Here is a 138,072-nt window from a genome sequence, read left to right on the forward strand (position 1 = left end):
CAGCCTCAACCTCCACAAATCACCTAACCCATCATTTATGTCATTTTTTTCTACCAAAAATTCTGACATAAATTTGATTCCCTTTATAATAAAGTAATATCTTAATATAAATAAAAGTAGGATAATTTGTAAGAAAAAAAAAATTCAAAACTTGCATTAATTACTAAAAGTAGCAGTAATTAAATGCTTGTGTTCTCTAATAAATTAAAGATAATAATTAAATTAAAAAATTAAGCATGGATTTTGAATACTATTTATAATATTTATTTATAATTTAATTTTAAACTCAATTAATCTTCTCATCAATTAATTCCTCAATTAATTAAAAATAAGTATTATTTTTATCAATATTATTAATTAAAAATATTTATAATATTATTTTTGATTAATCCCTCAATCAATCAAAAATAAATATTATTTCTAAAGAATATGAACAGAAACTTAAACTATTAATTAAGTCATAAAAAATTGTTCATTCCTATAAAATAAAAATAATTTACATTTAATACTTATTATTCCAAAATAATTGGACCTCCTATAAAGTATTTTAGAACTTTTTATTATCAATTAAATAAATATTATTAATAGAAATTTTGAATAGATAATTTAAATTATTAATTAAGTCATGTATAGATATATAATTTCTCAATGAATTAAAAATAAATATTTTTTAAATAATATTAATAAAAAATATTTATAATATTATTTTTGATTAATTCTTCAATTATTAACAAATAAATATTAATGTATAAATTTTTCAATGTTAATTAAGATTTAACAAATTACATTTGCAAGACTATGTAAGAAAATTAATATATAGTAAAAGAAAAATAAGTTAAAATTCATATTTTCAAAATTTTGTTATCACTGCAAAAATTAAATTTTAAGATTAGAAATTAAAAATTAAAAATTTCAAATGAATTTTTAATTAGCATTAAAAAAATCATGTTTCCTCACATTTAGAAGTTTTAATTTATATTTATATTTATATTTATAATTTATAAATAAATATATAATATAATAAATAATTTTATCTTAATAATTAATCAATTAGTACTTTTAATTTAATACAATAGTTTTTTAATACTAATTAAGATTTAAGATATTACATTTTCAAAACTAATATATAAAATTTTTAATATTAATTAAAATTTAATTTTTAAATTTATTATAATTACACATCTCGTGTATAGCTCGGGTGAACACTAGTTTTATATAAAAAAAAAATCACATCTCAATAGCATCGATCGACAGGGACAACGAGTCAGTAGTAATATTAATTGCCCGAGTGAAGAACAAAATGATCAGGAAGATGGTAAATTGCAAATGTCTTATTATTTGTAATTTGTACCAACTAGATTGCTCACCTAGCTTCTAAATCTAAGGAGGGTAATTGTTAAGAATAATGTTATTGGTATACCTTAGACTACATAAATGTGTATTAATGACAAAAATATTATTTATGAGACGCATAACGGCGCGCGAGGCGCATGGAGACAAGGGATATTTTGGTCATAACACCTCTTTGTGTAGCTCAAGATGTACAAAAATGATGTATATTTAGCATGATTCAATTGTTAATAGTAAGAAATGTGGTTTAGTCTGAATGAATTTCTCGTGCCTTTAAATAGCCTTTAAATTTAATCCTATAACTTTTAAATTAACTAATTTTATAATTACTATTAATTAAATAATGTCTTAATTAACTCACACTGAGTTAAATGGTTCGATTATCACGTGAACGTGAACAATAGGTATATAAATGATGCTTTTCTAAAAGCTTTCACCTTGATAAATTTAATATCACTTTTAATTACAAAATACTATTTTTAAAATATAAAATAATAAAAACACGATAACCATAATGCAACACGATATAATAACATCGACAGAGTTTATCCTCACCCCGTAGTTTATATAAAAATGTGACGTATAACAAGAAAGGAGCATTGTATAGTATGAAAAATATATTATATATACATGAAAAAATTATACATAATAACTATAAAATACATTTTATCATATAAGATACACTTTTTCGATCATATTCTTGAGATGATTGTACTTGTTTGGCCACTGGTACTCGTGCCCTTAATTATGTTAGGAGAGGTAAATTGCAAGTGTGGGGTTTTACCTCGCTGCACAAGATGAAGATCGAACTCATTGACCTATTGAATTGACACCGATATATTACTTGTCTGATTGCTTGATCTATGCCCTGAGAGCAACTTTTTTGATCATATTCTTGCATCTATGAAAATGAGGCTAAGGTCGAAATAAGTTCAAGAGAAAAAAGCCTAAGAGACTTTTATGAATGAATGATTCTCGAGAAACTCTCCCAAATGTCATTCACAAGTAGTCTCAAGAGACTCTCACAAGGGTCTCTCTGGAATTCAAGAATTCGTCAATTTACATTTAATGTCTTTATTTAAAAATTCAAAATAGATGATCCCAAAAAATTTATTTGATCAAGATATGAGTATAATGCTATCCAAACTATATTTCTATTGAACTTATATAGTTTTTCACGAGATTGATTTAAGCATTAGAAGTCTTGCCTTAAAGACACCTCGCGACCTTGATCGTCTTCTATTTTATGGTATCTCAAAAATTAAAAATTAAAAAAAAAAACACTCTCTCACAGACAATATATATATTATATTTTTCATATCACGTAAAAAGTCGCGCCGTAAATATTATAAAATTTTAATTAATATGTTATGATGGCGGTCCAGCCCTGAAATGTCCAATATATTTCTTAGGAGCGAAGGGTCGCCACACCATAGCCATGAGTAAACGAAACCCCCAAACGGACGTGCTGGTCCACACCCACTCCACGTGTTCCCTCATATTGCGCCCAACTCCGTTACTATCCCCTACACCGTATCGCGCCACGTGCGGACGGCGACGTCAAGCTAACGTTCGCCGTTTAGCCTCGGAGACATCAATGGACACGGCGCACAATACCATCGGCACTGTTCACATAAACGGCCCAGATTGAATCATCAATCAGATTGCTAAAGAAGCTTCGATATATTTATGGAGTGATGGAGAAAGCGAGGGTTTGAAGCTGTATTATTTATCAGTCACAGAGGGTTTATAGAGAGAGAGAGAGAAAGAGAGAGAGATGGCGGATCACGAGGAATCGAAGGTGGAGCCGATCGTGGAGAAGATAAGCGAGAAGCGCCACGACGCGTCGTCGTCGTCATCGGACTCCGATGACGACAAGAAACCGGCTTCTGTGCCGTCGCAGCCGCAGTCGTCGTCGTCGCTCAAGGAGAAGGTTTACCGGCTCTTCGGCAGGGAGAAGCCCGTTCACAAGGTCCTCGGCGGTGGCAAACGTGTGTTCTCCATCGTTCACCTTCATTTTGAGTTATTTTTATTCGTTTCGTTTTGGTTATATGTTGCGAATCGGAGGATCTTCTACTGTGTGTTGTTAATTTATATGGCTTTGTTGTTTTTGATCTAGGATCGCTGAATTAGACTTGACTTGTGGTCTTGTGGCGGTAAAGGATGAGTATATGTCCGTATTTATGTTGGTTTTACATGGATGGAGGTAGATCTAGTCGGGGCTTTGAATTGATTAGTTGTTTGGGAGTTAAGAATGGACTGGATAGTATTTCTTTTAGGATTCTTGGAATATTTGTGCTGTTGACGGCGCAAAAGGTTAAGATTTTGCTTCATGAAAGTTACATATATATATATATAAGCTGAGACTTCTTGATGATTTTAAGAAATTCATAAAAGAATAATTGCAGTAATTTACTGGAATTTAAACTTTACAATTATCCATCTTGGCTTGTGGTTGCAGCTGCTGATGTGTTTCTATGGAGGAACAAGAAGATATCTGCTGGATTCCTAAGTGGGGCCACAGCGATATGGGTTCTGTTTGAGTTGCTTGAATACCATCTATTAACTTTAGTTTGCCATGGCTTGATTATCACTCTGGTTGTATCGTTCTTGTGGTCCAATGCTAGCACCTTCGTCAACAAGTAAGATATTCATGTTTGTCACAAACGATCTGCACTTATGTATCTCAGCTTGAATTTCAACTTGGTTTCATTCGTTTGCAGGTCTCCACCCCGAATTCCAGAAGTGCATATTCCAGAGGAACCAGTTCTGCAGTTTGCCTCTGCCCTTAGGCTTGAAATCAACCGGGCTTTTAAGGTTCTAAGGGACATTGCTTTAGGAAGAGATCTCAAGACGTTCCTTTCTGTATGTTAATTCCTTTCCTTCTTTGATGGAGTAGAGTGCTTTCATTTGTCAGTAGCTTTTAGAACTATGGATCCGAAGTCCATTTGATTAGTATCTTCAAAATGATCTATATACCTAGGGAAGAAATAGCAGCACAATTTTCCTGTATATACACTGCGGCTGACCATTTTCTGGTTATGGTCTGTTGTTCATTAGGTGATTGCTCTCTTGTGGATCTTGTCAGTTGTGGGAAGCTGTTGCGACTCCTTGACTTTGTTTTACATAGGTAAATATAGGACCGTATTGTCTTCTCTGTTGCATTCGTTAGTCTTAAGATCTTTACCCAGTTGTTTATTTGACATTGAATTGTATGATTCTTGCGGCAGCAATTGTCTTGCTTCACACGGTGCCTGTGCTGTATGAGAAGTATGAGGATCAGGTGGATGCTTTTGCAGAGAAAGTAATGATCGAGATCAAGAAGCAATATGCGGTCTTTGATGCCAAGGTTTTGAGTAAGATCCCAAGAGGACCCATGAAAGCAAAGAAGAATTAAGCAGTCCGGTGGCTGAGCAGAAGACGTACCTTGTCAAGATTATGTGAATTTTTAACCATCGTTGGCTATGGCCCTGTGTTTTAATGCTCAATTAAGGATTAGAGTTCACAATCTGGATCAGATCCCATTCCCTAGGGCAATGGGTAGGAGTGTCTGGGTTTCTGCTTTGAGTGGTCAGGTGACTTAGTTTATGTTGCGTTGCTTGTCAAAAAACTGGTTCCTTACACTTCGGGGTTTAATAGTGTTTGGTCTCTTTTCATGTTTTAGATGGTGCAGTTTCTTTGCACATAACAGATCTGATGATTCTCACCTGAAGGTGCTTAATGTTTATTAATAGTTAACCATTTACAAGAGTTGCTTTGGTTGAAATTTTGATCCACTGACTGTGCCCAGAATGTGGTTGGGTATATTGACTATATTTTGCTCATTGCCTGATGTTTTCAATTAGGCCATGGCACATCCAGAGCCAGACTGAAAATGGTGTTAACTTGCCTAAGCATGATAATGCCAACAAAAGAGAGACCATTTCAACTCTCAATTTGTATACCTCTCACCCTTTTACACGAAGCTGAAAGAACAATTCTATTTCATCAAATCTAAGAAAACAAAGCCATTCCAAAGGCTATGCAGGAGCATGGTTGGCAAGAGATTCCTTGAACGTGCAAAAATTATACCCATCACCACTCCGAGGAAAATAAGAGGCAGCATTCTCTGTATGCTGAAATGGGCTAGTGCAAAAGCAACTGAACTCACAAGGATTGAACACCATACTGGCATGTACTTGGTCAAGGATGGGAGAAGAAAGCCCCGGAACAGGATCTCCTCCCACGCCGGAGCGCATACTGAGACCACAAGCATATACAGCGCCATGGCAACTGGGTCCCGTGCTAGAATCGACTCCTCGACGTTCGAGAGAGCAACTGGACCAGAAGGCAAAAGAGGCGATAACTCGAGGTTAAACTCTGAAAGCCAGTTGACAACGGGGAACATGAGGCACCCAAAGGCAACATCAAATAGCCAGTTCCCCCTTAGGCTAAACCTAAAGAAATCAGATGGAAGGGGGCGAAAACGAGACAGAGAGCTATTAAGGATCGCGACGCCTGCAAGGCCTTCGGTTACATCTGTCAGTAGGCTGTACAAAGCCTGCCCTCTATATGTCAGAGAGTCCTTGCTGAAACCTGCTACTTGAGCTCCAAAGGGAATCACCCATGAACCCACAAACCAAAATGAGGCGATCCAGAGGAGAGTTACCTGCTTCTCACCACAACAGTTTCATCATTGTCACTTTCTATTGATTTATAGCAGTCCCAACGTCTCTTAAAGCAATCTTGCTTCAATAGTTCAAAACTTGTATAAATAAGCAAGTAGTATTAGCAATCAGGTTATTCTGTCATATAAATCTTAAGCTGTCCGATAATTTACCAAATAAAATCTGATTGTATTCTCAAGCACCTAGTTTCTAGATCTTAAGAAAGAAAAATTGAATCGATATAGGGTATTCAACAGTGTTACTGCTATCAAGTCATAAAAGTACTCCAGGTAAATGATAGGACAAAACTACAAGTTCCCCTGGCAAACTGAAAGTAGCTTTCAGTGGGCCGAAATAATGCTGAAGCAATCAACGAACTATTGATAAAGAATTATTGATCAAGTTAGAAGTGCAATAAGTACAAGAAAGAACTGGAAGATACACTCAAACTGGGAGCCAGAATATCTGATGCTTGTGATTCAAAGGAATAAATGATTCTTGATAAACCTGATAGGAAAAAAGTAACTTAACACGTCCCCTCCTACTAATATGGCTACCATGTTCCATCAAAACAATATATTTATATATATATATATGGCCACCATCACATTTCTATGGTTTGACTTGGGGATCCATGATGTTTCAGGAAGTAGACGAAAATGGCATATCAACAGCAGTGCATAAAAGACTTTCCTGTTACATCTCCTATTTCTCATGAAATCTAATTTCATTTCTAGTTGCTATTTCTTGATAGTTAAGAATGCTGAATATGGACATGGGACACAAATACAATACAATAAGGACAAGGCATCAGGGCGATTTTGGGGAAAGATAGGACAAGACGAGGGATCGACTCTTCAGCAGATGCATATATTTATATATAGTACATGCAAATAATAATTTTTTCTTCATTTTTGCAAAATAAATAATTTTTTAAAGATTTATCCATAAAAAAAGTTGAATATTTTGTGCTACAAAGTTCTGAAATTTATATATATATATATGTATATAGACGAGTAAGGACTAATAGATATAAATCTATCTCATGGTTATCCTTACTGATTTCCAACTTTATTCTTTTTGAAGGGTCCAACAAATATCCAGAATCCAGTTTTGCAAAATATTGAAAAATGGGAGGTCCCATTTTGATGAGAGCGCGACATATTTGGAAGTATCTGTTGCCAAGAGTAGTGAGCAAACATGGCGGCACCTTACAAGAAGTTTCCATCCTTCATAGCTTGATATTAAGTAACAGAACAATTTCTTCCTCAAGTATCTCAGGGAGAGATTTTTAACAAGAAAAGGCATTTACCTCCAATATAGTCTCAGCCGTCCAAGGCACAGTCCATGGTCTCCCAATTGCTCTAAGTACCGAATCTGCAGTCTGAAACAACGCAAAGAATGTTCGAGATTAGCAGGTCAAACACTAGCATTTCACCTTATTTGTTTCAAATACTTGAGCATAATATCAACATTGACTCGAAGTATATATATTTATAATTAGTCCCAAACAGAACATTTTTGTTTCTAGGAAATCTCAATGACACAAAACCTGACCTGGCCTTCTATCAGGGGAGCATAACTATTTTTTGCATGTAAATAAATGGGCCGAGAATATCAAATTCCCTTTATTTAACTCATCTCGTATGGCCCCCAAGGCATGCCTTCTTTATTGCTTTAAGTCAGCCATACAAGTATAAAACCAGAGAAGAGGAGGAAAAATAAATTATTTCTTCTCAATCTTCCTAATCAACTTACAATCTCTTATATACAAATTGCCATCACCTATTCTCCTATCTTCGGACACTAAATCTTCACAGAATAAGGAAAGTCAAGAAGAAAGGAAGCTGAAAATAGAAAAGGAAATTGCAGCACAATTGACTGACAAATGGTCCCATGATTGTGGGATCATTGTTCAGTTTTCCTACAAAGTATAATTAACTTATTCTGCTTTATGCAAGCTAACTGAATAAATTGCTCTTGTGAATAACTCGCTGAGCATAAATGCTAGTGCTTTTAAGATATTGCTTTCAAGTCAGCTATATCAAAATTCCTACTTTAAGACCAACAGAAATTCAAACAATGCATGCAGAAAAGCAGTCAGATAAGATTTGGGGCTATCACAATAGTCAATAGGACTTGCTGGTTAACAATATCAGTCAGGGGAATCTCATAATCAGAAGTTAGTCCCATGACAGTAGATGGAGGCATTTAGAACCATTAAAGAAAGTGCACAGTTTATGTCATGGTGTTGATACCATAAAAGATGGGTGCATAATACCCATCAAATCACAGACACCTAATGGTGTTTTCTTCTCAGCTTCAACCAGTCGAAGAACTATAAATTTAATTACCTCCTGGAGTCTTGAAGCCCAATCTATTGTTCTACCTCTTGGTTCGTCCAATTTAGGCTTCAATAAATCTTCATTGGTACGATCTTCAGTAAACTCAGGTTTCAGGTCCCCAGAAGAAAATTCTTCATTTCTAAAACACGACTTTTTCCATTTCTGCAATTACAACCGAATAAATTTAGAACCTAGACGGATTACGCATTTGCATATCTGAAGAGTTACGTACTTCTTAAGAGGTAATGGGCTTAAGCAAAACAAATTCAACCATTTCACCAATAGATCTCGCATCAATCTACAATACCCATAAGAAAGAATTTCTTGAGGAACTCAGCAACTCATGTAAGGCTCTTCCATATATGTGAAAATTCAGGGGGTGCCAATAAACTAATAGATTAAGCAAAACGAAGTTGCTAAATTCCGAACCAACATGACAGATAGTTCAGCACATATAAATGATTAATTTAAGCTTTGTGATTTCTTACTTTGTTTGGGGAGTCCGGGAGAGAATGGGAGGCAAGGAAGGTAGGATTGAGCGGGAAAGAAACATAGGCAGGATTCTTCGGAACCCTAATTCGAGAGAAAGAGGGAAGAAGGGTCGGGGCATGAATGAGACAAACAGAGCAAGAGGTCAACATGGGGTTCAACTAGATTCCTCTTCTGAATTTGCGATTCGAATCCTAATTTTCATGGATTTCACTCAGTGTTGGAACCAAACATTGTGCCAAGAACGATATATATATATATATATATATTCAACATTTAAATTTGAAAGACTAACTAAGATTAAGTCTCGTGACAATACCCCCCCCCCCCCCCCCCCCCAAAAAAAAAAGACAGTAAATTTTTCGTACTCAAATTTGAACAAGAAAAGAACAAAAAGTCTTCTCTTACCTAATAGATTGACCATTCCATTCGACACTCTTTCCCCCTTTGACGACTTTTTGCTTGTGCAAATTAGGGGTCGATTCTGTATCCCCAAGCAACAAAAGTCCATGCAACTTTCAATCCATAGACAAATGAACTTTTCACTACCTCAAACATAAATCTCTAACAAGGCAATGGTGATTATGAAGTTTGACAAGTGAATAATACACAACACAATCCTACAATTTTCATTGTCAAGATGCCTACTTTTGGACCTAAACACAAAGGTATGAACCCTGAGAAGGTACATAAACTACATTGTGTGTGCATCACAGGAATGCATTGGTTGTCTATCCATGACTTCTTGGATCAACAACCTGGTGCACCTTCCGAGACTCCGCCTTCGAATACTGTCCCACGACTTGGGAATGAGGTACCGATGCTTCGCCCCGTGCAAGCGCGTTGACGTTCTCCAGAAAGTACTGTCTCGGGAATCTACCCACAATGTTTCCCTCCTCGTTCCCAAACTTGTCCAAGAATGCGAAATGGGGGATACCTTCAACGCCGAATTCGTCGAGCTCTTGTTCCCACTTGGTGTTGTCAACATTCAGCATCACAAAGTTCACACGGTCCCTGGAATTATGCAACAATGAACAACCAACTATCATGTTCATTTTTCTCTCCAGGCAGTGGTTAAATTTGCCCACAAGAAGTGCATAACATGTTTTATGTTTCAATCTGTCAAGATAAAAGAAAGTAGAGAAATGAACTGGAAGAACATTACTTGTACTGCTGCTCGACTTTGTATAAGTCTGGGGCTAATTCTCGACATACTTCGCACCAATCTGCATAGAATTCCACAACAGTGGGCTTCCCGTTTGACAGAGCCTAAACAGCCTAAGCAGTTAGCAATATCACATCGATACAACATAAAAGACAGTGCATGAACACCTAGTCAAAAGAGATAGGATGTGCCAGGGTGAGTTAAGTTTCTGTTTTCGTTTTCTAATGGAGGGGGGGAAAGGCAAAAGCTGAAAAACAGAGGCCTTTTATGTTTAATATTGACAAATCTATAAATAAAAGAGAAGAAAGAAATGATTCTGCAACCTGCATCTGTTGTGCTCTGTCAACCCGTGAAAAAATTAGATAATGACCATCTACTTTCAACATGAATGCAAGAATTTGTCCTAGAGTGATAACAGAATCGGAGACATTCCAAATCCAACACTAAGGCTCCATTGGTTCAACGTTTTCCCATTTTACAAACTCCAAAGTTGGTTAATCATTTGTGATCTTGAGACCAAAGATCTGAAACCCTACCCTATGAGAATTGGATTTTTGATAATCCCAAACACACTAGATATGAGATATCCACAATATTAATCTGAAGTCAATCTGAAGTTAATCAGCAAGTGCCTTGCAACAAATTAATCTGAAGTTGAAGGATATGAGATATCCACAATCTTCTATCTCTTGCAAAGCTGACCAGCATTCTCACCGTATTTCTGCCGCCTTGTGTCAAGGGTGCATAAATCCACTGAAACACTTGGAACTGCTGCCTATCAAAGCCACAAATGGCCAAAACTTTGCCAATAGAAGTCAAGGAGAATGAAATGCGGGGTGATTGATCATGGCTCTATAGCTCAAAAAATGTATCATATTTTTGGCTCCTCTAAAGTATCTGGTAATATGATTGATTAGAAACCAGGTTTCATGGTCTACGTGGCCTCTGGTTCAAATGCAGAACAACTAGGCTCTCCTTGATGATGGGGTTTAGTTTTCCAAGCATTAAGAAAACAACATCCGTATGTGCAGTTTCTTCCCTTCTTCCAAACAAAGGCTTGTGATTGTCGTCCAAGCAAAGGGAGCAAGCAAGTGTCGATGAAAATGAATTTTTTGCATATAATTTTTCACACGAATAATTCTTTTTCTGTAAAATATTTTACATCAAAAGAAAGGGAGACTAAATATAAATGTAATGACTATTTTCATATTGACTTCCAAAAAACAATTGCCATTGTGTAATTAAGTATAAGATAGGTAAGTTAAAGAATATCAAGAACTTTTCATTCCACCCCTCAATCATGTTCAGACAACGCACCTACCATGAGTATACCAGTACAATAAATTTGAGCAATAGGTCAACAAAAAGAATACCTCCTCATATGGTAATGCCGCAGCAGAGAGATCCTTCAAAGAAACACCTAAATCTAGTCGTGATGAGAAGAAAAGTCCCAAGGCTGCAAGGGCAGAAACAACAGCGATCTGCCTGTTTACATTTTTGGTTGGATATTCAGGAAAACTAGCATTAGCGGAAACACCTGCATCTTGGCTTGTGTCGTCATTGGCTGAACCAGGCTCCTCCAGTGGCTTTTCCTGTACTAGATACAAATTATCTGGCATTAAAACGTGCAACTGCATAAAGTACCTGGAAGGAGCATAATAAGCATAACACTAACAAACGTCACACAACCACAGCATGAAGTTCTAATCCATTTCTAGGTCAAGAGGCAGCCCAAACCTCGTATAATTTATGCAGCAATCGCACTTATTGGAATGGTTGATTAAAACAGAAAACCCATACTAGCAGTGCAAAAGAAAAAAAAGAAAAAGAAAAAGAAAAAAAAACCCACACTAGTTAGAGAATTTTGCACTTGTATCAAGGGAGCACATGATTTTATCTATGGTTTTACACAACTGTGCAATTTTTTAAGCTCTGCATGAACTACACAAATGAGATCCTACGTGTCTGGAAGATAAGGGTTAGTGATTCAGTGAATGGAAATAAAACTGAGGTAAGAACATACTTCTTTCAGGGGCTGATTGACTGATAAATAAATAATTGTACAGTAAGAGCATGCCATGAGTTAAAAATATATGATACCAGAGTTTGGTCATATTCAGCAGCCAGGCTGCTTTATTTGTCATCAAAGTATATCCTAATAGGATTCACAAAATTCTACAAGAAACAAATCAAAGGAAATGTAGACCATAATCTCAATTATTTGCAGAAGGGGCGGCGCCAATAATAAACCGCTACAACAACAATAATCACAAGAAATAATCCCACTAGCTGAGTTCGGTTGCACAAATCCTAGACCTCCAACCATCTCTATTCATGATCATATATTTTATAAGACCAATAATAAACCGCTAAGAATATAGAGAAACATTTCCAATGATTTCTAATTTTAGTTACTTGCACAAAAACCTAATATGAGTTGTGTTTCCATATTGTATATGTTGGTTTCACAATATCAACTATGTGACGGAAGGTGACAATATTAATTATCTTCATTCACCACATCTCATTAAACTTTTCTATATAAAGGTGGTGTTGAAACTTTATCTCATTATTTTCTTGCAACAATTCGTCAAGAAGCACATCCCGCATAAAATTTTGTCAAATTATTCTTTTGCATGAATTTGTTTTGTCAATATGACAATCAATTGATATTATGAATGATGTGCTACAACCTAACTTGGTTATGATAGATACAGTTAATGATGATGATGCACAAAACCTAACATATTCCACCGTTCACAAAAACATCTACCAGTGAATATTGTTCCACTGAGACTCAAGACTCCCATACTGAAAACAGAAAGCTAAAATAAATCCATAATTATTGGTAACAGAGTAATTTGAGACAAAACCCAGTTACCTCTACACACAAGAATCACAAACATGATAGAATTTCGGCCAAATCTATTGCTGATAAAAAGGAGATGAGAAAGAGAAATATACCGGTGAGGAGTCGTCAGTCGGCTTGGGGCTTGTTTGGCAGCAAGTAATCCGACATCTGCGACTTCTAATCTGGGACCGTATGGAGGGATTAATCAGGCTCAAAGATTGATGACCCAGAAAGGTCGACGGCCGGAGCTTGTGGAGGCCAACGGGGGTTGGAGCCACCCGAGCCATCGGAGCTTTAGATGATTTTGCTGGCTTCTGGAAGGCGCCAAATGGCGTCTGCTGGTGGCTGCTCAATCTTGTGAAAGAATCCAACCACGGATTTACCAAACGGGTCATGCTATTTGTACAGGCAGACTTCTACAGATTGGGTTACAGGGCGATATTATCATTCACAAACGAGCCAAACAGAAGAAAAGTAGACAAAAATTTTAATAAGGCAAAATGGATATTATATATTTTTAAGAAAATTAAATTATATCTCTGCAAATACAAATTCTTATCAGGTTGAATGAATAAAATTGATGACTCAAGAAATCTTGGACGGAATGAGCATAGAGAGAGAGAGAGTAGTGAAGGAGAAGCAACAATGTTTAAGTGGCATTTCAGAGGGTATTTTAGTCCTTTCTTTGTTGTGCGTCAACTTAGTGCCTACAATTAGCATAACTCTTAACATTAATTGGAAGGCATGCCCACTCCAATTTTTTCTTTATAGCCATTTGGCTGCTTTAACTTCAAAATTAACCTATTATGTTCCTCCTTTAACTTTCAATTTTAATATAATCATACATCTTATCTCTCAAATAAGTGGGCATGAGATACATGTGCTCTATCTATGGGTTGCTGACGAGAAAAAAGAGAAGTAGGTCACTATCTGGAAAGGCCAACAATCAATCGCCCAAGCCAAGAGACGCGATGGCTTTGTCGATCGTCGCACGCACGAAAAAGATTGATGGTTGCACGAGATGGCTTTGTTGGTTGTCGCACGCGATGGCTCTAATGGATCAGACAACATAGGTTAGTCGTTGGCGCAAGAAATCTCCATCGGTCAATGGTCGTGGGAGAGAGATAAGGGACTATCAGACGAAAAGAAGAGAAGGCAAACCGATGGGCACTGATTGCTAGCTGGGGAAGAAGAAGAGAATGAGACATAAGTAAAAGAGAAAGGAATAGGGGTCGGCAAAAAGAGTATGTTTGTCTTTGTTCAAATTAGAGATATAAATTTTTCGTCTTTAATTAAATTTCATCTCTAATTAAAATAAAAACTAGAGACAATAATTTTTTGTCTCTAATTAAATTCCGATTGAAATAAAAACCAAAGACAAAATAATTTTTTGTCTAAATACAAAGACGGAATAAAATTCCATCTCTAATTCCAGAAAACCTTTGAAGACATGATTTTTTCATTTCTAAATTAGGGTAAAATTCAAAGATGGAAAAAAAATTCCATTTCTAATTCAAAAAAAACTATAGAAACGAAATTGTGTATTTGAAATAAGAGAAAAATCATAGGACGAAAACAAATTCCATCTTTGATTCCAAAAATTTCCAAAACGAAGTTTTTCCATCTTTAGAATCAGAGAAAATTTTAGAGACGAAAAATAATTCTATCTTTAATTCTAAAAAACCTTTAGAGATATTTTTTTCGGTCATTGAAATCAAAGACGAAAATTTTCATGTCTCTAAAATTAGAGACTGAATTTTTTTTGCCTCTGATGAAAAAAACAATCAAAGACGGAATAATTTGAAAAAAACTCATTGCTAACTTAGAGATAAAAAAATTGCTCCTTTAAATCAATCTGTTCCAAATCAAATTTGGTACTTTTTTTTTCATCAGTCTCAAAATTTGTCTTTGTTAGAGATGAAATTTATTTCATCTCTAATCTCTGTTAAAGACAGAAATACATTTTGTTTTTAAATTTTGTCAGTAAAAATAATTCTTTTTTTTTTTTTGTAGTGTGACTCTAGCAGGTAACACTTATGTGATGATAGTAGTGGTGAAAAGCAATACGGTGGTCATTGACTTTGTTATTGGTGGCATTTGGTTTGCACTAAAAGAAGTGATCATCTCATCTTTGGCAAAGATAGAAAGAAACAAATAAGGAAATTTGAGAAGAGAGATACTAAAGAATGAGTTTAAATATAATGATATTTTAGTCATTTTTTAAAATTTAACATGGTTAACTAATGATATAGAAAAGTTGAAACTTAACATTAATTATTAAGAGTACTCTCTATATATTTCAAATGTTCAGGTATTTTTTACAATTATTCTAAACTTTAGGGGTATCATATTGAGTTTTTCCCTTTTTTTTAATAGATTAAACAAAACTAAAGTTTCTTTTATGTTGAGAAATTAAAGTGATTTTTCATATCATTAAAAAATAAAATAAAATAATTATTTCACTCTTCTTTCTAATATAAAAGTTTAAAGTTCAAACTTAACAATATGGATACCAATTAATATAATTTCTAAATTTTGAGAGAAATCCTTATAATTTTTTAAAATTAATAGGCAATTCCTTGAATTGAGTCTTATCTTAACAGAAATTTTTGTCAAAAACTTAATCACACGCAAATTATTAAATAGGCAATTTTATGAAGTTTGATCATCTCGGTCATGATATATTTTATAAGACCAATTATAAAGAGCTAGTAAATAATGAAAATTAACCTATCAAGATATATCAAAAGGAGAAATCTATATTAGCCTGGATTTGGAAGTATATCTACTTTAGTACATGCATTAAATCTGAGCATTTTATTTGTTCACAAGACTTAAACTCGATACCTTTGACCAACGAGTTCAATAACAATAACAAGATATCAAGGCTTACTCCTATTAGGTGAAGTAGTCGGCTACAAGTTTCGACTAAAGTTAAGCAGCAGGGCATGCAGTTTCATGTCCAGCCTGCAAAAACATCCATCAACACAGAACAAAAATGATGGTTACATAACATTTAAAGGAATTGCACAAACATAGCATAGACTCGAACTGAAAATGCAGATTTTTCTCTGTGAACATTGGCAGAGAAATGTATGGCATTATTCCCATCTTCAGTCTGAATATATTCACCAAGTGTTTCAGGAGATTAGAAGAAGAATCGGTTGGGAGAGAACAAAATGATGTTGAGTCTAGCTAATGCTGCTTTACAAACTCAACTAGTACTCTTATCTCTTAAAGAATCTATTCCTTGCAAGCCAAAAGTGGTTAGCCTCAAGCAAAATCACAGGAAAAGAGAAGGGGAAAAGGATTTTGGCTAAGCAAGTTGCCGTTAAGACCCAACTCTTCCCCGGCTTGCCGAGTAGGAAAGCAACTGTCACCACTTGACTCGACCATTTTGTGAGGTGATAATGGTAAACTTAGCATAACTGGAATCTAAAATTGCTAGTAGTAAAGGGCACGCACCTATGAAATCGGATTCCAGATTGCTGCTTCGAAACATGGCCTCCCAATTGCATTACATATGAATGACCACCTGGGGATACATTGGGTTATACCTGGTAGTTCATACCGAGCCCAATCAAACTGCTGCGAGGGATGCTCAAGGTCACAGCAGGTGCTCGACAGTTCTTTCGCAAGAAAGAGTATGCTAGGTCGATCACAAACTTCTTTAAGAATGATGAATTCCTTCTTGCCTTTATATAAGAGTGGCCCATTATGTATGCTACCCCGGCACGCTTGGCTTCCAGAAGCTCACAAAGCTCTTCCTGAACATGCTGGTGCATATGATCTGTGTATGGCAATTTGAATTGCATGCGGCGCCTGCGGACCTGGTGCGATGATTCCAGCTCATACATGGCTTGTAACCTCTGCAATGTGGCTGACTTGCTGTTTGGTAAAATGCTTGAAGAGCTACTTGCTTCGGCGCCGGAAGATTCTGACATTATCAACCTTGTCCCAAACTTCTCGGATGTCCTCACAACTGCCATCCGGCCATCCATGGACCCATCAATGGTTGCGGAACCTTCAGCTTCTAGTTTGATGAATTCTGCTACGCACATTACAAGATGATTTTCAAAATCTTCGTCATCCTTGTGGACATCTTGGTATCCATAGCGGACAATACAACGGTACATGCGGTAAGCTTTGGGGCCAATTCGACCAATGAGATACCGCTCTTTGTGGGGGACATATGGAACAGGAACCGATTTGACACACACAAAGATAACCACCTGTTGAATAGCTGGCAAGTTTGTCATGAAATGGGAGAATGCTGCTGGAATTCCAGTTACCAACTCGCTGTAGATGAGACCAATACCAGGAACCCGAAGAATCCCAAGACTGGGGCCTAGTGACAGAATACATTTCATGGATACTTTGTTTTGCAAATCAAATAGATACTTCCTCCTGGTGCCGTAGTGCCACACGTACATAATTGTGAGAACAAATGAAGAGAGCACAAGTGGGATCCCTCCACCTTGGGTAATTTTCGTAGAAGAAGACAAGAGGTAGCTGGCCTCTATAGATCCAAATAATAAGAGGAATAAAAGGGAAAATATGGAATTCTTATTCCATACGAAGATAATGACCAATGTCATCAAGCATGTTGTCAAAAATGCTTCGCCGGTGCAAGCAATACCTGAAAATAAGACACGGAAAAGGAGCTTGTATAGAGCAAAAAAGAAGATATAGAAAAAAAAAAAGATGTGACCTAGGATCAATATTTTGCAAATTATCCAGGTCAAGACATCAACTTCAATTCTTTATTAGAGCATTTAAAGGTTTCTTTCTCTCAAGTGGCCACAAATAAAAACTTTAGGTACTGACTCAGTGGATAGCATCTACGCTTCACATCTTTCAGAATCAGATAATTCACGGATGTAGTATGGAATTTAAAAGAACTGGCAAAATGCATCAATTATGGGCTTAGCATGCATAGAAACACCTGCACTTGCTTGTAAACAAGACCAAATAACTTTATGTTTCAGTAGGAAAAGGCTTGGTTTGACCAAAAGAGGACTCACCATAAGCATTCCCAACCAGTGATGTTCTTTGTAAACCGACTATGACAGCCACGCTGAGGATCATAAGGATCCAGTTTATTTCAGGGATGTATATCTGATGATCAAACCATCTCGCCTTATGTACGACTTTGATGCGAGGAAAACAGTCAAAGGCATGGCACTGTTTCACAATTGAGAATGTGGCTGAGATGATAGATTGACTGGCAACAACTGCAGCAAGATTTGCCACGATAAAAACTGGCCAAAATATGGGATCTACAAAATGGAAAAAAACATACTTTCAGAAGAATATAAACAAGTGTGTCTTTGTTAGTTACTGCATCTAAAGAGACACTTAGAGATGCATTGTTGACTTCTACTTTAGTATTTCTTTTAAGGAACCGAAACCAAAAGGGCATCCCTAGTTCATAAGGCTCCCCACTTTTTAAGAGTCAGGAGAGGTTGTTTTTATATGCAGCCTCATTCTTTCTTCACAAAGAGGCTATTTACATAATTTGAACCCATAACCTTCTGGTCATAGGAGTAACCTTACTGTTCTACCAACAGTCATACTCATTAAAAGAACAGAAACTACATGATAATAAATGTTCAACCATAGCATTGGTAACAAAGCTTCTAAGTAAAAAGATTGAAGCAAAATACATGCCTCCACAAAAATTCTAAGTTGGTCACAAAAGGTAAAATGACTGAGGTTAAAATTATCTCCAGAAAAAACCTATGATTTGAAAACTGAACATGCCCAGGTACCAAGGAAATTAGCACTTGAGAAATTGAAACAGCCATATAAGTTTGATTATGATTAAGGCTTGAATGGATCACTTTGGAAAATGGAAAAGCAAAGTCTTAAAAGGAACCATATAGGAGGGATGGACCCATTTACTATGTTTCAACGTCACAGCCATAGCTAGATAAGAGAATGCCCAAGTAAGGTAATGATAACCAATAGCTATCCAGGATATCAAGTCTTATAGGAATAGATAAAACCCTTCACAAATTCAACTTGTTGATGAACTGTTCACTATTTGAAATATCCTTGTTTCGAAGAGTAACAGAGCCTATTGCCAGATCAGGTTATTCCACATAGGAATACAGAAGACTCTTGATCATAGTAGATAGTAACAAATGTAGGCATGAAGCTTAAAGCTCCTTAGTCCATGACTAGGGTCCGTTTGGCACTAGCATTTTAGCTGTTTTTCTCAAATAAATAAAAATAAAGGCCTTTGGTTGTCAGCTTTTTTCCTTTTAAAAAGAGAGCTTTTTGGACACAAAAAAGTTCAAAAAGAGAAAAACATGGAAAATATATATATATATATTTTTCAACTGTGATGAAATAAATATGATATATGATATATTTTCAGATTTTTATGCAACTACTTTATCATTCTGGAGGTATTTTAAAATTTTTTAGATCATTCTAATTAAAAAATTGACTAACAAAAAGTTAACAATTTTATGCAGCTACCAAACACTAAAAAAAAAAAAAAAAAAAAGAGTTTGTGCGAAACAGATCATAAGTAGTATGAGTCATCTACAAAACTGGAGTTACCTAGCATGGGAATGGACTGAGCTGTCTATAAACAAAAGGGAAAACAATAAGAATATAGAGTAGGGTCACATTTTGGTCTTGCCTTAATTGTATTAAAAAACGGATACATATGCAATCAAGTAAACTGTACTCTGCAGAATCTTAAACCAAAAAATAAGACAGAATTTTCACCCTATAAGCATGCACAATTCCTGTTCAGCTTTGCTGTATAATACTTATAAAAGCCCTCGGATGTAGATTGGTCCTTGTATACCTTACCTGGAATTGATGCATAGAAACTTGCAGAAATTGCATTAAAATTCTTTGAAAGGAATGCAGCCTGCCCCATGTACTGAAGCACCAAACAAGGGTAAACAACAAAAGAAAATGAAATCTGCAAAAGAAAAAAGTTTTTACAAATTAACTTGATTGGATTATATGGGAGAAACACAGTTGTCAAGCCAGTGGGAAATACTGAATTAAACCACAAAGAAGTAACAGCAATATAGGTTGGTGGATAAAACTGCCCATAAATTTTAGGATTCTATCTAAATTATTAGAACTCACTCAAATATGGATCATCAGACACAAGAGAACCCTTTCTCTTCAAACCACATAAAGAGCATGGTAAAAAGTTATCTGATCCATCATTTTAGGAGATTAACAAAGAAACATTATGCAAAATATTTTTACCACGAATTACCAACAGAAGCATTGTGATTGTGGAGTCGGGGACACTGAGATTAATTATTGCAATCAGGAATCTAACAGGTGATCGTCAAATATTGTTACTTTTTAGGCTAACTCATAGTCAACACCATGACTTACATAACAAATATTTTCTTTTCTCGTGGAAATACCACAGCACACAAGGATTCAAGGCCAGCTATGGAACAGCGTGCTTGGTCTTGTTGCACAATATAGTTGTAATATTCACAGGAATAAAGTTTTTGCAGCTTCCATGGACCTACCTTTTGACCTATATCCCAGTCAAAAGCCAAAATCATCAAATGAAAAAAGCACTACATCCTTGTCATTCATATAATTACAACCTGTTTGTTCTTTCATGACATGAGACAGACAAGATGAAAAGTCTATGTTACAGGGACTTGCACATTTGAATAATCCTAGAACACATGGATATTTATCCAAAAGGTGAACTTTTTCCAGGAATGCAGCCAGGATTCCATCTATGAGGAGACCAAGGATACATCTATGAGAAAAGCTGTAACAATCAATACAAGCAATGTTTAATGTATGAAAATTATTCATCTGTTGATGCAGGCCCAATAAAACAAGAACAAATTCAAATTCAATTGGAGAATATCAAATCAATATCAAAGCTGTTGTCAAAAATATATCCAAAAGAGTTTAAATAGACTATTAAATATAGACTATTAACCTTCCCTAGTTAGGAAACCTGAAGTAATCTTTAATTAAAGAAAGAAAAAAAGATATGCTAATTTCTATATTTACATTTATCATAATATCGCTCAAAATATTTGATTCTACTCCCTCCATCATCTGTATAGTGCTTCTTAACACCAGAAAGTAAATGTTGTGAACAAATCATAACAAAAGCATTTATTCAATGTCCAAAACTGCAATAATACAAAACTTTTGGGTTCTATGACCTCTATCCAAATTTCCTTTGCAACACCATTATAAATGTCTTTTAAGGGATTCCTGTTGCAGATGGCGTCACCATTTATATGTGGAAACATTGTGAATGCCAAAGTAACTAAGATATCAAACAACACTTTGCTGTGAGATGTTATCATTTAGCCATAAAACTGAAATTAAAAAAGATTTTTTGGACAAGAAGAAGATTTGCATCTTCTGTCAAATATGAATTTGTTCTTTGAAATATATTAAAAATAAAGGATCTAAGTTATGAAGCTTGGATATTGTCAAACCCAGTGGAAAGAGTAAATAAAGGGGCAATAGGAGAGGCCACATAACATTGAATCTGGAAATCAATTCCAATAGTTAAACAATTAATTGAAGTAGAATTTAATTTTTGTCTATAGTATAGACTAGCTGTTTGACACTGCTTTAGTGGTATACTGTTATCTTCATGATTATCGTGTATTTAATAGTTAAACTGCAGATGTATTGTATAGCATCAATAGTCATCACCTCAAGCTAATTGCAACTTGGTCCATATATTAATTCTCTAGAATAATTTGAGTTTTTATATTGGTAACCCATTCTTTTATATATAAATATATATATATATATATATCTACATATATATCCATATATCTTAATTCCTAAAAGACTCATAAATTTCCTTCTAGTATCGATATCAAGATCAAGTGATCTATTGGTACATCAAGGTTGTGGAATCTCAATAAATTGACAATATCAACACTAACAAAGCAAGGGGCAGCATTTCACGTTCAACCATGAACAAGGATTTTCTAGGTGGAAAATATGGCAGAAAGTGGAAAAAGTAATGGTGCTGTGCCATTAATCTATGTACCACCTTTTAGCAGAATAATACTAGTCTAGCATTCATTGTTCCAAAACTACAATTGACAAACCCAACACATTGGCTAATATCACAAACTATATGCTGTGTGGCTACTAAAAGTGGATATAATTGGTTATGGTTTTTGCTGCAATGACTTTAACATTGATTAATGATAAAAATCTGGATAATTTAGTAAATCATTCCTTTACATACTCTAATTGATGCAGCAGTGAAGTAACCAAGGTTTGCAAACATAGCTCCAGTTCCTGTGGACAACAGAAAAAAAAAGGCTATATTGATACAATTATCCTGGAGCTAATGAACAGAACTTTAAGTGGAATGCTACCACGACACCCACCTCCAGCACAAAGAAACATTCCTCCAAGAGAGAGCCAGCCATCTTTTCCTGTATCTACAAAGAACTTATAGATGTAATATGGAGAAAGAGCCCGGTATATATATGGATTCCACTCAATCGTGTTGTAGATGCCAACAGCACCAATGGACAATAGCCATATGATTACAATAGGAGCAAACAGGAAGGCCACCCTGTTGGTGCCACGGTGCTGCATAGCAAAGAGACCAACTAATACAGCACAAGCAATTGAAATTATCATATCTGCATAGCATGTCAAAGATTTAGCACACTGAAATGCAGCACAATCATAGAAGAAACAGAAAAATCATTAAAATAATGGTTCATGCTGATGCTTTTCTCCTGCGACTTAGTTATTATACACATTGACAAACCAAAATAAGAACCTATATATGATCTCTTTGATCCTGTTTATCATTATCTACTTCCAAATTCTTCTTTTTTTCTTCCATTCTCATTAGGGTTATTATTCTACTTTACATCCAAAGTTTAATTTGCTTACTATATAGTTAAACACCTAACTAGAAATCTTGAAAGAACCAACTGGTCCAGCAGCACCAGAAGAAAAAGATATTCTCTTCAAATCATCAAAATCTGGGACAGTATAGGAATTTCAGAATAATTAGTTTTACTAGCAAATGCAATTTTGAAGGCTCCGTGTTAGGAGAAGTCAAAGTATTATCCATGCTCTTGGACCAAGCATGTAATACAAAATTTTTATTCCTACACACAATATCAGAAATTTGTTGAAATTCTCAATTTCTCGTCTAGGATGCATTTTCCTCAAAGGAATACGAAAACAACAACAGCATACCAAAAAGTGCCAACCTAAACTATTAGGACATAATGCATGTGACCCTCAACCTCTAGTTTGGAATTCTCAGATCATCATGTATGTGGTGAGGAAGGACATTGAACTATTAGGACATCCTCACCCCTCTCTCTCTCCCTCCCCCCCCCCCCCCCCAAAAAAAAGGGCAACAAAAAACGCACTAGCTAATAGCTGTGATGTTTCCCTAAACTTGCTATAAGGTTTTCTTTTTTTTTTGTTTTTTGATTGAAAACTTGGTATAAGTTAGGCACATCGCTCTGGGTTTTTTGATAATTAACCCATGATTGCAGCTGAAATAAATACAAAAAATAAAATATATATAGACCAAAGAGAAAAATAGATGAGAAGTAGATGTGTGGTTTGACACAACTTAACTAAGTGCACAAGTGAGAGATAATTCCTTGATAGTGAATAAATATTATAGATTTGAGAGGATTCTCAGAGATACACCAACAGTTCTGACAATAATATCAGAGCCTTAGTTACACCCACTTGCTTGCATTTTGATGTCTAAAAGCAATGACAATAGCGTGTCAAGCCTTAATCCCACTGGTTAGGTCATCTACGTGGATTCTTTCTTGCTAATCATTTCTACATATGGTCATCTTTTACAAGGCCATTATAATGCATATAATACCTAGAAGTTCCCCACCAAGTTTTTCTTAGTCTTCATCTACATTTTTTGCCAGAAACTTCTTCCATTTCATCCACTCTCCTTTCCTCACATGATCAAACCATCTTTATCTTTGTCTCATGCATCTTATCTTCAATAGGGGACACTTTAATGATATGACATATAACCTTATTCCTAATTCTATCTTGCATGGTTGCATATCCACCATAACATTCTTATATCCATTATCTTCATATTTTGTATATGCTAAAACTATACTACATAGTATTTTATCCCAAACAACAAACCTGGTCTTATAGTCATCAGATAGAATTTCTCTTTTAACTTTAATGAGGTTTTACTATCATAGGAGATAAAATGCCAAATGCAATTATCTATTTTAATCATCTTGTCTAATTCTGTAAGTAATATACTAGATAATCTTCCCATCTTTTTGGATAATTGATTTAAGATAACTTAACTAATCCTTTCTTGGAATAATTTGATCTTCAGCTCTCACCATAACATTATCCACAATTCTACTTTAAATAAATTTACACTCCATATATTCAATTTTTGATATGCTCAACTTAAAGCCTTGGGATTCTAAGGTGTTCCTCCATGTCTCGAACTTAGCATTCTTGCCTTTCCTTGTCTCATCCGTGAAGATGATGCGCAAATAGCATACACTAAGACACCTCTCCGTGGATGTTTTTAGTGAGTTCATTCATTACTAGAGAAAAGAGTTAAGGGCTCAATGCAAATCCTTAATGTAATCTACTGTAACTGAAAGAACTTAAATATCTGCTCCACAAGGTCTAAGCCATGTTTCTTCTCCATGATACATGTCTTTACTAACCTATATATAAGCAAATTGAACTCCACATTTTGATTTCTAATGATGTTTTCTTACATCTCTCCCTTCTTTACCCTATGTTTTTTTAACAATATCCCACACACTCTATGCCTCACGGATATATCTATTTGGTAAATGGATGCAAAAGCAAAAGCAAAATCAACTCAAAACATATTCTATCAAGATTCTATTTGAAAAATCCACCAAAACTCATTAAATTCAACCATATGTCATCTTCACCCTTCGACACTTTGAAGTGATAAGCCAACTAATAATGGCAGTCACCCACACAAAGTGAACATACTTAGCAATCAACCCCTTCACTTATGTGGGTGGAATCATGTGATGCTTGCTTGCCATCTCCATAACCTACACCCCTTTAAGATAGTTGCACCTTCAAAGAAAAATGCATGCACTCTCTTGTTTAGAATGTCATGCTCCATTATTCAAGTGTCCATCCCACACCTCCAAATTGAGGTGCTCACAATGCCTTCACCCAAGATGTTCACTATGATTACCTAGCGACATTATCCGAGTGCCTTTATTTGTTTCGTATCATCAACTGAAATACTTGCATTCTATTACTTCATTGTCACTAATTGTTCTGCCCTCCAAAATGAGATGCCTACACTATTATTTGAGTGCCTTTGTCCATCACCACACCCAAACTGGGATGCACGCACTTAATTACCTTCGTTTGTCCTTTACCCCTAAACAAAGATGCCTGCACCCTTTCACTGGAGTGACTTTTAAAATTGATAGCTTTTTTGTGGTCCCATATCCTCCCTTCCTACTCAAGTATAATTGGAAGGATCTGTGCCACCAACTAAATCTATAGCAGAAGAGACATTTATTTCTCCCAATATGTGCATTTTCATTTTTGTCTCTGCTCAGAGCTTCATTGTGAACACTCGATAACTGTTGCATTCCTTTTTGGCCAACAGCCTGTGCATGATTCATCTTACTTATTGTCAAGCATTTATGCCTTTTTTTTTGGTTCAGCCATATATGCAATTTTTATAATACATGATTCATCTTGCTTATTGTCAAGCATATATGCCATTTTTATAATACCTTGTCAACTATTACACGTGCATCTCCCAAAGTGATGTTCACATTCTCTTCCATGATTTTTTTTTTTTTCCACTTATGTTTGTCATCTACTTGTACTATTTGACACCTGTCACAAGTTTGACAATATCCCCTTTTGTTACAATATTCTATACAAGTTCTCAATTACCGTCCATGCAGCGCACTTGTTTCCCATAGGAATCTCAAGGACTACTTCAGATAAGAATCTAAGTCCCTTTAACACTAATGTTTCTAAGAAAAATTATTATTTAGATCAGGCACCTTTCTTCCCCTGGTCAAAGTAAGAATAATCCTGTAGTGGATACAAAATTGCACTTTCCCCACACCAACTGAACTTTCTATGCCATTTGCATCTTGACAGTAACACACCCATCATATGCATAATATTTCAGAATATATTTTTTCACCACCAATCTATTTTCTTATTCCTGAAGTTGTGAGCACAAATATCTATCATTAGATGAATCTTCAACTATTCCTCACTTTTTTATCCTTGGGCTTTCCCGTTATCCACCTTACACCTAGTACAATTACTTGTCCACACAACCTTTTTAATCCCAACAACATAACAAGCCATCTTGTGAATCTCATACTATTTGAACTTTAGTATTAGACTTACACATGCATTATATTCGTTATGTGTTACCTGTCTCTTATGAAACCTAATGGCTCTATCCAGTGTTGACCTGACTTGATCAGACTTAATCAATATTGATCTCTGCTAATCTGTTTGATCACATTAATGTACAGAAAATTTGGAAAACTGCAGCTACCAATTAAGTCTAAGCAAGTGGAAACCTTAAACATGCTCTTGTCTTAAATTTTTCTACTTCCTATTAGATCTCAATTTAGTGCGAAAAAATTCTTTAACACCAATAATTATGCATTTCAATGAGACTGAATTACATTATTCTTGCATTAAATGCAACCAACTTTCTCCTATTTTCTTTTGATGACACCTTTACCAATTTCTGTTCTATTTTTTTGGGTCTTGTTTTGTGTAGGCCAATCTGTCCAACAACCTCTGATACCAATTAATTTTTTTATGACAAACCCACGACTACAGTGGAAAATAAATACGCACGCAGTGAAAAAAGAAGCACAGAGTATTTATATGATTCAGCATAACCTGGCCCTATGGTCTACTGTAAATTTTTTTATATTTTTTGTCTCTCCCTTTTATTCACTATTTTTCTTCACTTCCACACTCTCTGTGCACTCCATGTACCTCTTTATAGGGAATGTAAAATCAAAATCAAATCCAAACAGATCTCTGCTGAGATTCTGATTAAAATCTGCCAACATCTTTCAGTGTCAAAAGTACTAAATTCAACCACATATTTTCTTGTGATTTCATGCTTCTAACCCTTAAAACATTTTGAAGTGATAAACTAATTAAGAATAAACTTAAACACTACAAAATGATAAGCTAATTAATAATGGTCATCCAAACATGGAATGGGTACAACTAACACCTCGCTGAGATTGGATAGAGCTTCCATGTCTTCTGAATAATAGTATTGTTCGCAAGAAGAATTTAGTGTACTTGATTCAACATCTTCAGGGAAAATTTTATGAAATGGCATTGTAAAGCTCCTTGCCTCAACATATATGAAACTGATAAAGTTCCTTTCTCTTAGACACACAAGTTAACTTACGATTATGAAATCTGTGTGAATGAACTTGCAGCCCTTTAACTGATGACAACACTGCAAGAGACCAGTTAGAAGTTATTAGTGAATGCCAGAAAGAACCTTGCAGATAAGAATCAGTTTAAGCAACAAGGAATCTAACAAAGACTAGGAAAGTCAAACTCTAAGATAGTTCTGTTACCAGTAATTGCAGGTGTCAGGATACCATCACATATCAGCAGGCAAGCGCCAAATAAGACCACAAGAAGTAACCCTGTTTTCATCTTTCTGTGTTTCTTAATAAAACTCTTGAAAGATGAGGGAGATGTATTCCTGTTTGAGTGTCCTGGATGATGATGATATGTGCTAATTTCGTCATCTGCTGCTTGATGATTTGGAAGCAAACTGAATTTTCCATGTCTACAGAGGAGTGAGTATAAAGCAAAAGGTCCTCCTGTAAATGAGCCAAAGAAGTTTTAGCATAAAAGAAAGAGAGAAAAAGAATACCTGTACTCTAAGCATCGTTCAAAAGATTATTGGCTCTTACCCTCACCATTGTCGTCTGCACTCAACAGAATTATAATATACTTGAAAAACAAAAGAATGGTGATAGTCCAAAATATCACTGAAAACACTCCAAATACTGCATCCTCAGTTTGATAATGATATAATCTTCCCGAGAATGTAGTTATATAAACATAAAGGGGGGAAGTGCTCAAGCCGCCATGCACAATTCCAAAACTCTGGTATGCTAACAGGAGAACATGTTTGTGCTGATTTCTATTTTCAACCTGCTTGAATGAGAAATAGTAATAATAAAAGGAATAATGCATGAATATGAAATACTGACAATCTTTTAACTCAAACATACCAACAAGGTCATTGAGACATATATAAATACTTTATCCAAGTTACATGGAAAGACCAATCTTGGGGTAAATAGACAGGATTCTTTAATAAAATTGAAGTCCATTCTTGGTTTTCCAAACCCTTGACTTCTGATCTATGAAACTGTTGGATGGACATGATAAATAGATCTATGATGAAACATAGAATTAAACAGATAGAAAAACTATAAGTATATAATATTTGGATTATAATGAAAGTGATTTATGCACTTTATTACAAAAGAAGAAGAAGAAGAAGAAGAAAAAGAGCATTTTTTTTCCTTCAGCTCAATCTAAAGTCAGTAGACATTAATAAAATGCTAGCAATTAACTTTGTGGGAGTTTCACACTATATTTATTACTTTTTTCCATATTTCCTTCATGGCATATTTTGGCTTGAATCAAATCACTCTTAATTGGTATAGCAATTGTTCATTGTTGCACATGACCAAAAGATATAGGAAGAGGCTCCATGCTCCTCAACTAGTGCAAGTTGATCCCGTATATAACATATTACTTTCTAAAACTTATGCATCTCATTATTTCAGGCCTTCATTTGTCCTACTTTGCCCCTTCATCTGTTATCTTCATTAGCAAGTGTTCTCTTGACAGTTGGTTGGCTATGCCCCTGTCCATAATTTTTCAATCAAATCAACATTCTTAGCAATAGATAAAAATGATTGGCGAGTAAGAATCCATGTCCACCTTGTGAGCACAAGGCTTGGTGCTTTGTGTTGTTGTTGTGATCAAAATCTACATTCTTCTTCCCCTACTTCTGTTCTTCAGATAAATTTCAAAGATGCAATAAGAACCGGACTCTACTTGCAGAACATTGTGGAGAAACACACATTGGGTATCCCATTGACACAGCAAGTATTAGACAACATGAAACATGTTTAAGCATACGCTACGGAAATGAAGAAATAGAAAGAGTATATTATAGGAGCTCTTTTCAAAAAAGGTTGAAAACCACTGTTTGTTGCCATCTTTCATGCTGATTGAAATCACAAGCAGGTAGCACATTCTTTCCCTAAAAAGGAAAGAAGTACCAATTGCATCCCGTAAAGATCATAAATAAAAAAGAAAAATCATCCAGTATCAACTAACCATAAGTAACTCTTAAATGAACATTCATAACAAAGCCTCCATAGTCCGTATTGGAATCGAATGCAGTTCAAAATCGCACTTTCTCTTCACGATGCATAAATTTTCGGGGAAAACATTTAGAATCGACAAAAATTTACAGCCAATTCTACCAAATGTTCAGATCAAACCCATTCCACAAGCATTGCCAACATTACCACAATTATCTTCACAGATGCAAATATGCAAGGCTTGAAAGAGAAATACCATGGCTGTCCAAGGAATGATCGTTGATTCGATCCGCTTCTAGCTTAGCCAACCAAGATGAGATACAGATCAATCACTTGCATATAGATATGTTTGTATGTGTGCATTGATGAATGCATAAACGGTGAGATGAATCCCTCCAAGGCTCGAACGTTGTTTGTTGCAAACTGATCCAAATCTCGCGGGTTTTTTCGTCGGATCCGGACTTATTTATTAAATGCGAAAATTGCGAATGCGCCCCCACAGGTTTTCCAAATGACAGTACGAGGCTCGTGTGCTGAGGTGTCAAATGCCTATATCTGGTAAAAAATAATTCTACTTTTATCTCCCCTTTCCCATAGCATAGCATTTTTATTTCATTGCTTTTACACATAAACGTAAAAGACTCAAATTTTAGTTTAATGTTCACTTCCGGGTCAAATTTATATTTTTGCTTTTATGATTTTACGTTTTTTCAAATTTTTTATTATTTTAATTATATTCTGAATATAATTTTTTAGTTAATTTTTTTTTTCATATGACAACTCAAATATTTCATTATATTAATTAAATTCCTAAATCTGTATTTTTTAATTAATTTAATTCTTATATTTTTATGTATAAAAAAAAAATAAAGTAAGATGATAAAATACATGGTATATTCTGTTCGTTTCAAACTATATGTGTCAAATTGATTCGAAAATATAGATTTAAAAGTGTAATTGAAATAATAAAAAATTTAAATTATCATATGAAAAAAATATTAAAGTACATGATCTTAATTTGACTTGAAAATGTAGATCTAGTTATGTAATCGAGACAATAAAAGGTTCGAATCGCCATACGAAAAACGTAAGTATAAAGACAAAAATATAAGTTTGGCCTCATTACAATAAATTGAATCACAAATAAAACAAAATCTGAACTACCAATTGAGATGGGACTCTCCTGACATAATGATCAAAAAAAATAATATGTCAAAGAAAGTCACCAATAAAGCCACACTTGCAATCTTGAAAACAAATGCCACACTTTTTTTTATACTTCTCTTAGTATTATTATGACATGAATGTTAATATTTTATGATAAAAATACTTGGTTATTCGCCTAAAAATGCTTAGAAAGCAGAACTATCATATTTTTTCTCTTCTTTTTTTGTTTTACCTCCTTAAACATTATTTAGCTTTTGACACAAATGTCAACATTTTAATAAAGACACATGATTACTTCCCAAATAATTGCTTAGAGTATATAAATACACTCATATTTCAAACTACATAAAAGTTGACATTTTATAATACCAACCCCCAATTATTAATCACTCAAAACATAAGAGCAAATTATTAATCACTCAAAACATAAAAGCAAAAATATCTCACTCATCGAATCGATACTAAAGTTAGAGTAGATTTTATTGATAATAAGATATATAAAATGTGACTAAAATAATTTGATTACATCACATAATAAAGACTCCTAGGAAATTAAAAAGTCCTAAGAGATTTAAAAGTTTATTAAAAATAAATCACTTTCTTATTTTATAAAAAAATTATAAGGGATTTAAAATTTGTTCTTTCTATCATGTCTTTATCCCAATATATAATATCGACTTGTGTTCTTGATTACCCAATATTTAGTATTAACGCGGGTTCTGTAGCAAGTAGTATCAGAGCTGATTGCCCAAGAAATGGCATCAAAGCTATTTTGGTTGACAGTATTGAACTTTTTTGGGTCTTTTGGCACTGTATATAAGCCTCTGGCTTTCAGTACTTGTTCTGTGTACCATTATGGAACATATGAATGTCTGTTTCAACTGTATATGAGAGAAATACTCTCTTGCTGGCCAGTTGTATTAACATAAATAGCCTAAAGCAGACAATTTGAAGAAGCAAGAAAGCAAGGTGCTCAAAGGAAACAGAGCATGAAAATCAACCAAAAAGATGCCTATCTATAGCTCATTCTCGCTTGCAAAAAGCAGGTGCGGACAAAGACAACCAATTCTGGGAAACAAGAACTCTTAGTTGCGAAATGGCCTGGCGAATGCAACAAACGAGAAACGAGCTATGGAATGAGAAGCGGGTAATGCTGGATCTCAAGATCTGCGACGCCTGTTCGCGACCAACTCTGGATTGCCCTTTCTCATCATGGCAACAAACTCATCATAGTTGATCCTTCCATCCTGCAAAAGGATGGTGGGAATCCTCGTATGTAAATTCGAAACACATAACATCTTAAGTTCAAATAACAACAACAACAACAACAAAAACACAAGGGAGCCTCCTCTACGATCATAACATCTGTGTGTGTTCAAGATGAACACACAGATTTTTATGTGCTTAATAGCAAAAACAAGAACAGTAGTAATCATATAATAAAAGGGAAACCATACATGATCTGTGTCAACTTCTGCAATAATCTCTTTTATTGTTTTCTCATCACCCATGTTATACTGCTTCAAGGCATTCTCCAATTCTTCCATTGTGATGTACCTTAATTCAGAGGCAAGAAAAACAAGGTATAAAGTACTTAAAGATCAGCCCCGTGATTATATTCACACCAAAATAGGTGTTCAAGGTATTATACAATGTCCTGAGATATAAATAACAAAAATGTAGGGGGAACTTTACCCGCTCTTGTCCTTGTCAAAAAATTCGAAGGCTGTGTACAAGTGGTCTTCCCTTTCCATTCTGTTCATGTGCATGGTAGCTGTTATGAACTCAATGTAATCAATTGTTCCATTTCCATCCACATCAGCCTGGAAGAACCCATGGACATTCAACTTTGGAAGAATAGCTTGCGAAGGTGAAATGCACGATATGTTGAAACAACTATGAAGGCGAAAGCAGCTAAAATTGTGTGGGTGTGGGGGCAAATACACATGCAGGAAGCACACGAAGGCAATAGGGAAGGCAACACATTTTGTAACAGACCCCAGAACGAAACACGAGCATGTAAATGATGGATGGATGGCATTGAGAGAGCATCATAAGAATCAAACTAATACTCAATTATCAGTTACAATTTGATTTATAAAAATGTTTAAAACAAGCACGATTTGCAACTTGAAGATTAAACAACAAAGAAGATGTGTGACCATTTGGAGAGATCAAGATGGTCCAGTCATGTGGCTGCATTATCGTTTCAAGGTAAAGGTGCAACAAGGAGAAGTCATCAAGCCAAAGGAAGGTGAACTGTGGCTGACAGTTGATAGCCAAAAGCTCATGGAACAGACCCAAATTGGTTCAGATATTTGATTGGGTGAACATTGTGATGGGGATCAAAACAAATTAGGATTAGATTTATATTTATATTTTATTTTATGAATTTTGTATTTTAGGAAGCATGTGTAGCAGGATTTGGGTTCCAATATTTAGTGGGACTGTGTTTATTATCCAATATAATAGATAAATATAAGAAGAAAAGAGACATGCTTTTATTGACATTGAATAAAATTATTGATTCCTCTCTCTCTCTCTCTCTCTCTCTCTCTCTCTCTCTCACTCTTTCTCTCTCTCTCTAAACTTCTTCACCTCCTTGCTTCTTCTTCATTCTTCCATCTTCTCTTCAGGCTTCGTCCCCTTGCTCATCTCTTTCTTCTTCTTATCCTGTAGAATTTTTTCTAGCCGTCTGTTCCACATCACAAACCCATCTTCAGATCTTAGAAATCTCTTTGAAATCCTTTGATTTTCTTTATGGTGGTGAGAACAATGGCAGACAGAACAGATTCATACCATCCCAAGAAAGGAACAATGCCATTAACATTACCAGAATGGTTTGATCTTCAGAGAGATTTTCTGGAGTTGATCTTAGACCGCTTGCCTTTTGTTGACATGCTTCATCCTAGAGGCATTTGCAGATCTCGGCAGTCAATTGCAAAGCCCATATCTCATTTTCACCACTACTCTACAGTCGAATGCTTTGAACTCCATGGATGCTTCCCAGTGCAAGTGATCAAGGTAGCAATGACAACAAATATTCTCATGATGACCAAGAAAACCACGATCACTTGCATGGTTGCTGCTTTCTCAATCTTGGGGAGAACAGGTATACAATCTGAAGGAGATGCTGGAAGATGAGTTGGACTGGAGTTGCAGGTGTTTTTGGATCATCCGAGGGTAGCTGGTGCTCTTGGACCAGAGAGGAAAAGCCACATGTGTTCAATCCTTTCTTGAATGTTGGCATTCATCTTTTTCCACTGCCATTAATCCCCAAATCTATTTGTCAGACCCTATTCTCAGTGGCAACAACTAAAATGTGGTGGCCATCCAGGACTCTGATATGTAACTTCAAATCTCGTCTATGCAAAGTGGATATTGCTATTGGAGCACTCTCAAAAATGCTGTGGTTATCACAATATAGTATGATGGAAAGATGTTATGCATTATCCTTTTTCAGTTCGGTTGATGTTTGGGATTTCAGCAGCTCTTTGCCTTTATCACAATATCATTGAATGCGAGGAGTCTGCGAGGAATAATCTTTACTCCAGACAAATTTAATTGGAGTATCTGGGGATGGCTCTTGTTTGTTGTATGGTGCATTTACTTCATTGGACCTGAAAGGAAGGTTGTCCATGGATTCACTATTCTTGATCCTGAGAATAGGGTATTCAATTTACCATATGTGACAAAGGTATTTCATGTTTAAGCTGAATTTTCCTGAGGAAAATGGGAGAAGGTGGAATCTCTAAGTGGTGTAATGCTGCATTTGGGCGTTGACAAATCAACTTCAGTCTCGCCAAGGACTTCCAAGTTCCAACAGTATGAGAAGAATTCAATATATTTCACAGACAACGCCTGACATTTAATTAACTGGCATGATGAGTATGGAGGCCATGATATAGGAGTATTCAGTCGGAAGATGGCAGTAAGAAACATATTCACAAATCACAACCCAATTGTGCACAGGATTCAACTGCCACCTTGTTGGGTTGTTCCTAGTTCACCATAGAAGTGCCTGCCTGGCAACCTGATTTAGCAGCCTAACATTTTTCGTTTTATTGCTCACTCTTCAATGCTCTTTAATTTGTGAAACTATTCGTGTTCTTTAATTGGACGAAAGCACTTAACCACCAGTGATACAAGTACATGGTAGGTAACAACAAAAAGCCATCTAACCATTTTCCTCATGGTTTGGGCATGATTTTGCAGCGAGTCAATAAAACTCTGAGGATGAGTTTTTCTTGTACAAGTGGAGAATTGATAAGAGTCATAAGAAATTAGGATTAATTGTTTTTCTGCTAAGATTAGTTTTTTTATTTTAGGAACCATAAGTGCAATAGGATTTGGATTCCAATATTTAGGAGGACAATGTTTATTATCCAACATTTAGTAGGATTGTGTTTGCTTGCTTTTCTATAAATAAATAAACAAGCAAGAGGAAAGACAGTTTTTGATTAATACTGAATAAAATTATTGATTCCTCTCTCCTTGTGAATTCACTCTCTCTCAGGTCTCCTTCTCCGTCCCTATTTTTTCTTCTCTCCACTCCCTAATTTTCTTCTCTTTCTTCCATAATTTTCCACAATTCCTCGCTGTCTCGCATCACATTGTACTTAACATAAAGCCAATGAGGTTGAGGGCATTCAGCCATGTCTACCCAACTACTTGCTCCTAATGCTGAACATTATACAACTTCAGCCTAATTGATAATAACAAGGCTCTCAAAAAATGATGAACTCACCGTACCCCCATGTGCATGTAGGAAATGTTGGAAATATCAAAACCACCAATAACTATAAGTCTAAGAGGAGACAACATAAGATAGATTAAATGTACCGCTTCCATCAACTGCCTCACTTCTGACTCAGATAGCTTGGTGCCCAGTTTTGGAAGACCAGCTTTCAACTCTTCAAAAGTAATTGTCCCACTATTATCTGTGTCCATGGATTTAAACATTTCCTTCAAGCCAACAATTTCTTCTTCAGAAAGATTTTCTGCAATTACCTAAAGGAACAGGGAAGAATATGATTAAATTCAGAGTGCGACTACATCAAAGAAAGGAGCGAATTAAGATTCAAAATATCTACAGGAACAATAATAATAATAAGAAGAAGAAGAAGAAGAAGAAGAAGATACCCTAACTCTTACCTTCAGAGCTACTTTTTTGAGCTTGTTCATTGCACGGAACTGCTTCATTCTCGTTAACACAGCAACATCAAGAGGCTTGTCGGATGCATCCCCATCTTCTCTCATCCATGGATGATCTGCATTTCATTCAGTTGGTTAACGACCATTCTCTAATTTAAGCTTATCCCCATTAACCAACACACAATTTTGACAGTCTGAAGTACAAAAACATCAGGAAACTCAGGTACCCTCAAAAGATGGCATATGAATTTAACCACTTTTGGAGGTTGAGAAGAAAAATGAGTATGCTACCAATCATCCCTTAATTAACAATTACAATTACTTATCAAGCCTTAATCCCACTAAATGAAGTTAATTACATGGATTCTAACTCGCCAATCATCTCTATCTATAGTCATATATTTCTTTTTTTTTTTTTTTTTTTGCTTGATAAAACTCTATGGTTATTTTCTATAAGACCATTATAATGCATATTATGGCTAAAAATTTTCCACCAAGTTTTTCTTGATCTTTCTCTACCTCTTTTGCCAAAAACTTATTCTGTTCCATCCTTCATCTTCAAAGGAGCATCATCGATCTTTTTCTTACATAGCCAAACCATCTTAATTGCATTTCAGGCATCTTATCTTCAATAGGGGCCACTGATCTTATGATGTATAACCACATTTCTTATTCTATCATTTCTTTTATAGTTGCACATCTATCGTAATATCCTCATCTTCATTATGCTCATATTTTGCACATCTTGGAGCTTTACTAAAACTTTCCATGTCACATAACAAAGCAAATTTTGTAACAATCAGTTACCTTTTAACTTTAACTGTATCTCATAAAACTTTGAACACACTTCTCTATCTTAGTCCTCCTGACTTAATTTGAAGGGTAATATCCTCAGTAATCTCCCCCATCTTTTTGGACAATTGATCCTAGATATCTAGATTGATCTTTTTAAGTCTTGCTGTAACATCACCCATACTTCTACTTTTACTAAACTTAAATACATGAAAATGTTGAGCTACAGAACAGACTGTATATTATAACCATAATCAGCAACCAATTGCTAGTGCTTCTGGAGCATTGCTTTGCTTCAGAATTATATAACTTAAATTGACCTTTGTAAAGTCAATTAGCAACATCACAAATGAAAAAACAGAGAAAAGAAAAAGTAATAGCCAACCATGATGCTGAAGAGATTTATGAATTCCAAGAAAAATAACAAATTAAAGTCTATGGCTGTTTTCCACATTCCATCATATCTCCCATTCTAAGTTTTGTATTGACCTAGAATTCCAGAGTGTGAAGGCTCTTGTTTTGGGAAGATATAGCCAAAGGAAAGGTTGACAGAAACAAGAAGGATTCTTTGTCATGTATTGACCTCAAAAATTGTCACCTTCAGTTAACTATCTTCTACTGGAGGCAACAATTCTTGATTTTGAACCCTGTTCATCCCATTTAGATGCCACAATGGCACCTTTACCACCACCAAAATGGATTTTCTGGTGGGAAGAACCAGATTAGCACCCTTTTTCCCAAGATATTTTCATTAATGCAAACCAGAACGATTAGGCAAGCAACTTTAAGATGCAGAGTGCATGTCATAGATCCCTTATGTAATTGATATAATACAGATGAACAATCATTGTATATCTAAGGAATCCACTGTTGATGAAGGTCCAAAAATGACTACTTATTACAGGACACACCCCCCCCCCCAAAAAAAATAAATAAATAAATAAATAAATAATAATAATAAAACTCCCCTTTGCTGGTCTTTGGCAGTCTCCCTTAGATGATTGACTTAGCTAGATCTTTTTGGTCCAGACCTAGCCAGCTCCCCCCTCTCCTGGTATTTCTCCATTTCTCTTTCAATCTCATATATACCTAGAGTCTATTCATGCATTCATAAAAACACTTCAGCAAAATTAAGTACTTACTCAATACTTCAAATGCACAGAGCCTTTCTTTAGGGTCATCCCGTAGCATCCTCTTAACAAGATCCTTGGCACTACTGGATATTGATGGCCAAGGATCAGATGAAAAATCAAGATCTCCATGCAGAATAGCATCAAAGATACCTTGCTCATTCTCTGCATGCCAATAGAAGTGAGAAGCAATGTTAAGAGACATACCATCCTTGCCAAAAAGGGAAAAAAAAAAAAAAAAAGCACATTGATAATTTGGGAAAGGTTGATGTATCTGGATGTCTTTCTTTATGGACTATACTGATACTGGCACTGATAGTGCACATAAACTTGTTCTGAAGAGAAGAAGAATGCATAACAGAAATTTCTGCTGAACTTCCACCAAACCAGTTGTATAAAGGTGATCTTCCAATTAATGACTATCAACATTGGGCGTTTTAAGTATAACTGCAGATAGGGTCCTCCTTCAATATTGTGCCAACAAATGAAGATTTTTTGTGACAAGAATGCTAATGATCAATAACACAGAAAAGGAAAAAGGGAGGGGGGGGGGGGGTGCCGGGGCATATCTTTACCTCAGGTTACATCCAGTATGGAAGGGAAAAAGTGAAAATGGAGAAGATGAATCAGCATTATATTGTGATGACAGTGTCAATGAACAAAGGTTTATACCTCCCCAAAATGGTGGGACTCCACTAAGTAATATGTAAAATATCACCCCAGCACTCCAAATATCAGCTTCAGCTCCATAATTTCGACGCAGCACTTCAGGAGCAACATAATATGCACTTCCAACAAGGTCTTTAAATGTGTCTCCTGCAGCCACAAGAAAACTGTATAATTTTAAAAGGTTACTTGTATAGAGGAAAAAGGAAACTAAGAAACCAATAAGGAAAAACAGAGCATGAATGGTGGTTTTTCTTTTCCTTTCTTTCTTTCTTTCTTTCGTTTTTTAAAGTTGGTAGTGATTGGTTATTGGAAGGGCTAGAATTAGCAAAGGAGTTACCCAAACATTTTAGGCAATAAATTGCAGACAAAAAATCAGTTTTTAGTAAGTCATCGGACTGCACTTGAACGAGCCTAGCAATTAGTTAGAATATTCTACAAGCAATAACCTAATAACTTGGTAACTTTGGGGATAAAAGGGGCGGAACAAACTTAGAGAATTTAGGAAATAATACCCTCTAAGTAATAGGGTTGAAAAATACTAACCGCTTCACACTGATTCTAAGTTACATGGATCCTTTAAATACAGAAAATCTATCTATCAATCTCTAAAATCTAGGAGTTTAAAATACAAAAACAACAACAGATAAGGAGAGAAATTTTCTCCTAATTTTTCTCCTAATTCTTAGGAACAGCTGTAAACTTTATCTTCTTTCATTCAACCTGATCTTCTTCATCTTATTTCGCATTCATTCAAGTTGATCTGCTTTCTCTTCTTTCAGATTTATCCTCTTTCCACCAAGATTTCATCCTCAACACTCCCCTCAAGTTGGAGAACAAATGTCTTTTATTCCCATCTTGCCTCTAATCAGCTCAAAACCTTGTTTGTTCATTGCCTTGGTGCGGATATCAACTTCTTGTAGACCTGTAGGGATATACACCAAATTGATACCATCATCTTCAATCTCTTACTTAATGAAATGTCTATCAATTCTTGCATGCTTCATCCGGTTATGTTGGACTGGATTGTTTACTATATTAATGGCAGACTTGCTGTCACAATGTAGTCTCGTAGGGTTAGTATTAGGTACCTTCAAGTCTTCCATGAACTTCCCTAGCCATCATATTACTTCACAAATACCTTGAGCTATAGCTCGGTATTTTGTCTCAGCACTACTTCTAACTACTACACCTTGTTTCTTGCTCCTCCATGTCACAAGGTTATCCCATAATTTTGTGCAACACCCAGAGGTTCATTTATTGTCTTATAAGGAACCTGCCCAATCAGCATCCACAAACACTTGAATTCCTCGATCTTCATTCTTCCTGAATAAAATACCCTTACCAGGAGTTCCTTTAAGGTATCTTAGGATATAATTAGTAGTATCAAGATGTTTGCTAGTGGGTGAATGTATAAATTGACTCACTACACTCACTGCATATGTAATATCAGGTCGTGTAAGAGATAAATAAATCATCCTTTCCACATACCTTTGGTATCTACCTTTATCAACTGCTATTTCTGTCCCATCTTCCTCAGCTTTCCAGTTAGGTTCCAATGGTGTGCTGGCTAGTTTATAGCTAAGCTTACCCATCTCCTTTAGCAGATCCAATGTGTACTTTCTTTGAGAGAAAAAAATTCCCTCTTTACTCCTTGCTACTTCCATCCTTAGAAAATACCTTAGTTGTCCAAGGTCTTTGACTTCAAATGCTTGCTGCAAATGTCCCTTTAGAGCTTTTATTTTTTATTAATTGTCACCTGTAATAACAATATCGTCCACATAGACAATTAAGATAGTTTTCAAACCATTGGCAGCATGTTTAGTGAACAAAGTGTGATTTGACTGCCCTTGTTGATACCCTAGCTAGTGTAATGTGGTGTTAAACCTTTTAAACCAAACCCTAGGGGATTGTTTCAGCCCATACAAAGATTTCTTTAGTCTACAAACTTTTCAATTTTCTTCAAAACCGAGAGGGGTTCTCATATATATCTCTTCTTCTAGGTCCCCATTAAGAAATGCATTATTTATGTCTAACTAGTGTAATTCCCAATCTGAATTAGTTGTAAGAGATAATAACTCACATATAGAATTAAGCTTTGCAACTGGAGCAAAAGTCTCTACATAATCTATACCTTGTGTTTGGGTGAAACCTTGGACTACTAACCTAGCCTTATACCTTTCAATACTCCCATCAGTTTTGTGTTTTACTGTAAACACCCATTTGTTTCCTACCACTTTCTTGTTTTGAGGCAAATTCACCACTTCCCACGTGCCATTCTTTGCTAATGCATTGATTTCCTCCATTACAGCCATTTTCTAGTTTAGTATTTGTAAAGCCTCATTGATATTCCTAGGTATTTGCACTTCATCAACCTTGGCAGTAAATGCCCTAAAATTTGGAGACAATCGAGAAAGTACCAAATGGTTAGAAATAGGATATTTAGTGCATGATCTCACCCCTTTTCTCCAAGCAATTGGAATATCCAAATCATATAATTTAGGTTGTGCATGCTCAGCATCTTTTGCATCATTTTTAGTTCTATTATCTTCCTCAATAGGCACTGTTTCAAGCATTGCTACTCAGCCCTTTCATCCTCTTCAGGTACCGATCCTTCTTCCAAGGTTAATGAATGGCTTTGCTTTGGTTCAAGAGTCCTTCTTGAGGACACCTAAAGTGGTGGCAATCACTTAGGAATTTCTTCTTGAATTTGATGTTGTTTTTGAATTTGTTGTTCTCCCCTTTGATTAGTTACATAATTAGGAATAGGAGTAGAAGCGATAACTGTCTCAGGAAAAACACTAACATCCCAACCACCTCTACCTTGCCTTGCAGAGGTTTGGTAGAGTAGTAATAGTGATTTCAATAAAAGAGACATCACAAGACACAAAAAAATTCTTAATGTTAGGGTAATAACACTTGTAGCCTTGTTGTGTGGGAGAGTAGCCAACAAATACACACTTCAAAGAATTGGGATTTAATTTGGAGTGATAGTGGTGAATAAATGTTGTACATCCAAATACTTTTGGGGACAAGGAATTAAGCATTCGGGTAAGAAGAGGATAGGAAGCACTCCAGGAAGTTTTGAAGTTGAGAACTCTAGTGGGGGAGTCTATTGGTGAGGTAGACAGCAGTGAAAACGGCTTCTCCCCAGTAAGAAGTAGGAACCGAGCTGACTGCTGACAAACATTAGGGTTCTAGTTGTTTCAAGCAAATGTCTATTCTTTCTTTCGGCCACTCCATTTTGTTGGAGATTATAGGGACATGTATTTTGATGAACAATATCATTCTCACTCATATAGGTCTCAAATTCAATTGAAAAATATTCTTTCCCATTATCCAATCGAAGGATATGGATTAATGTTTGGAAAATATTAAGAACCATTTGATGGAAGGAATACCCAACACACTTTGGTATGATCATCTATGAATGTGACAAACCAGCAAATGTTAGTTAGATTTGGAACTTTTGTTGGTCCCTATACGTCACTATGTATTAGATAGAATGGTTGGGTTGGTTGATAAGAATGAATAGGATATGAAGCTTTTGTTTGTTTAACAAAAATGCATTGATCACAATTGAAAGACTCACTCATTTTATTGACAAACAAACGAGGATACAAGATCTTTAGGTATCTAAAGTTTGGATGGCCAAATCGTTTATGCCATAACTAGATGCTAGAATCTGAAATAGCAGAAAATAAAAAATATATATATGTAACTTAGAAAAATTTGGGATACCAGCAGCTCCCTTCACATAATATAGGCCCTCTTTCTCCTCAGCATTGCCAATTATCTTCCCCGAAATGAGGTCCTGATATACACAATGAGTTGGGAAGAAAATTACCCTACAATTCATGTCTTTAGTAATTTTACTGATGGACAACAGATTGCATCTCAATTTAGGCACATATAGGACATATTTCAACCACAAATCATTTAGATATGTTGAGCCTTCTCCCTTAGCATAGAAGATTGCACCATCTACCATAGTCACCTTTATGGCTCTCTCACACTGTTTGTAGTCAGACATTCCATGCAAGCATTCAATCATATGATCAAAGACTTCAGTATCCACAATCCAATCATTCATATTCAGCAATTTAAAGAGGTAGCTCTTAAGAAAATTACCTTGTTTTGCAAGGGAAGCTGTTGGATTAGGTGCTTCTATAAAGTCTAATGGTTTTGTAACCCTTGATTGGTTCAAAATCTATTGCAAAAAATCCAGTTGACCTGGAGTTCAATTAAAATTTGCAACTTTACCTTCTTCAGCATAAGCTGTTTGTTGCTTCTTCTAGCCTTTCCCTTTCCAATTTATTGGCATCCCATGTATTTTCTAGCAAGTTTCTTTGGTATGGTAGGGCTTGTGGCAATGATTACACCATTGCTTTTCTTTCGGAGATTCTCCATGAGTTGGTGGAATTCATGTAGCCGACCCCACATAATGGGATAAAGGCTGGATATGTTGTTGTTGTTGTATTCTCCATGAGTTGGTGCTATTCTTGGCTTAGAAACAACAAAGGCAAAACCACTCTAGTTATTAATCTCAGGTGATGCATGGAGCATGACCTTTTTCTGGCTTTCTTCCCTCCTAACTTTGGCAAAAGCCTCCCAGATAGATGGAAAATGTTTTGTTCCTATCAGCCTTCCTCTGACTTCATCTAAGTCAGAATTCAGCCCATGTTGGAAGTCAAATACCCTTTCTTTCTCTACCATTTTAGAATACTTCACCCCATCCTTTGTACACTCCCAACTTATGTCATAAAACAAATCCATCTCCTCCCATAATTCAGATAACATGTTATAGTAATTAGTTACCGAATTATTACCTTGGCGAGTAGTTCTTATGGTTGATCTAACTTCAAAACACTATGCTGTATTCTACATGTCTGAGTAAAGGCTTTAAACTGCCTCCCATACTTTTTTTTGCTGTTTTGTAGAACAGATAGGTCATCCCTATCTTTGGCTCCATGGAATTGATGAGCCAAGCCATTACTATGGAGTTTTCAGCATCCCATGCTTCATAGTTTGCAGCTTCAGGACCTGGTTGTGGAATTCCCCCGGTTAGATACCCCACTTTCCCTTTGCCTTTCATAACCAATAGGACCGATCGAGACCATTCCTGAAAATTGGTCCCATTGAGCTTATGTTGAGTGATTTGAAGGGTGTGGTGATCTAGAGAAATAGGGGCAGCAGTTGGAAGTATGGATCGAGAGGTTGTTGGGCAAGTAGTTGAGGCTTCACTAGTTGGTGATGAACTAGCCATCTTGAAGCAGTTTGTGTGAAAAAGAGGTATGCAGTTTACTGGAAACCAGGCTCTGATACCATGAACAAACTTAGAGAATTTAGGAAATAATACCCTCTAAGTAATAGGGTTGAAAAATGATAACTGCTTCACACTGATTCTCAGTTACATGGATCCTTTAAATACAAAAAATCTATCTATCAATCTCCAAAATCTAGGAGTTTAAAATACAAAAACAATAACAGATAAGGAGAGAAATTTTCTCCTAATTTTTCTCCTAATTCTTAGGAATAACTGTAAACTTTATCTTCTTTCATTCAACCTGATCTTCTTCCTCTTATTTTGCATTCATTCAACCTGATCTGCTTCCTCTTCTTTCGGATTTATCTTCTTTCCATCAAGATTTCATCCTCAACAGGGGTCACTACCAAAACTAACATCAATGGGTTGATTTAGCACTGAAACTGTATAGAACCTGTATAAAATTTTGGAATTGCACACTAGTCCATTAGCTATGGCATAAATACAAGAACTAGAGTATGAGATTTACATGGGTTGTTACAACAAAATGAAAAGGTAATTCTCCTAATTAATAAGATGAGACCAGCTGGAGAAGATAACTCCTGGTTAAGTTGTGGAAGAGTTATCCTTATCAGTTGGAGAGGATAGCATTTGACATGCCCCTGTAAGATGGATGCTTCGCGATGACTCCAATATTGGAGCAGAGATGAAAAAATGTTGACAATGGGGCCTTTGTCCGATCCTCATCCTACGGCTAGGAAATAATCATCACTAGTTTCGTGAAATTTCCCCCTACACAGACAAATTCACTTCCTGATTGATTCTCTGTTCCCCTTTTGTTCATTTTCCCTTCCATTTGTTTATCCTACAAAGCAAAACATCCTCTTTCCAAGTATTTCTACTGCATTTTCAATTACAGAAACTCATCAAAAAAATTACCAAAATAAATGTAGATAACATCAAGTAGCAAGTTAAATGGACAAGCATTGTCTGAAGCCGCAACTTAGCAAGTGCCCTAAATTACCAGAAAATCTCTTAAAAAGAATAGCCAAAAAGATACCAACACATGGAAATTTTTATGGCATGAACTTAAAATCAAATTTTCCAATATTAGGCCTCTGAGCAATTTGCACTTCATCATTTGAATTCAGCAATGGGATATGTGTTATGTGCATTCAAGGATGGAGAACACATAAGATATCAAAAGGAGAACCTGGCTTGAAGAACACTGACAGCCCAAAGTCAGTGGCTTTCAAAGGCGAATCTTCATCGGTACTCAAGAACAAGAAATTCTCAGGCTTCAAATCTCTATGCATCACCCCCATGGAGTGGCAATAGTGCACAACGGTGACGATCTGGCGACAGAGCGCGGCGGCGGCGCGCTCGGAGTAGTGGCCCTTTTCGATGATCCGATCGAAGAGCTCACCGCCGGCACAGAGCTCCATCACCAAATTGACCGACTGCCGGTCCTCGTAAGCGCCTTTCAGCTCCACGATATTGCGGTGGCCGGTAAGGTGGTGCATGATCTGGACCTCGCGCCGGACGTCCTCGACGTCGTCCTTGGACACGAGTTTGCGAGTGGCGATGGACTTGCACGCGAACTTCTCGCCGGTGGTGTTGTGCGTGACGAGGAAGGTCACGCCGAACTGGCCGCGGCCGAGTTCATCGCTGAAAGTATAGGTGGAGCGGACGTCCTCCATCGGCCGGCAGAGGACGCGGCCGATGCCGGAGAGTGGGGACGTGGTGGTGGTGGTCGGCGGTGGTGGTTGCGGGCGGCCAGGCAGCGGCGGATATTCTGATGCACGGATGCTGAGGCCATTGGGTTGCGGTGGCAGGTCGGAGCCACCGCCGGCGTCAGGGCTTAGTTGGCCGTTGCAGTTACCCATGCGTTTTGGTTGTAACTTGTAAGGGGCAAGGAGTCTTCAGCGTTCTTTTTCTATACAGTGTCTGGATCGCATGACTCGGGCTTCATGTAATGACTCAAATGCCCTCCAATGGATAAAGAGTTGTAAGGCCTATCCGCCGTGGACTCGGGTCAATTCGGGCCAGAGGTTCATTCTTACGTTTTACTTCGGTTCCAACATTCATGTGCTATGCTAAGGTCGTGTTTGGAAGAGTTTTTATGAAGGGAACGACATAAAATAGAATGAAAATGTTTTTTTTTTTTTTTGGATTTGAGAAAGGAAATTAAAAGTGAAGAAAATATTCTCTCTTTTATTGGGATAGTTATGGAAATGGATAAAATGTTTTATTATTATATATTAAATATCAATTATACACTCGCAATAACTTATGATATATGAAATGTCTTGGGTGTCATTTTAGTATTTTTAAAATATTTATTTTTTTAATTTATTATTTATTTTTAATTAATAAATCATAATTCATGAATGAAATTATATTTATATTTATTTGAATATATTATAAATTTTATATTTATTTTTAATTAAATAACTATTGTTTATATTTAAAATTATTTATACAAGTATTCTTATATTTTTTATTTAAATATTTTTGTTTTTTATTTTTAAAATATTTTTTTATTTTATTTCATATTGTACCTATTTCTTGTTTACTTACAATCCCGACAATAAGTATATAAAAAGAATTTAAGTGAATTTTTAAATTACTTATTATATTTTAAAATAAAATGATTAAATAAATTACTATTCTTTTAAACTTATAAAATTACATTAATTATTAAGATAAATGTTAGATTGACACTATTAGATAGTGGTTTAATTTTATTTAGATAAAATGTCAAAATAACTTTTGCATTTTGACTACTAGATCAAATTAATTAATGTACTTTAAAAATTGATCAAATAAAACATTATATTTTTATATCCAAGTTACATTAATTATTATAATAAATGTCATCTTAACACTATTAAATAATATTTTCATTAATAACATCAACTATATATATAATCAAATCTTACTTTAAAAATTCACCCAAAATTACGTTTATTATAATTGGGTACAAAAAGTGAAATTCCTCACTTTAAGGCCCCCATACACTGTCTCACGCACGCGAGAGGAATTAATCACAGTATACAATAACTCACCAGATAAGAGGCACAGTGCATGGTGCTCACAAGGAGCCACCCTCACAGGAAAGTAAAATTTCTACACTATGGCATACCCCAAGACTAAATTAGAATATTTAAATAATTAATAAACATATATAATTTTTTTAACACGAAAATAAAATGAATGCATATAAAGAAAGATCTTTATTAACGTCACCTTCTAAATTTACTCAATTTTCTTAAAAATTATGTTAATTTTAATCGTCTAAAATTAACAAATAACAAATGAATATTAATTTAGAAAAGATTAATTTCACACATGACATCTATCATGAGGGGGACACCAATGGCCAAATATTTTTGGGTGAGAAAAAATGTTCATTTAAAAAGAATTAATTTCACACGTGCAAGAAAAGCGACACCAACGGTCATATTGGTGGGTTCATATCTACATTTATCCTTATTAAAAAGTAAGACTTAATTTAGAAAGAAATTTTTGATAAAAATATTACAAACTAAAATTTAAAAAAAAAAGAAGATATCATATCAATATTTTATTATAGACTATCTTTATTTTAAAAATTTCAAAAATTATCTTAAAAAATATAAATTACACACTAGTAAGGAAGAGTAAAAGTTAGATTTATCCGAACTAACTGACTTAATCGATTCAACTTTTTTCTTGTATAGGCTTGGTTAATTTTTTTTAAAAATTCGATTTTTAATTTTTGGTTCAATTTTTTTATTAAAGAATCAAACTAATCGAACAAATAGAATTTTAAAACGATATTATTTAGATATTTATAAAGCAACGTTGTTTTCTTTAATTTTATGTGTTTTCTATTAATTACTTCAATTTTTTTTTATATTTCTTCAATTTAATCAGCTTGGTTTAATTCGATTTATATGGTTTAAATCCAAAATTTTCAGTTAGTTCAATTTTTTAGATTAATCAATTAATAAATTTTGATTGGTTCGACCATTTGCACACCCATATATACTAGACATACTATTATTTATCTAAAAAAATTATTATTTTTAAATTAAAAAAAGAAATATTATGTTCTAGGCATATCATTCTTATTTATTATTCATAAAAAAATTATATATTTTTTTAAAATTTTCATATCAATGCTTGATTCTAGTCACAATTCGAGGCTTAACACATTGGATTCTCTTCTAAAAAAGAAAAGGAGAAAGAAAGAAAGACTCGCTCAAAAAATGTCATCATCTTTCGCTCTACATCCCTCCCATTATTCGACCAATATCTTTTTCTATCATTTCTCTTTTTTTCTCTTTGTTTTGCATTTTTTCTTGTTGAGTATCTCTCTCTTCCTTTCTTTGCCACGCTACAGCCAATGCCAACTCAAAGCATAGGCTTAGGCACCTATGGGGCGTAACACGGTTGATTCTTAGGTAACAGATTGTACCCAAACATGCAAGTTCGAGTCATGACAGCCGCAATATGGAAGTTTCACTTTCCTGTAAGGGTGGCTCCTTGTGGACACCATACACTGTGCCTCCTATTTGGTGCGCTGTCGTGTACTGTGATTAACCCCTCCCACATGCGTGGGACAGTGTGGGGGGTCCTTAAGATGAGGAATTTCACACACCCAAAGGTATAGGCTTAGGCCCCCAAAATAATGAGAAGAGCAGGCAAGTAAGAAAAATTTAATTTAATTTAATAAAAATTATATTAAATAATATATTTTTCACATTAATTTGATTTAATGCAAAAGACACTACCTAATTTAAAACAATCTAAAAATAAAAATGAGAGTGGATAACCATGATCATTGGCGGTGTAAATAATCTAAATTAATAAATAAATCTAGAGTTATAATTAGGTAAACTATTATTATATTATATTTATAAGTTAAATTATTATAATTTATTTTCTCTCCCTAAAAACTAAATGAGATGAAATATATAATTTTCAACAAATTTCAATTTATATACTCCATATGACAAGTCTAATTTGACTTCTTGTACAAATAAATCTAATTTGTTCCTAAACCTTAATCTACTATGTAACACCCAATTTAGTTAGCTTTCTAATATAAATAGTTTAGATTTATTTTTAAAATTAAAAATTTAAAAAAAATTATAGCCATAGAAATAAAAACATCACTTACAATATTAAATTTTATAAAAAAATAATTCTTTTTCAAATGTATGGTTAATTTATAAAATACTATTAATTTTTCATGTAACTTTAATTGCAACAGAAAGAAATTTTTTAAAATTAATATTAATAAAATTTTATATACGTTCATCTATATCACAAAAAAATTAAGTAATTTAATTATATTATCAATTGAAAAAAAATATTTTTTTAACTTGAAAATAAAAATTTAATTAATGATTTTGTATCTTAAGAAATAAATAAATAAATAAATTTTCAATAATTTTTATTATTTATTTTAATAAATATTAATAAATAATTACTAAAATAATTATCTCGTAAGGCCCACTTAGTTTTAAGTTGGCCTTGGCTACAACACAATTAGGATGAGGCAACCCTATTGCAGATGGATTTTAGGGTTCAGGATTTCATTTCTCCATTGACTAAGGGACTCTGTCGCCATCAATCCCATCAACTAAAGAATACGGGAGAGAGAAAGAGAGTAGAAAGATGTGAATGAGAAAGAAAGGAGAAAGAAGGATAAGTAGTTTAGGTAAAAGGCAAAATAGTTGATTTCTATTTGTTGGCAGCAAGGAAGATACGTGTCATTTTTTTAAACATATAAGCATGATTGGTGCCTTTTATTAAAAAAAAAAAAAATCTATTTGCAACAACCATCTACAGTAATTTTTTTAATAAAAATAATATTTACTCTTTTCCCAAAATACCCTCTCAACATATTATTTTCCCAAAATACCCTCTCAGCATGACAGCCATTGCACACAACCATCTCACAACCACTTTTTTCCTCAAGCCTCACAACCTTATTTTGAGATCCATTCTTACAAACCCTAACAACCCAATTGAATCATTTGCCTGTCTGTTATGTCCTATCGACATCGTAGACTCAACAAACAAGTCATGTTCTATTTTCCTTTTCTATTAGTCATCGATTACAAATGATCTCGCCCTTGTTGTCTCTCGGTTCATTAACGATTACAACTCCTTTATTTTTTTCTCCCCTCTCGAATTATCAGCAACTACTACTGAGCTATTCATCTTGTCTCTCCGCTAAATCTCTTATTTGTCACAATTATTATTCCTTGGCATTGTGTGAGTTCTTCTCTTCTCTTTACTCAAAATGTCGATGCTTTGTGAGGACGATGAAATCGTGCTTCATAGCTATGTTGCTTCAGAAAGGTAGATGTTCATCTTTTTAGATTACATTGCTTTTGTGATTGAATCCGCGATAAAAAAACAAACATCTTTGATGTGATTCAAATCTTCTAAATCATAGGATTCGATGGCTTTAAACAAATCTGAGTCCTATGATTCGAAGACATTTGTTTGTTGAGGTTCAAACTGACTGAATCTAAGGATTCAAAAAACATGAGGAAAATCGATCCCTAGGCTTCGAAATTCTTCAACTTAACCAAATCTTAAGATTTGGGTAACTGGAAGAAAGTCAAATCCTGGGATTTGGAATGATTGAGGACACCCGAACACTAGGGTTCAGACTTGTTCCTTCCATTAAGGAAAAACGAGAACAAAGTTTGTTTTAATTGCTTGACTTTGCTGCCATTTTGTCCGTCTGGTGTGCCAGACTCTTCAATGTTTTCTTGTGATGGTTTTTCAAGGAGAGAGATCAGTCTCCGAAGGTCACTACCTGCTTGTTCATACTCTTATTGTCTCATGCAAAGTGGCTTTTCTAGAAACTACCTAGATAAGTACAAGAATACACAGGTAGAACAATTATCAAAGAAGAAATACATACTCAGAGATGTGTTAGACAGAAATCTAACATAAAAATACTCTCTTATACCCTGGACTTTTTATCTTATCGTTATAAAATGTAAAAAAAAAAAAAAAAATGTCATGATTAATATCATAGTAGTATTGTGTAGTTTCTTTTATTAGTTTTAATTAGTCTTCTCTTGCATATATTAAATATATTTTATAATAAAATATTAATGCAATGGCATACAGAAAAGATACAATTTTGACATGCCCCTACCATGTTATGTCCTGTATTCTCTGAAAAGTGATTTTGTGTTGTCTACTGCATCTCCTATCATGCTCATGTCACCATATTTGTGCATCATCGCTCAAAACCCAAAATGACACCCTGCATTACCACACCTATCTTTCTACTAATACTTCCATAACCAGAACAGAGAGAAGAAGAAAAAAAATGATGGATCTCCTTACAGCAGATATCTCGTTGACTGAAAGAACCAACCCACATTACCAGGATTTGAACTTTGATGCACCACCTATCCCACCCATGCTATCCATAAAATGAAATAAACTGCCAGCTATCATTGTCATTATACATTCTTCCTGCCATGCTTTGAAAAGAAACCTGGCCGTTCAACCCTCTAATCACTTTTTCTCCAACACCTACAAAAAAATATTTGGATTAGAGACGAACTATTCAAAGAACTCTAAACTAAAAGCTGAATGTCCTTGGAAGTTTATGAAGGTTTGAGGCCTCTCCTACATAAAATGTACAATAACTGCAAGGCCTCAAGTCCATTTGATAACCATATAATATACAGGGATGTTGCTATATCCAAGAGCCACAACATGTTGAACATGGGTTTGACACCCAAACTGAAGTGGCCATACTACCCAGGCCATGAACATATCCCTGCCCCCTCTTTGGTACCAATTATCAATGCAAGATTCCCTTTTCAATTTAGGATCAAGTGCATACATGTGAACATAGATTCATAACTCTAGTTGTCTTATCCACAAGATAAAAAAAAGACTGAAAAAAAAAAAAAAGAACTTCAACGAACTTTCCAAACTTAAATGTTTCAATGCATTTTTCCTATTATTATTTTTTTCTTTTATCATTAATTCTTCTCCTGCTTTTATCCACAAGCAAAACTTCAACAATAACACACAAAGCTTTAATCCTACTAGGTAAAATTATAGTTTGCCAATCATTTAAACCTATGGTCACGTTTTTTGCAAGGGACTTATAATTCACATCATACGAAAATTTTCTCACCAAGTTTTTATTGGTCTCTACTTCTTTTTCTAATAATTGTCCTACACTATCCACTATCCTCACAAGGATCTCTATTGTCTTCTTCTCACATAACCAAAAAACCTTACTTGTGTCGCACATAACTTATCTTTAATAGAAATCACACATTCAACATTTTCTATTCTACTATAACAAAGTTAGACTTATAGCTATCTTACGATATCCTCATCTCCCTTTTTATTCTCCTCCTTTGCTGCAAACGAAAGGCCATGTTTGGCCACCGTTCATTAGATTGAACATGGGGTTGAAAAGTTGGTTGATGTTTAAATTGAAGAATGTGAATCTCTCTACTACACACTATTCTCTACTCATTATTTGGTGCCTTTGAACATGCGGCTGATACTAATATTAAATGTGGCAACTCATATTAGTTATTAATTATATATGCTCATTTATTTAATTGTGTAGGTATGGCACGTACTCGAGAAGGTGGAGAATGGGGAGGTGCCCCACCTTCATCTCGCTAGCGTTCGACAGCTTCCACAAGGAGGACAAGGGTCGAGGCTCATGGTGGTAGGTTAACCCCCAACCAATGCATCCATTCTAGACCTGGTGACACATATTCTTGAACAGCCATCTACACCTGCTTCTGCCTCACCATCGACACAAGCAAATGAGTAGTCCTCTACTAGTGCTCCCGAGCAGTTATTAGAAGACAATTTTTTTGAACTATTTCCTAGAGACCCTAAAAATCCATCCTTTTTGAAGAGCATTAAAAACCATGTTGCTATTGCCATGTGGGTTGGAGAGGTAGGTTCCATTAAAAAAAGGATTATGAAAAAGATTTTACAAAAATATTCATTATTATAATTTTATTAACTATTTGTTTTATTTTTGTAACAAGAGAGAGGTTTATTTAAGTGTGGAAACCATGGATAAAAAATTCCCAAGTGCTCATTAGATAATCAACAACGTATTCGTGACGTGATTGTAAGGTCTTGTTTAGCACATTTGATGGAATGCACTTATCGTTTTGCTAATCCTACAATTGTGTCAGCTTTTTCAAAGAGATGGCAACCCGAGACTAACACCTTTCATTTACCGTTTGGTGAGATGACGATAATGCTGGATGATGTTGCTGTTATACTTAAAATACTAGCCACTAGAACTCCTATATCTGCCCCTCATTTGATAGCTAATGCACGTGACTTGTTATGTCGCTCACTAGAAGTGTAAGCAATTATGCCAATCGAACAAATGGAGGAGACACGAGAACCATAGGTAAAGTTGGATTGACTTAAAAAAATGTTCAAGAATGTATCAGCTAACTTTTGACAAACAGATCCACCATGCTAGTAGGGCATACTTGTTATATTTATTAGGTTGTATATTGTTCGTTGACAAGTGTGGTACATTGATTTCAGTAGACTATCTGGCATTGTTGGATGACTTAAATGTGATCAATACATATGCATGGGGAGTTGTCTACCTAACATATCGTTATAAACAACTTGGTTTTGCGAGTAGAAGAGAGGTAAAAGGGATGAGCAGATATCTAACATTACTTGAGATAATTATTTAAAATTGAGATTCCTATATATATTTGACATCTTTGAACACGTGTTAACAATTGTTCACATCTAATGCACACAAGTGTGAATATATGAGCATTTTTCATTCACTAAACTTAAACATAACTTATCGTATACTGACGAGTTGCCACGTGCTCATCTTTGGATACCTAGTCAAGATTATGATAATTTACGGTCTATTCAAGAGCAACTTAATGATTTAACTACAAATCAAAGTAGTTAGTCCGCAAAGCATGTTTTGCAACATATGAGAGGTCTCACGCACATCACCCACTACCTAATATTGCATTTTTCTCAAGTTGCATAAAATGTGAAAGCGTTATGGAACCATATCATCTGGAGAGGGTTCTACGACAATTTGAACATGTGCAGACTATTCCTCCACCCCCATTATCCCCTGTTGAAGTCAAACGAGGTGCGTCCATGTCATCATATATGTTTATTTACAAATTTGTGGATAATACTTGGATTAGGTAGGATATCCACTTATTGCCGGCACACCAACACGATGGACATGTCCAAATCCCATGGGAGTATACGATAGATTATATGGCTTGGTATCAACGTATTACACATCAATTCATTCGAAACCCTGCACATAGGTCAGGGTTTGACAGAGGTGGTCAAGATAGTCACCCATGATTGATGTGGTAAAATTAAAAGTTCAAATTTAATTTTTTGTTTATATTTTATTTAAGTATTGATATTTGACGTTATTGTGTTTTGTTGTGCATTTTGAGGGCATTATCTACTCTTCATTGTGTCATATCAAGTGGATCTAGTCAAGAGTTAGATACGTGGAGATGAACGTGTCTTGAGGTATATGGTATCCTATCCGTTTCTAGTGGCTCTCATGCATCGACATCGTCAATTGGACCGTCGACATCTTTGCCTATAGGTTTGAGGACCCCATCATTTATATATCCACTAGCTATTGCTATTACATCACCTCCAGCATCGGGTATGGTTTGACCACTCACATCACTAGGTATGGTTCGACCATCAATAGTGGGTCAACCACCAACAATGATTTAACCACCTCCAGCATCGGTCACAGACCCACCATTTGTCGGTTCAAATCCACACCTTTGGGCACCAACTACCCAGCGACACACAAGGAAGAGGAAAAACACTTAAGTCATTTCTGCTGTTATATGGAAGACTTGTATATATTCGGAGTACTTAGACATTTGGTTTTGATTATAACATTGATTTCTATATATCCTTATTACAAGACTACTTCTTCTTCATGTTTATATATATATACATGTATATATTATTGTAATAAGGATATATCTTTATATCCTTATTATAATACCAAAAATAGCAAGAGAAATTATGGCAATATATATATATATATATAAATATATATAATGACTCAAGAGAAACTAAAGAAACGCAACTTTATTTCACTTTTAGACAAATCATAAAAATTTATAACATTACTCAAGAATTAAATATCAAACAAGAAAAAAAAACAAAAACTCATAAACTTGGATCATGGGTCAACTAAATCCACAAAATCCTATGTTGTCACGTCTTTGTCAATAAGAGACAAAAAAGCCTTCATTCGGGGTATGTATGGTGTTTTCCATTCACGCACAATATTAGCTCAATATCTATACTAGTTGCGTGCAATTGTTGGAATTGGTGAGATTGGTTTAAGAAACACTTGACAAAATAATAAAACAAAATATGAATTGCAAACTTATAAATACATAACTATATAAATACACAAAGAACTTTTGAAATAAAAATACCTGAGTTCCATGTTGCTGGGAATGTACATATGACCAGATTGAACTATTTCAAAGCACGAAAGATCACATTTGGTGAATGTATCAACCTTAAGTTCCTTCTTTGATGATGACCTACATTTTGTCTTAATTTTCACGGTTGGTGGGCATCAATGAAATCGTAGTTGGATCGGCTAATTCTCTCAGCTTCTGCTTCAAGACTAGTTTACATGCTTCAGGTTCTGAATGAAACCTTTTATATATACTCTCAATCTCTGAATCAATTGTGAGTTGGGATGACACATAATCAGAAGCAGTATTCACTAGATGTAACTTTGTCCAACGAGGATGCACAACCGACAAAGGAATTGATCGTCCCTGCATCATGAACTCTGCAATTTCATGTGCACAAGGCAAACCATGTGTCATTTTGATCACACATCCACATGCAACCTTGTCTACCCCAATTTTCTCAACTAGCTGTGATTGCTTTAGCACCATATTCATTGCACTTCTGGATATAACACCTCGCAATTCTTTGAAAATGTCTTCTTTGAAGTTATGTTGCACCAACATTAAGCTTTTCTCAAAAGACCCCTTTATCTCTATATGTTGCGACTCAATAAGAGAGTTGATAATTGTCCATGATGACTCAAAGTCACATTGAGATAATCCAAGATGTTTCTTTAGCTTCGCATGCGCACTCTCAACCCTTGAACAAAAACATGTTGATATATTAGATTGATGAAATTACAATAAAAACAAGTAAGGATATATGAAATTTGAGTTTCATAAAGAATACCTGTTAGTAGTAACATTGCCAAAATGCATAATTTTATTTGTCCACGTTGCAACAAATTTTTCCTTATAATCATTCAACCATGTGTTTCTCACATAATCAAGTACATCCTTATATGCATAGTACTCAACTATTAAGTCATGAATACGACGTTCATACTCATTCTCAGTCGAGGCAAAAACAATAAGATTCCAACTTAACATAAACTTCTCCCACATCTCCTTTCTATCAAATAACTTCTTACAATTAGCAAGTACATTTTTCGATATATGGCACCTACACAATAAGATGGTCGTGATTGGAAACACTTTATGTATTGCATTCATCAATCCCAATTCTCTGTTTGTGACAACTACTCCTGGAAATGTATTAGGAGTCATTATACTCCTTAATTTTTCCATTGCCCATGTGTAGTTAACCTCATATTCATGATCCATGAATGCAAATGCAACAGAAAAAGTTAGCTCAGTCGATGTCACACCAACGATCTCAAGCAGCGAATATTTGTATCTATTACTTTTGTATGTACAGTCCATGATTAACACATGTGGGAAGACATTTAATAACTTTATAGCCATCGGATGAGACCAAAATAAATCTGTAATACAATCTGTTGATCCATCATTTCTATGCCACTCCACATAATTATATTCTCCCAATTTCTTCATCAATTGTTGCATTTGTGAATGCCCATCTTTCTCTATAAGTCTGTATCTTTGGCGTGCATTATATATACTTTTGATGGTAGTCACATTTTTCTTATCCTCTGCTTTTAGTGTCATCAAAATGTTTTTGGGCTTCACATGATTCTTAGACATTATTTTCAAAATTTCTTTCTCTTTCTCTGTAAGCCGTCCTGCATATGAATGACCCTCAAGTTGAGTCGCTGCTGCATGATTGTGCAATCCACATACAACCTTCAACTTCCAATGCTCATTTGAAGATTTCACGCCAAGTAGCTCGAATGGACAACCACATTTTTTTGAACCTGTGGACTTACGTTTTAATTCTCCTATTGCTTCTTCTCCCTTTTTTGATGGTCTATACTTCCCACTCCGTTCACAAGCAAGACGAACTCTAGGTTTCCTACTAGGACCTCCACTTTCAGAACTCTTTATCACAATAATAATTCCATTTTCTTTCCCAACTTTCTTAGCCCATCCAATAAGTGCTTCTCTACTGCTAAAAAACTGAGGGGAAAAAACCCAAATTAATATGTGAATTGATACATTTGTCTACTATGAGTCAAAATAATAATTAAATCAAAGTTTAATAAGAATTGTTCATACCTCATTAGTAGTAAAAGGTTGAACAGCATCGAATGACTTCTCAGTTGGCAAAGGGGTTTCATTCTCTAAATTTTCCTGATCATTCTCATATTAGAAAAATAATTACCAAGAGAAACATATAGAGGAACACAGAAGATAGAAAGACAAAAATAGAACAACCAAATTCATAAATACGCAAAAATATAGAACCTCTTCATTCTAGGGTTCGATTAAACATTTCCCTAACTCTAAAGATAGGGAAATAGCAAACTTCCCTAACTCTAGAGATAGGAAGAAAACAAACCTCTCGAACTCTAGAGTTAGGGAAACAACTAACTTCCCGAACCCTAGATAGAGTTAGGGATGCATTGAATTTTCCAATTTCTAGAGTGCGGGAATATAAGTTGTTTCTGACACTGGTTATTTTAAAAAAATAAAAGAAAGGTCCCGAAATGGCGTACCTCAACCATCGACATGAGTCCATTTTCGACTGATTCCCGCTGTTCTTCTTCCAAACCGTTCTCTTCCTCATCAAACTCCTCCCATGTCATTTGAGTGCAATCATCCAAATCCATGGCACAACTCACTCCAACGTGAAAGAAAAATTAAAAGAGGGAAAGAAGGAAAGGAACGAAGAAAGTGGTTGCGGTGGGTGCTGAAAGTAAGAGCATTATCAGTATAAGGAGTATAAGGTGGTTGCTTATTTAGAACAATAAAGGGTAAAAATGAGTTTTCCTTTTAGGTTATTTTAGGCATATTCAATTTTATTAGAAAGTTGATGTGGAAAACAAAAAGGGTTGCTGCAAATAGAATTACCCTTATCCAAAGGATAAGGGTGACACGTGGAATTTATCTCTTAAAATAATTCTACTAACAATGTTAACTTATAACTTCAAAATAAAAAGATTACTAGCTAAAAAGTAAAACCACAAATATCTATAATGTCAAATTGAAACTAATAAAATTTGTTCTTAAATAATTTGAATGTGTGGTAATGTTGGAGAGTCCAAGTAGGCCAATCGATCGATCGATCGAGTTTGGGCTACACCCATCAAAACCAAACCCGACCCAAACCCATTAAGATAAGACAAGACTCGACCCAAACCCATTATGCATCAAACAATGGTTTGACCCAAAAACCATGGTTGTTAAAATCAAGATTTTAATAGGGATCAAAAGAGGGCCGTTAAAATTTTAGAGATAATTAAAAATACCTTTTAATTTTTATAAATATATGTTTATAATGACATAATTTTTATTATAAATGAAATACATGAACAACATTGCAATTGAACAAGACAGACAGAACTCAACCTGAAATAAACTCAAAACAACATTCCAAAGCCCCGCAACCTGCCAAAAAAGGATTAAGCAATTGGAGTTACAAAACATGCATATACAAGTTGTAATTAGGTGAGGCCTCATTGCCCCAGGCAGAACATCCCAGCAAGATAGAACAATGGACTATTGACATATTGGGCATGATAATTAATAAATTAATATGTTATTTACACAGTCAATCACATCAAGTTATAAACATGCAAAGAGATTGAGGCATACAAAAGAGTGGAGATTTTGATAAAAAGATTCCTAACAAATAATTTTTCTTTTCTTCTTCTTATTGTCTCTATTTGATCATCAGATTTAGATTTTGAGAAATGAGTTTGATTTTTTCAGGTTGAATCACAAATTAAATTGCGGATCTGGGTTTGATTTGATGTTGGGTGGGGTTTAATTTCTAACTTCTATTTTCTGCAGATTACAAAGTCTGTTTCACAATCAGAACTAAAACACAAAAACTAATGAAGCCAAGACCAATGGAAACTAAAAGCAATGGAAGACCTAACGCCCATTTCCAAGAAACAAGAACTGGAAAATCAGCTAAACGAGGAAAAGGCTTCGATTGACAACATAATAATTATTATTATCAACCAAAAGGAAGATGAAAAAACAAACAGAAAAGAAAGAGTAGTTGTTCCATACCTCGAGAAGGAAGAGGGATTTAGAAAGCTTGTTTCTGTGTTCGCCTCTCGCAGGACGAGATTGAGGAAACAGCCCTCTTGATCTTCCTCTCCTGGAAGCGATAGATTTACACGGCAAGAATGCAGACGCCGTGAAAGCAGACGGGACTAGGGTTTCACGCGTTTTGCCTCTCCCTCGCTCTCCGAAGGTGAAAGAGAAACCTAAATGTGCAAGCGTAACAGTGGTTGGGCAGGCCTTTGTCTAATGCGAATGAGCCCGACGGGTCGGGGCCTTTGTTCTGAATACGTCTGATTCAACCGGCTCATGAACGGGTCAAATGGATATCGATCCCATGGTCTGATTTGAGTCTATCCTAATTGGATCTAAATTAATTGGGCCTAATACGAGTTGAGTCTAGCTCAAATTACTCAAATCCGACCCATAGATAGGCCTACAATCCAAGGACTCGAATTTAAGCCCCTTAGACCGTCCCCTATTTCGAACTAAGGATGAGATTTATTTATAGATAATAATAAACCCTTTGCATCTCAATGGTCTCAACTCCCAACCAAATCTCTTTTATCTTAATTTATTTTTTTCTCCATCTTTTGCATTTCAATCGTTTCTCCATTACTAAAGGAAGAAATTATAATGAAGATGATAATCAACAACAAAAATTGTTTGGAAGAAAAATTTTTAACAGCCAGACAGATTTACAGAATGAGAGCTAAAAGACTAAAATGTCATTGCCCGCATTACACTTTTTTCAATGTAATATGGGCAAATGTATTTTAGTCTTTTAGCCCCTATTCTGTAAACTTGTCTGTCAATCTGTCTGACCCTATAAAAAAACTCTTGATGAAAATGAGTTGTAGAGAATAAAGGGATAATTTAAATATTTTAACATGCTTGTATTACACGTTTCAATTCAATTCTAACAGTGTATGTAATTGACTCGAAAATATATAGTCTATGAAACTATAAAGAAATTCGAATTGTTACAAAAAAAAAATTCAAAATACAAAAAATTAAATTATGAGTTTGGCTGAGTATATTCTTTCTAACATTAGAAGTCTTAGACCTTAAAAATGTCAATTGGACCCAATCCAAAACAAAATACTGCTACCCATTAAAGTAAATCAAATTAATATTCGTGTTGTGTTATAAAGAATTGAATAAAGAATAGCAAAAATAAAAAGATAAAAAGAAAAAATGTGCGTCTGCCGGGAGTCGAACCCGGGTCTATTGCTTGGAAGGCAATTATCCTAACCGTTGGACTACAAACGCCCCGGTGACTGATATGTAACGGTCTTATAACATATTATATTGAACCTAATTTATAATTATTTCATTTGTGAATATATATATATATATTTTTCCTAAACACTAATTTATTTTGGGTTTTGATTCCTATGATTCTAAAATAAAAATAAAATATTTTAAATAAAAATTTATTAATAGTATAGTTTTGTATTTGTTAAATAATATTTTAAATAAAATAAAGTTTAATATAATAGTAAATAGTTTTTATGAATTAATTATTATTTTTAATATAAAAAATAATTATTCAATTAAACATAAAAATAAATTTAACTGTCATTCAAGTAAATATAAACATATTAACTCCTGTTATCTATTAATCATGATTTAATAATTGAAAAATAGGTAATAAATCTAAAGAAAGAAAATAATCAAACTTAATACAATTATATATATACATAGATAATACATTCTTTAGTTAGGAATATGAATATATATACATACAGACCAGAAGATGGATAGCTGTGAGAACAAGAAACACGTTTTTAATATTTTTTTAATATTACAAAACTGTCTCGAGATATTTTTAAAATTATAAAAATAATCTAAAAATATTTTTTTAGTGTTTATTAATTTTTTGAGATAAGAAACGTTTTAAAAATATTAAAACAAAAACATTTCAATGTTTTTGTGCACAAGAGATTCCCAAAGTCAAATTTAATGAATTTGAAGCAATAGTAATGTGATATTTTCCATTTTGTATATGTAACAATTAATTAAATTTGATGGCCAATTAAAAAAATACTTCACAACCACTTCTCGAGGTTGTGCAGATGGTTCACGCACATACTCAAGAGATTGGGTTACCGTAAAATAGAAAAATCAAATTTATTTTTAATATGACTGTTGATAATTTACATATATTTGTAAGGGTAAAGTTTGACGAGTTTTAATCCGTAACTCACTTGTCTATCCATCTAGCCTGGGGTGTGAGAGTTATAGATTTTCAAGAGAATAAGACAATCCCCATGGGTGAACCTATATATTCATCTAAAATTATAGATTAGTCGGATCATGGGTTTTAAAAAGGACGAGTTAGTTTCGGATTGAAAACTGATTGTGATCAAGGAACCCTCAAGTTTCTAATAATATATTTTACTCATTTCTAAATGGTTCTGTCACAAGTGCACATAATTCTTTCTTCTATATATATATATATATATTTATTGGGAATTAAGATTTGTGAAAAGAAAATAAAATTATTTATATGACCAACCATACTTCGTTCTCTTTTGTGTAAAATGAGGTCAAATCTTATACAAGATATTATTTGTTTTAATTTAAAGATATTTGTACTTGTAAGATATTAGGTTGCAAGGAAATAAAAATAAAAAACAAATACAATACGAAATGAAAATAAAGAAATAATATTAAAAAAATTAAAATATAAGAAAATATGTAAATAAAAAAATATAAAGGTCTTTTTTAAATATAAATTTTAATTTAAAAAATTATTCAATAAAAAATAAACATAAATTTCATAATACATTTAAACAAATATAAACATAAGTTTTATCATGAACCATAATTTATTAATTAAAAATAAATAATAAATTTTAAAAAATTATCAAACACACTACAAATAATAAATTTAAAAATTTTGAGTTAGAGACACAATAACCTCTTCCAAATGAGTTTTTAATATTATGAAATTATCTCAAAATATTTCTAAAATTACATAAATTTTCTATTTTTTTTTAAATTTTAAAAATAAAAACATTTCGTAAACACCAAAATGACGCACCCAAAACATTACCGTGCATCATAAGTAAGAATTAGTGACATAATTTATCTTAACAAGGATCCTAATGACTTTAATTATCCTTAACTCACGTTAACATAAGATTATCCCTTCGTAACGCATCCATTGTCAAGTACCAATCAATCAATTTCAAGCCCTTGTATATATAGTGGCAGAGACACCCCTGTGCTCTCTAAAATTTCTTTACTACTTTCACTTAACCCCTTAAAAATAAACTTATTTTAGTTTCCCCCCTCACTCCCTAATTTTTTTTTTCTTTTATCTGTATAGCTCCTCAAAAGAATTTATATCAACTAATACAATTATTAAAGATATATACTTTAAAACATTAATGTTATCTATATTTATATTCCAAATCACAAATTCTAAGTGCAGGTAACATCAATGGAAAATTAGTTATGTTGTGTCCAATAAAGTAGATCCAAACTCTTTCTCTCCAAAAAAAAAATAAAAAATCAAAAGCCTATTGAAAAAAATTCAAAACAACATGTCATAAATGTATGAAATCATTGAATGATCGAGATTGAATGACGCTAGTTTGAGTGATTGAGATCAAAGTCGAGTAACCTTACTAATGAGCTTTTATCGATATTTTTGAAAGACTCTCCCAAGAATTCATAAATTACTCAGCAACTACTAATAGGAAGACTCTCATGAGCCACCAAGATTCGAAAACTTCTCTCCTAACTTCAAGAGACCTTTTTGAGAAATTACAAATTCTGATAGACTTAATCTCTAGACACTCTTCACACAAGATCTCAAAAAGAACATATATAGTCAATTCTATCTTTGATATTCTCACCTACAAATTTGAAAATGAGCCTGAAATACCCACCCAAAATTGCACTTGTTAGTTTCTTCTCTTCTATAAATATGAGACTACTCTTCTAACAAAGGTATGCTCACAATTCTACTCATACTAGAACTTTATTTACTTTTTGCATTCTACATTTCAGGCATGAGACTGATTAATTTAAACATCGAAGATTTGTGCAGAAGGCTCACACACACCCATAATCAATTTCATTCTAGCAAAAGGTCTCCCAAAGACTATATCTGCGACACTCTTCCGTCACAAATAAATTTATTATTATATCTCGACAATAATAAAAAGTAATATCGTTGAAAAATTAGTTAAGTCACTAAAAAATATATATATCGCACTCTTAAGTTTAGTTCCTGAATTCGCTATTGATTATATATATATACACATCTATATATATGCCTGCATGCAGGAACATATTCCTCTAGTTGGCATCTGTGGGAGGAAACACGTTTGAGGAATCAAAAGGGACGAGCAATGTCTAGAGAAGTAGAAAAAAAAAAAAAACACATTGAGCAATGAATTATTTCAAATAATAAAAACAGTTCTAATGAACATTAATTGTATTAAAACTATTTTTTTTTCTTTTTCGGATTAAACCAAACAAAAGGCCTAGAAATAAGGAACTGCATACACAGATCGAAACAAAACTTTGGGTCTTTGACTTGTATTGTAGTTTAATAAAACTTCAAACTTATCTTACTTAACTATAAAAAAGAGAGAAAAACTTTGTTAGATGTCAAATATGTCCTCACTTAGATATAAATAAATAAAATATGGTATTATTAGAGGAATAATTGAGGAATCAATTCCAAAATTGAGTCTAAAGTATATATCAAACAATAATGAAAAGAGAATATATCTATTTATATATATATATAAGTGATGTTTTTGAGGAATTAATGCATAGAGATAAATTTCTTGGATCATCAGATCGAATATGAGATATATTCCCCATCATCAGTTTGATCATTTCTACAACTTGAGCACCCTCCTCCAAGATTTATTAAACCATATATAATTTAATTTCTAGATTGTTCCACAGTTCCACACACACACATATATATAATATATATGATGATATTCTTATATTATATATATATATATATATGTTCAGAAGAGAGAGAGAGAGAGAGAGTAAATTATCATTTAATACTCTTAATCTGAAGGACAAAAACACAAGATCATAAGCCATTGCCCAGAGTGCAACCCTAGAAAACATAAAAGACCATATTAAGACAAAATTTTATTCCATTGATACTAATTAATCTGTCATTTCACTGGTTAGTTACTTAATTACTTCTTCATATATATGGTTAAAACATAAAGGAAATTACACAGCATCGTGTCAATAAAGAGCTACAATTAAACTCACTATATAAATATATAATATGGGTACCAAAAAAAGACTAGTGCCCATCAATGTCTACTACTGTTGTTATTATTATCGAAATATTATTTGGGTACTTAAGTTTGATAATTAAAGTAATAGTTGTGTTTTGGTGTTATAATTTATTAATTAATACAAAGGGTCATTTTAAATATCAAAATTAAGTGTTGAAGGAACATATATATATGTCCATTACTATTATTATTATTCCCAGAGAATGGTAGGTTGGACAGATATTTTGCAGGGGAAAACGTGGCGACTGAAACGGGGTGGATTGGCCATGCAGTGAGAGATCAATAGATTCTAATTCTCCATCGGGGCAGCATTATTGAGGCTAAGCATCTTTTTATCCAAGCTAATAGGCTTATAGCTCCATCTTTTCTTCTATTATTGTCACATTATTCTATTTTCTATGTATTATTTCCTGACCAGACATGCTTTTTCTTCTCCTACTTGCGCCCATGCATCAACTTAGCGGCATTCCCCTATTTAAAATCACTCTCCCCTTCGACTACTCATTCCATCTCACCTCAAACTCTATAGCTTAAACCTTAAATAATCAGTTTTGATCGAATCAAGAGATTTCCATAAGTTTAAACTTTCACTCTTTGATCAGTACGGCGGGGCTACTAATTAAGGTTCTTGGAAGATCTTGTTTTGTTTCAACAACATTGGAGAATGAATGGCAAGAAGGGTAGTTTTGAGATCAACATTCCTTCAGTTACCAAAGCTAAAGTGCCCCCTACCGGTCAGGAATCCGGCGGTGGCACCGACGCTGGATTCTCCTGCAAAGAATGGGCTTTGAGAGTTTGGGCGTTCTGCAAAGAAGACAGCAATAGGGTGCTGTTTTCTTTCAAGGTTGGCCTTGCTGTTCTTCTTGTGTCTCTGCTCATTCTATTTCGGGCACCTTATGAAGTGTTTGGCACCAACATCATCTGGTCAATCCTCACAGTTGCTATCATGTTTGAATATACAGTTGGTAAGTGCACACATTAATGTCATTAATTAATTAGGGCCTACTATTACTTGCCCGCACGCATATATATATATTTATAAGATTTTCAGATTTTCATGCATAATTAAGAAACAAACAGTCGACCACACATAGTGAGATAAAAGCTTAATACGTTGCTGTATTAATGTCACACATTTACTTGTTAAGGTGCCACGTTTAACCGAGGATTTAACCGCGCACTTGGAAGCTTGTTAGCAGGGATTTTAGCGATTGGTGTAGCTCAAATGGCCTTAAGCTCCGGCCAAGTTGCACAACCTATTATAATCGGAATCAGTATCTTTGCCATTGGTATGCCACCTTAACTCGGCAGAGGATTAAGGCTTTGCTAATAATTAACAACCAATCATGTTTTAAACTTTAAGTACATGATCATCTGCAGGGACTGTGACATCTTTCATGAAATTGTGGCCTTCTCTTGTGCCATACGAGTATGGTTTTCGAGTCATACTGTTTACCTACTGCTTGATCATAGTTTCGGGTTATCGGATGGGAAACCCTATCAGAACTGCCATGGACAGGCTCTACTCGATCGCGATTGGAGGCATCGTAGCTGTTCTAGTGAATGTGCTCATTTTTCCTATATGGGCGGGGGAGCAGCTGCACAAGGAACTAGTCAGCAGCTTTGGTGCAGTTGCTGATTCACTTGAAGGCAATACCCTAGCTAGCTAGTTACAAAATTCATTCATTTGTTCATACTAATAAACTAACAAATTGTCTTGTTTTCGAAGGTTAATTATCTAATTAATTTACTAATATTAGTTTCATCGGGGTGATTTCAGAATGTGTGAGGAAGTATCTAGAAGATGAAGGTTTTGATCTGCCAGAGTTCTCCAAGACTATCATGGATGAGTTCCCAGATGAGCCAGCCTACAGGAAATGTAAATCCACATTGAATTCCTCTGCAAAACTAGAAACCCTGGTATTGATCACACATATATAAACATATATATTTGTTTTAATCTCATGATGTTTTACATAGAGCAAAGTAATGAATTAATTTGGGTTTTGAGCAAGTCAATTAACAGTACTAATCCTTGTGTCTTTCGTCCCCTAATCCTTGCTCAATTAGGCTAATTCAGCAAAATGGGAGCCACCCCATGGCAGGTTCAGGCACGTCTTCTATCCATGGTCGGAGTATGTCAAGGTCGGGGCAGTTCTTCGATACTGCACGTACGAGGTCATGGCACTTCACGGTGTTCTTCACTCTGAAATCCAGGTTCCTGTTCTTATCGATCTCTTCAACCTTCACTCATTGGTTCACTAGAAAGATAGTGGTTACAAATAGAAAAAAAAAAAAAAACAAAGAAAAATCTCTTTAATCTTAATTTTGTTTTGTAAGTAAGGGACATTAATTTGACATCTGATGATGATATGCCGGCCAGATATCCATCGTCAGAATCAGTACCCTTTCCCCATCTGGAAATGTAAACATTGCAGCTAGGTAGCCCGGGAATATACCAACAGTAAAGTGAAGAAACCATGAAATAGAATTGGGAATTATGCTATGCGCGTTTGCTCTTGTTGGTGTGGTCCAAAGGAGCAAACTTGCTAAAGATACCATCTTTTAGGTTATTCTGTATATGTGTGTGTGTGTGTGAGAGAGAGAGAGAGAGAGAGAGCATAAGCATCTGTTCTGGGCTATATTGCATGCATCATCTTTCACATCCATGGACCATGGCAAGATCTATAAGATCCTAACATGACCAGGCTTCCATTCAGGAACTGTGCTTGGATGTGATGATTTGAACTTACATTTGCATGCATGCATTTCATGTTCCTATTCACCTTCATTTGGGGCTGTAATAATTAAATTGCCCCAATTAATTTAGCCCCTATTTACTTATTTAATTTAATTATTTTTTACATAAATTAATTTTATATCTATATATATATATATCTCGTTTTTATATATATATTTTTTAATTTTTGCTAAACGAGGTTAATTAATGAGATTCAATATTGAGGAATCATCATTTACATCCCTAGCTTCATTACTAAAGATAATTAATTAAGATACAAATATTATATTCCAATGTTTCTCAAAATATATACCTAATCATATTTTGGATTAAAGATATATATATATAGAAGATATATAGAGGTAGGAGACTAAACCCAATTAAAATTATCTTTCCCGATCAATAGATCTCCCCACTAATTATAATATATAGTTTTTGAGTGACAACACCACCTTATAATACTCAGTACTTAAGAGAGGATAACCTCCAGTGATTAGGGTTCTTAGTTCATGGAGTGTGCCGACTATACGAGTCCATAATAAATGATAAATTGTATAATGAAACCATTATAATTAAATTGTCTTAATGGTTTGTGTGTGAGACGTGGGATGTATAGGACCCTAATCAGAACCTTTCATGGCTTCTCTGCAGGCGCCATACAACCTAAGAGTCACATTCCGGACAGAGATCCAAGAAGCCACAAGCGAAGCCGCCGAGCTACTCAGAAGCCTGGGGAAGGACATAAGCAACATGAAACGAAGCCCCAACACATCCCTTCTCAAACGGCTTCACAGCTCCACGGAGCGGCTCCAGCGCGCCATCGACACCCATTCCTATCTCCTTACTTCCACCTACGACGCCGCCGCCGCCGACAATCCATCGAAGCCGCTTTCCAGCCGGCTTTCTCACGCCTTTTCTTCAACCCTCCGCGACCTCTCCACCCAACTCGCCGACCTCGACAAGGCCGCCGCCGACGATGACCAGGCCTCACCGGAGAAGCTTCCGCTTCCGCTTCCGCTTCCGCTTCCGCCGCCTCAGCCGGCGGAGACTTACCACGAGATGATGAGGAAGCAATCGAGGAGGCTGCATTCATGGCCGCCGAGAGCAGTGGATGCCTTCGAAGAAGAGGGAGGCTTTGCTGCTGCGGCTGCGGATTTCAACGTTCCCAGAATGAAGGCCCTTGAAAGCACAGCTTCCCTGTCTCTCGCCACTTTCACTTCGCTTCTCATTGAATTCGTCGCTCGGCTGGATCACTTGGTGGAGGCTGTCGACGAGCTCTCAAAGATGGCTAAGTTCAAGCAAGTGTTGTAGTCGACTGATAATTGAAGGATAGCCCCCCCACCTAATAGTCCAATGTCTTAATCTCGCCTCTAATTATGTTTACAACATCATAATCTTACTTATTACAAGTGATTAACTTCTCATTTCATATACTTACCACCTCTTGTATTGCTCTTTTTTCGTGTTTTAATTTAAATTTTTCGTTATTTCAATTGCACCTATGTACATATATTTTTGAATCAATTTAATATATGTTATATTTTAACGTGTAAAAAAAAATAAAAATAAGTCGATTTAAACGAGGTACTTTTAACTCTTTATTTTAACAAGTCAAAGTATACGAATTAAATTAACTCAAAAATATAAATACAAAGGTATATATAATCAAAATAACGAAATATTTGAGTTGGCACACGAAAAATAATATCAAAGTATAGGGTTAAATTAACTCAAAAATATAAATTTAAAAATATAATTGAAACAACAAAAAATTTAGATGACCATATGAAAAAAATCGTAAAAATATAAGGGTAAAAATATGAATTTGATAAAAAAAAATAAAAATTAATTAATTAAATAAACAAAAATAATATTTTATGTTACGTGTTATATTAATATAAATATATAAAATATTAATATAAAGTTTCATAGTAGATATTAGATTTAAGTGTGGAAATAATATTTGAGTGTAATAAAGCATAATGGGCAGTTGGGAAGGAATCGGATGCTGACAGAAGGGTTGGAATCTGATGAGGTGAGGGGCAGAGAATTAACGGAAGGGAACTCAATTCAGTTCACTTTCAACGCTAAAAGATTGTTTGGTGTTTGTTGAGACAAATCAAAGATCAAACACAAATTGGCATGTCCTTTTGAAAAGGTTTCTAATTCTATTTTAATCAAAAAGACTTGAATTTTTATAGGGCTTTTTTAATTTTTTATTAAATTATTATCAGTGCTCATCATGTATGGGCACTAATATTATGTATAGCACAAATGATTTTATATATTTAGGGGACATTTGTTAATCAAGATATGAAGTGAAAAAATCAAGATATGGAATACACCCCGAACTTCTATAATTTTCAATATGTTTGTTAAGTTTATTTGACTATTTTTGAAAAATCATTAACGACCTTTTATCTTGATCTTTCAAGATATGCTTATCTCTCTCCTCTCAAGATAAATATATCTTGCTCTTTATAAATAAAAAAAATAACATTTATGTCCTTTAATGTATTTTAAAAATTTTAACAAACAACTTGATAAAAATTTTGAAATGCTTCCCAACTTTATCTTGACTATTCCATATCTTGATCCAAAAATCATTCCAGACTTATCTTGATACTCCCTTAATCTTGCTCATTTTAACAAACGCTCCCTTAATATCTAAAGATTTTTTTATGTATCTTTTTATGTTATATATCACATTATTATGTTATGCTTAATATCGATATCTTTTGATGCCATTAAATCTATATTTTCAAGTAAATTTAATCTTTGTACTTTAATTTTTTTATATGGCAAGTCAAATTTTTTCTTTATTTCGATTACACTCATAAATTATATTTTTGAGTCAATTTAACCCTTATACTTTAATATATATGAACAGAGTGTAACGTGTCATCTTATTTTTCTTTTTCTTTTTTACACATAAAAGTATAAGGGTTAAATTAATTTGAAAATGCATGTTCATGGTATAATTAAAATAATAAAAAATTTAAATTATCACACACAAAAAAAGTCAAAGTACAACAATTAAATTGACTCTAAAATCAAGTTTAGGACTATAATCGAAATAAAAAAAAGTTCGAATAACGAAACAAAAAAAATTGTAAAAGTATAGAGATAAAAATATAAATTTAGTCATATTTTGTAAATATGATAAATTGATGATCACTTAGTTGCTAAGTCATTTTAACCCATTTATGGTTAAACATTAAAAAAGGTGTAAGCTGAATTACATTCCCAAAATATTAATGCATGTTAGTGAATGATGCATGCCTATGGGCTTTATGCTTTAACCACTGATTGAGAGATTATGGTAAGTCATATATCCTTTAGGGGGCCCAAATAATATCAATTCTTTAATTGCTTATAAAAGTTTTATATATATACACATATATTAGAATTCAGGGACACACAAAGTATGTGTGATGGGTAGTGCTTTTATTTATTTATTTATTTTTGTATATATATATATAAATCCTACACACATTTCTGAAGCATCTACAAATCTCCATCCCACGTGGACGTCCCATGTTTATGCAAGAGAAAATTAATTTTTTATTTTATTTTTATTCAAAATAAAATTTTAAACAAAAATTTATTAATGGGGATCGGATTGAAAATTTCATTTACTTAATTTTGTAGGCAAGATTTAGACAGTTGAGATTTATTGTAATGGTCAAATAGGTTTATTTTAATTTGAAGGTTATAGGTTCGAAATTTGTTGATTAAATTTGTTTTTTACTTTTAGAAATATTGAATGAAATTATTAAAATTTAAAAAGTTTGGCAGGACTTTAATATTTGGTAATACAAAATAGTGGTTGTGTATATAGTAAAATATATAAATATATATATATTTATCTTAGAGAGATACTTGTATTATAGTTGTTTAATTTTTACTTTTTAAAAAATTTAAACAAAAATAAATCCAAGTGTATCAATAGAAATGTTTTTTTTTTTTTTAAGTTTAGTATGACCGAATGGTTATAATTTCAAATTTAAAAACATTTTTCATTGTTGTTTGCTGAAATAGAATACATTAAGATATATATATATTTTTTTTTATCAACTAAGCTACAAGACTACAACACTACAAAGGAGTGCCATAGTATTGGTCACTTTAACTTAAATCGATACGAAGTAGTCTCAGCCCAATTCGAACTGAGTGAGTGAGTGAAACATGCATACAGAGGGATGAAGGGAATCACTATGAGAATATTCCCCACATAAGACACCTAATGATACGGTCAAAATAATAATATGTCCAAGGCAAGAAATTATCTTCCTTAATTTAGAGGTGCACGTGCATGGGGTGCAGTCGCTTAGTTTTATCATTGAGACACTTTTAGCGTAATATCTCACAATTTGTATAATATTCTGAAACAATGAGCGCCTAGCCTACGGTTGCTTATTATAATTATTATAAACGATTATCTCTGCAGCTAGACATTTCAGCAACTTGTTAACAGGATATGTTTTATTTGTCACACTGACCAGTTTAAAAGAAATTAAAAGTTAAACCATCTACAAATTATGGATTGGTGGTTTAGTTTAAATCAATTATTTTGTGATCCATGCCAGATGACAAGGATTACAGCAGCCAATGCAAAGAAACTCAGAAATTCTCAACAAACGAGTATTGGCATTGCGGAGGGGGAATGAATATTATGCTCCAAAGCCATAATGCAGAGCTTTATTATATCATAAAGAGAACAACTGACTGGCACTCCATATATATATTGTCTAATTGTATTCACAACAAACCACGCTGACATAAAACAAAAATATTTACAGGACACCACAAACAACGACCCAGACTCGAAAAGGCTAAAAGATGCAAACCTAGATGTAGATCTGATGATTCAACTGATTATTTCCAGTGTGTGGTCAAGGAAAACACTTCAGAAGTTCTAACCATTTTAATCATTATAATATAATGAGGGCTACTCGTCCCCTAAACCACTAAACCAAACACATAACTAAGTGAAGGACACTCGCAGGAAGCCCTGCGCACTACGAGCTACAAGCAAATTGAAGACAAGGTTGTGAAATCGGCTTACTTCCAGTTACGAGGAATCATGTCAGGTCTCCCTCAAGCCAAGACCAGAACTCCCCGTCAACATCGCCAGCAGACTTCCACCATGCACTCTGCCTTCTGGAGCCAAAGCGGGAGGGGCTGATCGAACCTCGTCACCACCTGGCAAACATGCATGCTGAAGTTCAAACTGTTTCCAATTGAAAGAGTCAGGGCCAGGAATAGTCACGCCACTACTTTGCATATTCATAATATCAACGTTCATATCTTCCCCATTGACAACCTCTTTCATCTTCTGAGGTTTGTTAGGTTTAGGATCATGGACCATAGGTCCCAGGGTGGCTCCCCCATGAACCCGTTTGTCCTGTACCAGAGCGCCATGGGATGCACATAACCCGGTCTTCCCCCTAGCAAATGAATTACAATGTCCATCACCTTGCCCAAATTCTGACTCAGAATGTCCCCAGGAGCATTTCTTACCTCCACCGTGAGCCTTGCAAAAATCAGTACTGCCCTGTGCACTTTTCCCACACCCTTCAAATTTGCATCTCTTACCCCCACCGTGACGGACACAAAAATCAGTCCGGCCTCTTGCACTCTTCGTGCACTCTGGTACAGCACATCTCTTACCACCCCCATGTGCTACACAGAACAGGGTTCCTCCATGAACACTCTTCGGGCAGACTCCACCACCTTGGAACGAACATCTTTTCCCGCCACCATGGCCCTTGCAGAAAGGTGTGCTCCCTTCAGCACCCTTGTTGCACCCCACAAACGTGCACCTCTTGCCACCACCATGTGCCTTGCAAAACATTGTGCTACCTTGAGCCCCTTTGTTGCATTCAGGAAACTGGCATCTACGGCCACCTCCATGTGATATGCAAAGACCAGAAAGACCTTCTGCACTCTTTGTGCAGTTCTCTTTTTGGCATCGCTTACCACCACCATGCCGAATGCACAATCCAGATTTACCTCTAGCAGCACGAGTGCATCCTTCATGACTGCATCGCCGCCCGCCACCATGTGCAATACAGAAATCGGTGCGTCCTTCAGCACTTTTTGTACATCCTAAAAATTCACATCGTCGACCACCCCCATGAGCCTTGCAGTAAATTGTTCGCCCCTCAGCACCTTTATGGCAGCCAGGTTTCTGACACCTCCGGCCACCACCGTGCGCAATGCAAAGACCAGAAGCACCTCTTGCTCCCTTTCCACATCCCTTGAACTGACATGTCTTAGTACTAGTATTACGCGGTTGTTGCTGTTGGTGTTGTAGCTGTGTGATCCCGGAAGTACAGGTGACTGTACCTTTTGGTGCTGTTACTACACTTGATGAGAGGTCCGTAACAATCGGAACTGGATGGACTTCTCTTAAATCCTGATAGAGGAAGTGGGTACTCCCAGCTTTCTTTAGAGTGTGCAAAGGATGCAAATAGGTTCCAGTTTTCCAACGTAATGATGTTGATCCTTCATCCATATGAAAGGCTCCACCAGTGACCAGTGGCATCTCCACCGCAGTTTGAGATGCAGTGGAGCTCACGTGGACACTAGTGATATCAGATTCAGTGGACCCAGTGGAGAGACTGAGATGCAGATCAACCTTGGGCTGCATATCAGGGGCCTTCAGGTTGGAGCTTGCAGAATTTTTTGGGTTGGGCATCTTCTCATTCCCAAGATGAAGAGAAAAGTCCAAGTCGAGATCCATCGAGGACTCTTCATCAGTTTCCTTGGCTGAAGACACTGTAGTGCATACAGTTGCTGAACTCCCCTTACTGTCCGAGGAACTTGATGAATGACCTAATCTTAGAAAGAACGGAGATCCTCTTTGTCCACCCATACATCCATCCAAGAAACCCCACTTTCTTTTAGTTCCCTTTGGAACAGACAAGAAAGGAAAGGAAGAAGCAGGGGAATCGAGTCGTAAGGTGGTATCTGCGCAATAATTATATCCAGCTCCTCCTACTTGGATGGACTTGCCCAGATTTTTGGATGCATATGAGGAAGGGTCAGCAGAAAACCTCCAATCCTGAAACCTGTCGTCCATGAATCAACAACAAAGAAGCAACACTCTTGTTCGAACCAAATCTCAAGCACAAAAGAACAGTCACCCTGACTTCCGGGCTAAACAAACCTTGTACAAAACTGGGGTTAGATGTCTCCTAAAGAGTACATCCCACCCCCGCTCACAAAACCTGAAGTATCCCGTCGGTCCATTTGCAATAAGTTTTTAATTAACTTCTTCTGATCAGCAACAATAACCAACGATAAAGACCCAGAAACTTGAGTCCTTCACAGCATCGTGGTGATTGACCATCCTGTTTTACAAAAATCACGTAAGAGGCATCAATGCAAAATGAGGCATAAAATACAACTAAAAACAGAAAGAAAAAATGTCCTATTAAACATAGTAATACGTTTTCATCATGAGCAGTGCAAAAAAAAAAAAGAATTGAAATGGTTTAAACATAACAAATTTATTCAACTACCAAAAACAAACAGTTCTAAGAGCATCCATTTACATAATAAAGGACGATCGTATTTGATGTTAAAAGTAAGCTGATTTCTGATAATTCATTGCTAAAATTTTAAAATCTTGACGCGCAACTTGGTGGATACCATCTAACTCAAACTAATTAATCTACAGATGAAAGTAACCACAAAAGGTTGTATAGAAAGAATAGATGAGCTACTACCAGAAAGAGTTGCAGTATTTATGGGTAGAGACTGAGAGGGAACAGACTCTAAATACAAGTGTCGGTGGATCGGCCAAATCTGCAGGGAAAAGGATGTAGTTAACAAAACTGTGAACAACCAAACCTGCTTTGTGTGTCATTTGCAGGATAATGATTAAAAATAATAAGAATGCTTGGTTTGCTTTTGCATTGAGATATCACCACATGAACATGGCAGGAAGCTCATAATATGTTTATGTGTATGCATGTATGCACATATGTGCAAAGTAGTACCAAACTACAATCAAAGGCAAATTTAAGAGAGAGAATTCCTGAAAACTAAATAAGGATGCACTATATAAGACAGAGGTCTTCAAATTATAAATAATTTATTGACTACTTGACATGGGAAGCATTCTTTGTAGATACTCGAAAAGAATCCTCAAAACAGATAGGTCCCTCTACATTCAGGATGAATAATTAGAGAGACAGAAAGAAAAGAATAAAAGCACAAGTAAACAGGAGCGCAAAATGGTATAACAAACCACTAAAATCTATAACAGAGTTGTTGCACTTAAGAAATTAGTTTATTTAAGAAAAGAAAAAATCCTTTTAAGGAAAATATGACTTTTTATTTCATATAACAACTATAGATAACATACAGATGCAAAGAACAAACTCAGATACAATTTCACCCTTCCACCGGTACAGAAAGACATCCGACTCACTGAAAAGCAGTTAAAGTAGAACAATTATTAATTTGATAATTACTGCAGAACATATCAATTTAAACTTTTTGTTTGTTATGAAATTAATATATTGGATACAAATAGATCAATTCTTCTTTGTCTCGTTAGGATCATCAGCATCAAATAGACCGAAAAGGATGAAACTAATAAAAATAAGGAGCTCAGTTGCAGCCGTAATAAAGATCAGAGAAATGAAGAAGAACTTATACAAAACTAAGAAGGCAGTCAACAATTAATTGAGGGACAACATACATACAAAATAAATGTGTTTCCAGAACTGATCAAATCAGGTATACAACATAATCCAGATCGAAGCAAATACCGGATACAAGTAAAGCTAACCAGAACGTTTATATTTAGTTCAAAGAGGGTAGAGCAGAAAACTGATCTATAAGAAGCAATAGGAGCGGCAGCTTGAGCGGCCAACTAACCCCGAACAAAGTAAACAAAAGCAACGGTGAAAGAAGGGTCCGGAAAAATGTGACACCAATAACCGGTGAATTCGGAGAATAAAAAAGTCGATATGAATCTGAAAATTATAAAAGAAATTACGAAAACCAAAGATATGACCGAAGCGATGGAGATGTACAATTTGATTTGTCTCTCTGCTAAGATAAGAACAAACTCCACCGTTCGGCGTTCGCTTGCCGATAAAACCAAGAAAAAACATTTCAATTCATATTTATCTGGTTTCCGGTTTCCAAGAAAATGCTACTGCTCGATTCAATTAAGCTAGAAGTAAATTTTCCAATAAAGCTGAATTATTACTCTCTGAGAAATCAAAACAACAGAAAACACCAGCTCTGGTTTCTTTTTCTTATTTCCTCCGGTTTCTCTGCAACCAAACGGAAAACGAACTAAAAACGCGGTGTATCGAGGCGATAACACAGAAACTCACTAATGAATGCTTACTCAGTGCTCAAACACTTCGGATCCGGAAACGAAGCCCGCCGGAATCCAACGAAATTCACCGCTGGAGCAGAGTACGAAACACGTCCCTTTGAGAATACATCAATCCGACCGCGAGTTCTGGCAAGGCATGGACCGAACAGATTGATTGATTATCAGAGAAAAAGATTTCGAATCCAAAATTGAAAGGAGAAGAGAGAGAGAGAGAGAGAGAGAGAGAGAGAGAGAGAGAGGTCCCTCACCAAGAGAGGCTAGGGCTTTTCTGGAGCGCCGGCAGCAAACAAGGAAATGAGGGGGAAATACGCAGTATATATATCGACAGATGGAGAGAGAGAGAGAGAGAGAGAGAGTGGGGCGGGGGGGGGGGGGGCGGCGATATACAATTACGGGTGGAAACTAACGAATTTGGGGATTCGGGATAGAACACGGCGCACGTTAAGCGGACAGGCGTATATTATGCTAGGAAAATGCTATTGGAACACCCATTTTATATATTTTGAGCTACATAAAGAGATATTATAACAAAAAAAATCTCTCGTGAGACGCATGTGAGGCACGAGATATTTTGATCATAATGTCCCTTTATGTAACGCAAAATATATAAAATAAGTATACATCTGACATGATTCATCATGCTAGCCTGGCTTTATTACCTCTCTCTCAACTTTCACGTTCTGCTTAAAGCTCCCAATGAGCTTGTGCCACGCCATAGACATGAAAAGATAATTTAATTTCTTCATGGTCCTAAATGACCCCAAGTTAATGGCTTAACTCAATTAGCTCCATTTATATAAATAATAATACCTAATTTTTGTTATCTGTGCTTATTATTTATTTTAAAATATACAATAAATAAAATATTCAATTTATCAAAATATTTTTTTAATTTTTAACTTCAATTTTATAATAACTAGTTATGCTCTTAACATTTTATATTTTAAAAATAATAACAATTATTTCTAAGAGATATTTTCACAATAAAAATCAGAGGCATATAATTATTATAAATAAAAAATTATATGTCGCAATAAAAAAGTAAGCATTGCGTGGCAGAAATGGAACCTGCTTTAGTTTAGGATTGATCCCATGGTATGGTGGGTGGTCCATGGAGCACCGGATATTTAGCCCGGCGTCCGACCGGCTGTTTGTTCGGCGGCGGAAGGGTCAAGCTTAGCGATAGCGTGGCGATACGAAATCGGGTTTGAAACGCCACCTAACCAAACACGCCCTCTCTCTCTCTCTCTCTCTGTCTATGGCGTCAACGCGACATCCACGTTTCGTTTATCATTTTCTCGACTTCTGAGAGTCGGCAGCGGCTCGTCACCGCTCGTGGTGCCTCGGCCCCACCGCCCCCAGTGGACCCCACCCCATTTAAAAACAATGTGTTTATATTATTGAAATAATAATTTCGGTAATTTATAGACGGTAAAATTATTAATCTATTTTTGGAAAATAATAAATTTTATATTGTTAGATGTTTTTGTCAACAAATAATAAAAAAATTAATACCTGTTTTCTTGGTCAGTCAAAATAAAAAGATAATCTTATAAAATTTAGTTTTTGAATTCTAATTTTAGAAAATCCAAACCCTAGCAACGTAAGATGGTTGGACTTAAAAGTCTTAGAGATAAATTCGTCTCAATGGATTCACCGCCAACCCAAGGTAGATAGACCCAAAAAGCATGGAGATAATCTCAACCGATAAATTTATCGCCAATCTAAGAAAATTAGACTCACAAGTCTTAGAAATAAGTCCGAGTATCCATACTTATTTTGTCTATATAAAAGTCATGATTCTGACATATAAATAAAAAGGGACTCATGATGCTCATTAAGTATTTATTGTTTATTTTCTTCTACTAATTTGAACGTTAAAAATTATATAAGAAGAACAAACTCTATCTTTTTTTATAAATACTCATATTAAAATAGATTTTAGTGATCGATCCCAACAATCATCGTCAACGGGATACTTTTTTATTATCCCAAATTTATGAAAAATGGACTTCTGCAAGTTCAATAATATTCTGAACAAAATTTTCAATCTTTTTCTTGTAATTTATGCTTTTTTTTTGGTCTACATTGTTGAAATACACGATGTTTACAAAAAAATTTAACTTTTGCTACCTCTAAGAAATACAAAATTTCTCGATCATACTTATTAGTTTTTTGGCGCAATGGATGAGTGCAACATTTTCTCGCTGTATAACTAAAAAATCTTTAATTTAGCAACCATTAGTACAACTAAAATCCACAAAGATAATAAAACTCTAAGGTTGTGTTCTATTTGTTTTTCAATTTTTAATTTTGAGTTTTGAATTTATTTTTAATTTTTTGTTTTGATAGTCTATTTTTAGAAAATTGAAAACGCATTCTCTTTGTCATTTTAAAAAACTATTTCTCAAAATAGAAAATTAAAAAAATGCGTTCTCTTTAAAATTTTAAAAATAATTGTTTAATGATATTTTATTTAATAAATTTAATTATTTAGTAAATTAGAAATATTTAATGTTAATATATTATTAAAAAATATATACATTTTAAAGTTAATGAATTTTATAATTTTTTTTCATTACAATAATAAAATATGAATAAATAAATAAATAAATAAATGTGTTTTGAGTTTAGAGTTTGTTTTAGATGAAAACACTTAAAAATAACTTTTTGTTGTTTTGAGTTTTTTTTATAATTTTTTTTTATTTTCAAAAATACATTTTTAAAAATAGTAAAGAGAACGCGTTTTTATTATTTTAAAAAATTAAAAACTAAAAAATAATTTAAAAACAATAAAGAGATCACAGCCTAATATTTTTCCTCCTTATCCTTGCTAAGTTTGCATCGCAATGGGTTAGTGCAACCTCATTCTAGATGTAAACCTTATGTCCTTTAGCAATATGCAATGATGTTAAATAGAAAATGATAAGAAAATACTTCAATAATATTGGAAATATGATTAGATTGTATATACCCCTTTTAATAAATTTTGGATATTATAAGGATATTTTGTGCATATTTTGTAAAATTTCAAGGGTGCCTAATGTAAATTTACTAGCAATTATTGATATATCAATGTAGGGCCGGCTCAAGGGATAGGCTGGTGAAGCAATTGCCTAGGGACATCTTAACCCCTTTAGCTTAATAAATATTTATTTTAATTTTATTATTAAAATAAAATTAATAAATTTTTAATTTTTTGTTAAGGGGTTTGGCGCCCCTAAATTAATGATGGCTTAGGGCCCCTTAAGCCCTTGAGCTAGTCCTGTATCAATGACAAGGGAGAAAAAATGGTACGAGTTTTATGAAGTTAAAAAAGTAAATACTGTATGTAATTAGGTTAAATCTTAATAATACCAATTATAATTTACCCAAAATAATAACAATAATATATTAACCCTTTTTGTCATTATATAGAGTTGACTATGGTCATATATTATGTATCAAGTCTTTGTCATACTTAATTGTTTCATACCAACTTTATTTTGATTTTACTTTATATGTATGCCCACTCTATCTCTTTGTTTGTTAGGCTAAATACATGTTCGATTTCATCTATTATCATCACAAAAATCTCAATTATTATTGAATGTATGTTATCAATTTAATCATCTTAGCTTAATTGTTATTGTTATTGTTGTTGTCAAAATATAATAATAAATTTATTTAATTAAAAATGTCATCATCAATCTACTTAAATCTATATTTATCAATTTAATCTTATTTATTATTGTCATCAAGATACAATAATAAATTTATTTGATTGGAAATGTCGTTAAGAAAGAAGGAAAGTCCTAACGCAAATACTTCGATACTTGAGTTAGACATTAAAAATGTTAAAGACACGAGAGCAATATTGATACTAGTTTCAGAAACGTACATTTTTTAAAATGAGGGTCTACTCTAGGGTGTTCAAAAAAATCAGTGCACGGTGGAAACCAGCCAAACTAAATCGAACCAAATTGAACCGGTCGATTTTTTTTTTAACGGTTCAAAATAGTTTGGAGACTGTACAAACCGCGCGATTCGCGGTTTGTACAGTTGGCGGTTTGATTTTAAACTGAACCACCCAAGAGAATATAAAAATAAAAAATAAAAAATGAAACATATTATTTTGAAAATGCCAATAGAGTAAGCAAAGAATACAGTCTTGATTATTCTACAAGAGTACAAACAAAGGGGCACATTGAAGTACCATTTGTCCAATATAATTTAATTGTAACAGAAGTTTTAGTACATCAGCTCATAATAATTGCTTTGATACAAGAAGAATTTTCAAATTAAGCATTTGCAGATATTGTACCCCCTACGCTTAAAAAAAGAAGAAGCAACGATGACTCAATAACATTCTCCAACAACATATATTTCCCACCAGAAAATTGTAATGGATAACATGACAAGAAACAATATGACTAACACAAGTCAATATTAATTCCAAATAATTTATTTCTAAGAATTATTTTATTTATTTTCAAATTGCGATAAACCGCACTAAACCAAACCACAAATGCGGTGCGGTTCGGCTGCACCCAAACCAGATCGCGTGGTCTGGTTTGATCGAAAAATCGTACTAACGATTTGACGTGCTGAAAATAATTTAGATCAACCAAACCGCACCGTATACACCCATAATCTACTCATTTATAGAGGAGCATGGAATAATAATGAGTCTCTTAGGATTAGAAATCTTACAGATAATATTTATTTTAATATTTTGAAATGTCGATATTTAAAAAATATATAATTAAATTTTTTTATGAATAATTACCTATTATTTTCATAAAATTTTCAGAAAAAATTTTGAATGTCGAAATTATTTAGTTTGCTCATTGTGCAGAACCCCTAGGAAATATTCACACTTTTTTAATCTAAAAAATTATTTTTAATTTTTAACTTTTTTTAATCTTTTAATAGACTTTTGACTAATCTTGTCTTAAATAATTGAGTTAATTATTAAAAAGATAATATTAATTATTAAAAGAGCAATATAAATTAACAAATAAGTATAAATTATTTTTAAACAACACATTATGTATTTTAATTTTAATAATTAAATAAATAATTCTATTGAGAATTTCGATGAATTAACGTAGATAAAATCAATTTTTTAAATGATTTTTAAGTTATGGAACAAAAACAAAAGTGACCGACTTTGCTCATCCGTCCGTGCAATGGTTCGCGGCAGGCTAGTCTGCCGTTTAGCGCCCACGTGCAGCCGTTGGGGGCACGTGACTGACAGAGCAGTGCCTCTGAGGACTGGCCGTGGATCGGGTCACTCGTCGGTGAGCGCGTGGATATTACGGACCAATGGCGGGGAAAGAATCGGCCGCGGGATCTCGCAAAAGAAGGTGACGGTGCGTTAATATTCGGCCAACGCACCATATCTTTGTGGGGCCCATTTTTGAGTAATAATTGATCAACAATGTTCTCAAAGTGCGTGTAATGGCAGCCCTTTCTCTCAGTCTCGTACCATCACCTTTGTTTCAAAAAAAAAAAAAAACAAAAAAAAAAAACAAACAATAGAAATGTAATTAACACAACGTGAATGTTGTAAAACAAAAAATAAGAAACTATTCTTGTTTAATTACAATAATTAAATTTATTTATCTTGAAAATATGCCGGACATAATTTTTGAGAAAATCAAGAAGACTACCGAAGATCAATAAAAATTGAGATCCAACTTGAAAGAGCCAAGGCTTTGGAGTCTTCAGAAAGTCTTAGGAATTTTTGAGGAAGACAGACTCTGGGGTTTTCAAGGAGTGGTATTCAGATGGGTCTGAAGGGTTTTCGGGTTAATATCCTCGAGGTCTTTCGGGGAACTGTTCTCAATTCTTTCAGGTGTTTGCAATATAAAAATGGTTAGAAGACACGTGAGGATTTTCCTTATCTAGACTCTTCAATGCCCAAATCAGACATTGATGTCCAAAAAATAAAGTGTAGATATATGTAGTATGTCCAGTGTAGATCTTTCGGGAAGTTGGTGTCCAGTGAATTTTGTTGGGTCTAAACTCTTAAGTCTTCAAGTATAAAGAGAGTCCTTAGTATGTTTGAGGTTCGAAAGATCTCTAAAGGTCAAAAAGAATTCTCAAGGAATTAAAAAAAAAAAAGTCTATTTGTCTTGGAATAAATGAGTATTTATAGACACTTGATGGGGTCCACGAATGAGTTTTAAGCTTTTCGAAAAGATGTATCTAGTGAGGCCAGAAGGCTTGGAAGGTCTTCGACAGATGAGTCCAAAGACTTTTTAGAGTCACCAAGTGAATTAGACTTGAAAGACTAGCGAATCTTCAAGCCGTTCAATGTTAAGGCTCACAATAGAAACAAAACAAAATCACACATTATAATAATGTTAGAATAGTGGGTGTAAATGTGATATGCACGAGTCGTGCTTAAAACGTTTTAAATAATGAAAATTATTTACACGATATCTAAAGATTATATAACAAATTCTTAATGTTACATAAAACACCTTTTATATCATCGTAAAATACAGTATTGGCTAGCAGCATATATAAAATAAAGTTTATGCAAAGAAAGGAAAAAGATGATTTGGACGCCCGGTGGAAGATATGGTCTTTACCCCAAAATAGAAAAAGGTAAACCGACCAGAACATATATATATATTATTTAGATTTATATATTTATATATCACCCATCGTATCCTTTATTGCCCCAACCAATCCTTGCAGCCTTAAAGGTCTTTGGATCTTATCCCATCTCTTCTTGACGTCTTAATGTTTTGACTGTGCTGATGATCTCACGGGCCTACGTTTAGTTTAAATTATATATAGTTGGAACTTAGCTCTTCCAATAAAGGTATTTTGTATAATATAAAGGGTGTATTATATAATATAAATATATAAAATATCAATTACGTTATATAGAATGCTTGTCTACGATAGAATTTTCCTATATAGTTTGCTTATATACTCGTTGATTCATTCAATTATTCTCACCTTGTTCGTCTTTCATTTATTTTATAAGAAAGAAACTCGACCAAAGTTTGTTTGAGAATTTTGGACACATAAGCGAGACTTTATTAGGATATAATGAGACTATTGCATTCTTTATCTTACATATTTTTTATAGGCTAAACTTATGTTTTTATCCTTATACTATATATCTCGTTTTTTTTCATGTGACGAGTTTGAATTTTTGTTGTTTCAATTATACAATTAGACTTATATTTTTGAATTAATTTAATTCATATACTTTTACTCATTTTTTTTTGTGTGACAACTCAAATTTTTCCTTGTTTTAATTATATGCATAGACTCGTATTTTTTAGTTTTAACACGTGTACTTTGACATGAATAGAATGTAATGTGTAATTTATCATTTTATTTTATTTTTTTAACATGCAAAAGTTCATGGGTTAAATTGAATAAAAAAATGCAAATTTAAGGATATAATTGACATAACAAAAAGTTTGAAATTGTCACATAAAAAAAAAGTTAAATTGACTCAAAAATTAAGTTCAACGATATAATCGAAATAATGAAAAGTTCATATTATCACATGAAAAATGTGAAAGTACAGAGACAAAAAATATAAATTTAATCATTTTTTATATGTTTCTTTTATTACACTTCACCCTTATTTGAAAGAGAAAAGGGTTATAAAAAAAAGGAAAGAAAAAGAATAGGAAGAAATTAGCTTCACTTTGTATAAGAGGGAACTTTCTTATCCTTGTTTAAGGGTTAAAATTAAAAAAGCACAATAAAGTTAAAAAAGCATGAATTTTTTTTTTAAAAAGTGAGTTCGCTTACTTACCCATAGTTCATGAAGAAGAGAATTTAGAGGAAGGAGAACAACGAGAAAGATTAAAGTCCTTGTCTATTACGTTCTTTTCTTAATTCTATCCCGAACAAAAATATTACTTTTCTTTCACATTTTTTGTTCTTCTCCGTCGTTCCCCAATTCTTTTTTTCAACTCAAACATAACTAAGGTTGATGCACTCACGAGATTTCACCAAATTATAAGGTATATCTCTTATGTTCTAGGAATTATATTCTAAGAATTATTTTGAAGGCATATCTATTAAAAAAATTGTGTATTATAATATCTTATTGTATCTCAAGTAACATAAATTTAATTTCAAAAGTAGTCTAATATGTATATATATAAGTTTTAAACAATAAAATATTTAATATAATTATTGAGAAATATTTTCTATATAAATATCAAACTTCAAATATATATCTAGTGTAATTCACTCATGAACTCTTTTGACCCAATTATTTTTCGAAGTCAAAGAAAATATTATTTTTTTTTTTGTTTTGGATTAAGTATTTTGAGGCTAAATTACTTAAAGTAACTATCAAAATCATTTCCCTAAAATCATTATTCTAAACTCATTTAGATTTAAAGTAAAAAATTAATTATTTATTCGCATCAGAACACACTAAGTGTAATACCCCGGGACCCCAAGAAGAGAATAATATATATCGAGGATAAGTAAGGAAGAAAACAATACCAGGTGAATGCCTTTTGGACTGAATGTTGGCAAAGAACTCCCAAATTAAGCGTGCTTGACCTGGGGTAATCCAAGGATGGGTGACCCCCCTGGAAAGTTTGTGTAGGCCCATCAGGGTAAGTTGTTCTGATTCTTCCTATTGCTTGATGCGGGATGTTATAGGTGGTATCAGAGCTGACCCTTGGAGAAGGCGATCCGATGAGGGCGGGGAGTGGCGCCGGGGCTTGAGGGCCTGTACAATGAGCGGCTTCTGGCAGGTTTCTAGGATGGCAACCTCCAAAGGGGAGAAGGTCTGAGACCAATTATAAGATCGCATGACAAGAACGTCATGTGTTCAAGGGGGGAGAATATAATACCCCGAGAGCCCAAGAGGAGAATAGTATATATCAAGAATAAGTAAGGAAGGAAACAACACCAGCTGGATATCTTTTGGGCTGAATATTGGCAAAGAACTCCCAAGTTAAGCGTGCTTGACCTGGGATAATCCAAGGATGTGTGATCTCCCTGGGAAGTTCGTGTAGGCCTATCATGGTAAGTTGTTCTGATTCTTCTTATCGCTCGATGCTGGATGTTACACTAAGTGCTTAGGGAGATTGGAGTGCAGCTTTTTGAAAACTTCCTTTAGCATATCTATATTGTTGTAATGGGACCGATGTTTTTTATCTGTTTGTTTTCATGTTTGTTTCTTTTGTTTTGAAGCTCAGGATATGTCATAATTTTAAGTTATAGTCGTTTTGTGTTTTTGTTTCAATAAAATTCTTATTTAGATAGTGTTTGTTAAAATGAGTAAGATAAAATTGTATCAAGATAAGGTTGTAATGTTTTATGGACTAAGATATGGAATAATTAAGATAAGATTGAAAAATATTTCAATATTTTTATTAAATTATTTGTTAATTTTTTTTAAATGCACTAGAAAATATAGTCGACGTTATTTTTTCTTAAGTAGCGTTTGTTAAAATGAGTATGATAAGAAAATATCAAAATAAAGCTGAAATACTTTCCGGATCAAGATATAAAATGGTCAAGATAAGGTTAATAGAATGGTCAAGATAAGATTGGAAAGCATTTCAAGATTTTTATTAAATTATTTGTTAATTTTTTTGAAATGCACTAGAAGATATAGATGTTATTTTTTCTTAAGTAGTGTTTGTTAAAATGAGTACGATAAGAAAATATCAAAATAAAGCTAAAATACTTTCCGGATCAAGATATAAAATGTTCAAGATAAGGCTAAGAAGCATTTCAAGATTTTTATTAAACTGTTTGTTAAATTTTTTAGAATGTATTAGATGACACAAACGTCATTTTTTTTACTGTAAAAATCAAAATATACTTATCTTGAAGAGAGAGAGATAAACATATTTTGAAAAATCAAAATAAGAAGTCACATGACTTCTTTTCTAAAGATCACAAGATAAATTTAACATACACATTAAAAATAATAAATATCTTAAATACTTCTTATATTTAATATTTTTCACCCCATATCTTGATTAATGAACACTACCTTATTTGTAAGGTCCAAAATATATTTATCTGAAAGAGAAAAAAATATATATTTAAAAAATACTAAATAAAAAATTACGTGACTTTTTTTTTTTAAGAATCATCAAATAAATTTAATAAATATATTAAAAATAATAAAAATCTAAACTACTTTTCATATCGTACCATATTAATTAATGCAGGAATTCCTTTGTCTTCTCCGACTTTTCGTGTCTTGGATGGCCATTGACCGGAAGGTGTTCAGTTCAGAGAATGTGCTTTCAAGATTCGATTCTTCTGATGCACGTTCACGTGCGCGTGCTTATTATTATTATTATTATTATATCTCTTTTCCACCCTTTTCATTTATTAATTAGACAAGCATCCTACAAGACAAAATTCTTACCTTAATTTACAATTCCTTTGATTTTGTTAATTTTTATGTATTTTTTTTATATTGATAAGAGATCTCTCGAACTATCCTTATTTATAAATTTGTTTTCGATACTCATTTTAGATAAAAACAAATCATGATACATCATATGTTCTATTAATCAAAATATTTTATTTATTAGAGTATGATACATAATTTACGATCAACCCTACTTAAATAAGTATTTCATGTCCGAGATATCTCAAGATATGAGGTTTGAAGAATTCCCGTTTGGTTTTCAATTGAGGTTAGGGCGGGCATAATATCTATCTCTTCCCCTCTCTCTCTATATATTTTATATTTATATATAAGTATCTTATTAATTCTATTAAATATAGAAAATATATAAATATTATAAATTCTATTAATTAAAAAATAAGTCATTTTGAGAATATGAAACATTGTCAATAAAGTGAATTCAAACTATTTTTTTTTTAATTTTACTTTAAAATAAAAACTTATGCAGTATGCTTTGAAATGTATATATTTTTTTTATAGGTATCTTTGATACGATTTGTTGGAAAATAAGACAAACAGAAATTAATTCTCTAAGATGGAAGCTAATAAAACATTAAAATCAAAGACAATACAGATTTAATATGGTTTGATATATTATCAAATGAGAAATAATTTTTATGTGAATAATGAGTTACAAATTAGATAGACTCTTTTGACTCTTACCCCAAGCTAATACATCGAAGCTCACAATCTAACATGCACCCTAATTAATGTACACTGCCACTGTACAATAATTAGATATGTGACTCTATTTATAGAGATAATGAGATATGTTAAATATTTAATACCTAAACTCATTAAGTTAGGGTTAGTGTTACCTATATAATAAGCCAATAGGGAGGGGGAAAGGGTTTGAATTGATTGTTTGTAATTTTAAGAAAACATGTCTTAGTTTGTGGATTTAGTTTAAAATTATTGTGTCCAAGAAAATAGGTTTAAGTTCAAGATAGGTCCAAAAAGAAAAAACCTAAAGAAGAAGACTTGGAAGACCATCATAATAGAGTAGTACTCGAAGATCCTTTTAGGATCCTCTCTCGAGTACCTCATTTGGAGATCTTCTTAGAGTATATCCCAAATTCTTTATATAACATTATAAGAATAAATCAAATAATTTCAAAGGTCTTTGTCTAGAGATTCGTAACATGTAATCTTGAAAGACTCAGATGTCTTTTCACTTGAACAGTCTCAATCTCTATAAATAGGAAAGAATCCCTTTGATCGAAGTATACAAAATTTTTATACAAATTATCTAAATACTTCTTTAACTTTTGACTGATATTGACTTAAGTATCGAAGAGTCATTACAAGAGACACCCCACACCCCCTGATTGTCCTATGTTTAGAGGTTTAGATACTAGAGGATCAAAACGAACATTCTTCCACAGTTACAAATTTATTATTATATATTGTCAACAACAAAAATAACTTTATGGTGATCTGAAATGTTTGCAAGATATGAAAACGAAACACATACACAATTAAAAAGAAGAAAGACTTATAGAGGTTCGACTCTTTCAAGTTTATATTCTCTTTTTCAAAGTAAACTTCAAAAGTTCTATTAAGTAGAATCCTTAGTTTTTAATTGGAGCAAGAAATAAACACAATCCCTTGTCAAACCAAAAAAAACTTCTTATAGACAAGTTTCCCACTTAATAAACAAACTAACAAAAAAATCATTACAATTTATCGAGCTTTATTTACAAGAAAAGTAATTGTATAAACAAAGATCTCTTTTAATTAATACTCTAACTTCAATAATACACTTTTTTTTTTTTTTTTTGTCTTGAGATAATTGAATGAATTTGCTAGTGTTTCTATAAGCTCTTGTAGTAATTTTTATTTTGAGCTCTTAATTAAAAAATTAATTAGTAGAGAAAAAGGAAAATTTTTTGAACCCTTGACAAAGACCACATCTTTTTATTGATGATTATCTAAAAACTTGCACCTATAGAGTCAAAAGAGCAAACAACAACCCTTTCATAGGCATAGCCCAATGGTTAAGGTGAACATGAAAAAAGACTTTTCACCCTTACGTTTGCGGTATACCAGTGTTCGAAGCTTGGCTATTGTGATTCTTTGATTTATATTTTCTGCTAGAATCATGAGACCAAACAGTGAATGTGTCTGTAATAGAATGTCATCCAAAAAAAAAATAACAAACAATAATCTAGAGAATTCGATATATGTAGTGGGTGGTCAACTATTGATATTTTAGGAACCATATCAGTATTCAGACAACCTTGGGACAAAAAGGTTATTTATGTAAAATGAGAAATATTAAGTGTAATTTGTAAAAGAAGTTGGTCAAAATAATTCTTTGCAAAGGAGATGTTTATATATATATATATACACTTGTACACGTAAGTGTGAGAAAATAACATTCAAACTTTTTACCTCTGTGGTGTCGTTGACAAAAGTTCATTAAAACACTAAAAAAATTTAAAAACTCAAAATAATTTTTTGAGATAAGGAGATTTATGTTGCGTTCTCTTTACTTTTTAACTTTTAATTTTAAGTTTTGAATTTATTTTTATTTTTTTATTTTGATAGTCTATTTTTAAAAAATTAAAAACGCGTTCTCTTTGTCATTTTGAAAAATTATTTCTCAAAATAGAAAATTAAAAAACGCGTTCTCTTTGAACTTTTGAAAATAATTTTTTAATAATATTTTATTCAATAAATTTGATTATTTAGTAAATTAAAAATATTCAATGTTAATATATTATTAAAAAATATATATATTTTAAAGTTAATGAATTTTATAATATTTTTTCTTATTATAATAATAAAATACAAATAAATAAATATGTTTTGAGTTTTGAGTTTGTTTTGGTTGAAAACACTCAAAATAATTTTTTGTTGTTTTGAGTTTTCTTTATAATTTTTTTTTTGTTTTCAAAAATGCATTTTTAAAAATAGTAAAGAGAACATGTTTTCATTATTTTAGAAAATTAAAAACTAAAAATGACTTGAAAACAGTAAAGAGAACGCAGCCTAAATTTCCCCCTAAGAAATTATCCCGTATTATGCGTAAATTAAATAATTTTGATATTTAAAAATTCTTTCGGAGTCATATAAAAATAATAGATATTATTCATAAAAAATTTAATTTTAATAAAATATTAAGATAAATATTATTTATAAGAATTTTAATTCTAGTGGATTCTAGAATGTCAAGATATATATTAAGAGGGCGTTTGTTAATCAAGATATGAGGTGAAAAAATTAAGATATGAGATGCATCCCGGACTTCTATTATTTCCAATATATTTGTTAAGCTTATCTGATCATTTTTTAAAAAATGATCTCTTATCTTTATTTTTCAAGATATACACTCATCTTCTCCCCCTCAAGATAAACATATATTGGTTCTTACATATAAGAAAAAAATGACTTTTATGTCCTCTAATGCATTTCAAAGAATTTAACAAACAGTTTGATAAAAATCTTAGAATATTTCATAACTTTATTTTGTCTATTCTATATCTTAGTCCGAAAATCATTCCGGACTTATCTTGATACTCCTTTATTTTATTCATTTTAACAAATGCTACCTAAACGTAATGTTACGAAATTAGATCGAATATAAATTACAATCAAACCATTAATCACACACAAACACAAAATTTTACGTGAAAAAACCTAAATCAAGAAAAAAATATTGACAGATAAAATAAAATATCACTAAACAAATATTACTACAATACAAGTGATGTAACTGCAACTAATTCTAGAATATTAGACACCTAGTTATAGATCTAAACTTATTTGTAGATGCACACAAAAAATTCTATCATGATAAGAATATAATTCACAAGAATATTCATTCAAATGAGATAAATCTCAGTCAAAATTGAATTTGACAATATGCTAATCATAATCAAATTCGAAGTCATAATCATAGTCAAATTAAGAAATAATGCTACTTATCTAGATCGTAGATCTCTAATTTAGGTGACACATTTTCATTGGGAGAATGAAAAGATGCCACCTAGACTCTATTTGCAGTCTAAATAAATAGTATTACTCTAAATTATGAGTTTAAATCTTAATAAAATTTAAATTCTGGATCACAATTATAACACGTAAAAATTTTAATTCTAATGAATTTAAAAAATCTCTATATTTCTCTATAAATAAATAAACTTTTATTCTAGAAAAGATACGAAATTAATATTAATTTCAATACCATCTTTTAAGTTTTAAATGTTTAATTTAAATATTAAAGTATTTGTAAAAAAAAATTCCTACACCATCTCATCTTTCTCTGTTTTTTTTAACAGATTTCATGAAGTTGATGATGACTTCTTCACTTAATAAATTTATTATTTTATTCGTACATCTACCATGTGCAGATTGTCTCTTGAGCATCTAAATCAATGCACAGTAAGCGGGGGGTGGGCTATCATCCTGCTGGCGTTCAGGTGGTGTGGAGCGTCTGTGGTGGAGATTATCAAGCAATTGTCAAAACCGGCGGCTGTGAAGTAAAAGTTTGCAGCACAGTACCCTGATTCCATTTAAGGATCATATCATGCACCAATCATTTTAATTAGTTTCTAATTATTTTAATCCTTTTATTAACAAAATAATACTAAAGATAATGAAGTAAAAGCATGAAAAGAAGAATGATAAAATTTAATTTTAAAATATTATAAAACAATTAAAATTTATTATATCTACATAAGTCGAACGTAATCGATTAAAATTAGATCGAAATTGAAAAACTCTTCGTGTAAAGATCAAAGATTGGACCGATCTATTATAAGATTAGATCAAATTAGTTTGATAATAAATTGGTAATCTTTTTCTAACTTAAGATGAATTTTAAAAATATATATATATCTATATAAACACTAATATATAGTTTGATCCAAATAAAAATAATAATACTTTTAACATTCAGGCAGGCTGATAATTTATTTGGATTTGAATTTGAGTTTCTCCATATTATATGTATTAAATATTAAATATTATTATATATAATGAGAAAATAACATGAGAAGAAGAATGATAAAAATTAATAACATGAGAATTGATTTCTAGTCCATATGGGACTAAATCGAGAAGGTTCGATCCCTGATCGAATCTTGCTCGTTTTTAGCAATCGAATCCAAATCTTATTCAATTTTTATTTTCTCTTTTTATTTTGTGTTTTTATTTGACTAAAAATTTAAGACCGCGTTCTCTTTACTTTTCAATTTTCAGTTTTAAATTTTGAATTTATTTTCAGTTTTCTATTTTGATAATTTATTTTTAAAAAATTAAAAATACATTCTCTTTGTCATTTTGAAAAATTATTTTTCAAAACAAAAAATTAGAAAACGCGTTTCCTTTGAAATTTTGAAAATAATTTTTTAATGATATTTTATTTAATAAATTTGATTATTTAGTAAATTAAAAATGTTTAATGTTTATAAATTATTAAAAATATATATACATTTTAAAGTCAATAAATTTTATATTTTTTTCATTATAATAATAAAATATGAATAAATAAATAAATAAATGTGTTTTGAGTTTAGAGTTTATTTTGGATGAAAACATTCAAAATAACTTTTTGTTGTTTTGAGTTTTCTTTATATTTTTTTTTTGTTTTCAAAAATATATTTTTAAAAACAGTAAAGAGAATGTATTTTCATTATTTTAAAAAATTAAAAATGATTTGAAAACAGTAAAAAGAACGCAGTCTAAATTATTCCACTCATTTAATTTGGGGACTTCAAAATTATAAAGACGCGTGTATTAACATATCACGTTAGTACGACGATGTGATATTAATATGATATATTTTTAACCTGACTTGAAAAGTGAAAAAAAAAGAAAGGAAGGATAAAACCATAAAAAAAAAAGAAAAAGGAATGGACTTTTTGTGAGCCGGCGGCCATCTTTTGCATATATATTTGACTTTTTTGTGAGTGGGATATGCCATGCCCACGTCTCTTGGGAATTTCTTGGCTTATTTATGCTTCTTCTTTGCTTATTTATGCCTTTTCCACTCACCAAAAACAAAGCATAATTTTGGTATATTCTTTCATTCGCTACATCCTCAACCCACTTCGATGGAAACAACGTTGTTCCCCTCTTCATTTTCTAGAGAGTTCTCCAACAACGTCAAGTCAAATTACTCTAAAAAATAATACGAAACCATTACATAATATCCAGTCTTTATTCTATATTACGTAAAATTGATTTTCGAAAAGACTGTTGGGAGGATATATGACAAAGACGACAGACATCCAGTCTAATGGCCTAAGTTACTATCTCTATCGTTGTTACTGCGGCAAAGACGAGGAAAAGAATACCTCCAATGTAGGAAATGGCCTGCACAAGCAATAGTTGGAAGAGTTGTAAGTCCCAAGTAATGAAAGAATTTTATAGTGTGATTTGTGGGTTATTACGTATAGTGCACACCCGAAAGGTAGTGATTATGGTTTATGATTCCAAAACATTCTCTTAGATCTGTTGCACACACATCAAATGTTTTCTGCATAAGTTGGGCGGTCCACATTCATTGAACTAATGGAATTTTCAGCCAATGGGCAAACCACCCGTCCAGATTCAATGTATCTGGTCATAGGAATCAAGAGAAAGATATACATAAATTTAATCGATTTAGTCTCAAGGGAGATATCTACTTCTACGACCCCACAATAATGGACAAACTTACCCATTCAATAAACTATGGGGTTTTAAAGGGAAAAATTACAAACCTTTATGATTCTCATAATTTTAAATAACTGACCACTCATGATGATATCTTTGGTTATCGAATCGTGATACACCCTTTTTCTAGTAGAGGGGACACTTATTTATGGGCAACTACCCCAACATTGTGTCTCTTCTATCCCTGTTGTTATATACCTATCACTATCCTTTTTTAGTTTAAGAGTTATCTAACAACACGCGACATTCATATCTTGACTTGTAGCTCCAGAAGGGAACTAAGATTTGGCTGAAAAGGAATGGAATGGTCACTGGTGCAAAGTTTTCAGGTCAAATAGAGAAGAAGATAGGAAAAAAGTTTGGGGGGATACTCTAATCTATGATCATGGCTCACCTTTTCAGATAAAAATGTCCCTAGTAAAGAACCTCCAAGAACAGCCAGCTGCAAGAAACAATTGTTCATGGATCAGCTATAAATATATCACAAACAGATCAGCTTGCTGAAGAACATAAGAACAGAGAAAGAATGAATATTGAAACTAAACTAACAATGAACCTGGAGAAGAAATTTGACTGAACTATAGTGTCCTTTCAAGACTCTCACGTCAGTTGGATTATATATTTTGGGGTAACCCTATCTTTTATTGTTTGTTTTCATTCAGAAAGCAACTTGTAGTTTTGTAAGTTGACCAATTAGACTAACTTAAAGAATATGTTGCAATTTGCCGTTTTGTTTAGCCTAAAGTTCTGCTAGTTGGTTCTGGTTTGCTGCGACGATATGTTTGAATTCTTCTTGAAGCTTAGAAATTTACCAAAGTAGCAACTCCATGGCCGGCTAGTGCTCCCCCAATGACTCCAAGAGGCGAAGAGGCGGCAGCAGCAAGTGCTAAATAAGAGAAGTATCATGTCAGCAGAATTGTATAGGATTTTAAGAAGAGGAACTTAAAGTTTGAAATTTCAAGTCCTTCCTTATCCAGGCCCCCAGGGTCTGAACCCATCAAATATTCCTATTACGAGATCAGAATTGATGCATTTATATGAATTCCAGCTCGCCAAACATTTTTGTCTGTGACCTTATCTAACTCGATTAGCTTGTATAATTCATGAGTCAAAATGGGCAAATCATTCTTTTTTGAAATGGTGCAAAACTACTTCCGCAATGAAATAGAATTTTTCCACCTTAATTACTCACCTATTGTAGAGAAAAATGATTTATCACCCCATTCAGCAACGAATACAAGCAGGAAAGTACTGACGACCGTGCCAGCAGCTGACAAAATCCCAGCACCATTCCCTGAAAATTCTGAAACTGCTAGCTCTGCCTGTTCAAGGCGTTTAGAAATGTAATGAAGTTCATTGCATAAGGTGGTATAGTATAGCTATGACAAACCATTGGGTGAAATGCAAACTGGTGGTTTGCCAAGCTAAGAAAAACTCAATCTTTTCAATTGACTAATTAAAAATTTTTGGCTATAAAGAAACAATTGATTTCTTATTGAATACAAACACAATTTAGAAGGACTAAAGATATGCAGTTCAACAAATGGAGTTGAATTCATAGTTCTCAGAATCAATCCCACTCGACTCTATGGTTGTCATCTCATTAAGCTGCTTGCCTTTTGTGGGAAAGATCAGTTTATCACAAGAAAGAATAATTCAACGTTTATGGATTTAGTTGCATGAGTTTAAAAATCTTGTATTTCTTATGCCTCCACACAGTCTAGGGGCACTTACTCATTTGTATATTAACCAACAAAAGTGTTGCAGTTCGTTAACCCATTAGAATTCTTGGATATGGATTGACGAGCCACAGTAACAATATGGAACCAACTACAATTAAGGATGGCAAGTTGTCTAAATCTCTGTCAATATGTGAATAAACTATTCCAAAATTATATACATCTAGGTGACTGTCTTTTTTGTCTGCATGAGGACACCATGGCCATTAAGATAAAGATGAAGATAATATTGATTTTGAAAAGGTGCAAAATAAAGCTGTGAATGCGCTTATTCTGAGGCATATTCTGAATATTGAACATTTATTTTAAACAAGAGCTGTTCTGGTGTTGGGACAAAGATGTCATGTCGGCAAGTGTCAAAAAACTAGTTATTCAATAGACAAAAGTTCCTATAAGATATGTGGTAGCTTGTATGTCATATCGAATTGTATTTCAGGTGCAGATCTCTGAATCTGGTCTTACAAATTTTGAAGAGCCAAAATAATGGAAATAAGTTGGGCATTGAGATCTCAAAAGATAGAAATTGACCTCCTTTTTCTCTTCTTCTGTCTTCTGCCCATCATCTGAACTAGCTTCAAGCAAGGTAGAAACCCCAAAATACACCTGCAATTGTATGACTTGTGATGCTAAATACAACAAAAACAATTGAGGTTTTAGTTTTCTAGCTATTTTTTTGTATGTAAATTTGGGATAGTTGATCTTGATTGTCCCCCAAGGGACCTGTAGAATCATCACACACATGATAAAATTTCATGAGTGAATTCTGCAATTTTTATTTTTTTTTCAAATCCTGAGATCTAGAAGCTGTTAGTTACCAGGAGGCAAACGGCTGCAATATCATCAATAGGTAGATCATTGTCACCAAATCTGCATTCAGGAAGTTATATTAGAATGTCTTGATTAATTATTAAAAGAAGCAAGGATGTGGGGTCATATCTTATAAAATCTGGAAGGATATAGAACTCAGAATGCCTGACGCCGCAAAATACCCATTAGTTCAAACATGTAGAGTTGTGGGACAATCAATTACAGGTCTTCAAAAACAATGAGTAGCATTCAGCATGTAATAGTATCCAGTTCTACATAATTTGATTGTGAGTTAAAAGTGGATGGATTACAGTTGTTAGATCTCTCTATTTTTATACTTCGAGATCATGGGAAGAACAAATTGGATGCTGCCGCTAATCTATCCATGTCTGATTAATTTACTAATGCATCATTAACGACAGATAATCAGGTACCTGAATGGAAGGATGCCATCGACATAGTGAAATGTTCGTCCAAGAACAACAGATATGACTGTCATTGCCCTGCCCATTATATGCAGACACAGTTGGATTAATTAAGTCAAACACAAGATATCAAAGCATAGCATCATGGTACGCATATTTCTTCACCGGATGCATAACCATTAATGCCAAAGTAGCTGATCTAATATTCTGAACATAACAATATGATGATAAATTACTAGAAAAAAAAATCAATATACTTTGAATAAAAGTAATACGAGTGTTTTATGCTTTTGAGTTCATAAGTTTGGGACTGTAATGCATAATTAGCATTTCCATATACACAAAAAATTAGTCCCTTAATCTACAAAAACCTGGTAGCACAGTTATTACATTCATCAACTAGCTTAAAGAAAAAGAAACACAGGTACCATATGACTTCTGAATATCTATTATGGGAAGGATTCATATTGAAAGGGCACCTAAATCACAAGCATAGATAGAATAACATACGCTAGTGCACCAAAAGTCCCCAGGAAAACAACAGCACCAGAGTTCCTAGCTGCTAAAAGTGCCTGTTGAAGTCATCAAACATTCAAAACTTGATTTAGTTAAACAATGTGTAGACAATTCCACCAGGTAGATATTGAAACATATTGCAGCCAAGGAGCATATTTCGGTTGAAAAGTAGTTTTTAATTCTAAGATTTATTAAAGTTTGAATAAAAGAAAGCAAGTCCAGGAATATAAAAAAAACACACTAGTGACTTCATTCTGTTAATTGAAAAGTTCACAAAAAGATCCTTAAGAATTATTAGTTGGTAACTTCTTTCTTACCGCAATAAAAAAGGTTTTGTCCCCCAGTTCGGAAAAAAATATAAGCAAGAAAGCCTGCAAAGAGCAGAGGTGTTAATGTTGATAAGCGGCAATTTTGATGCCTATATACACTAAAATAGCAAATGCCAAAAGCTGTGCTTCTCTAAACATCTCATCTTTGCATCAGTAAACAAACACTGTAACTAACATTATTGAATTCCTTTTGGCAGAGGGAAAAAAAAAACAGCCAGAACAATGGGGAATGCATTTTTGGAGCCAATGACAGCAAGGAACAAGAAGAACGTGTCTGAACAGAAACATGCTCTTGTGCAAGCCTTTTTCAGATTTACATTTTGGTAATTTTTCAATGATTGGACAAAAAAAAAAAGCCATGAGTGGATAAACAAAGGAATGAAAACCTCAACAATGAGATTACAATCTCAAATTTGCCCAAAAAAAATCAAATTGGTCTCAAAAAGAAAAGAAATTTCAGTTGTAGTCTGCTGAAGCAAATGACAACAGAAAACAGAACTTCTATCTACATAAAAAGATGCATGCAGATCATATAAGGAAAGGAAGTGGCTGACAGAAACAATCCGAAAATCCAGCACCCAAATCTTGTGAATATCCTGGTCCTGGTGGTAGGGGACTCTATGAATGTCAGGTAGAACATGACAAACTAGAGAATCAAGATTTGCTTTCCTCTTACCACCATAAATGAATGCCAAGACATGGAAATAAATACGTAAGTAGAAAGAGTTCGATAATAGCATATTTCCCAGTGCATGTAATCCCCCAGAAGCAACTAATTAATGATTCACTGCCATAACAATAATCAAGTTTGAAAGCATAGTGTGCGACAGTGAGACTAAAACTAATAAATGAGAAAAAATCCCTCTGGTTTCTAGCTTATCTACAAATGAAGATGTAGGAAATTGGTATTATATTTCCTTAATTATAGGTTGGGGTGAATCTTGAATACAAGGATTTTGTATAATCTTGATGAGACATGGTTTGCAGTGTTTTGTCTACTAGTAAATTGGAATTATATTTCCTTGTTTCTTAATGCAAACTTTTGGATTTGCAGAAGGGAAAGAGAAGGAAAGGAAAATAGCCATATAAGAATATAAATGTAAAAGTATATGTACACAAGTTATGCCACTTTCTTTTCCATTGAAAATTGCATGTTCCAAGCATGGCCTAAGGTTCAGTTATGGACGATCTTATATATAAATTCCATCTCCTCTTCTACACTGACAATTGTCGGAAAAGAGAACAAGTGAGGCTTGCTCCATTGATAGCTGTATCATTGGACAATCTAATCATGCAATGTCCTTTTTGTCCATATGTTGGTTGTAACTATATCAATCAGCAGATGATTGATCAATTGTGGCAAACAGAAATATATCTAATCATCTGTATTAATGCAATGATTATTGTATTCTAGTGCCTATTATGGATAGATATTCTAAGAGAAGAAAATAGAATTGCATAAAAATAAATAGAAACACTATTGCTCTCTAAAAATGCCGCAGTCATGAAAGTTAAAGGGAGATTTTCCTAACTGAAGCAAAACCTGTGCTAATATCACCAAGGTCCCCCAGAAACGACATTGATTGCAACCCACTTGCTAACTCCGGCCCAGCAACTGCCTGTTGAGTGCCTTCAAGGGTGAATAATCCAAATAACAGGGCAAACTTTAGATGGCCGTGGAATGATGGACTTGAAACTGGGACATCTCCAGCTCTGAAGTTCCTGCTTTCAATTGTCTTTCCAAGAGGAGATTTGTCCAAACCGCCATACTCATCCACGTCAATACACCACTTAGTTTCTTTGCTTGCATTGCAAATGTGGAATCGGAGTTCCTGCATTAACCGGATATCGTTCAAAGTCAAGGCTTTCACTAATCACATATACATAATTGCTTAGGTCTGGAAATTGATATGCCAAAGCAACCGTCACTCCATTCATTTGGAAATTGATATTTGAAACTGATAGTACTTCAAGTCAGTAGTTACAAGCATATCAGAATTTTCCATTTCGAGAACTAATTAAAGCATTAGCTGGTTACAATAAGCTAAAAATGGAGTTCAATAGAAACTATAGCATTATCTTCATACATTCATATCCAAAAATTGAACAAGAAAAATGATATAATTACTCTTCTGAAAACAAACACCACACCAAAAACAACAAATTATGAAATGGGTATTCAGGGAATTTACAATCCCATAAGATGCCTAACACTTACCTTGTAAATGTTCACATATGGATGCCTCCCACACCTAAAAAGGAACAAAAAGTAAGAATTTATACAGAGCCCAGAAACAAACAATTGGGTTTTACATTATTGACGAAGCCGAACAAACAATTGGGTCTTCTTCAACAAACAGCCCAGCAACACCGGAAATTTCACTTTATGTGATTGCGAAGTTCAATCAGATAACTGGAGGGCTGAAGTTACCTAGAGAGCAACAGGCTGAGGTTGCCAGTAGACAGAGGAGAAGTTTGGGCATGGCAGCGAGAATTAAGGGGAGAGTGAAGCGATTTGAGAGGCTTAAAGAATGAAGACGATGAAGAGAGCGTTATGCTTCGCATTCTCTCGTCCTTGTGTTCAGCACCTCTGGTTCTGAGGCATTGCAGCTCTTTCCAAGTGATAAAGTTAATCCTGAGTGGTGATCTTCCGCCAGTTAGGCGGCCGTTACTCTATTCTTTATCCACTACTGGACGGAGATAAGTTAGATTATTTTGAGTTTTATATTAATTTAGATGATTTAATTATAATTATAATCATATTTATAAAATTAAACTTATAATTGATTTAGCTATAATCTAAAACTCAATTAACCCAATTATATTTGAATTATTCAGGTCGATTTACATTCAGAATTTATACAAATAATAACATAATTTGATAGGTCAAACCCATATTTTTGTCTCCGCACTTTCACATTTTTTTTTATGTAGTTTTCTGAACTTTTTATTATTTCAATTATACATTTGTACTTATATTTTTGAGTTAATTTAAGCTCAATATTTTGATTTTTTTTCGTGTGGTATTTATTATTTTGATTACACCATGTACTTATATTTACAAGTTATTTAACCCTTGTACTTTGATGTATAAAATAAAATAAAATGAGATAATCAACACTTGCTTGATCATATTCAAAGAATCATAATATGTCTGGTAAAGAAAGTAAAAGAATACAAGAACGAAAGAAGACAATTGCTAACAATATTTTTAATTTGACAAATTAGTCAAAGTTCTCGCTCAAAGTGTTGACTCATCTCATCTTATTTTTTTTACAAGTTAAAGTATATGGATTAAATTGATTTTAAAATATAGATAAATGAGTGTGATCAAAATGACGAAAAATTCGAGTTGTCACACACAAGAAAAAATGTTAAAATATAAGAATTAAATTGAATAAAAAATTATAAGTACGAATATGTAATTGAAATAATGAAAAGTATAAATAGTTGCATGAAAAAAAAGGTAAAAATATAAAAATAAAAATATAAATTTGGCCTAATTTGATAACATAAATTTCGAAAAAGTAAGTAAACAAACATTTGTATGTCATATAAAATATTATTGATTAACATAAAATATGAATAAGAAATGCTGCTGCAATGGAACTAAATATATGTCATATTTAATATTATTATTTATTTTATTTTATATATAGTTATTATTTCTGAGGCTAAAAGTGTGATTTGGTTTCTGTATTATAGGCTAATATCTAATTTAGTATTTATTTTTTTTAAGTTAGTTTAATACTTCAAATTTTAAAATCGTCCAAACTTAATAGTCATCATCAATTCATCGATAGACACTATTAATCATCGTTAATCAAACTAATCATCGACTGATAATAAATATGAAATTGACTTATTTTTCAATAGTTCAAGTACTAATATTTGACTTAAATTCTTTCTTTTACAAAAATTTGGATTATTTAATATTAATTTTTATCAATTTTTTATTTTTTTTCTTTTTCATAGTTAAATAATGAAAACCAGTCACGTTTAAGGTATAAAAGTATAAAACTAAGCCTAAATCTATGATATAATTTTCAGAGACTATTTTCCTATCTTAAACCTTTTTATAGACAGAGTTTGAACACAAATTCAATTCATTTAACTGGATTTGGTATATATTAAACATGGATTTGATTATCAAAACTAAGATTTAGATCCAATTACAAGAAATCACTTGAATATTTAATATTATTTATTTGAACCATTTATGATAATAATCGAATTCGAATTTGGGTTTTAATCATCTTATCTACTTTAATACCGGACTTAATTAAACGAATTGAATTTGAGTGATAGACTTAAGCAAATTGCCTTTGAAATTATGCACTCTTAGATTAAAGTTTCGTTTTATATCTTAAGCATAACATGTTTTCGTTACTTAATTGTGAAAAAAATAAAATAATGAGGTAAAATAATCTAAATTTTTGTATAAGTAAAAAATTTAATTAGTTAAACTTTTGAAAATTGGCCGATTTCAACTTATCGTTAGTCAATCATTAGCTTGATTAAGGGCAATTAACGACGACTAACTATTGATTAATAGTAAGTATTAAGTTGGAATAATTTTCTAAATTGACTTAAGAAAAAAAGGATTGATACTTACTTAGATATCGACATCTATAATACAACGATCAAATTAGTTTTTTGGTCTATTTTTTATGAGCATTAAATTGGGTTGAGCTCCTTAGATTTAGTGATTTAACTTGAACTTGACCGTATATCGTATATCAACTAGACCTAGAAAATTAGATATAAAACCAAATCAAAGTGACTAAGAAAATAAAAGAGATAAAATAGGAAATCGACTTATTGCTACATTAATTACAAATTTCAAAGCTACTAAAAATACTATTTTAGCACTCTAAAACATCTTCTTCCACACAATGTTATGATCGACTTAGTAGCATCATTGGTTCTTTTGGGCTATGTTTGCATTGAGGTGGATTAGATAAGGAAGGAAGAGTTCTAACTCGAAAGGAAAACAATTCTCTTGTTTGGAAGATATTTAAAAAAAAAAATTAAAAAAGGGATTGGGGCGGACCCAATCCCTTTTGTTTCCCTTTTCTTAGAATTTGGTCCCTTCCAAATGAGACCGTATGAGAGCGGATGTGAATCTTTTTAATTAAAATCTTTTTTGTTTTTTTACTTTTTTGCCTTTTTCATTATGTATAAGAATATAAAATATAAGAACTATGTTAAAAATTTAATATTTTAACCTTTTTATTCCCTTTCATTTTCACATGTACCCCAAACAAAGGAGTAGAATTCATTTCCTTTTATTCATTAAACATCTAAACAAAAATGAGGTAATTGCCCCTTCTACTATCTTTCTTTGATGCACATAAATTTATTGGGAGCATCGTTTTAGAATTTTTAAAATATTTTCGTTTTCAAAATGTCAAAAAATGTTTTTGAACTACTTTTGCAATTTTAGAAACTTTTCGTGGCCGTTTTGTAATATTAGAAAAATATCAAAAACTTGTTTTTGATTTGAAAATACATTTCCTTCGATGAATAAAGATGATTTTTTTTTTGTTTCTAACTTAAAATTTTTAATTTTTTTCAAGAATTTTTTTACAAATTTTTTTTGAATGTATTATGGAATTTATATTTATTTTTAAATTGAATAACTATTTTTTTATTTAAAATTATACTTACAAAAATGCCAGAATATTTTTTTATTTACGCATTTTCCCTATGTTTCTATTTCTTACTCTTTTGAAAAATGGTATTTTCCCATTTCCGTTTCGTATTGTATCCGTTTCCATGTATTATAAATAAGTTGTTTAATTACAAACCTTTATATCATAGTTACTATCTTGGGTGGTTGAAAATCCTTTATTCTCTATAACTCTAACATTATAAATAATATTATTTATTTTTAAAATTATTATTGCTCGAACATAACAATATATTTATTTACTAGAACACAACAATGTATTTTTTAAGTTAGACATTAAACTTTACTGAAGACTTGAATGTGGTATTAAAATCAATATTAGAGGCTTATCCTTTTTGGTATAAGAGCTTATCTATTTATAAATGAGTATGAGAATTTGTGACAAGTATCCTTGGTATTTAAGATTCACTAAAATTATGATTATTATGGATAATATTTATCATTTTATGGATTTCAGAGGGATTTTCAAATATTGAAATTATTCTGGTTGCACTTTATTCAAGACCTTCTAAAAAACAGAGAAAATTTACAAGACAAGTCTTGAGATGACATAGTCTCTCAGAGCTTTACAATCTCCGAGAAACTGTAATCATCTCCCAATCTCTTCTGGTCGCTCCAGGAGACATTTCACATAATTGAGAGATGTTATATTTTTTGGATATCATTTTTAACCGATAATGATACTTTGGGCTTTTGGACTTATTTGCCTTTTAGTGGGATTTTGCTTATGACACATAAAAATTTATTCATAAAATTTTTACTAATATAGCCTTTACCAATGCTTTAACAAAGATATATTTTGTCATGAGTTGGCTTCTAAATTATAATGATTTTTTTATCTTTTTTTTTTCTAAATAAAATTTATTTTATATCTCTAGCTATCTTTATTCATAGCTAACAACACGTAAAACTGATACGATAATAGTAATTTTGTTACGACCCATTAGTGGGTCTAGAGTATTTATTAAAATTTTACTTCGTATGTCACATTTTGGGGGCATTATTAGAATTAAATGTTGCAATTTATTTATTTTTGTATAAGAATATTAATTGTTGGATTTAATATTTGAAATATTGCGATTAAGAGGCCATTAGCGAAAAAAAGTTACATTAGTGAAAATATTATTTTTGGAATCAATGTATAGTGAATAGTTAAGAATGATTGTGTGGATAATGGGTTTGGGTCAAGGGTTAAAAGGCCCAATAGAATTGAAAAGTTGAAATTCATTTATAAATTGGGTTAAGGCCATTGGGTTTAAAATGAATTAAATATGTGTGTGTTATTTTATTTGGGGCCTAAGATGGGAAGTTTGCCATTTTATTTAATTAAGGTTTGATTTGGGCTTGGGCTCATGTGCATAAAAGGTGGCATTATAATTAAATAAAAATAAAAAATGTGACAAATGACAAAAATAGGCATGTTTTATGAAAAAAGTGAGGGCAAAAAAGAAAATTTTATAATTGATTTGATAAAGAAAATTAGAAAGAAATAACAAAATGTGAAATGTCCAAGAAGGGTATCATTTAAATAATTATGTGTGTTTTATGTGGAAGGGCAAAAGGGTAAAAGTAAGGGGGTGGTTGGCAGCATACTCCTACCCCCTCACATCTCCATGCTTTCTTGTTTCCTTATTCATTATTCCATTTTCAATCTCTCTCTCTCTCACGTTGCTTATTCTTCTTCTTTATTCCCTCTTCATTTGCATCTTCTTCTTCCTCTATTTTTCTATTTGCTTGAAGCTTCAAGGAGTAAGGATTTCAACTTCAATGGAAGGCTTCTCTTCTTTTTCTTTGATTTTCATCATCAAGGCAAGTTCTTCTTGCACTTTTTTTATATTATGCAAGTTTCCCCTTCTTTCGGTTAGAATGTTAAAATATGTCTTTGTTCTTCATATCCTTGTTGTTAAAACTATTTTTGTATTGGTTGTGTGATGATTTTCATTTTTCCCTCAAATCTTATGACTTATCTAAATCCCTTGTCAAGTCTTGTTGTTGGTCTCAATAGGGTTGTTTATCCTATATTTTCTTCAAGGAATGACAACTTGGGGGGTTAGAAAATCATCCATAGGGGTTTTTGTGTGTTGTTGCTTATATTTCTCGTTTATGGGTTCTTCAAAGTTGACTTCGTAAGGGTAGGAGTCTACTGTTTTTTGTAAAAGTTACCTTTGTATGTTAAGCTCTCAGCTGGGTCGACTAAGTTGATGTAGAAGTAGACTTTTCCTTCCAAGAGTTGACTTTTCAATTTCAAGAGTCAATTTTTCAGAAGTCGATTTTCCAATTTCAAAAGTCGACTTTCTATTTCAAACTGTGTACTTTGTATTCTTTAGACCATAACTTTTTGTCCCGATATCAGAATTAAGATCAATTTCTTTTGTTGCAACTCTAACTCGATAAACTTCAATAAGATATAGGATTTGAACCATTTGGGTCATGCTTTGTATGTGTTGGGAGCATGAGCATTGGCATGACACGGTTGGCATGTTGAGTGCTGACTTGTGTATGTTAGGCGAGCATATGGATTAAAGCATTCGTGTGTGTGGATCCCTATGTGGGCATAGCATGGCCTGATGCTTGACTTATGGGGGCCTTACCATCACGTTAATGCTGCAAGGACCATTACATTCCTTATATGATGCATTGCATGACGGTGTGTTCAAGTAATTATATATACAGCATGGTGGCAGTGGTGGTGGAAATTGACTTGTGATTGTAATGAGTAAAACTGGGGGTTTGAGTTCCACAACAACTGTATCTTGTGATATGTAAGACTAAGTGTAACGACCCGTTAGGGGGTCTAAACGTTTTCAAGTATTTTATTTTGGGTTCAAAAATTTTTGTTTTAATTAATTGAGGGTTGAAAATATTCTTCTTTGCTTATTGGAATAAAGAGTAAGTGAAAATAAAAATTTGGTAGCCTATTCAAATGGGATCCAAAAATGTGTTTGGAATTTTAATTATATTATGAATGGGCTTGGATGATGATAATTTATTTGGGTTATTGGTTAGGCCATGGAATGGCCCATAGCATGGGCTGAGCCCAATTGAGAAATGAGATTTGAAATTCTTGAAAGAAAATCATAATAAAATAAATTGGCCATCAAATGTCAATAGTGCTCTTTGTCTTCCATTTGACCATTGTAAAGATGAAGGGCAATCAGGTCATTTCGACCAAGTGGCAGGTACAGACTGTGCATTTTCCTTCTTTGTGCTGCACCTACACTGGCGACATTTCTCCTGAACGTACCCACATTTCCTATCTATGGCTCATTCTTTCTATTTCTTCTTCTTTTTCTCCTGCCTTCTCGTCTCATTTTTGTCTTGACTGATAGCAGCTTCAGGGAGAGAGGATTCTTCTGCATAGTGAAGTCATTAGGCAAGTTCTTCTTGCACTCCCTCTTTATTTTCAGTGCAAGCTCGCTTATACATTCTGTATTTCACTTCCTTGATTTCCTGCTTTCTCCTTTATTGTTCTACAAATTCTTCTTGCACTTCCCTTTGATTTGCAGTGCAAGTTCTTTTATACATCTTCTTATATCCTTGTGCGAGTTACCTGATGCGATTTCTGTATTCATTTTTTCTTATTGTGATAATTGTGAATGTATATATATATATATCTGTTGTTGTGCATAACTTCTTCTTCTCTAGTTATAGTATCATTTTCTTTTGAATCTCCTTACTAAGTATATTAAGGTCCCTTTGATGTTTAGAATGATGATTGCTTTACCCCAGATTTATTTTCTGCTAATGGTGTAACACCCCACTTACTCAGGACGTGTTATAACTTAAGAAGTTTGGGACTTATTTTTTTAAAAAAAATTCTTTTCACGTGCTAAATTTATTTATTCTCGAAATTCCCTTAAACCTATCTAGTGCTATGCAAAATAATTCATACACTAGATTTAAATAAAATCATATAAAGCGGAAGCTGAAATCGAACCTAATCATAGCATTTCATACATAGATAATCGAACATAGTACTTGTTACAAAGTTCTCACGATACATAAGCTTCCAAAGAAAATTTAGAACGTACATTCTTACTATACATAATACTTGAACTGTTCATGCTACAACAAAACATGGTACAACTTGCTCATTCTTCGACAACTCGTATCGTTATACATCTTCGATTTTCGTACCATCACTGCAAGTTCCAACTGGAAGGTTTGAATATTCCAGGGGCAAAAATCCAAATTAGATTATGAGCCATCTAAATAAGGGTACATAATGTTTTATCATGTGTGTATGCAATGTCTTACTCATTGTAGGTGTCAACTGCACCCTTCATGTTACCTACCATTTTTACGGCCACCTCTTTTAAAGTAGGGGTGTATGGGGGCACCCTTGGTAAAGTAGCGGTGGCAATTCGTACTTCTTACGGCCACGATGCGCGTGATCAATGATATCAACATGTACATATGCATTTCATAACATATCATGTGTGCAGTCTACGTGATGGATACATATCAGAGCATGCCAATATGATGAAAGCAGTATCGAAGATCAGGGTTTAACATAAACATTTATAACCGTACTAAACTTGTAACAGTACACTTACTTTTCACAAGTTAAGTTACCTTGATAAACGTGTCGACCTTGAAAGACGTGCCCAACGAGCTATTTCCAAATCCTCGAGCCTCAAGGGTTTCTAAAACATTAAATTTATTCCTGAATATCAATTTCCTATTTTCTTCATAATTCTCATAATTACTCCTTATTTTCTAAGTCTTATTTCCTCAAAAATCATAATAAATATCTAAATCCTCATTTAATCCAATTTTTCTTCACTAATATTCCTAAAATATCATTTCTAGACTCCTAGAATTTTCTTATAATTTTTCAGATTAAATTCCTATTTTTTCCTATTTTCCATAATGACAAAATCACAAAATAAATAATTATTTTAACATTTTCCAGGAAATTTTTCTCAAAATAAAACATAAATTAAATTTTAGATTTTCTGAAATTTTTTCCAAAATTTTTGCTAAACTTTTCCTATTTTATTTTATTTTTTCTTCTTTTCTTTTTCTTTATTTCCACTTGGCGCGCGCGTGCAGGCCACGCGCCACCTCCCCACGCACTGGCGCGTGCTGCCACGCTCCCAACCCACTGGGTCGTCTTCTTCGACGGCTGCTTCGCCGCTGGTGACCTTCTGGCTTCTCCAAACTTCGAAAAACCCCTCTTTCCCCCCTAAATCAAACCCCCCATCCTGAAAATAGCCTTAAAATTTTGAAAAAATAACTGAAAATACCTCGATTTGGCATTTGAAGGCTCGGCTCCAGCAACCACGCGATTTTCGGGCGAGGCTTCGTTTCCTAGCTTCCGCTGCTCCGTTGGCCACCAAACGTTCCATAAATCTTGCCCACGACGCAAAGATCAAAACCCCACTTACCAATCTCTCAATCACTACCTCAAACACCCGATCTTTGAAGTAAAAATTTCGATGAAAAGGGCTTGCTTGAATGCGGCTATTTATAGCCAAAACCGGTCACGAGTTGTCCCATCAAGGGCGACCACGCGTCCTAAAGACCACTCCGACGGCCATTTCATCATTAATGCCCCTTTCTTCTCTGATAGCTTGCTGCAGGCGCGGCCAGAGCATGGCCATCACTTCTGCTCTGATTTTTTTTATATATATAATATACATATATACAAATTTATATAATAGTATAAAAATCCCAATTTTAATACATAATATTTATATAATTTCTGGTGTTTTTAATTATGTTTAAGCTATACAATATAAATAAATTTATACATACCTAATTCTATTAAATTTACTGATAAACACTAAAATTCTAATTATGCTTATTTATTTACGACGTCCCAAGGGTATTACAAATGGCATATGTTTGGTTTTAGTTTAGATACAGAGGTTCTGATCGCCTCTATATTGAGTTATAGGTTGTATGCAAATGTACAAATAAAGAAGCCCGTTTAAATAGCCCTTATTAGAGACAGGCAGATCGTGGGTATATTCCCTGGTGTTGAATAAACCCTCACATATATATATTATATATGAAATGAATAGCTTGTTATAGACACCCTATGTTTTAAATAGTCGATATATATCTGGCTGCGAGCTCTTTACCGCAAGCTCATGTCTATGCCCTCTGACCATATGCTTAATCGCGAGCTCATACCTATATATATATATATATACACACATTCAGCTTCGTTTTTGTTCCAGCGAACTCTTCCCTCAAGTTTTTTCCATGAGCTCATTCCGAGCTCTCTCCATAGGCCTTAGCCGCGAGCTTTTTCCCGCGAGTTCATTCCTCAAGCTCATGGCGCCGAGCTCTTGCTCAACCCTCTTGACCGCGAGCTCGTTCAGCGAACTCTTGTTCACCTCCTAACCTCGAGCTCTCTCTCCGTAAGCCGCGAACTCATGACCTCGACTCATCCCATAAGCCTTGACCGCAAGCTCTCCGAGCTCTTTTCGTAAGCCTTTGCCAACAAGCTCACCCCGAGCTCGTCCCATAAGCCTTTGAATGCAAGCTATCTGCTCACATCCTATCTATTTACTTTAATTTTATTTAATTTATATTATACTTTCATTTACTTTAATACATAAATGTAAATAAGAAAGTACCCCATATTTGGATTCAATAAAAATATCAAAAAAATCAAAATTCATAACAATAAAAAGATAGAATTATGGTTTTAGTACAAATTCATGAATTTGCGATTTTACCACCCTCAAAATACATAGTTTCCGTTTCTTGAAAAATTCATTAAAAATCATTCTTACAACAATGAATGCCAGTTATCAAAATACTGGGAGTTAGTTTTTCAAAATGAAGACATTTACAAAATATGTTTTAGTTGGCCATTTGCCTTAGAAAAAGTTTAGATTTATTTTGACAGAAAATTTCAAAGCGAATTTTAAATTTCACTTTAGGAGATTCTTTTAAATATTTTTAAACTTCTCATATGTATAAGAACGAAGGTAGTTTGGTTTTCATTTGAACAAAACAACATTTGATATGAGTGAACAGTTATCCAGTATTATGAGATGGGCATAAAATATATATAAGTATGGCATTAGCTTGTGAGAGGAAATTCTTTTTGGGTTGCCATTCTTTCTTATGATTGAGATATAAGCCTAAATGCAAGTAGCTGTATACTAGAACCAGTTAAATGAATTCAAGGAAATTATAAGAAGAGAAAAACAACATATTAAATCTCTAATACTCTTCAAACGCTGAATCAAGCTTTAACCTTAAATAACATCTCCCAAAATTACTTCTAGGTTATAATTTATATCTTAAACGTGAAAAATGTTATGAAGTAAGATATGATGAATTATCTGATAATGGTAAAATACCCGATGTGGGTAAATGATGTTGAAAGTATGAATATTGAGAAACAATAATTTAAATTCATGTGGTTGGCAAATGCATACATGATGCATACATGTACATGTTACATATATATATATGTTTTACGCACCTATTATTTTGCGCGGAAGGAGAAAGGGTACCCTAGAGCACCTGGCGGGGGATAAGGTGACCATAGCCCGGCAGGTTGGCTTCATATTTATTTCTAAGGTTTTATGGAATTTATGCACTTTTGCATGGATTGAATTATGGCTTGAGAGCAAGGGAAATTGATATTGATAATAAAGTGATGCATTTTTGCATGTATTGATTCATGGCTTGCGAGCCTATAAGAATTGATAATAACATTGAAATTTTATGCACATTTGCATAGTGATACATGGTGACATAATATATTAAGTTGAATTGATAAATTCATGAATTATAAATCTTGTATATAATTATGGAGTCTTTGATTACTCTTCTTGGTGTCATCATGTTCTTGGATCCTATATATTGTTCCTTGTTTCTCGAACTTGCTGAACCTTGTGACTCACTTGATCTTCTTTACCATTCCAAGTGAAGGAAAGAATGTTATTAGGGGCGAGTCCAGTAGGACTATAGCCAAGGATAGTGGTGTACGAAGACGCGTCCTAACTTCAAAGATCCTAGTTAGTGATTTGGTGAGAATTGTAGTGATGAGGATTTGTTATGTTATTAGCATTTGAGTCTCTTATTATTTTATATGGCCATCGAGCCTAGAGTCATGAGATATTGAAAATATAATTAAATCTCCTTTAAATTTTCGCTGTTAGAAATGAAAGGAGTTGTTATTTGAGTTCAGTTTTATTCTATATCATCTTTGTAATAACCTTCTTTTAAGTATCCTACGCTAAGCGGGAATATTCGAAAACGGGCCTTACACTAAGAGTTTGAGTCCTATAGCAACTTGTGATCTTGATGTGATTGTGAGTGCTTTGACACGTGATGATGATAGATGTAGATATGATACTAATGGATGTGATATGAGAGCCTTGAGCTCATGTTATTGATTTGGTAGCCTTTCCTTGGCTGCTGGCAAGTTTGTATTCAGGGTCTTGGACGCCGATGTATGCATTTTATGTGGCCTCAATGACCATATGTGTGCATCTATGCATTTATGTTATGGCTGGATAATGTGTTATATAATCACATGGCATGGATTGTGTGTTGTTATATATATATGATGCATGTGATTAAAAGGGCCTTGTGTGCCAATCTATTACGCATGTACATGGTTACCTTATGGGATTGAAAATGTGTTTTGATAAAATGTAAGAAATTGTATTTCTTTGAGGATATTGTTGTCAAGTCTAGAAAGCATGAATTTAATTGATGTCTAGATGTCGGATAGTGATTTTCCCTTGGCTCTAAGTTATTCATGCCTTCATATTTCATTCTATTGATACTTCTCTTTGTTATATATTTGCCAAGTCTTGTGACTTATTGTTGCTTCTTTTGGCATTTCAAGAAAAAGAAAAATAGTTATTTGAGTCGATTCCTGGTTAGATTTATACAGAGATATCCTAATCTCAAAATCCATGGCTATAGTTTTGAGGGCGTGAGTAGAGTGTTTCATTTTGTATTTAAATTCTTAGTGTCCTTTTATTTTGAAAATGTATGGACGATAAGTTTGAGATAATGATGTAAAAAATATTATAATATTTATTTTGCCTCCTATTGATAGTGAGTAAATATGAAAATATATATATATATTTTTGTAATTTTAAGTAATTTTTGTATATGTATCCATTTTGAATGAATCTTCTTTCAAACTTCTTATGCTAATGGGTAAATTCAAGAATGAATCTTGACAAATTTTGTCTAGAATCACCAAACCACATGAGAAATTACTCCAAATGATCCCAATAAAATCTTCAACTATCCATTAAGAATGTAATGGCGACACCACGTTATATCATAATTCAATAATAGTCCATCAAGATCTAAACATATGACAGAGTAATATTATATAATTGTGATACTATATTAACATAATGACGTAATATCACTATTATATTGAATATTTCAATGAACGCTTCCAATGAAAATTCCATATGGGAGACGGTCCATCCCAAAACCAAAATTCTAAATGGAGACATTGAATCATGGAAATCTGATTTTTAGGGGTTGTTTTTTTAGTGTTTTAATTTTCAATTTTACGTTTTGAATGTCTATTTTGAGATTACTAAAAATACGTTCTTTTTACTTGTAGTGTTTTCTGCATTTTAAAAATTTTGAACGTGTTTGTGATAAAAACAATTAAAATGACTTTTTGTTATTTTGATTTTTCTTTATAATTTTTTTTATTTTAAAAAATATATTTTTGAAAATATGAAAGTAAACAAGTTTTCATTGATTTGAAAATTGAAAACAGCAAAGAGAATAAGGTTGTGTTCTCTTTACTTTTCAATTTTTAATTTTGAGTTTTGAATTCATTTTCAGTTTTCGGTTTTGGTAGTCTGTTTTTAAAAAATTGAAAACACATTCTCTTTGTTATTTTGAAAAACTATTCCTCAAAATAAAAAATTAGAAAACGTGTTCTTTTTGAAATTTTGAAAATAAGTTTTTAATTATATTTTATTTAATAAATTTGATTATTCAATAAATTAAAAATATTTAATGTTAATATATTATTAAAAAAATATATACATTTTAAAGTTAATGAATTTTATAATATTTTTTTTCATTACAATAATAAAATATGAATAAATAAATAAATAGATGTGTTTTGAGTTTTAAGTTTGTTTTGGTTGAAAACACTCAAAACAATTTTTTGTTATTTTGAGTTTTCTTTACAATTTTTTTTTTTTGTTTTCAAAAATGTATTTTTAAAAACAGTAAAAAGAAAGCATTTTCAATATTTTAGAAAATTGAAAACTAAAAATTACTTGAAAACAGTAAAGAGAACGCAGCCTAAGGTTTTAGGTTTTTCTGTTCTAGAAAACATTTTTTAGGTTTTGGAGAGTATTTTTTAGTGTTGTGTGATTATTATATATAGCATCTTAGAACGAACCATATCTAATATCAATCACTTTTAGAATAAGAATCAGTTTCAAAAAAAAAAAACATTACTTGAGTGAAAGCCAAATATTTATTGAGAAATATTATTTAAATATAGAGTTTTGACATTTTGTGTGACACTTAATATTAATAGTTAATTACTTATCGGTAATTTTTCACTATGTAAGCAATATTCATCGGTGAGAAAATGATCATTGATGCTAAATGTCACATGAAGTGTCAAATCTCTATGTCCAAATAGCATTTTCATATGTTGTATTCTTAGATTGTTGTTCTGTCATAGGCAAAAATCTATTAAAATTATAAAAAAATCCAAAAAATCCAAAATAACATTTTGGGGTAAAAGGTGTAAATTTTTCTTTAATTGAGGGCTCGACACAATACGCAAATTAGATAATTTGACATTTGCAAATTTCCTTGAGGGTCCCATTAAAATAATAGACATTATCTTTTAAGAATGCTAATAAAATCTTGGTATGAAAGGGATAAATATTATCTATTAAAAATCATAATTCTAATAAGGTATTAGAATATTGAGATAAATTTAATTTATAAAAAATCTCAAACCAAAGAGATTTAGAATTACTCCATCCTACTCTATAAATAAGTTGACCTCCATTTTGAAAAGAGATACGTCTTTGATATTAGTGGAAACTCTACTTTATAATTTTTAGCATCCTTATTTAGCGTCTAACTTAATTATTGAAATGCTTGTGTGGAGACTTTCTGTAAGACCCGCTTCCGAATACTCAAAAAAAGATCATTACAGAGATGATATAGAACAAAACTGAACTCAACTCATTTCATTTCTAGCAGCGGAAATTTAAATAAGATTTAATTACATTTCCAACATCTCATAACTCTAGGCTCAAAGGCCATACAAAATAATAAGAGGCTCATATGCCCACAACATAACAAATTCTCATTGTTACAAACCTCACCAAATCACTAACTAGGATCTTTAAAGTTAGGACGTGTTTCCGTACACTACTATCCCTTGGCTACAGTCCTATTGGACTCGCCCCCAATAATCGTCTTTCCTTTACCTGGAATGGCAAAGAAGATCAAGTGAGCCACAAGGCTCAGCAAGTTCGAGGAACAAGGAACAATATATAGGATCCAATAACACGATGACACCAAAAAGAGTAATCAAGAACTCCACAATTATATACAAGATTCATAATTCGTGAGTTTATCAATTCAACTTAATATATCATGTCACCATGTATCACTATACAATTGTGTATAAAATTCCAATATCGTTATCAATTCTCACAAGCTCGCAAGCCATCATTCAATACATGCAAGAATGCATCATTTCATTACCAATATCAATTTTCCTGGCTCTCAAGCCATAATCAATGCATGCGAAAGTGCATAAGTTTCATAAAATCTCACAAATGAATATGGAGCCAACCTGCTGGGCTATGGCCACCTCGTCCCGTGCCAGGTGCTCTAGGGTACCCTTCCCTCCGCGCAAAATAATAGGTGCGCAAAATTTAATAACAATAGTATATATATCATATTTTGACATGCCATTTATGAAATCACGCAAGGTTACCAACTTGAATGCTATGCTCTCGAATGCATAATTAAGTATCCCCATGGTTTAATACCACGTATTGATGACAAATATATCTCCACAAAAAGTCTCAAATTTATGATTAGAGTTCCCATGCAACTAAAAGAACCACATCATGTACATTGGCTCTATTAATCTTTACACACCGTGGCATTTAATTTATTGGCCATATTCCAATGAATACTAAAAATGCAAGCAAAGTTTTGATATAAATTCTCATAAATTTAGGCATATTCAAAATTCATTTGATAGATAATTAAATAATGTTCATGGCAATATACAATAGGTGCGTGGGTGTTAACCATGTGAATACATATATATATATATATTATTTGAGTGCTCTTAAACTTACAGAGATTACTAAACATATGTTACATATATCTTTATATATATATTTTAAGTGTCTTACCTTGAACTTACAGAATATCAAACATACATATACATATATATATATATATTATTTAAGTGCTTTACGTTTGTTTTAAACTTACAAAGAGCAGCAACCATACATATACATATATATATATTATTTAAGTGTTTTACGTTTGTTTTAAACTTACAAAGAGCAGCAACCATACATATACATATATATATATATTATTTAAGTGTCTTACGCCTTCAGTGAGTGTTGAACACGGTATTAAACATATATATATATATATTATTTGGGTGCTTAATATGTGTATATATATATATATAAATAAATATTATTTATACTATTTGGGTGCCTTGGGCTTTCAGTGGGTCTACATTCTTGGTTAGCATATAAGATTGTTAAAACAAAACAGAGGCTTAAGAGAGAGAGAGAATTCCCAAGTGAGTAGTTGCACTGCCACACATATAAATGTATATGTATGAGTATATAACTGGGTGGGTCGGTTGGGACAGGAGCATTAGGATGGTTATATTATATATATATATATTTGTATATAGAAGGGGGTTGCTCAAATAGGTAGAGGGATGTTTCAATGGGGCACGGATATATATATATATATACTAAGCGAGTGATCTGAATATGGCAAGGGAGAGATGAAGTCGAGTTTATACATATATATGATTTAAAATAAGTGGGGGGGGGGGGGGCGGGGTATCCGAATAAACAACGAGAGTACACTGCCATGCTTATATATATCTGCATATATGAATATGTAAATGGAGGATTGGCTGGGATAGAAGCAGGGGGCGTGCGTACATGTATATACAAGGGCTGGTAGCATATATATATATATATATAGGGATATTCAAGTAGGTCACTCAACTGGTACAACAATGGAGGTAGGGATATTCAAGTAGGTCACTCAACTGGTACAACAATGGAGGCTGTTATATATATATATATATAGGTGTGTGTGTGTTTTGTTCGAAACAGGGGAAGAGCGCCCAGACTTGCTACGTATGTATATATATACATATTATATATATATAACCTTTACTTACCTTAGGCCATTCCAGAAGTAAATCTTGGAGTAAATCAAACCCCATTTGGATACATCAAAGGGACTCATAGGGAGTAAAGAAACAGGATAATGGTTGAAATATAGAGAAACAGAACAATGATTGATTATATTTCACGTAATACATAAGGAGTGTATGGATAGAACTTGGGCTTGAGAATAAAATAGAGATATAGGAGGAACTTGCCTGATGAAAAGTGCAACCCTCAACCAGCAACAGAAACACGAAGCAGCAAATGAAGAAGAAGAAGTAATGCAACGGTAGGCAGCAACATGGGTATATTATATGCACTGAAAAGTGGAGATACAATCTGTGCATAAAGTAAAAGACAAGCAGAAAAGGCTGGACTGCACTGTTTCCCTCAAAAGACTGATTTGCCCCTTCTTTTTTGGCAGCAGACAAGCTTTTTGGGGGCGTTTTTGACATTTGGCGACTATTTTTATTTTAATTTTTTTTTCTTCTTTCCTGTTTTTCTTTTTTTTTTTTTCACATTATAAAATTTAAATCTCTTTTACTATTGGGCCCAAGCCCAACCTAACAATTTATTTAACCCATATAATAAACCCATGAACTCTCATTTAACTAATTAAATGGAGTCTAAAATATTAATTTATCAAATTCTTAAAAATTAGATTCATACACTTAAATTCATGATCACATGCATCAAGAAAATTTCATATTAATCCAAAATCATGTTATGCCATCAAAACAATATATCATAAATTGTTAAAATACTTCGATCCACATTTAGAATGCCTTTGAGCTAAAATTAATTATTAGAGGAGAAAAAAAAAAAAAAAAAAACACCTAGACCCAATTTAGGGTCATTACAGTTTCTCCCCCCCTTCAAAGAATTTGGTCCCCAAATTCGTACTTGGTCATTAGAATAGCTGGGGGAAAAGATGCCTCATTTCCTCCTCACGCTCCCAAGTAGCCTCGTCCGGAGAATGACGACGCCACTGAACTTTCACAAAAGGAATCGATCGGTTTTGTAGCGCTCTCTCTTTCCGTTCCAGAATACTGTTAGGTCTTTCCTCGTACGCCACATCTTCCCCAACCTCTATATTCTGATAGTCAATAATGTGCCGAGGATCCGGCACGTACTTCCTTAGCATGGACACATGGAAGACGTTATGAATGCTAAAAAGCTGCGGTGGCGAGGCCAACTTATAGGCCAAAGTGCCAACCCGTTCCAAAATCTCAAACGGCCCAATATAGCGAGGACTAAGCTTCCCCGACACCCCAAATCAACGTACGCCCTTCATGGGCATCACTCTCAGCCATACATGATCCCCAGCCGAAAACTCCAAGTCTCGTCATCTCTTGTTCGTATAACTCTTTTGTCGATCCTTGGCGGCCTTCATTCTCGCTCTGATGAGGCGAATCTTTTCCGTTGTCTATTCCACAATCTCCGGCCCCAACAAGGCTTTATCTCCAACCTCCTCCCAACAAATGGGTGATCTACATGGCCTACCATAGAGCGCCTCATAAGGTGGCATACCTATACTGGAGTGGTGACTATTGTTGTAGGCGAATTCTACTAGTGGCAGGTGGTCATCCCAATTTCCATGAAAGTTCAACACACACGCCCTCAACATGTCCTCTAGTGTTTGGATGGTCCTCTATGACTGCCCATCTGTCTGAGGGTAGAACGCTATACTAAACCTCAACTTCATCCCTAAAGCATCCTGCAACGTTCCCCAAAAATGTACGGTAAAACAAGGATCCTGGTCTGACACGATACTAGAGGGTACTCCATGTAATCTCACTATCTCCTCAATGTACATCTTAGCCAGACGACTCAAAAGATAAGTCTTCTTAATCGGTAGAAAATTGGCTGATTTAGTCAAACGGTCTACTATCACCCATATAGCATCATTCCCCTTTGTCGTCCTCGGCAGCCCTGACACGAAGTCCATAGATATGTTGTCTCACTTTCACTCTGGAATGGGCAACGGCTGTAGAAGGCCTGCCAACTTCTGATGTTCTGCCTTAACCTGATAGTTTTTGACGTTCGACCTTAACTTGCTGACACACTAGACATTGCAAAACAAATCTCGCCACATCTCCCCTTAAATCGTTCCAAGTGAATAATATAAGGTACCTTAGGCTTAAAGTGGGGTCCACACGGAAACCATTTCCTTCAACCAATTCCACATTTGCTAACCATAGCATACATTCTACAATTCCCCAATTTGTACAAGTGACCCTTAAGTATTCCCAGTGAGTCCCTTCACTCGACAAGTATTTTTCATTCCATCAATAGTACCACAATACCCCTTGAGATGACTTGTTTCCCATCTTACCATTCACTGGTACCATTTGACCACATGCTAATTTTAAAAGATACATCGCCTCAACACGTAATCCAATAAATTATCTACTCATGGTGGAGGTTCTTACTCGCTATAGTTATTTACTTCAAGTGCTACAGTCTATGCATGTTCTAAATCTTCCACGTTTCCTCCTCATAGAACATTAGGACTCTCCTCTAATGAATACACTTGAGCGAGCACTTTCCTTGTCTCGAAATCTTAAAACTTCACTATGAGCTCTTATAGCTTCATTTCTTCCAACATATCCTTCTCATTTAACACGTTTACTTATCCAATCTGGTCGTAGATCCTTCACTTCCCAGGTCACTATAGGCCGTCGCCCGACGTTCTTATTTCCTCTTCCCTAAGTAAAAAAAAAAAAAAAAAAAAAAAAAAAAAAAAATGATGGACTTCTACTTAGTTACGCATTACTATATGCTTACCCATGCAAAACCGGTATATTACAATATCACGAACCATATAAACTCGTATGTATATATATATATATAGATAACTTTATTGCAATAATTATTATTTCCTATGGTATTAGAAAACCAAGTCTAGCATCAACACAGTCACCAAATGAAAGGGACACTGGCGACCGTTCGCGACCGGTCTACAGCTCCTTACCATCTGTTGACAGCCGCTATGCTAAATAAGGCTCTCACCTCATTGCTTATTTCCCCTTACCACACACTGGCCTACCATTTTTGCATTACATTTTTCTTCTAATTATAGGCTAACCTATATTTTACATATATACATACTCATATGTGTACATAATCTCCATACAAAATCCCAATTAGTTATTCCCATGAGTAATTAAACGAGCAATTCCTAGGGTTCCAATCCTAGCTTTTCATTGATATAGCTACATACTCGCCCTGGTTAGCTCACTTGTGGTTACTATACTTCCCTCGAATCTTCATCATTTATTACCGAATTATCTCCTACTCACATGCTTCACAAGTATCTACACTTCTAACTAATTACAGTTATACTGTCCATACATCGCGTCCATTAGCCCATGATAATAATTCGGTGACACTCGATTCATCTAGCTCCCTTTCTCATGAGAGCGATCCTTTCCCTTTTTAAGGCCTCGAGAGTTAACATGCCACCCTTAGGTTGTGTTTGCTCCAAACATACCAGTTAACCAAAATATAATCTATCCAATCCCACATCATGACATACCATTCATACACTCTTCCATACATGTATGATAATTTCTACACAACTAATATTCATAAATGGTCTTAGTTGCAACAAAACAAAGTTTTGGGTACATTTCGCTTCTACATTCAATACATTCCATTCATATTTCCATTACTACATAGATTCAAGCTAACGATTAAAACTTTTCCGGTACAACACTGCTACTTAACAATGCTCTTCGCATCCCTCTCAGCACGGGACGGGGCCTCATCTGCCCAGCAATCTAAGTACCCATCGCTGCCTACACTTGATTCAGGTCCAGCAGTTTGCTTCCTCTGATAAGTTGGTCCCTATTCCACGACCTCTGAAGGAATGTCCCCACAAATGGTCTTACCTTCGGCTGGGTCATAAGGTAGGGTTTGACAAGGTTCCCATAGCTCAGCTTGCTGCCTCACCGCCCTAGCAAAATCACCAAAATGGAACCGAAGATGCATATCCAGCATCATGACTCTAGTAAGCTGTCCCCATGCTTCATTCATGAACTTATTTGTAAACAAAACCTGCTTCTCTGGAAGGCCCCACAGGGGTTCATGTGTACCCAACTGAAATATTGTTTCCACTCGGTCCAGATAACTCACCACGGGCTCATCTTCTCGTTGCCTTCCTCCACGTACCAAGAGTATCTCTTCCTCCCAGCGATGCCAAAGCAAATCTAGTTCCCCAAGACTTGGTTCTAGCATCCACCATCTTGACTCCCCAAACTCCATGCTAAGGTGTTCCCAAAATTTGCACGCAAGGTCAAGTGTCAAATCCCTTACCAAAGTAGACTATTTCTCCCAAGCACCATAATTAGAACACATATACCTTATTACTAATACTCTCCTAACCATTCCTATGGGATGACAATAATACTTACATATATATATATGTATATAAGGGAGGTGTTCTAACCTTGCCCTCAAGTTAGTGGCTTCTTGCCATGAGCACTCATTTTTCTCATTCCTAGCCATTTTTGGACATTATTCTAATACATTTCTAAATTTTTGGACTACTAATCATAGTCCTAACTCTACCCATCACTCCTAGGTGTATAGAGATTCTATTTACTCCTAACTTACGCTCTGATACCAAAATTGTAAGACCCGCTTCCGAATACTCAAAAAAAGATCATTATAGAGATGATATAGAACAAAACTGAACTCAACTCATTTCATTTCTAGCAGCGGAAATTTAAATAAGATTTAATTACATTCCCAACATCTCATAACTCTAGGCTCAAAGGCCATACAAAATAATAAGAGGCTCATATGCCCACAACATAACAAATTCTCATTGTTACAAACCTCACCAAATCACTAACTAGGATCTTTAAAGTTAGGACGTGTTTCCGTACACTACTATCCCTTGGCTACAGTCCTATTGGACTCGCCCCCAATAATCGTCTTTCCTTTACCTGGAATGGCAAAGAAGATCAAGTGAGCCACAAGGCTCAGCAAGTTCGAGGAACAAGGAACAATATATAGGATCCAATAACACGATGACACCAAAAAGAGTAATCAAGAACTCCACAATTATATACAAGATTCATAATTCGTGAGTTTATCAATTCAACTTAATATATCATGTCACCATGTATCACTATACAATTGTGTATAAAATTCCAATATCGTTATCAATTCTCACAAGCTCGCAAGCCATCATTCAATACATGCAAGAATGCATCATTTCATTACCAATATCAATTTTCCTGGCTCTCAAGCCATAATCAATGCATGCGAAAGTGCATAAGTTTCATAAAATCTCACAAATGAATATGGAGCCAACCTGCTGGGCTATGGCCACCTCGTCCCGTGCCAGGTGCTCTAGGGTACCCTTCCCTCCGCGCAAAATAATAGGTGCGCAAAATTTAATAACAATAGTATATATATCATATTTTGACATGCCATTTATGAAATCACGCAAGGTTACCAACTTGAATGCTATGCTCTCGAATGCATAATTAAGTATCCCCATGGTTTAATACCACGTATTGATGACAAATATATCTCCACAAAAAGTCTCAAATTTATGATTAGAGTTCCCATGCAACTAAAAGAACCACATCATGTACATTGGCTCTATTAATCTTTACACACCGTGGCATTTAATTTATTGGCCATATTCCAATGAATACTAAAAATGCAAGCAAAGTTTTGATATAAATTCTCATAAATTTAGGCATATTCAAAATTCATTTGATAGATAATTAAATAATGTTCATGGCAATATACAATAGGTGCGTGGGTGTTAACCATGTGAATACATATATATATATATATATTATTTGAGTGCTCTTAAACTTACAGAGATTACTAAACATATGTTACATATATCTTTATATATATATTTTAAGTGTCTTACCTTGAACTTACAGAATATCAAACATACATATACATATATATATATATATTATTTAAGTGCTTTACGTTTGTTTTAAACTTACAAAGAGCAGCAACCATACATATACATATATATATATTATTTAAGTGTTTTACGTTTGTTTTAAACTTACAAAGAGCAGCAACCATACATATACATATATATATATATTATTTAAGTGTCTTACGCCTTCAGTGAGTGTTGAACACGGTATTAAACATATATATATATATATATTATTTGGGTGCTTAATATGTGTATATATATATATATAAATAAATATTATTTATACTATTTGGGTGCCTTGGGCTTTCAGTGGGTCTACATTCTTGGTTAGCATATAAGATTGTTAAAACAAAACAGAGGCTTAAGAGAGAGAGAGAATTCCCAAGTGAGTAGTTGCACTGCCACACATATAAATGTATATGTATGAGTATATAACTGGGTGGGTCGGTTGGGACAGGAGCATTAGGATGGTTATATTATATATATATATATTTGTATATAGAAGGGGGTTGCTCAAATAGGTAGAGGGATGTTTCAATGGGGCACGGATATATATATATATATACTAAGCGAGTGATCTGAATATGGCAAGGGAGAGATGAAGTCGAGTTTATACATATATATGATTTAAAATAAGTGGGGGGGGGGGGGGGGCGGGGTATCCGAATAAACAACGAGAGTACACTGCCATGCTTATATATATCTGCATATATGAATATGTAAATGGAGGATTGGCTGGGATAGAAGCAGGGGGCGTGCGTACATGTATATACAAGGGCTGGTAGCATATATATATATATATATAGGGATATTCAAGTAGGTCACTCAACTGGTACAACAATGGAGGTAGGGATATTCAAGTAGGTCACTCAACTGGTACAACAATGGAGGCTGTTATATATATATATATATATATAGGTGTGTGTGTGTTTTGTTCGAAACAGGGGAAGAGCGCCCAGACTTGCTACGTATGTATATATATACATATTATATATATATAACCTTTACTTACCTTAGGCCATTCCAGAAGTAAATCTTGGAGTAAATCAAACCCCATTTGGATACATCAAAGGGACTCATAGGGAGTAAAGAAACAGGATAATGGTTGAAATATAGAGAAACAGAACAATGATTGATTATATTTCACGTAATACATAAGGAGTGTATGGATAGAACTTGGGCTTGAGAATAAAATAGAGATATAGGAGGAACTTGCCTGATGAAAAGTGCAACCCTCAACCAGCAACAGAAACACGAAGCAGCAAATGAAGAAGAAGAAGTAATGCAACGGTAGGCAGCAACATGGGTATATTATATGCACTGAAAAGTGGAGATACAATCTGTGCATAAAGTAAAAGACAAGCAGAAAAGGCTGGACTGCACTGTTTCCCTCAAAAGACTGATTTGCCCCTTCTTTTTTGGCAGCAGACAAGCTTTTTGGGGGCGTTTTTGACATTTGGCGACTATTTTTATTTTAATTTTTTTTTCTTCTTTCCTGTTTTTCTTTTTTTTTTTTTCACATTATAAAATTTAAATCTCTTTTACTATTGGGCCCAAGCCCAACCTAACAATTTATTTAACCCATATAATAAACCCATGAACTCTCATTTAACTAATTAAATGGAGTCTAAAATATTAATTTATCAAATTCTTAAAAATTAGATTCATACACTTAAATTCATGATCACATGCATCAAGAAAATTTCATATTAATCCAAAATCATGTTATGCCATCAAAACAATATATCATAAATTGTTAAAATACTTCGATCCACATTTAGAATGCCTTTGAGCTAAAATTAATTATTAGAGGAGAAAAAAAAAAAAAAAAAAAAACACCTAGACCCAATTTAGGGTCATTACACTTTCTCACGTCCTCTGATTGCTTTTCTCTTGCAACCTTGGGCAATGTCAGGTCTTGGGATGAAAGCCTCGGGACAACATCAAATCTCGAGACAAAGGCCTCAAGACGCCATCAGGTTTTGGGATGAAGAAAGTCTCAAGTCAATGACAATTTCAAAAGGGTTAACGACGATGTTTTCACTCTACAAATTCATTGATATGTTCAAATAACAATAGTTATTATAAACTCAACAAAAAATACTTGAGTTAGACGAGCCAATTCTACGATCAAACAAGAACGTTATACTACACCTAATTGTACCCTCTCACAAACGTGTCACAAAATCATACATAAGATAACTCGAGTTTAATTTGGCCTTGGACGAACGAAGAATTTGGTCAGAATTTAGCTTTCAATTGCTTCATCATCAACAATGTCTGATTTTGAAAGGTTCATGAAAGAAATTAAACAAAGAAATCAACAGAGCTACACCAAATTAAACACATGAAAGATGAACAAGAACACAAATGAAGAGCCAAAGAGCACCACATTGAAATTGTCAGCCATGGCTACCAACACTCATACAACTTGATGTCAACGAACAGCCGGAAATACACTTCCCCTTCAAACGCATCGGTGCTCAGCGTCGCCACCCCTCTCGTCATGAAGAAGTCGCCGGTGCCGCCGACCACCGATATATCCCTCGTCTTGTTCATCAGCGGGTCCGCTCCGGCGAAGTTGATGCTGCCGTTGTGCTCCGTCGAGTTGAAAACGAACGAGAATCCGAGCCAGGCCGTGAAGATATCCTTCTTGTCGTAGATATAGAAGCCTTGAGCTCTTCCCACCGGCGTCGAATGCAGGTTGTTGTCCATCGTAATGGGGTCGTCGAACACGACCACGTTGCCGAAGTGGCTCTGTCCGGCCAGTTTGGTGAGGTTGCCCCACGCCGGCGAGCCGACGATGGCCGAGGTTGCGTTCTTGGAGTTGTGGCCGTTGTAGAGAATATCGTGGAAGTAGAAGAGCAGCCTCTTGCAGGGGCGTCGAGCTCGGAGAGTACGAGGAGGAGATGCCGAGGATCCGAAGAAGAGGAGGACGAGGAAGAGGGCCGAGAGGAGCGAGCTTCTGGCTTTGCCTGCCATTGCTGGGTATAGGGAGGAGAGCTTCAAGCACAGGGAAGTTGAATCATGATTATGTTGCTTGATCCGTTTATATAAGCTTTAATTTCTATGAAAAATTTATGTAAAATTGCACTTTTACCCTATACTTTCCATATTTATAATAAAAAAGAGATTTACTGGCTTTATTGTTATTTTTTTTTGGCAAAACTCCTCCCCTCCATTGGTTAATAATTAACCCAAGTAGGTTGTTTTTAACTTGGATTTGAATTATAATAAATTAAAGATAAATTATATTCAGATTCCATATAGTTTGAATCGTTTTTATATAGATTTTTTATAGGTTAAAGACGTCTTTATCTCCAGAACTCCATGATTCAACCTTTTTTTATTAAAAATCTCTTACAAAGACATTTTTCAAACTACGAAAGGGGTTTTAGAGAAACAAAAATAACCACAAGAGATTTTTATACAAATAATTCAAATTATATGAGTTTAAATGTAATTTATTCAAAATTAAAATAACACGTGTGTAAAAAGCAAAAAGATATATAAATTTTAAACCATAAAAGGAACTAAAACCATGAGAATGTAAATGCAAAATATGACCTATAAATTAGAAATTAGGTAGCACGGAAACTCATACGAAAGGTCATTTTTGAAACGTGAACTATTTTTTTATTTTTTAGTTAACATATCATCATGAGTGTCCTTTATTATTTGGCCCCATAATTTTAGTAAGAAATATAAATCAGAGAACCCAACAGTCAGTTTTTATTATTTATAGCCTCTTTCTGATGATGCGAGGACGGTTTGATATTTTTCAATTTTCAAGATAATCCTTGGTTGTTAGGTTTTCTTTTCTGGGTAAGAATCAAACACGAAATTTGAGGGTTCAAAGAATAACACCCCAGTAATTCTTTCTTTGCCCGTTAATCTATGCCTGTAGGCACCATTTTTCGATTTTGATCACTAAGACACTTATTTTTTTGAAAAAATATTATTTTTTTATTTTTGTTTCCGTTTCAAAAAAGTTTCCGTACAACCTTGATTAGAAAAATGATTCTTAGGTAAGGCTGGGCTTATAAGCAACCTTTGTTCATGCTTAGAAAAGAATACGACATTTAAGTGGCACTGTTCCTCTTTGTTAGCTTCCATTCTAAGGTTGACATGATTGCTGGTGGACCAACTCCTCAACACTCGACATCAAGTCGCTTGCTTCGAAATGGAAAGTCCTACCTTTTATCTAATATGGATCAAAGGGCAAGTTGGCCACTAATGGATTGATTAGGTGGATCCAAAAATTATGTTTGGATTTGTTTTGACGTACAAATCAGTCAGTGACTCTAATAAAAAGTGAGTAATGAGTAAAATGTACTTAGATTATTTCAATTATGCGAGTTGTTACCCTTTATATATAAGTTGGGCGTGGTAAAATATTCGGTGTCAATCTCAAAAATTTTTGGGCTTGGGAGATTCGTGCATGTTAACCGAGAATTTATCAAATCAGATTTTGAATAGCGACGAATCTATCAGATCTATTTCGCATTATTTAAAAGTAAGATTCGAGAGTTGGATACGTTAATTTATTTCTTAGCTCTAGAGATGACGAAAAGAGCCATGCAAGTTCTCATTTGTCTGACACTCACAACAACACGTAACACACCTAAATTTATAATTCTTTTAAAAATAATTTAATAATTTCACCCCTTGAAATATTCTCATATACCATTTGTGATAAAGTCCAATTCTTGGAGCACTTCTTCTCTAAGAAAGTTTGGATAAAAATTTTCATTGATCATAACCCTAGAGTTAGGGGTGCGTAAATGGAACCCATCGAAATTCATTAACCGATTCAGTTAAACTGAATCTAGAAGCAAAACTAAATTGAACTAACCAATTAATTCGAAAAACTAAATTAACTAACAATTAAAAAAATCAAATCTAAATCATATAAATTGAAAAAAAATAAAAAATCAAAGAAAATAAAAGTAATCGGTACAAAATACATAAAATTGAAGAAAACGACATTTTTAAACATTAAAATAACATTGTTTTAAAGTTCAATTGATTTAATTAGTTCCATTCTTCCAATTAAAAATCCTAACCGAAAACTGAAAATTAAACTTTTGAAAAAAGTTAACCGAACCGATACGATATGAGAAAAAAATCAAACCAAACCAATAAATTTAATTAATTCGATTCGATTAATTCAAGTAAATCAAACTTTTGCTATCTCTTAACTAGAATCATTAACCAACTACTTCCATTGTCCACGCCCATAATTGCCCATAATTGCGGGGATCATTTCTCACAGATTTTCTGACCTAACAAACTACTTCCATTTTCCATGCCCATAATTGCGGGGAGCTGATGGGCAACATGAAATGAATTAGGTGTTTGAGCAAATCAATCAGAAAGTTCACCGGTAAATGATATGCCCAATTAACGAACTGATTATGTGTGTGTGTTGGTGGGGGGGGGGGGGGGGGGTGTTGGATGAATGATGGAGGATAGGAAAAAGCTAACTACTTATCTTTTGTCAGCAAGAGATAGATATGCACATGCTTAGCTTAGGTTAGCTTAGCTTGGCTTGCAGTTCCATCAAAATTATTAGTTGCCCATCAGCTGTTCTGTTCTCCACCAATCCAACGCAATAAGAACACATTTCTACACTTCTTTCGTCCATGGAATTCATCCCAACTCCAAACGCATTGCACGTGATGTTGAAAATTTTACCATCAATGTCCGATGCCGAAATTCATATTTTTGTTCTTATAATTTTGTCTTTTTATAATTATTTAATTTTTTTTGTTATTTTAATTGTTTTCTTTAAATTAATTTTTGAGTCAATTTAAACTCTATGCTTTGATTCTTTTTTCGTATGATAACTCAAATTTTTTATTATTTATATTATGAACTTGTAATTTCTAGTCAATTGAACTCTTTAATTTTATTTTTGTGTGTAAAAAAAATAAAGTGAGATGACAACACATTCTACTCATGTTAAAATATATGAGTTAAATTGATTAAAAAAATACAAGTTTAATGGTATAACCGAAATAATAAAAAAATTGGGTTGCCACACACACAAAAAAAAAGATTAAGGTATTAAAGTTAAATTGACTCGAAAATGTAGGTCTATTGGTATAATCGAAATAATGAAAAGTTTAGATTGTCAAACGAAAAAAAAGGGTCAAAGTATAGGGGTTAAATTGAGTCAAAAATACAGATTTAACGATGAAATCGAAATAACAAAAAAATTGAGTAGTCATAATAAAAAAAAGTGAAAGTATAAGATTAAAAATATAGATTTGACAAAGTGTGATCATCAGTCAAAATAAATTAATCTTTTTATTGGATTTGTAAAATGGAGGTTCGGACTATTTAGGCACTTCTGAATGCACTTTCCCAGATTTAGGTCAGTACAAATATATACCTAGGGCATAGGTCAAATAGTCAAACAAATGATATGCTAAGTTCACATCGATAGATCGTGAGTTTGATTCTCACTCTGTGCAATAAACTAAAGTTTCATAATTATAATTTATTTATTTTGCTGAATTTGAGGATATGAGTGATGAGGGCTGCGTAAAAGCAATTATCCCGAGTTCGTACAAACATATGTAAAATTGTAAATAAAAAGAAAAAGAAAAAGAGAAAGTGTAAAACGAGAGAGAGAGAGAGAGAAGGAGGGGGGGGGGGGGGGGGGGGGGGGGAATACATAAGTTAGAGAAGGAATTGATCTCCTTATATTTTTAGGTTTAGTTTGAGACTTCCTGAGTTAGATTTTAGACTTCGTTTGAGAGCGCTATTGATGGAGCTTTATTTGGGCCCTGACCCCTTAAATCTCATCACCACACTAGAACCAATTGAAAATTCGAGAAATATGGTTAGCTTGGTGAAATTGACCAATATTCATAAATGTGTGTGTATATTTGTTTACATAGAAATATTCAGTTCAAGTATTTAAGTATCTATTTTATTAAATAAAGCTCCTTTGCTAGGTTATCATTTGTTACACCAAGGGCCCTCCCTTCATTAAGCTTGTCCATTGTATGGATCATACATCACTAAGTCACGAGAGGCAGTTGATAGGATATAGTACAAAAAGATAAAAAAAAAATTAATTAATCAATCTGAATGGACGAAACGAGGAGAAGGCGTACGGAATTCTCGTAGCCTAATGGATCCCAGAGGACTGCAGCTGCAGACACGCCTGCGGCTTCAGCCATGGCCTTAACCCGCGATGGAGATGGATTCATTCTATTGGGTCAAATAGATTGATGGATAAGGTTACATAATGAGATTAAAAGATTAAAAATATCTTCATTTACATTGCATTAAAAAAAGTGCAGTGTAATATGGGCGAGGGCATTTTAATTTTTTAACCCCCATTCTGTAAGTTTGTCTATCAATTTGTCTGGCTCTCAAAAATTTTCTCCCACAATCTTCTTGTCCAATAAAGTGCATAGAAAATCTAGTGTGCCGACCAAATATTTACCCGAATAAAGGGTCTCACACAATGGGTGAGCTTGATAACTTCTACAGTTAAATTTTTTTTAAAAAAAATAATCATTCTTAAACAATTTTATCTACTCTAGAAAAGCAAGATAAACATCATCTATAGTAATTATAGTTCTAACTAGACAAAAAATAATCAAAATAGATATTATTTACAAAATTTTAATTTTGAACTCTTTTGAATTACTTCATATTTTTCTATAATAGAAAAACACTCATTCTAAAAAAAGTATATCTCTGATACTAGTGTAAATACTGATCTTGAACTTTTATCACTCTTAGCGTCTGATTTAAGTATCAGAGTGTTTGTGTAGAGATCCTCTAACGCTCTTTGGTTGTTTTTTTTCATTACTTTTTTATACGGCTTGATGATAACGTTTTTCATTAAATAAATTTATTGTTATATCTTGACAACTTCAGTAAAGAAAATAGCACTCAAGATTTAAATACTTTACTTTATTGATCTAGACTATCCAAAATTCGTTTGTGTAAAAAAAATGAAAATTTTATTTTTTTATTATTATTTTCAATTATAAAAAAAAAAAAAAAGGAACACACAAAGTTGAACTATTATGCAAGAAACAAAAAACCCTAAAATTATAAGAAAATTTGAACTTATATAACTTCAAAATATTTAATTTTAGAACACAATTTTGACCCAAAAAAAAAAAAAGAAATACAAAAACAAAGCAACAAACAAACAAAGCCCGAGGCCTGGGTAGCATCTCTGTGGGCGTGGGCGTATAGGCCCATCGTCCCCACAGGGTAAGACCTGGTTTCGGGCCTAAGTCTTGGGCTGATAATGAAATCGGGATGAAGTCCAGACAAGATGGGCCTAACCAAGCCCAATCTACGCTTGTAACAACACCCTCCTGCGCTAGGAACTTAAGGCTGTGGCAAGTTTTTTATTTTTTTTTATAAGTAAATGGTGATACTTAAGATGTAATAAATACAGCTTGTTTTGAGTATTTAGATAATCTGATTGGTTGATTTAATTGTTTAAAGTAGAGTACATTTATTACCAATCAAACATATTATTTGAATGATAAAAATAAGATACAATAAGGGGGCGTTTGGTACGAGATAAGTTTTTAAATTCTTGGGATTCATAATTTTTGGGAATGTTTTTAGAAATTTTTGATTCCCAAAATTTATGCAATTCTATATTTGGATAGATTTAAACATTCTTAGAAATGTTGAGTATTCTTTTTTGAGAATCTTACATTTTTATGTTTGGTTTAAATATAACATTCTTAGGAATTCATATTCTTTTTTCAAAATTATCTTTATTTAATTTTTTATTTAAAAATGATAAATTTCTTCTACTATATAAAATATTGAGACCCACAATATCTTTAGAAAATAAGAAAAAATGTTATTTTTTTACACATTATATATATATGCATGTATATATAATATATAATATATATACATAATATATATGTTTGTATGAATATCTACTTTAATATGTATAATATTTTATAATAAATAATATAAATATATTATAATATTTTTTATACTTAATATATAATATATATACATATATATAATATGTTTGTATAGGATTATAAAAGAGTAAAGGGTGTTTTAATCTTTTTATTTATTAAAAATATTCCCAAGTCCATGGGAAACTTGGATTCCCAGCCCCCTTATGAAAATCTTTTTGTGGGAAACTTGTTTAAAAATTATTTCCGAGAATCCTATTTTTCAAAATTCTTTTTATAAAAAAGTTGTACCAAACATGAAAATACAAAATTCACAACCTAATATTCTTAAAAATCCTAAAAATATTTCCGTACTAAAACGCCCCACATTACTCATAAAATTAAAATGCTTACAGTGTTCTTTAATCTAAGTAATTGGCCTCGCACACCCTTCCGGGGCTCTATACAGAGACTATATATCTAGTTGTAACATTCCATACAACTACAAAATTAATCTGATTAAATTATTTGATAATAATCTATAAAAATAAATTATATGTCAATGTTGAGGCATCATTTTAATTTCTTGTGATTTAACTTTAAACTCAAAAAGAAATTATATTGTCCAAAAAGAGAAAAGAATGAATGCAAAGATTTTTATTCGATAGAATTTATGTTACACAATCTCTTTGATGAGGAATTTGGGAATCACTTAATCATAATAATCATGTCGTCAACTAGTTCTTCTCGATTCTGAAGTATTTCTAGCGATCCTCAAACTCGAGTTTTGTCTGGAGTTTGGTGCCTTGATGGATCATCTTTGATACTTAAGTCAACTACTATATTCAGAACTGAATAATATATGTAGTAGTGATGCAATTAAGGCATAACTAATGAAATGCTCGATCCTTGAAAAATCGTGTCATTATATAGGTTTATGGTGGGGCTAGCTGGTAAAGACTTAGGATTATTTCATATGGATAGTTAGATTTGATCCCCTAGATAAGATTGACGAGCCAACGTCACATTATGGGTATAAGCTTAGGCTTGGGCTTAAGTCCCCTTTGTCTTTCTAGCTTGGATAATGTTGAAGTTAGGCCTTGAGTCTCTTCTGAATTTAGGCCCAACTCTTTAGGATTGATCTTCTTAAACCTTCAGATTAAACCAAGCTGCTGATTTAAAATTTTATTCCCATTATCACTCTCAAGTAATATTATAATTGTGACCGAAATTTAAATTCATCTAAGATTAAGCTTTTAATTTGATTATAATTAGAACTTCAAATTTGACTATAATTAGAATATCAAATTCAATGATTGAGATTTATTTCAATTGAAGATTTATCTTCTTGCCTTATTTTCTAATCAAGATATAATTTCATGTGTAAATCTACAGATGAGTTTAACTATGTGAATAGATGTCCAATACTCTGAAATTAGTTGTAGCTATATCACTATTATTGTACTTGCAATTTTTTTTGAATTGACTTTTTCACGTAAAATTCTATGTTTTTGTGTGTGATTAATAGTTTAATTATAATTTATTTTTGATCCAAATCATAACAAATATAGTAGTGGCACCAAGACCAAAAGCTTTGGTTGCTTGATTAGGTGAGAGATTAATTGAATTGATGTCTGATTTAGTTGTATTTTGAGCAGGGCAGGCTGTGAACTACTTAATAAGTATATATATATATATAGTTTTTATTTCATTAGTAACGTTATTTAGTTTATACTAAGTAACGTTGATATGATAATTCAAATATAATGATATAGACTCTACCCTATTAAATTGTTGTGTTAAAAGAATTAAATGGGTGGGTGAGTCTCACATAATTATTATATTTAAGTTGTCAGATCAACGTTATTTAGTATAAATTAAATAACATTATTTAAGATATCAAAACGCATACACTCTTTCTCTCTCTTTATATATATATATATATAAAGTGGTACAAAAACTATTTTATCAAATCATTTTTTAATCAATTAAGTAATCGAGTCCACCTGCTTGAAGTGTACGTTATTTTTTTTGTTTTTTCTTCCCTCAAGCACACAAGTCTATGATCGTGATAAGTGCACATAATTAATTAAGAAAATGTTACTTATATAAATAATTGAATTACCGAAAGAATGATTGAAAGTGCCAAAATTTAAAAAATACCCTCACCTAATTTGCTGCTATTGCCTCTGGATGAATCCCGATCGAACTCCATGAAGTAAGTCTAATCGGGCTTTATCCCATGTTGAAGCCTGATCCGATTTTATGATTAAGTTTGATCGAGCTTCTTGATTGTTGAAACTCAATAATTGATGATGAAATTCATTCGATCATCAGACTTGTACATATTGTTGGTACATGTAACACGGACCAATTAATTATAAACTAGCTTTGGCTTCATTCTCCTTCCAACACTCGTAGAACTTCACATCAACTTGAAGCCGGAAGTACACCTCTCCTTCAAAATTCAAATGCATCTGTCATTATGGTGGCGATTCACTTCACATCAACTTGAAGCCGGAAGTACACCTCTCCTTCAAAATTCAAATGCATCTGTCATTATGGTGGCGATTCACTTCACATCAACTTGAAGCCGGAAGTACACCTCTCCTTCAAAATTCAAATGCATCTGTCATTATGGTGGCGATTCCTGATGCATGAAGAAGTCTCTGGTGCCCCCCACCACTGAGATATCTCTCGTCTCCTCATAATTGGATCAGCCCCTATGAAGTTCACACTGCCCTCATACTCGATACTGTTAAGAACAAACGAAAACCCTAGCCATACAGTGAAGGTGTTTCTTCGCGTCGTACATGTAAAGCCCTTGCGCCCTACCTACCGGAGTCGAGTGCAGATTGTGGTCGAGAGTGATTGGGTCATCAAAGACCACCATGTTGCCAAAATGGAACTGATCGGCTAGGGTTGTGAACTTAGCACCTTCACGCGCGCCTACTATGGTGAAGTGGCATTAGCGGCGTTTTTGCCATTGTAGATAATGTCGTGAAAGTACAGTGCCATTTGCTTCCATGGTTTGTACTCTCGTTGCTTTTTGTGAAACACAGAAGACACAGAAAGGAACATTTAGAAGAGAAGAGTAGCCAAATTAGCCAAATTGAATAAGAGGGATTCATCAAGTCTTGAGGCTTTGCCCATCTCTTATCACCTTATATAGGATATGAAAATTTGATTCCATGAGGATACACCTGGCTAGAGATGAACATTCTGTCCCGATATTGTTTAAACGAATAAATTGAATCTTTTTAAAAAACCAAAACGAATAAATTGAATAATCGCTTAAACTAAAAAAACTGAAACAATGAAAAAAAAAAAACTGAAAATAATAAAGTGTAAGCAAAGGTAATTAACTTTGAGAATGAAATAAAGAAATTAAAAGATGAAGCTGATCCTTGGCATCTCGACTTTTGTTCTGTTGAACAACTTTTGTGTAAATCTACCCTTCTTTATTTCTTAATTTGGTCAAAAACGATATCGTTTTTGACATTTTAGTAGGTTCGATTATTTTTATTTTTTAATAAAGACACTGAATTGAATTGAAAAGTTAAAAAATTCAAAATTCAAAATTGAATTGAATCATTGTTCAAATTGAACCGAACCGAGCTAAATTGAAACCGTCAATTTCAATCGATTCAATTTGATTATTTTCAAAAAAAATTCTCACCCCTAAATGCAGCTAAAGTTTTTAGTCAAATGGCATCGGCACTATATTTGGGCCTAAAGATTTCATTTTTAACTTTTATATTTAATTATCAGCCTTATTTACGAAACCTTTATAAGGGTGTAAATATTGTGAATGAATCAAAAAACAAGTTGAGAAATGGATTGTCACTAGCTAACTTCAATAAAATAGAAAACCAAGTTAGTTAAGACAAATTCCAGCTTGTCACACCTACCAGCGGTTGAGAAATGGATTGTACAATTGAAGTTAACTACATTCATGAAAATATATTGAAAAAGTTCTTCATAAACTTTAGACCATATATATATACACCGAAGATGGTTTTAGTCGACCACCATCAATTCTATCCAAAGTTGAGTGTGTCTGATAGCTATACTCAAGTTTGAAATTGTCCAAAACTAGCTCGGTTTGCAAGGACAGATCTTAATCCCCCGATATATATATGACGATCAAATTAGATTCGATACTAAAAATAGAACAAATTAATCGTACATAATAAATAAAATATCTAATTTTGGAAATTCTTGTCTTTATATAGATAACTTACACTTTTATCCAAAGGATATTAATTAGTTACTACATTGGCTCTACCCCTAGTTTTTAAATGATGTATAAAAAATTTAAACTAAAACTTAATAGAATGAAGGGAAATCATTAATTAATTCAATATTAAGAGGGAGATTGATCCTTCTTAATTAAAACTGTTCATGGCTTAATGACAAACCCTCCTTTGATGAAATCTCTTTCCTACTGAATCTTCTTATGGGATTTGTCTTTGTTGCAATATCATTCTTCCATTACGTAAAGTGTCAGAGTCCTAATTCTTGATGGTACGTAAGAACTTTGATAGACTTAGAAGAGTTTGTTATTAGAAAATTAAATTGCATGTCAATGTCACTGTTACTGTTTATGTTTAATATAATCGAGTACAATTATTTATAGGTTAATTAAATGCAATCCAATTAAAATACTAAGACTGCGTTCTCTTTGTTTTTTAATTTTTAATTTTTTAATTTTTACTTTTGAATTCATTTTCAGTTTTCTATTTTGATAGTTTATTTTTGACAAATTAAAAACGCGTTTTTTTTGTCATTTTAAAAATTTATTTCTCAAAATAGAAAATTAGAAAATACATTCTCTTTAAAATTTTGAAAATGAATTTTAGTAATATTTTATTCAATAAATTTGATTATTCAGTGAATCAAAAATATTTAATGTTAATATATTATTAAAAAATATATTTTTATTAATTTAATAAATTTTGTAATATTTTTTTTTAATATAATAATAAAATATAAATAAATAAATGTGTTTTGAGTTTTGAATTTATTGTGAATGAAAACACTCAAAACAATTTTTTATTATTTTGAGTTTTTTTTACAATTTTTTTTTCAAAAATATATTTTTAAAAACAGCAAAGAAAACCGTGTTTTCATTATTTTAGAAAATTAAAAACTAAAAATGACTTGAAAACAGTAAAGAGAACACAGCCTAATAGGTTTATTCTAAATTTAATAATTTTCCTATGATTTTGAATAATAATAATAATAATAATAATAATAATTAATAATTATGTGTTTTGGTATTCAAATTACCACAATTAACTCAAATTCTTATGGACCGTTTCATTTCATTGTTAATGTTTTTAGTTTGTGTTCGTCATCAAAATTTAAAAAATAAAATAAAAAGATATCATTCGACTGTTGTGTTTGTACTTTTTGTTTCTAAAAATATGTCATTTTAAATAAAAAAAAACTTAAAAATAACAAAATAGTGCTTTTGTGTTATGTTTATCTCAGTCTCCTAACTTTTGACTCAATTTTCTATAATACTTTCAAATATACATTTTTTCAAATAATTACAAATATTGAATAATGGAGAGAATTTTGACCCTTTATGAAATTACTAGAATACCCTTAAAGTTTTCTAGAGATCATGCATGTCTGAGAATATTTAGATTAGGGTTAGAGTTTGGACCCAGGTTAAATACCCGACCCAAACCAATTTGATCCACCCTAACCTAGGCTCAAGTCTCTACTTGCCTATACTAGACCATGGGCTAAGGTCTGACTATTCGTGTGAATGCTCTTGACTCTTTTTGCCTCACAGTGTGTCTTATACAAAAACATGAATTTCAAAAGGTAAGTACATTTTTATTGTGTACGATTATTTTGTTTTATTCTTGTACTAACACTAACTTAATTGTCGGGACATATATCAAGGGATCAAATCTCGCCTTTGCATGTCGAGCGAGTGTTAGATATGTTTGAGGTCACGGACAATTAGCAAAGCACTCGATTCTGAATGCACTTAAATTTTAACATATTTAGTAACGATCGATTCCAACCATAATTACTAAATAAAAATATATTACATGGATTTATAGAATTCGTATCATTTTATTATGAAACAATGAATACAAATAAATATAACAAAATAATAATTTTTTTTTTTTTTTGTAAATGAAAATTGCATTAAAAAGAAAAAAAAAGTGCAATAATGCACTACAACAAAAATGATTTTGTTGAGGCATCTTTTTTCGGGCATTTTTTATAGAAAGTGTCCTCTAAAATACCATTTTAAGGCACAATCTAAAAAAGTGCCCAATACAATAAATTTAATGAGGCACAACAATTAAGTGCTATAAAATATCATTTTAAGGCACAATTTAATTAAGTGCCTCAATATAACAATTCTAATGAGGCACAGCAATGAAATGCCCTAATAGACAAATATAAGTGTCTTAATAGATAAATCTAATAGGGCTATAATTTTTGAACTGCCCCATTAAAATAATTCTAACAAGACACTCTGATGAAGTGCCCTAATAGACAAATCTTAAGTGCCCCCATAGAATAATTCTAATGAAACTTAGATATACTATAAATAAACATAGACACATATATTATAAGATGATATGTAGATTAGGTGGTCACACGTGTGCAAGAAGAATGAAAGGTTTAGGGTTCGAGTCGAGTGAAGAGAAATAAGTTAGAATTAAGAGAAGCCTTGTGGGGGATATGAAAAATAAATTTACAGTAATTTTTGGAGCATTTTTAAGTGTCGCAACAAACTTAAATTTATAATTGTTTTTTAAGGCATTTATAAGTGTTCAATAAGTTTTTGGGGCACAGTTACATGGGGCATTATTATTAATTCCTAATCGTTAAAATGCCCAAGAAATTATCTATTAAGGCATTTTTAAATGCCTCTTAATC

General features: G+C 33.4%; 10 protein-coding genes, 1 non-coding gene and 1 pseudogene across 19 annotated transcripts; 2 read left to right on the plus strand and 10 right to left on the minus strand.

Moving 5' to 3' along the window:
• Positions 1–3,063: 3,063 nt before the first annotated feature.
• On the plus strand, positions 3,064–5,116 carry LOC127813030 (reticulon-like protein B1). The gene is made up of 5 exons (XM_052353709.1): positions 3,064–3,341; positions 3,812–3,992; positions 4,074–4,215; positions 4,411–4,480; positions 4,581–5,116. The coding sequence occupies exons 1-5, from the start codon at positions 3,128–3,130 to the stop codon at positions 4,745–4,747; spliced, it is 774 nt and encodes a 257-aa protein (XP_052209669.1). The 5' UTR covers positions 3,064–3,127; the 3' UTR covers positions 4,748–5,116.
• A 19-nt stretch (positions 5,117–5,135) lies between these two features.
• On the minus strand, positions 5,136–9,135 carry LOC127813028 (uncharacterized). Of its 2 annotated transcripts, none has more exons than XM_052353706.1 (4): positions 8,830–9,135; positions 8,351–8,503; positions 7,309–7,380; positions 5,136–6,001 (listed from the first exon to the last, which is right to left on the minus strand). In XM_052353706.1, exons 1-4 carry the CDS (start codon positions 8,980–8,982, stop codon positions 5,330–5,332), a joined length of 1,050 nt encoding a protein of 349 aa, XP_052209666.1. In that variant the 5' UTR covers positions 8,983–9,135; the 3' UTR covers positions 5,136–5,329. The 2 variants fall into 2 exon arrangements, with proteins under 2 accessions (XP_052209666.1, XP_052209667.1); XM_052353707.1 differs by having other exon boundaries at positions 5,137–5,998.
• Positions 9,136–9,356: 221 nt separating this feature from the next.
• On the minus strand, positions 9,357–15,811 carry LOC127813029 (thioredoxin-like protein HCF164, chloroplastic). Its single transcript, XM_052353708.1, has 5 exons — positions 15,740–15,811; positions 12,960–13,262; positions 11,369–11,587; positions 9,996–10,099; positions 9,357–9,844 (listed from the first exon to the last, which is right to left on the minus strand). Exons 1-5 carry the CDS (start codon positions 15,794–15,796, stop codon positions 9,562–9,564), a joined length of 966 nt encoding a protein of 321 aa, XP_052209668.1. The 5' UTR covers positions 15,797–15,811; the 3' UTR covers positions 9,357–9,561.
• A 586-nt stretch (positions 15,812–16,397) lies between these two features.
• On the minus strand, positions 16,398–29,666 carry LOC127813027 (potassium transporter 7-like). Of its 2 annotated transcripts, XM_052353704.1 has the most exons (9): positions 29,509–29,666; positions 27,819–28,062; positions 27,474–27,725; positions 27,299–27,349; positions 22,230–22,490; positions 22,085–22,137; positions 19,675–19,789; positions 17,871–18,125; positions 16,398–17,485 (listed from the first exon to the last, which is right to left on the minus strand). In XM_052353704.1, the coding sequence occupies exons 1-9, from the start codon at positions 29,509–29,511 to the stop codon at positions 16,398–16,400; spliced, it is 2,322 nt and encodes a 773-aa protein (XP_052209664.1). In that variant the 5' UTR covers positions 29,512–29,666. The 2 variants fall into 2 exon arrangements, with proteins under 2 accessions (XP_052209664.1, XP_052209665.1); XM_052353705.1 differs by lacking the exon at positions 27,819–28,062.
• A 1,582-nt stretch (positions 29,667–31,248) lies between these two features.
• Positions 31,249–45,348, minus strand: LOC127812885 (calcium-dependent protein kinase 1-like). The gene is made up of 8 exons (XM_052353429.1): positions 44,641–45,348; positions 38,168–38,311; positions 37,508–37,660; positions 35,574–35,689; positions 35,262–35,429; positions 32,115–32,242; positions 31,877–31,976; positions 31,249–31,666 (listed from the first exon to the last, which is right to left on the minus strand). Exons 1-8 carry the CDS (start codon positions 45,311–45,313, stop codon positions 31,580–31,582), a joined length of 1,569 nt encoding a protein of 522 aa, XP_052209389.1. The 5' UTR covers positions 45,314–45,348; the 3' UTR covers positions 31,249–31,579.
• A 5,177-nt stretch (positions 45,349–50,525) lies between these two features.
• LOC127812884 (PKS-NRPS hybrid synthetase cheA-like) lies at positions 50,526–59,186 on the minus strand. The gene is made up of 7 exons (XM_052353428.1): positions 58,958–59,186; positions 58,289–58,327; positions 57,436–57,629; positions 56,996–57,070; positions 55,710–56,896; positions 54,932–55,619; positions 50,526–50,984 (listed from the first exon to the last, which is right to left on the minus strand). Exons 3-6 carry the CDS (start codon positions 57,547–57,549, stop codon positions 55,055–55,057), a joined length of 1,941 nt encoding a protein of 646 aa, XP_052209388.1. The 5' UTR covers positions 57,550–57,629; positions 58,289–58,327; positions 58,958–59,186; the 3' UTR covers positions 50,526–50,984; positions 54,932–55,054.
• A 965-nt stretch (positions 59,187–60,151) lies between these two features.
• On the minus strand, positions 60,152–60,223 carry TRNAG-UCC (transfer RNA glycine (anticodon UCC)). Its single transcript has one exon. It is a non-coding gene; the product is annotated as a tRNA-Gly (tRNA).
• A 4,483-nt stretch (positions 60,224–64,706) lies between these two features.
• On the plus strand, positions 64,707–68,437 carry LOC127812628 (aluminum-activated malate transporter 9-like). 2 transcript variants are annotated; one of them, XM_052353090.1, is made up of 6 exons: positions 64,707–65,210; positions 65,445–65,534; positions 65,626–65,895; positions 66,026–66,165; positions 66,316–66,462; positions 67,637–68,437. In XM_052353090.1, the coding sequence occupies exons 1-6, from the start codon at positions 64,910–64,912 to the stop codon at positions 68,294–68,296; spliced, it is 1,608 nt and encodes a 535-aa protein (XP_052209050.1). In that variant the 5' UTR covers positions 64,707–64,909; the 3' UTR covers positions 68,297–68,437. The 2 variants fall into 2 exon arrangements, with proteins under 2 accessions (XP_052209050.1, XP_052209049.1); XM_052353089.1 differs by having other exon boundaries at positions 64,714–65,210; positions 65,394–65,534.
• A 3,221-nt stretch (positions 68,438–71,658) lies between these two features.
• Positions 71,659–76,718, minus strand: LOC127813205 (uncharacterized). Of its 6 annotated transcripts, XM_052354043.1 has the most exons (5): positions 76,601–76,647; positions 76,362–76,478; positions 74,722–74,800; positions 74,160–74,343; positions 71,659–74,061 (listed from the first exon to the last, which is right to left on the minus strand). In XM_052354043.1, exon 5 carries the CDS (start codon positions 73,863–73,865, stop codon positions 72,075–72,077), a length of 1,791 nt encoding a protein of 596 aa, XP_052210003.1. In that variant the 5' UTR covers positions 73,866–74,061; positions 74,160–74,343; positions 74,722–74,800; positions 76,362–76,478; positions 76,601–76,647; the 3' UTR covers positions 71,659–72,074. The 6 variants fall into 6 exon arrangements, with proteins under 6 accessions (XP_052210003.1, XP_052209997.1, XP_052210000.1 ...); XM_052354037.1 differs by having other exon boundaries at positions 71,659–74,343; positions 76,601–76,718; XM_052354040.1 differs by lacking the exon at positions 76,601–76,647 and adding an exon at positions 76,218–76,284 and having other exon boundaries at positions 71,659–74,343.
• A 16,059-nt stretch (positions 76,719–92,777) lies between these two features.
• Positions 92,778–99,910, minus strand: LOC127812462 (GDT1-like protein 1, chloroplastic). The gene is made up of 12 exons (XM_052352852.1): positions 99,680–99,910; positions 99,467–99,500; positions 98,781–99,080; positions 97,237–97,290; positions 96,914–96,975; positions 96,413–96,481; positions 95,987–96,038; positions 95,700–95,774; positions 94,625–94,754; positions 94,245–94,318; positions 93,827–93,874; positions 92,778–93,090 (listed from the first exon to the last, which is right to left on the minus strand). Exons 1-12 carry the CDS (start codon positions 99,811–99,813, stop codon positions 93,019–93,021), a joined length of 1,104 nt encoding a protein of 367 aa, XP_052208812.1. The 5' UTR covers positions 99,814–99,910; the 3' UTR covers positions 92,778–93,018.
• Positions 99,911–124,558: 24,648 nt separating this feature from the next.
• Positions 124,559–125,269, minus strand: LOC127813349 (dirigent protein-like). The gene has a single exon (XM_052354286.1). It carries the CDS (start codon positions 125,231–125,233, stop codon positions 124,664–124,666), a length of 570 nt encoding a protein of 189 aa, XP_052210246.1. The 5' UTR covers positions 125,234–125,269; the 3' UTR covers positions 124,559–124,663.
• An 8,266-nt stretch (positions 125,270–133,535) lies between these two features.
• Positions 133,536–134,238, minus strand: LOC127813450 (disease resistance response protein 206-like; annotated as a pseudogene).
• Between the last annotated feature and the right edge of the window lie 3,834 nt (positions 134,239–138,072).

Source organism: Diospyros lotus, chromosome 11 (genome assembly GCF_014633365.1).
Source record: "Diospyros lotus cultivar Yz01 chromosome 11, ASM1463336v1, whole genome shotgun sequence".
Taxonomy (NCBI): domain Eukaryota; kingdom Viridiplantae; phylum Streptophyta; class Magnoliopsida; order Ericales; family Ebenaceae; genus Diospyros; species Diospyros lotus.

Coding starts and splice junctions, on each gene's coding strand:
- LOC127812628 (XM_052353089.1), top strand. CDS start 64,910: ATGAATGGCAAGAAGGGTAGTTTTGAGATCAACATTCCTTCAGTTACC. Junction 65,896..66,025: donor AGTTGCTGATTCACTTGAAG/GCAATACCCTAG, acceptor GGGTGATTTCAG/AATGTGTGAGGAAGTATCTA. Junction 66,166..66,315: donor CTGCAAAACTAGAAACCCTG/GTATTGATCACA, acceptor TTGCTCAATTAG/GCTAATTCAGCAAAATGGGA.
- LOC127813027 (XM_052353704.1), bottom strand. Junction 27,726..27,818: donor TGCAGACGACAATGGTGAGG/GTAAGAGCCAAT, acceptor GCTCATTTACAG/GAGGACCTTTTGCTTTATAC. Junction 22,138..22,229: donor AATGTTTCTTTGTGCTGGAG/GTGGGTGTCGTG, acceptor TGTTGTCCACAG/GAACTGGAGCTATGTTTGCA.
- LOC127813029 (XM_052353708.1), bottom strand. CDS start 15,796: ATGCCCTGCTGCTTAACTTTAGTCGAAACTTGTAGCCGACTACTTCAC. Junction 13,263..15,739: donor GACTACTTCACCTAATAGGA/GTAAGCCTTGAT, acceptor CCCAATCTGTAG/AAGTCTGCCTGTACAAATAG. Junction 10,100..11,368: donor CGGCATTACCATATGAGGAG/GTATTCTTTTTG, acceptor TAGGCTGTTTAG/GCTCTGTCAAACGGGAAGCC.
- LOC127813030 (XM_052353709.1), top strand. CDS start 3,128: ATGGCGGATCACGAGGAATCGAAGGTGGAGCCGATCGTGGAGAAGATA. Junction 3,342..3,811: donor GGTCCTCGGCGGTGGCAAAC/GTGTGTTCTCCA, acceptor TTGTGGTTGCAG/CTGCTGATGTGTTTCTATGG. Junction 4,481..4,580: donor CTTGACTTTGTTTTACATAG/GTAAATATAGGA, acceptor TTCTTGCGGCAG/CAATTGTCTTGCTTCACACG.
- LOC127812884 (XM_052353428.1), bottom strand. CDS start 57,549: ATGGATTTGGATGATTGCACTCAAATGACATGGGAGGAGTTTGATGAG. Junction 57,071..57,435: donor GACTCATGTCGATGGTTGAG/GTACGCCATTTC, acceptor GAGAATGATCAG/GAAAATTTAGAGAATGAAAC. Junction 55,620..55,709: donor GGCAATGTTACTACTAACAG/GTATTCTTTATG, acceptor TTTTTGTTCAAG/GGTTGAGAGTGCGCATGCGA.
- LOC127813205 (XM_052354037.1), bottom strand. CDS start 74,072: ATGGACGACAGGTTTCAGGATTGGAGGTTTTCTGCTGACCCTTCCTCA.
- LOC127812462 (XM_052352852.1), bottom strand. CDS start 99,813: ATGCGAAGCATAACGCTCTCTTCATCGTCTTCATTCTTTAAGCCTCTC. Junction 99,081..99,466: donor CATATGTGAACATTTACAAG/GTAAGTGTTAGG, acceptor CGGTTAATGCAG/GAACTCCGATTCCACATTTG. Junction 93,091..93,826: donor GGACATTTTTATCTGAAAAG/GTGAGCCATGAT, acceptor TTGCTTGTGCAG/GCCATTTCCTACATTGGAGG.
- LOC127813349 (XM_052354286.1), bottom strand. CDS start 125,233: ATGGCAGGCAAAGCCAGAAGCTCGCTCCTCTCGGCCCTCTTCCTCGTC.
- LOC127813028 (XM_052353706.1), bottom strand. CDS start 8,982: ATGTTGACCTCTTGCTCTGTTTGTCTCATTCATGCCCCGACCCTTCTT. Junction 8,504..8,829: donor TCCCGGACTCCCCAAACAAA/GTAAGAAATCAC, acceptor TTGTAATTGCAG/AAATGGAAAAAGTCGTGTTT. Junction 6,002..7,308: donor CGGCTGAGACTATATTGGAG/GTAAATGCCTTT, acceptor TGTGGTGAGAAG/CAGGTAACTCTCCTCTGGAT.
- LOC127812885 (XM_052353429.1), bottom strand. CDS start 45,313: ATGGGTAACTGCAACGGCCAACTAAGCCCTGACGCCGGCGGTGGCTCC. Junction 32,243..35,261: donor TGAGGCAGTTGATGGAAGCG/GTACATTTAATC, acceptor GGGTTCTTCCAG/GCTGATGTGGATGGAAATGG. Junction 31,977..32,114: donor TTTGACAAGGACAAGAGCGG/GTAAAGTTCCCC, acceptor CTCTGAATTAAG/GTACATCACAATGGAAGAAT.